Source organism: Pan troglodytes, chromosome 14 (genome assembly GCF_028858775.2).
Source record: "Pan troglodytes isolate AG18354 chromosome 14, NHGRI_mPanTro3-v2.0_pri, whole genome shotgun sequence".
Lineage (NCBI taxonomy): Eukaryota > Metazoa > Chordata > Mammalia > Primates > Hominidae > Pan > Pan troglodytes.
In genome coordinates this window covers 56,653,417-56,797,595 of record NC_072412.2, presented here as the reverse complement: position 1 = coordinate 56,797,595, position 144,179 = coordinate 56,653,417, and the positions used below count along the sequence as shown (strand labels likewise).

At 42.5% G+C, this 144,179-nt stretch overlaps 1 protein-coding gene and 1 pseudogene across 1 annotated transcript; both read left to right on the top strand.

The window, feature by feature from the left end:
• Positions 1-44,451: 44,451 nt before the first annotated feature.
• LOC467363 (large ribosomal subunit protein uL18-like) lies at positions 44,452-44,939 on the top strand (annotated as a pseudogene).
• Positions 44,940-73,335: 28,396 nt separating this feature from the next.
• Positions 73,336-124,407, top strand: C14H13orf42 (chromosome 14 C13orf42 homolog). Its single transcript, XM_024348545.2, has 5 exons — positions 73,336-73,408; positions 93,338-95,775; positions 118,754-118,901; positions 121,265-121,505; positions 122,495-124,407. The coding sequence occupies exons 2-5, from the start codon at positions 95,362-95,364 to the stop codon at positions 122,667-122,669; spliced, it is 978 nt and encodes a 325-aa protein (XP_024204313.1). The 5' UTR covers positions 73,336-73,408; positions 93,338-95,361; the 3' UTR covers positions 122,670-124,407.
• The last annotated feature ends 19,772 nt before the right edge of the window (positions 124,408-144,179 follow it).

The window sequence follows — 144,179 nt, the reverse complement described above, 5'->3', positions numbered from 1 at the left end:
TCATCTCTTGCTGCCCAATTCCCTATTCTAATAATGAAGATATTTAATAGCTATGCAAATAATACACTGGAGATGTAATTTATTTAAGTGGCAGCAGAAAGTACCACTTATGCACTGGGAGATTGACTTAATAATTCAATTCCTTAAGCCTTTATTAAAGGCTCAACTCATGAGCCTGATTCTTTCTTTTTTTTTTTTTTGAGATGGAGTTTCGCTTTTGTCGCCCAGGCTGGAGTGCAATGGCACGATCTCTACTCACTGCAACCTCTACCTCCCGGGTTCAAGCAATTCTCCTGCCTCAGCCTCCCGAGTAGCTGGGATTACAGATGCCTGCCACCACGCCTGGCTAATTGTTTTGTATTTTTAGTAGAGACTGGGTTTCACCATGTTGGCCAGGCTGGTTTCGAACTCCTGACCTCAGGTGATCCCTGCGTCTCAGCCTCCCAAAGTGCTGGGATCACAGGCGTGAGCCACCGTGCCCTGCTGGCCTGATTAAATTTTTTGTGCACATCTCAGCCCCATATGTGGTCCTCAGCCACAACAGAGAAGAGTATGGAAGTTGCCTGTTATGCCTCACCATCTAAAAGTGCAGCTGTGCTGAGCCTGCTGGCCAAGCCTTCGGTAGCCTAGCTATGGCCAGCAGGAGAGCTTTTCATGGACACACACTATGTGAAGAGAGGAAAATCCCTCTTTTCTAGGGAATCATGGGGCCATTTGGCCCACTCCAGAACATTCAGGCTTGCTCCACCTCTGCCTATCACTGTATGTCAAGGACGCTGCAGGGATGGGACAGCCCATGTGGAAGCACTTACAGAGAACACTAGAACACGGGAAGCCAACCTGCAAGTCCTAGGCTCATGAGCAGCTCTTGGAACACCACAGACCTCCAGCCTTAAAGCAGCCTTAGTGAAAAAACTGGCAACAAAGCCAATATGTTTTCTTCTTTGTTTCGTTTTGCAGTAAGGCAGAAATTCAATAATAGATCAAGAAGTGAAGCTGCAATTTCTAGTGGTACGCTGGTAAACCAATTCTCTGGGAAAAAAATAAAGCCCTGAATGCCAATTTTCGTGCTGTAAATACAACATGACCAGCTGGGGAGAGCTGCACACAACTGGCTCTCACATGCCAGTCTGGGCTATCTCTAGTGCACCACTGCACGTTACTTTTATACAGACCTGAAAGAACTGCTCATCTCTCCAAACACAGCCCTTGCTTGCAAATTTTCAATGGGGTCCAGTTGATATTGGGAGGTTAGACATTTTTCTATAACTAATAACAAAGTATATTGGTATTCTAGTTACTATTGCTGCAGCAAACCCCAAGACATAATGGCCCCAAAAAACTATCTTATGCTCATGGATTTTGTGGGTCAGGAATTTGGACAGCGGACGTCTAAGGATGGCTTATTTCTGCTACATGTTAGAGACTCCAACCAGGACACTCAAAGGCTGGGATTACTTGCTAACTGGGGGACTGGGATCATCTAGAAGGTTTCCTCACTCACATGTCTGGTATTGATACTGGCTTTCATCTGTAACCACAGCTGAGGCTATTGTCCAGAACACCTAAACATCGCCTCTGCATATAGCGGCTTAAACATTCTCCTTGGGTGGTAGCTAGGTTTCAAGAGAAAGCATCCCTAGAAGACCAGGTGGAGGCTGTGTTGCCTTTTATGATGTAGCCTTGTTTCTTGTTTGTTTCTTTGTTCAAGGGAAATTGTAAGACACAGTATCATTTCTGCTAAAGTTATAAACTTGCCTAGATTCAATATTGGAATATAGACCGTACCAATCAACAGGAGGAATGTCAAAGTCATATTTTAAAGAAGATGATGTGGGCTGGGAGGCATGTTTGTGGCCATCTTAGGAAAATCTAATGTCCCAGAATTGGCATTTAGGGAACTCTTCAGAGAAGTAGACTGGGAATTGTTTGTCATCCACCTCTTCCTCAAACTTTTTGTGTTAGTCTGTTTTGCATTGCTATAAAGAAATACCTGAGGCTGGGTAATTTGTAAAGAAAAGAGGTGTATTTTGCTCATGGTTTTGCAGGCTGTACAAGAAGCATGGCACATGGTGAGAGAGGGAGCTAAAGAGAGAGGGGGAGGGAGGCTTTTTTTTTTCTGAGACGGAGTCTTGCTCTTGTCACCCAGGCTGGAGTGCAATGGCATAATCTTGGCTCACTGCAACCTCCACCTTCCAGATTCAAGTGATTCTCCTGCCTCAGCCTCCTGAGTAGCTGGGATTACAGGCATCTGCCACCATGCCCTGCTAATTTTTGTATTTTTAGTAGAGAGGGGGTTTCACCATATTGGCCAGGCTGGTCTCGAACTCCTGACCTCATGATCCACCCACCTCAGCCTCCCAAAGTCCTAGGATTACAGGTGTGAGCCACCACGCCCAGCCTGGAGGCTCTTTTTTTTTTTTAACAACCAGCTCTCGCTGTAAGTAATAGAGTGAGAAGTCATTCATTACTGCAGCAAGAAAGGCACCAAGTCATTCATGAGGTATCCACCCCTATGACCCGAATGCCTCCTACTAGGCCCCATCTCCAACACTGAGGATCAATTTTCCACATGAGATTTGGAGGGGACAAATATCCAAACTATATCACCTCCCTTGAAGCTTTGATACTTTGGAGAGACCTCTAAGAGCTCTGTTGTAGACTGTATACCTAGATCACCAGAAAACAGCATGAGGAGGACTCTGTTAGCTTAAGAAATCAGAAGAACCATATTCATTTAGTTATTCAACAAAAATTTATCAGGGACCTACAGTGCATCTGGCAGTGTGCTAGGTACTTGGGAAAACAGACATAGTTCAGCACTCTTGGAACCTGTTTGACAAATAACCAAAAAAGTCACGAATAAACAAAACGTTGATAGTTTGAACAAATGTTAAAAAGAAAATATATAGGATATGTGATGGAGAATGATTGGCAGCGTGCCTATGTTAGAGGAGGAAGAGTCAGAGATATAGCCTTTCTGAAAAAGTGACATTTAAGTTGACAAAAGAAGAAATAGGAAAAGCCACAAGCCCAGCGTCTCAGGAATAGGAGACAGCAAGTCTGAAGCCCCAACGCAGAAAAGTGTAATGCGTCTTCTAGGGGCATAGTGAGAAAGGGGGAACAAAATATGACAAAGAGGGTTGGGCTGGAGACCAAATTGTGGAGCCGTCAGCACAAATATGGCATTTAACATTGCAGGGGAGGAAAAGATGACCCAGAGGAAAGGTGTAGATGAGGCAGAAATGAGAAGACCCAGCACACAGAGGAACAGCCCGGCTTTGAAGTCTGGCCAGACTTTAAAGAGGAGGCTGGGAAGGAGTGCAGTGATGGACGAGGAAACAGAAAGTACAACCAGACAAATGCCAAGACAAGAGACTGCTTCTAGAATGTAGGAGCAGCCATCAGCTGAATTCAGCTAGTAGGCTGTGGAAGGTGGTACAGGCACAAACCTATGGGACTGAGAGCATGAGGGTTTTCATTGACGTTGTTCAGAGTCATTTCACCAGAGTGGAAAAACCAAAAGCCCCATTGGAGTGGGAGATGAAGAGCTGGAGGCAACATTCCTGGTCAAATCTCTTGAACATTTTTGCTGGAAGCAAGTAAAGAGAAATGGAACGTTAACATTTTCTAAAGTGAGTTCTTCAGAATGTGAGCTATATTAGGTATTAAACTGGTTTAATGCAAATGAAGTTTTGAGAAAACTTGGGTTTAAAAAAGTCTTTCCTACCTATCTTTATGCACCTGGATAAGCTGATATTCATTGTGAATTTTCCTCCTTCTTTTCATTTAAAATTTTCAAGTTGTGTCTCGCAGTACCAATGGAACAAACTTTAGGAAGCACTGAGCTCATCTATATTTTTTGTCCTCAAGTTTTATAAAGGGAAGATACAGGAAAAGCTTTCTAAATGTGCAGTTCTGTATTCTTTGCAAAACTGTAGTGAGCACATTGTTAGTTGAGTGACTCAGTGTGCGTGATATCAAGAACTCTGTGACACATTTCCCCTACAAATTAATACCAGGAAAAATAAATTGCTTCTCAGAATGAACTGGGACATTTAAAAATATTGATCGATGAATCGAGAATGAATCACAACTTTCTAAAACTAAAAATGACCTTAAATGTAATCTGGTGAATCCCATCATTTTTACAGAGGAGAGAAACAGGCCCAGCGATGTTAAAGCAGCTGCCTATGCCCTGGATTCTTTAGCAGCAAGCTCCCTCTTCCCAGCCAGTCCTTGGGTCACCAGCCTGTAGGGAAACCATAGAGGACATTTGTTTCACCACACTGAGCTGCCAGGAGTCTTGGTAGTAGATCTTGTCCTCAACTACAGTAATCAATTTGTCCTAGTTGCCTGATAACCTTTACTACAGTCTCTTAAAATTATTGTTTTTCTGGGTTTTTTTTAATAAGCGTGCTTTACCTCTTTACTTGGGTTTTAGTTAAGAGCTCCGGATATTTTCAGAAGGCATAATCATAAATTATATTAATTTTAAATAAATAAGTGCATAAAGGAATTTACAAATTAGTCCTGCATGTTTGGAAGTTGGAAAGTATTTTCCTTATAAATCATGTTAAACACGGTAGTTAGTTTCTACCACGAGAGTCTTTAACCCATAATAGAACTGGAGTTCATTTGTACCTCTCTCTAAGGTTGGCCCATGTGTTCTTATCACCCTCTGGGGGGTGGGAGGGTAAACCTTTGCTCCTACCTGTTAAAGGTGGAGGCAGAGGTGAGAGCCAAGAACCTCTGTCTGAGTCACAGAGACAGAAAGTCAAAGAGAGAAGGATAGAGAGGAAGAGACAGAGAGACAAGTCAGACAGAGAGAGAGAGAGAGAGAAAGTCAAAGAGAGAAGGAAAGAGAGAAAGAGAGAGAGATAAAAGTAGTAAAGAAAAAACAGTGTATCCTATTCCTTTAAAAGCCAGGGTAAATTTAAAACCTGTAATTGATAATTGAAGGTCTTCTCCGTGACCCTGTAACACTCCAATACCACCTTGTTGTCAGTGTAAACAAGGGCACAGCCCGAAAGCACTGAGGCCACTGACAATCCATAGCCTTCCTATCAAAAATCCTTAACCCAGCAGGTTCCTAACAGGGGATCTAAATCTTAATTAATTACCATGCGAAGGTCCGACCAGATCTAGGAGGAACTCCCTTCAGGACAGGACGATAGATGGTTCCTCCTGGGCAATTAAGGGAAAAAGACAAAATGGGTATTCAGTAAGTGATAAGGAAACTCTTGTAGAAGCAGAGTTAGGAAAATTGCCTAATAATTGGTCTGCTCAAGAGCTGTTTACACTCAGCTAAACCTTAAAGTACTTACAGAATCAGGAAGGAGCCATTTATACCAATTCTAAGTTAAAATGGACTAAACGAGGTCTTACTAATAGCAAAGAATAATGGAAATCCCAAACTTACAAGGTTTTCAACAAAAGTAAAGTTTGCTAAAAGTTAACAGTGTAACATGTATTATCCTAACTTCTAATCTTATGGAAATCAGACTCTATCAGTTCCCCTCAAAGCTCAAGTCCAGTCAGTGCAGGGCCATAAAACTAATACCCCTACTTATAGGGTTAGGAATGGCCACTGCTACAGGAACCGGAATACCAGGTTTATCTACTTCATTATCCTACTACCACACACTGTCAAAGGATTTCTCAGACAGTTTGCAAGAAATAACAAAATCTATCCTTACTCAACAGTCCCAAATAGACTCTTTGGCAGCGGTGACTCTCCAAAACCGCCGAGGCCTAGACCTCCTCACTGCTGAGAAAGGAGGACTTTGCACCTTCTTAGGGGAAGAGTTTTGTTTTTACACTAACCAGTCAGGGATAGTATGAGACACTACCCGGTGTTTACAGAAAAAGGCTTCTGAAATCAGACAATGCCCTTCAAACTCTTATACCAACCTCTGGAGTTGGGCAACATGCCTTTTCCCCTTTCTAGGCCCCGTGACAGCCATCTTGCTATTACTCACCTTCAGGCCCTGTATTTTTAACCTCCTTGTCAAATTTGCTTCCTCCAGGATGGAGGCCATCAAGCTACAGATGGTCTTACAAATGGAATCCCAAATGAGCTCAACTCTCAACTTCTACCAAGGACCCCTGGATCAAACCACTGGCCCTCTGGCTGGCCTGGAGAGTTTCCCTCTGGAGGACACTACCACTGCAGGGCCCCTTCTTCGCCCCTATCCAGCAGAAAGTAGCTAGGGTGGTCATTGCTCAATTCCCAACAGCAGCTGGGGTGTCCTGTTTAGAGGGGGGATTGAAAGGTGAAGCCAACTGGACTTCCTGGGTCGAGTGGGGACTTGGAGAACTTTTCTGTCTTACAACAGGACTGTAAGATACACCAATCAGCGTCTGTAAAAACGTACCAATCAGCACTCTGTGGCCAGCTAGAGGTTTGTAAAATGCACCAATCAGCACTCTGTAGCTAGCTAGAGGTTTGTAAAATGGACCAATCAGAGCTCTGTAAAATGGACCAATCGGCGCTCTGTAAAATGGACCAATCAGCACTCTGTAAAATGGACCAATCAGCAGGACATGGGCAGGGACAAATCAGGGAATAAAAGCTGGCCACCCCAGCCAGCAGGGGCAACCTGCTGTGGTTCCTTTCTGTGTGTGGAAGCTTTGTTCTTTTGCTCTTCACCATAAATCTTGCTGCTGCTCACTCTTTGGGTCTGCACCGCATTTAAGAGCTGTAACACTCACCGTGAAGGTCTGCAGCTTCATTGTTGAAGTCAGTGAGACTACGAACCCACTGGAAGGAACCAACTCCAGACCCAACAGTGCACTGGGTAAGTAACATTCCTATGCTCCTGCTGACCTTCCTTCACTTGTTGCTTCTTCCATCACGTGGGAGTAAAGTGGCTCTTGCAGGCTGCCTGAGACTTGTCCACTCCATCGCACGCTGTCTACCATGTTTTCTGCCTGAAACGTTCCTTTGTTTCCAGAACTTAGGGTTTGGGCGTCTGTTCTGTTTGCTTTCTTCTCTACACTCTCTCAGTCTGCCACTAACTATCTCCATATGCCCGAGGGCCTCAGAGAGCAAGAGTAGAGGTGGGCATAGGTCTCTACTTGAGAGAGAGAGAAAAAATATTCTTCTCTTCAACCAATGGTCACCAGGGTGCAGGCAAGTGGGGGAAGGATGGTGCCCAAAATCATTTTGCTCCTGTGAACCCCCCAAGAAATCTGCCCCTACTTCTCGTGTGGGAGAGTCAGCTGTTTGGATGTTGGGGGGAAACAAAGAAACTTTGTATTGAGGTATCATGATATTCCGAATCCTTAGCTCTTACAATACCACAGATATTATATTATTTTAAAGATGATGGCGAAACTGAAGTTCAGAGAAGTTAAATAATATACACAAGACTTTTTAAAAAGACTTTGAACAATCCATTTTTTGTTTGTTTGTTTGTTTTTTGTTTTTTTGAGACTCAGTTTTGCTCTTGTTGCCCAGGCTGGAGTGCAATGGTGCAATCTTGGCTCACTGCAACCTCCGCCTCCTGGGTTCAAGTGATTCTCCTGCCTCAGCCTCCACAGTAGCTGGGATTACAGGCATGCGCCACCACGCCTGGCTAAATTTTGTGTATATATATATATTTTAGTAGAGATGGGGTTTCTCCATGTTGGTCAGGCCCAACCTCAGGTGATCCGCCTGCCTCAGCCTCCCAAACTGCTGGGATTATAGGCGTGAGCCACCACACCCAGCACAATCCATTTGTATAGTGAAATAGAATGTACGTTCAGAAAAGTGTAAACAGAAATGTAACAGCTCATTGTCTAAGTGTGAGTACTTACCAGGTCAAAGCATAAGCATTCACCTCCCCAGAAAGTCTACCATGTTCCCCAACGGTAACCACCCTCCTGACTTTTAGAATAATCACTTTCTTGCTTTTCTTTATATTTTTTTACGCCTATGCATAAAGTTTGCTGTTGCCTGTTTTTTTGAGCTTTAAGAAAATCAAGTCATATAGTATGTATTTTATGTTTGACTTCTTGTATTCAACGTTACGTTTGTGCAATATAAAATTGCATGAACAGATCAAAATTCTTTAAAACCGTGCATATTGAGGATTTGGGGGTTGACCCCATTTTTTAGCTGCTTCTGATAGTGCTACTCTGAACATTCTTTTACATATCTATTGGTATACACGTTACTCTTGGACATATAACGTTTGGATGTGTGTGTGTGTGTGTGTGTGTGTGTGTGTATGCATGTATGTTTGTATCAGGATATATACCTTTCTGGCTGTGATATGGGTATTTTCAACTTTAGTAGCTAACCTGAAACTATTTTTGAAAGTGGCTGTCCAGGCTACATTCCCACTAGCAATGTATGAAAGATCCTGTTGTTTCACATCTTTGTCAACACTTGTTATTGTCAGTCTTTTACATTTTATGTGTTCTGGTGCTTACATAGTAATATTTTGGTGTTGTTTTAATTTGCATTAATTTGCACTAATTAATTTGTGAGGGATCTAGGTTACGTGTGCCTTATGAGACTCTAATGCCTGATTTGCATTTACCTGATTATTAATAAGATTGTACACCTTTACATATACATATTTATTTAATATTTGCATTTCCCATATTGTGAAGTACCTGTTTAAGTCATTTTTCCTTCTTCTATTGGGTTGTTTTTTTCTCACTGCTTTGTGGGAGTTCTTTCTGTAGCATGCAAATAAGCCCTATGTCAATTATTTTTATTGTAAATTTCTTCTCCTATTCTATAGCTTCCTTTTTCATTCTCTTCATGGTGTCTTCTGTGAACTGAAGCTTGTAATTTCAATGTACTCCAATTTACCCATTTTTTCTTACATGTCCAAGATCATGGAAAAATTATCTAGTATTATCTACTAGAATTCTATAGTTTAATTTTCATATTTAGATTTACAATTGATTTTTGTATATGTTTGTGAAGTGGGGACAAGTTAATTTTTTTCCCATATGGATAGCCAACTATTTCTGAATGATTTACTAAAGAGGCCTTTTTCCTCAATTTTTATAGACTGTTATTGTACCAATAATTGTGATTGAACAAGAGCATATTTCTTTAACTTGAAAAAAACCTCATAGTCACTGAAACACATTTATCTAAAGTTAGGCATTATCTAAAATTTGGAGAATGTAAAGCACATCTCAGTATTTCTATGATTCATTCTTTTGTAAAGGGAATGAGCAAATCTTTGAATTACATGGTAGCTATTCCAAAAAACCAAAAGATAGTTTATGATATAGGCATCAAGAGCTGTCAGATATAAATATAAGTTATTTAAAGGCAAGAAACAGTCATAGGTACTATTTCGAAGGGGTACAGCAATAAGAAATGGTTATTAAAAACTTTGAGCTTTTTTGATAAATAAGGAACTTTTGCTAAGGTGAGTTACAATGGTGATGCCAAAAGAAAATATACTCAAAGATTTCTCTTTTTCTGACCTATTGAGAAGTTTACTTTAGAAAATTAAATATAATCTTAATACACCTTTATATACCCATGTCTCCAAATACACACATATAAAAATGTAAACTAAACTTAAAGCTTTCAACTTTGGCTTAACTAGAGTTAACTTTATCAGCATATTAAATAAAAACTGTAATATACATGTTACATACATATATATGTATGTGTTTATTGATTGACTGCCTCTCAGCTCTGCTTTATGATACTGTAGCTGGACCCTGTGCACATTTCTACTTTGCCAGATGATAGGATGCTAAGCTTTGTCAGTGGAGGACACTGGTAGGACATTGTACAAGCCAGGGGCTTCTCTTCTTGTTTCCAGTGCTTTCTTCTCTTCTTGCTCCTGTGGTGCTCACTGGCATGCGGGACACCCAGGTGTTTTCACACCTTAGCAAGTTTCAGCAGCATCCCTGAGGGCAACTTCCCAGTGACTTTAGCAACATCCACACAAGGGCTCCCCAGTAAGTTTCACCAGTGCCCCAGCAGCTTCCTGGGGAGTCTCAGAGGCAGCTTTATTATTAAGTCTCTCTCCTCTCATTGTACTTATGAAGTTTTATTTATTAAATACTTTACAGTTAATTACCATCATTATTCTCTTCAATGTTTAAATTCTCTCAAATTTCAGCCCGTGGAAGCCTCTTCAAGCTGCCTCCTATGTCCGTTTGACTTGCTCCCATTAGTCTTTAAGTGCTTCATTGCTTTCCCGCACAGCAAGATGTCCAAATGCAATTGATTTTTGTACATTGGCCTTGTTTTCATCAACAAGATCACTTATGTTAAGCTCACTTACTAATTCTGATAATTTGTCTGTAGAGTATTTGGGACTTTCTATACATACAGTCATAGCATTCTCAAATAATGATAGTTTTCATTCTTCCCATCTAATCTGTATAACTTATAATCCCCCCACTCATTTTTATTCTTATTTTTGGCTTTTCTCTACCTGCTGAAACCTCCAGCAAAATACAGTAAAGAAGTGCTACTGGCAGACATCCTCATGTTGTACTTTGTTTCACAGCATAAGCTTCTAGCACTTCAGTGTTTCAGGTATGATGTTTATAGATACTTTTCATCAGATGAGGAAGATTCTCCTCTACTCCTAGTTCACTAAGAGTTTTTGTAATAACAGATGTTGAATTTATCAAAACCTTTTTCTGGCTCTCTTGAGATAATCATATAGTTTTTCTCCCTTATGCTATTTATGTGGTGCATTCCATTGTCTAATGTCGAATCAACCTTTTGTTCTTGGAATAAACCATATTTGAGAATTCGTAATGGAAGGCAGTTCCCACTCTCTGTAGAAAAGTCTATGGCTCTACAACTTTCCAGAGGGACCTGTATTTCTGTTCAGTACATCAAATCCAACAGTTCTTGGGTTCCTAGGGTTTGGATGTTTCTGCACTGCAGCTGTTGTAACAGTGTCCCATGGGTTGTCAAAGATATGCTCTGAAGTCCAGATCTTCATGGTGCTGGTGGCATGCAGGTAGTGACAGGGGACATGAGGCAAAGAAGTGACACCTGCTCCCACCCACCCCTACTGACTACCTATATACTACTTAATCATTTTTTTCTCCATGTTGCATTCTGTATAATTTCTTCTGATTTATCCTTCAGTTTACTAATTCTCTTCAATCACATAGAATCTGCTGTTTAACCCATCCATGTAATTTTAAATTTTATTGTGTTTTTATTTCTATGAAATTCCATTTTAAAATCTGCTTTGTCATTTTTTATCTTTTTCTGTTTCTTCAGAGTTCCACAAGTTTTATCTTTTATGGATTCAAACATAGTAAGCATGATTATTTTATAGACTGATAATTCCTATGTAAGCCTTGTGAATCTACTTCTGTTATCTGTTGCTTCTGCTGGTTCTTTCTCATGGAGTCTAGCTTCCTACCTGCCTAGTTATCTTTGACTGGATATTAGATGTTGTATTTGGAAAAAAAAAAACGCATAGGGGTTATTTGAAGCCTAAGATTAAGGAAAACTTCATTCAGATAGGATTTCTAATTGTTTCTGCCAGGCATGGAGATGCTACCAGTTTGGGATGACCTTAAAACAAATTCAAGGCTTGAGATTCACTAGATCAGGGGTCCCCAACCCCCAGGCCACAAACCTACCTAGATAGGCCTGTGGCCTATTAGGAACTGGGCCGCACAGCAGAAGATGAGCGGCGGGCAAGGGAGCTTCATTGGTATTTACAGCCACTCCCCATCACTCGCATTACCACCTGAGCTCTGCCTCCTGTCAGATCAGGGCAGCATTAGATTCTCATAGGAGTGCAAACCTCGTTGTGAACAGCACATGTGAGGGATCTAGGTTACATGCTCCTTATGAGAATCGAATGCCTGATGATCTGTCACTGTCTCCCATCACCCCCAGACGGGACTGTCTAGTTGCAGGAAAACAAGCTCAGGGCTCCCATTGGTTCTACATTATGGTGAGTTGTATAATTATTCCATTATATATTACAATGTAATAATAATGGAAATAAAGTACAAAATAAATGTAATGCACTTGAATCATCCTGAAACCATCCCCCTACTCCAGTCTGTGGAAAAGTTGTCTTCCACGAAGCCAGTTGCTAGTGCCAAGAAGGTTGGGGACCACTACACTGGATGACCCAGGAATCAGGTTAAGTGTAATTTTATGTGATGTCATCTATTCCTGAACTAGCCTCACCTTTTAGACCCTTTAAGGTCCCAATCTTTTAAGTTCTCAAAACTAGAAATTGTTTTATTGTTGTATCCCCATAATGTTTAGGTCCTCAAGAAGACGGTTTTGGGATGGACACATGTCCTCAGAGCAAAGACAGATATTTTCTCCCCCTTGGACTATAATTTTTCTTCATTTTTATATTTCCTTATCATTTTGCCAGCTCTTACATGTTTTAAAATATTTTGTCCAGAGTTTTTAATTGCTAAGTTTTGTTTGGCTTTAATAATTTAGTCCATTGTTACTGGAATTAAGGAGAGCTCTTAGATATATTTTGAAGGCAAACCGGAGACTTTCTGATGGACTGGAAGGAGCATGTGAAAGCAAGGAGTCAGGAGACTGTAAGATCTTTGACCTGTGCAACTACGAGTGAGGGGAGCAGACAGGGAAGCAGGCTATGGGAAGGATCAGGAATTTACTTTGGGGCATGTTAAGAGGCCTACTGTAGGTTGATTTAAAAGTAATGGCAAAAACCGCAGTTACTTTTGCACCAACCTAATAGCTATGCCAGTTAAGAAGACGAGTAGGTAGCTGGGTATATAAGCTTGGAGTTCAGGGAGGAGGTTAAATCTAGAGGTTAAAACCCAAGGATGATTGCTGAAGACCTGTTCTTGAAGTGGCAGTCGTTGTTTGAAATGCATTAAGATCACTTCTGCAAATTTAGATGGACAAGACTATACTAGTGACAAGGTTTTAAAAACTGAGGAAACAACGCAAGATTTTCTGAGGGTATCTGAGTATAGCATTTTTGGTAATTGTTTCTTATTTATTGCAAATTATGTTTGATAACTAGAAAACAGAGTAAATAAGAGACAGGGACATTTCCCAATTCTGTGCCCACTGACCACTCAATTTTATTTCTATACATACATCAATTTCTAGAATATAAAGGCATGCATTTTCTAGTCTTACAGTCAGAAGAAAGGAGTTGGTTACTCAAGCAGAATGCCCAATCTCTGCTAAGAGGCCCTTTGGAAATAAAATGTATTCTTCCAGGGGTAAGTTGAATGTGGTCCTGAATGAAGGCGAGAGAGAAAAGTCGCTGACCTTTCATTTTCCTTGACATTGTTGATTTGATTTTTGCGTCTATTTTTGTAATAATTCAGTAGGGTACAGGAATCATTTTCCTTTTCATCACTTTTGTGTTTGTTTAAAATCCAGCATTCCATCCTACTCCCTTTCACTCTGTATCTTTATTTGTCTTATATTTTTGTCCACACAGATACTATGTCCAAATAACAGATGAATACAAGTTATCAGATAAAAAGCTGTTTTTAATATGAGCCCTTCAGAAAGAAGGTTTATGGTCAATGCTGATTCTTACTATAGCCGAAATACATTTAGCGCTTACTTTGGGCAGGCTGTGTGCTAAGCAGTGTGCATACAATCTTTCATATAACCCTCATCATGACCCTTGGAGGCAGAAGCTTCTATTATTCCCATTTTACAAAAGAGGCACAGAGGAGCTAAGTAACTTGTTAACAGCTGGTAAGAGGCAGCCAGACTTCAGAGCTCTTGCATCTAGCCTCTATACTGTTAGGCCTGGTAGATAGATACCATCTTCTAATGAGTTAATATAATTTTCATACATGGAGGACCAGTGATGCAAAATCTAGGTCAACATGAAGTATAGAGAGTGCTCATGGACCTCGACTTCAAGTGGATTTATTTGCAAACTCTCTTTTTTTGAGCTCCTCCTCTGTTGCTCCACATTCTTTGCTGTTTGGTCTCATCTTCTACCAATATGTTTTTTTTTCTTTTTTTTTGCATTCCTGGAATCTTGCTGCATATCAGACACTAATTTTGGTTTTGATAGGTTCTCTGGCTTTTTTGGGGTAGGAGCTGGGTGTAGAGTGAATTAGCCCTGTATACGGGATGGGAGAACTTGAGTGAAATGTTGAGTAGGGGTGGAGGGGCTATCAGAGAGTGGAGTCTGTGGGCTAAGTGCCGGATGTGTGGAGAGAAAACACCTTCATAACACTGTCCTATTTGTGAAGTAACTTTTCTCTATGATTCCACAAGTCTTCAGTAATGACTTCAGAAATGATGGCATTCTTAGGTCATTTCATTTCCTGTGGAAACTGCTGAAAGGCTGAGTTCATGTTCTGGTTGATTCAGCCTGAATTAGGGTCAACAGGCATGAATGTGGGCATATGAGTGTCATAGGTAAAATGTTTTTGATAGAACAGTGGGAAATTGGTGTTCGGGGTGTTGGAGGTCGATAATTTCCCATGATGACCTGGCCTTGGGGCTGATCATGGGAGAGGTGACTGAAAGGGAGGGGCAGTGAAAGCTTTAGGAACTGAGAAATTGAAGAAACTAGGCAGAATTCATTCCTAACAACCCTCATTCTCTGATTATCAGTGCTTACTCATTACTGCTGTCATTAGAACAAGCCAACCGTTGCTTTTGTGCTTGCTGTCTACTGCATCTGTGTGTTAAATCAAGTTCAGCCTAAAGCTGACTCCTTACCTACTTTAAATTCGGCCTAGAGGTTTTTCTGTACATCGTGAACTATAACAAGTGGAGGTGTAAATAGACCGTAGCCTACGCTTGTGGCTGTCACCGAGTTTTGCCCAATCAAGTGTAGCCAACTGTTTGAACCATGTTCAAATGTTCAAAATAAAGCAAATGTTAACCTGTAACCAATCCACTCTTACTGTTTCTGTACCTTACTTCCGTTTTCTGTACGTCACTTCCCTTTTTTTCTCCATAGATCTTGCACCGCTGTGGCTGTCCTGGAGTTTCCGAGCCTACTCTGGCTTGGGAGGCCGCCCGAGTTGCACATCTTTCATTGCTTGATGAAACGCCTTTAAATTTAATTCGGCTGAAGTTTTTCTTTTATCATGTGTAATGTCAAAATATCCAGTTGGAAAGGGGAAAAAACGACGATCCTCAAGAAGGCGGTTCGGGCAACACCAAGCCTCCAGCAGTGGGAAGATCAATGTCAAGATGATTGACGAATTTCCCTTTTTTATTCAGATGTTTTGAAGTCAGATAGGAACTGACAGAAAGTGAGATTGGTGGGCAATTTTCTGGAAATGAAATCTAGAAGTTGGACTAGATCATGGAGTCTAGCTTGAGAGCCTCCGGAAAATAGGCCTCCATGTAATCTAAAAGTAAAGCTGGCCCATACAGAGGTGAAAGGCTGGTGAGAGCCTGGGAAGTCTTTGAAAGGGAGGATTTTTAAATTTAGGTAGCAGGAAGGGAATGACGATGTCACAGCTAAGATCAGACAGCCTTCGAGTAAAACCTACAGGTGAAATATGGAAGGGGAGATGGTGTTCAGGAGGCTTCAGTGGCCTATGGGGAACAGGAAAGGAATGAGACATAAAGTGGAGTTTTTAAAAGTTTGAAGTCTTATTTTTCACCTGTGGTCTAAGACAGAATATAAAATCTGGTTGGAATAAGGCACAGATGAAGAACAAATCAAATTTGTCTACAATAGAATGTTCGTAATTAAGGAGAAGTCAGAATTTTGTATAATAGGAATAGGAATGGAGGGAAACGGGACCAGTTCTGTTGACCATGCTTTGCAGATAAGGGCGTCTCGGTCACCAATTTGCAAAAAGTCACCCGGGGAACTTGTTGAATGAGGATTTTGATTAAATATGTCCGGGATGGAGCCAGAGAGTCTGCATTTCTAATTATCTCCCAGGTGACATCAACGCTGCTTTGGGTGGCAAGGCTCTACAGCAGGGATTTCCACAACTGAATTCACAAGAAAGTCCCTTAGTAACTCTGATATGCAGCAGGATTTTGGAACTGGAGCTATTGAAAACCTCGTTGAAGATTAATTAATGCAAGAACCAGAGGAATCAGGACAGTATTGAAGCTTCTTCAAGCAAAACGTTTTATTTCCAGCAGCATGTGGAAAAACATATTGTAGATGTCTGTATAAAATATCTAAAACAGCCATCAGAAATTTGGGATGTAATGTTTTTAATAAACCATAGAATGCCTGTTTTAAAGATGTTGAAGTCCTGGAGTAACTAAAAAGGATGGATGAAATGAGTAAATCTGTAGACACAGTGACACTTTTGTCGCTTCTTGAATCATACTTTAAATTATTTGAGTAATAAATGTGACCAGTGACTTCTAGATATTTAAGGAGCTACAATCAGAGTGTGTGTGTGTGTGTGTGTGTGTGTGTGTGTGTTAGAGAAGCCCTACTTTCACAGGGAATCCAGGGCCAAGAAAGGCTGACATTTCTTGTAATATATTCAGGTGGTGAAAATATGACAGCGTTCAGGCACCCACCCACTTCCAGTTTCACCAGACTCTCCTTCTCGTTGTTGTAGACTCCCTTACTCTTCAGGACTCAACAGATTTCATCTCTGCTGCATCCAGTTTGCTCCTTTTAGTAGAGTGTAATTAGATGCAAATACAAATCACAGCTATTGTCAGAATTCAAATGAGTTCTAATGAGAATTAATATTTTCCATTTGTGAAAGTACTGATTCAGAGCACATAATGAGGCAAAAATTCAAAATTAGGCAGAAGCCACTCATTTCTCAAGCAGAAAGAACTATATTTTATTCATCTTACAGAGATTAGAATTTTGCAATCCAGATATCAGAGCTTTATGCTATGAATGATTTCTAATTCCTCAACCAAATCTTACTCTCCATAATAACAACTGAACATATGAATATGTGGCCGAGTTAATTGAATGCTAATGTCTGCACTTTAAAGTTTTATTTTCAGATCTTGTTTCATTAACACAATTATGCAAGAAAGCGTTATATTAAATGTACAACTGTGATATGCTCTACATATTAATCTGAATTCTTTTGGTTGCAAGTGACAAACTGAACTCACATTGATTTAAAGGAAAAGAGAAAGAAACTTACTGATTTATGTAACTACAAAATTTAGGTATACTTAAGGTACATTTGGAACTAAAGAATTAATTTTTCAATCTCTTTATCTGCTTCTGTTTCTTTTAACTGTTGGTCCATTTAATTGCTATAGTAGATAGCTTTTTCTAATCAAGGAAAGTGTTTCAAAGCAGCTTAAACTTATTGACTTTAGGACTCAAGATCCCAGAAGAAGAAAAAGCTCAGACAGAAAATTCCTTGGGAAGACTGTGCCTCAGTCAGGATTACGGGACCATCTCAGTAAACCATTATTATGGGCATAGGGCTGGAGCCCTGTCATTGGCCTATCTTGGGTCACATACCCATCTCTGGGACTAATGTGTGGTCAGCATCATCCTCACATTGACCACCTTGAATGAAAGTAGAATGTTTCCCCGAAAAAAAAGGGTGATATGCAGACGGATGGTGTATTTCCACTCCATTATGGCCTAGCTCGAATGATAGATGCAACTCATGGAAATGCTGCCAAGGACAAGAAGAGAAGTATCTGAAAGGGGTTCAGGGAAGTTTAATGGAAAAGGCACAGAAGCCATAAAAGTGTCTTAAATTAACATGTCCATGTATGTGTGTATAGTAAAGTTTATATCTGTTGATAGTGAACTTCAAACCTTCAAACAGAACTTTGTACTTTCTTTCTTTCTTTTTTTTTTTTTTGAGACAGAGTCTCGCTCTGTCGCCCAGGCTCTGGAGTGCAGTGGCGCAAACTCAGCTCACTGCAAGCTCCGCCTCCCAGGTTCACGCCATTCTCCTGCCTCAGCCTCCTGAGTAGCTGGGACTACAGGTGCCCACCACCATGCCTGGCTAATTTTTTTGTATTTTTAGTAGAGACGGGGTTTCACTGTGTTAGCCAGGATAGTCTTGATCTCCTGACCTCGTGATCCACCTGCCTTGGCCTCCCAAAGTGCTGGGATTACAGGCATGAGCCACTGCGCCCGGCCTGAACTTTGTACTTTCTAAAGTAATTCACTACATTTTCTCACTCAGAAAACTCTTGGTTTGTGTGTGTGTGTGTGTGTTTTTTTTTTTTTTGAGATGAAATCTCGCTGTGTCGCCCAGGCTGGACTGCAGTGGCATGATCTCAGCTCACTGCATCCTCTGTCTCGGGTTCAAGAGAATCTCCTGCCTCAGCCTCCCGAGTAACTGGGATTACAGGTGCACACTCCCATGCCTGGCTAAATTTTGTATTTTAGTAGAGACAGGGTTTCACCATGTTGGTCAGGCTGGTTTCGAACTCCTGACCTCAAGTGATCCACCCACCTCAGCCTCCCAAAGTGCTGGGATTACAGGCATGAGGCACCATGCCCAGCTAGAAAATTCTTTATGACACAAAATTTGTCTCCCTGTTTCTTCCACCAACTGGACTTGGGACCACTGAGAACAACTATTATGCCTTTCTCAACAGGCTGTTCTTCAGATGTTTGAAGTTAATGGTCACGTCTTTCAGTCTAGTCTTTCCAGAATAAATATTTTTCATTGCCTCATAGTTCCTTGTATAATATGGTGTGAGACCCTTCCCACCCTCATCTGTCTCTGAGCACCCTTGCCTGTCAGAGTATTTGTGAAGGTATATAGCCTTCAACCATTCAGAGTGGGGAGAGCAATGATTGTTCTGTTGTTTTAGATTTTATATTTTTATTAATGTGCCAAGACCACGTTAGTGCCTGGGAAATTTCTTATCTAAATATTAATACACCTTAAGCTTACTATAAAAGAAAACTTCCAAGTTCTTTTCATGAAAACTTTACATCTTCTTTATGCCTACTTGTTCAGCTGGTTTTGGCCTCAAATTTTTAATGTAAAAAAATTTTTCAGTTTTATATTTTTCATGAAGTCACCATGTCTGTCTTAATAGCACAATAGAGAAGCAGTAAAGAGTAGTGAATGCTCACATAAACTTTAAAAAACTTTTATATTTAAAAGTAAACCAGATGCAAAAGAAGCTACAAAACAAATGTTTGCTTAATGACTTATAAGGCAAACAATCAGGTCAAGAAATAGAATTTCACCAGTCACTCCAGAAGCCCCTCCATAAGGTCTACCCTAGTCTTAATCCCTGCCTCCCCAATAGTACACCACTCTGTTTATATGGTAAAATAAGCTAATCTGGCAATCAATCATGTGTAATATTTAAATATTTTTATGATCTAAATGTACATCAATAGACAGTATAATCTTGTCCATTGAAAAAATTAACGGCTGTTAAAGTCTCTTAATCTCTAGTTTTCCCTCCATCTCTTCCTCTTAAGATTTATCTGTTGCATTTGACCTGAATAGTTATCTACAGTGTGGATTTTTAAATTACATAATCATAGCTTGAGTCAACATCTTCCTCCATCCTGGTATTTCCCGCAAATTGGTAGCTGGATCCAAAGTCTTGATCAGATTCATGCTTAATCCTTTCTCCAAGGCCGTAGGCCGTGGTGTGTTCTGTGGAGAAGAGGCACATAATGTCTGGTCATTTCTTTCTGTAGTTGCAGCTCTTGATGCTCAATGCCTTGATTCATTAATTCCCTGGGATTTGGAAATAGTGAAATTTTAATTCTATTATTTCTTGCAGTTTATTTAGTGTAAAACTCTTTGTAAGGAGACACTTCACACATCTGCAATTTGGTTATGGAGTGGACTAGTTCATACAGAAAGACAGGATGATACTTTTTTCTTTCCATTTATTTAATAGTTTTCAAGATGAATTGTTTTTCTGTCATTTTCTGAAGGTGAACAACAATTTGGGTTAAAAAATGTTATTATAAACTCATTGATTTAATGGGTCTATGATTGCAATTATCCCTTTGAAGCTCACTTGTTCCTTCTTTGGCCAGTGGGAGCCTCTTCAAGTCAGTTTCTCAGTATTTTTGACATGGCCCTAGTAGTCTTTGATAGCCTCCTTGCTATCTGGTATAACAAAGTGCATCTTGTTCATTTTCTGCCTCGGACTTGGAATCAGTCACTTCCTCAAAGATATTCAAGCCTCTTTGGGTAGAAAGGGTATTTTAAGACCATAATCTGGGTGTTTCTAGGCTCTTAGTAGGCAGAGTTAATACATACCTCCGACAACTCTATGCTATGTAATCTTATGAATTTATATCGATACTTTTAATTAAAATTCAGAGATGTAAGGTTTTTTCTTAATCTGTTATATTACTTCTGTATCTTGTTATTCCATACTGAGAATCTAAGAATCCTGGTTCTCAAGGACTTGAGGAATAATCAAATTAGAAATTTCATAAGTATTTATTTTCTTTTTTCCTCATTGCACACATAGTCTAAGATAAGAATATCTACAGTAATACTGTTCTACCACCACCAGTTAAAATTGTTTTTGCAGATGTGTTCCCTATCATCCTCTACTCTTTGCAATTATATAAAATCTATGCTGCCTGAACATGTAGACATTGTATATTGTTCTCTTTCCTTTTTATCCTAAATATAATTTAGCTCTACAAGTAAATGCATATTTAATATTCACCAGTCCTTATTTTGATGTTTCTCAATCAAATTTGAAGTTCATTCTTTAGTATATTCTTCAGTAAGGGCTCATGCAAATAGTATTTCCTAAGTTCTTGCCATGTCAAATAGTTTATTGCCCTTATATTTGAAAGTCAGTTTAGCTGGTTATATAATAATTGGTTCAGTTTTCCTTGAGTGTCTAAAATCTGTTATTCTACTTTCTCTGGCATATGTATTGCTGCTAAAAATTCTGGAATTCTGATGGCAATTTACTTGCCATCAGAAATATACTGGTTTTATCTAGATGACTGCAGTGTTTTTTCTTTCTCTTTAAAGTCTAGTAATTTTACTGAAACATGACTTGATGTTGGTCATTATGGGTCATTATTCTCAAATACATGGTGGCCCCTTCAGTATATAGTTTCAAACATATCTTTTAATTTTAAGAAAGTTTTCATGAATTATATTTTTTAGTATTTATTGTGTTTTTTTATTTTGGGTTTCTTCTTCTGGGATTCCTATTACCTATAAAATGGATCCTTTGCCTAATTTTAATATTTGTTATTTTTTTTTAATTCTTTTTAGCTCTACATTTCTTTTCAATTTAAAAAATGTATTCTTGTTGTCCTTCCATTTCTCTTACACCATCACTGTTGTGATGCTCTGTGTTGCTTCTAGTTTAGTCTGCATTTCTGAAATGATTTTTCTCATTTATTTTCCCCGAGTTCTATTACCTCATTTCTGAGGTGAAGGGTGTACTTGTTGGCTCTTACAGCTAAAAATAAACTGCCCCAAGATGTCATTTTGAGAAAAGAGTTGGAAATGAAATGGATTATCTCAAAGGAAAAAAAATATTGAAAGGGACTTACTTAAAACAGGTAAGAGCATATTACAATAACTGATTAAGATCCCCGTGTCACTCACCGGTCTCATCTTCCCCTATATTTCTCCACTGAGTAGGAGCTCAGGAGATAGATAAACCAAGGCTCTCATTTCCTTTCACATCTGACTAATTGTCTGTAAAGTTTTAACCCTGCTGATCTAGGGCAGTCCCTATTCTGGAAAAAAATTGAAGGAGGAATTTATACATAGGCTCTTTGCCAACACTCCAGTCCCAACATCTACACTGAGCATAAAGAGACAAAGTAGAATTCTGAAATGGTTTGAGTTCACTCTTATTATACCAGTCAATTTATTTTTTTAAAAAATCTTTTATTTTGGAATTCTGCCTCTCCTGACTGTGGGTAAACAAGATGTTCTAAAACAGAAATGATTATGCATTAGAGGTAGTTCTGGGGAGACTCTTTATAGTTCAACATTATTAAAAGAAAGGATATCTCTTTTCTGAATTACTGTGTAAAAGTACAAAGGGAGGATTATGACTAGAAGAAATGAGACAAGATAAGAAGCAGAGTAAGATACATAAAAAGGCAAACACTTTCGTACTGAAATATTCATTTAAAAACATTGGCTATGTAGATATTTATAAGTAGTTTATTTTCTATACAGTTTCTTTGCAGTTATGACAGTCTCTAATTGCTTGATTTCAGTTATTATGCTTGTCAAAGCCATATACTATTTTTCCGCAAAAATCACTTGTGGTATTTTTAGTTTCCAGAGAGAATATAGCCCAAAGTTGAACAGTCCAAAGCAAAAAGATACAAACTGGAAGATGTTGTTATGTGGGATCAACCCATACAAAATTACATCAGATTATATCAAATAGAAATACCTCAAATTTTACTTTGGCCTCCTCTAGGGAAATTAAGGAATAAACAAAATCAAACATATAATACATTTTCACTGAACTCTATGTGCAAATTATTATACTAGATACAATGGGATAAACAATATGTGAGATGACTAATTTGCAAGTCAAAAAGAAGACAGATCATTGAAGAGAAACTCTTTCTATTAAAGTTTATACCGATTTTCAAACTCGGTGTGCGATTTACTGATTATAGAAATAAAGAATTGGAGATATAGATTATGATATAAGGGTGATTTCCATGTCACCAAGAATGTACTAATCTAAAATGAGATAGAAGAGAAAGTAACTATGCATTTTTGAAATGTTTGTCATTTGTTTGTGAATTCAATGAGCATTTATTAACCTGACTGAATACGCTCAGAAGAGCATATTAAATCTGAAGATGTATTTGTAGAAGTCTTTGGCATGTATACAGTAAGTGAAGATATGATATTGTCAGAGAAAGTTTGTGGAGCAAGAAAAGACAAAAAGCAAGCTTCAAGGAACATCAACATTTGAAGACTAAACAGCGTAAAAGCCGGAAAAGGAGACTGGAAGCCTTGGCCAGAGAGGAAGAAGGGAACAGCAGAGCATAGTGCCAAAGAAGCCCAGCAGAGCTTTTCCTCCGAGTGTCAAATTCTGCTGAGAGTTCAGTCAAGATGAGGTTAAAAAAATGCCCATTGGATTGAGTGGTAAGGAAGTCACTGATGAATTTGATGGAAGCATTTTTTAATGAACATGTCTGTGGAGAAGCTTGGACATCTGTATTTTACAACATTTCACAGATGGTATGAACGTCACTCATCTAGCCCCCTCATGTGATACTTCCTTTGGAAATTTACCCAGCTCTCTAATTCACTGTTTCTTGGACCACTCCCTTGCGAATGCCACCACAAATAATGCCCCATATTTGGGGTCCATTTAAGTTTCCTGGATATTACATCTGAATTGGCATCCCAAGGTTCTACTTGTCAGGGAGAGGACTAAGGTACAGGAAGAAGTTAAAGATATCTTAGGATCCAGCTAGGTTGACAAATTAGATGGTGAGGCCATTAACCAAGATTTGAAAATAAATAAAGAAGGGTGACCTAACAAGAGCAAAGAGAAAGACTATAGTCCTCAAAGAGTTTGGGAAAAGGTGAATTACAGAGTAACTATTTTCTAATATGTTTCCTGGGTAGGGGATGCCGTAGCAAATAGACAAATCTAATCTGTGGACTGGATTCATCCTTGTAATGGAGAAGTATGATGCCTTGAAGTTACCAACGCTTAGCAAGTTTGACATACCTTCATATACTACCTCCTTTTGCTCTGATTCTCTATTTTACCAAACAACATTTTAATTAATTAATTTACTTAAATGATGAAATATGAAATACTTATTTATGAAATTATAAAACTATGAAATAAGTAAATTAATCAGGACTTACCTGATTTTTAAAGATTAGTAATTTGGAGAAAAATGATATTATACTGTTGTTTTAATTTGCACTTTTTTTTGCTTGCTAGAGAGCTTGCAAATTAGTCACACATTTACTAGTCATTTCTGTTGCTTTTATTACAAATTCTGTGTTCATGCCTTATGCTCATTTTTCTATCTAGATTTTAGTATCATTCATACTGATATATTTCATAGCATTCATATATTAAAAATCAATCCTTTGCCATATTAACACCAGTATTTTTGTTGCTTAGTATTTAACTTGCATTAAACTTACTGTTTAACTATTTTTATCAAGTTTTTGAAATTTTAATATAAACGAGTCTATCATTTTTTTCATTTTAGGATTTTAAGCTTAGAAAAACAATTTCCTCTTCACAAATAAGATACATATTTGCCTACTATTTCTTCTTGTTATGTTTACATTTTAAGATTTATCTCAGTTCATTTGCAGCTTATTTTAGTATGTGTTATAAAGTGATGACCACTATTTTTCTCAATCACTGAGTTTGCAGATCATTTACAGAATATATCTTTTACTCATGTGTGGTTGTGGAATGGAATGGAATAGAATGCCACTAGGAGAGCAAACCCAAATGAATAGAGAAATCTGCAGCAAAAGCACCATGAGAAGGTATTCATGTGAACCCCTACATACAAGTGTGTGAGAAGGTATTCACATGAACACTCAAATACAAGTGAACTATGCATAGTAACCAAATCTGCTTAATATCAGAACCTACCTATAGATGAAAAAGAAGGGGAAGCAGAGGGGTTTCTGACAGATCAAGGATGAAAAGCCTCGAAACTGCTAACAGGTTTTCATAGGAAAGTGCAGCTGGCTGGTCTGAGAACAGAACTTCAGGAGCACTTTGCAACCTCCAATTTACGGGTGAGTGTTAGAGTGGATTGGACCCCATGGACTGTCAAAACTAACAAAGTGCAGCCCCCTTGTAGGACAAAACATGCACTAAGGAGAAACTGCTGGACATAGAATCCAAATTGAGCAGGATGCAGACAATAAGTGCAAAAGAAAGAACATATCCTAGATTTTGTTTTCAAGGAAAACAAAGCTGAAATAAGGGCTTATGGGCAGATGGTTTATTTGGGATGGGATCCAAAGAGTAGGAGAGTGGTGCTAGTGAAGTAAATGAGGAAATCAAAAGAAGGGTGCTTAACTAGTTGGCCACCCCCATGGGAAACCTGGTCCCGATGCCACCAGAGCTTACTGAGGAATTTATTGTGATTTTCTTTGTGGGCTATGATATGATCAATTTTCAAGTGTGTTTCAAGACACTCTTCAGAGATATCTGGAGTGATAATTCGTTTCTCAAAAATCTTCTGTTAGTTATCTTTAGCAACTAAGCATCTAAAGCATCTTTAGCAACTGCTATCACTGGATTATTTGATCAGAATTATTTTTTGTCATGAAGCTTGTTGAGAATGTTGGAAACTAGTGCCAGATTATTAATAGATTTGTTTGGGCTGGTGGCAGTGGAGTGGGGAGGGCTAAGGTCAGGATGCTGGAATTAAGAGATCGCTAGATACCACATTCAGTCTCTGACAATTGAAGCAAGCAAAGGATTAAAGATTCAAGCAAAATAATTTAAAAGATGGATATATATAATATAGACAGATAAATTCAGTGTATTATACATCAAATTAAAAATTAATAACAAATGTTTCTAGTATTGGTCTTTTAAATATATTTTAATGGATATTTCACTTGGAAGTTTGAAGAGTGAAACAGATACTGATAATATGAAATCGCAATAGCCTAATAAAGTGCTGATTATTAATCAGGCTGCCAGCCAGGGATGTCAGTGCTAAGGAGGATTTGCCCTGGCTACACAATTACATATGATAGATATAGATAGTTAGATTGATATAGATATCTATGTATATATATTTATATGATTACATATACTTAAATGATGATTATTCTGGTTTACAGATTCACCATGCATGAGTACAAATGTTGTGAACTAATTATCACATTCACAATCATCCCTGGGGCATTGATCCTTGAACCCTGGATACCTGTTAGGGAGGTTCCCACCCTTATGATTACCATAGAGATGGTCGTGCCCAGAGAGCCATCTGCTTGTTTTTTTGTCTCTTTCTCCTGTGAGTGCTCTGTTGTGGAAACTCCAACACTTAAGGTCTGGAGACATGATCAAAAATATCATTTAAAACTTTATTGGCTAATAGAGACGGTACAGTCGTAAAATTCTATTTTCATGCAAAGGTACATGCGCTTTGCATGTAATAATTTACTTTTCAATTTTTTCAGTGCAGTCTCTCCCCATTTATACTCAACTTCTGCTGGATATAGGGTTGGCTTTTGTCATGATTGTTCACAGAATTTAACTGAGTGTAGTCCTTTTCCAACCTTATTCATGAAAGGTGCCTTTTAGAAGCTCTCATAGTTCAAGTGAGTTGAAGCCAATTGGCTGGTATGTTTTTTTTGTGTAACTCTTTCCTTCCCCATTCAATTTAGGTCTTCAGCATTCAAATGCAGTCAGCTGTTCTTTGTTTAGTAAGATTTCTGGAGGAAATGGTTGAAGGACTACCTCTGGGCAAGAAGATGAGGAGTTCAGTGGGAAGGACTCAGATAGATGGGTTTGGCACAATCTTCTTTTGGAGCAGAATTTAGGGTTTTACACAACAATCTAAATATTACTTGGGGATTAACATGAAGATTGTAAATAGAAATGTAGAGAGCCTGCATTGTGTGGCAGGAATGTCATTGCTGAGTAACAATAATGATCTTTATTGGTTCCCTTAAAACATGTAGCACTGAGTCATTCTGGGCTTTCAGCCCCGTAAGCCTGGATAACCCTGGGTTCGTAGTTCCCTGGACGATTCTTCCACCTGTGAAGAGGAAATCTTAATCATGACTGATAGCTTTCCTAATCACTCTGAAGACTGGGTAACAGACATTTTTCAAGGAGGCCACAAAGGTCCTTAACGAATTTTAAAATCAAGAAGTGAAAATCTTCACTTGTTCTCCTACCCAGGATTCAGCTGCAATGCGGGCAAAATGGAAATGTGGCCTCCAAGACACGGAGTTGCCTCTTAAGAGTACTTGGTAGATAATTCTGCTGAGGGGGGCATTCTGAGCCAGTGTTAGGGAAGGTGCCCAATAATAATACATTCAGCTCTCCCTGTCCATGGTTTCTGCATCTGCAAATTCAGCCAACCATGTATCAAAAATATTCGGGGAAAAAATAATAAAATATGCAACAATTAAAAAAACAAATAAAAACAATATAATAGAGCAATTATTTACATAGCGTTTACATTGTTTTAGGTTTTATAAGTAATCTAGAAATGACTTAAAGTAAACAGGAGGATGTGTGTAGGTTACATGCAAATACTATGCCACTTTAAGCAGGGGACTTGTGCATTTGCAGATTTTGGTATCCGAGGGGGTCCTGGAACCAATTCCCTCATTAATACCAAGTGACAACTGTAGTAGCAACATCAAGGATGATAGCAGCTACCATTTATTAAACATATACCATGTGCTAAGTGCTTACAAAAATTGCCTTTAATCCTTCCAACAAGAAATACATTAGTTTTCACTGATACTTTACAGAGAGAAACAAACTCGGGAGGTTAAATAACTTTTCCCAAATCATAGTAATCATGTGGAAACTAAGCCAGGTTTGTCTGGAATGAAAGGTGAAGTTCCTAATCCCTTCTGATTAGGGATAAATACTAAGGGATATATACTTCTGATTAGGGATATATCCTTCTGGTAGGATATATACTAGCCTCTATCCATTGAATTCATATCAGGTGCCAGATATTATACATGCATTTTTTTGCTAATTTGGCAAAGTAATATTACCACCATCACCATTCATAGATAGTGGAACAAAGAGTCAGAAAGGATTTATAATTTGTTCAAGGTCACATAGCTGGTGATCTGGAGAATTTGGATTCAACTCCGGGTCTGTGTCCTCCAAGACCCATCCTTTTCTCACCGAGGTATAGTGACTTCCCATGGGCACTCCTGGGTATTAAGAGAAGTGTGTTCACTGAAGGGAGAGTTTTTCTGGTCTTCCAGATGAACCTGGAACTTAATGTCAATTTTATTTTTCCAGGAAAATTCATACAAAAGAAAAAAATATAGCACATTTCTCGGAAATGAAATACTTCAAGTTTAATATCTCTCTTGCTAATGCAGAATTTATCAGCCAAGACAGCTGGCTGGCCTGGTGAGGCACTGGACTGCAAGGAATTTTGAAAGCTTAGCATTATTGAAGGCATGAGAAGTCAATCTAGGAGCTGAATTTCACAACATGTAAAGGGAACATTTGGAGGGGTGATGGAGAAGTCACCTTCAAAAACAACATGTAGCTCTGTGGTTTCAGGATGATGGCGTGTGTCCTATATTCTATTTAATAATGACCCCGTAGGGTGGTCCTTGGGTTGATCCCTGTGCTGCTTGACCAGGTGTGGGCACTTCGTCAATTAACTGCTGTGTGGGAAGCCTGACTTCTTCCCCAGAGGTACCCATTTCTACCTTGGAATCGCATGTGGACATTCTAATTATACCATGAAGAGGTGATTATCTCAGGACAAAGATAGGGTAAAATAGACCCCTGAGAGCAGAGGCAACTTTGTGAGAGGGGGACATTTTCCTAAACATATTGCCTCTTTTTCAATAAGCACTGGAAGAACTCTGAACCTTGTGGCTGCCCTTTCATTACTTGCTGTTCAGCAAGGGGACAAGCAAGGGACTGGAGACCACTGTTACTCAGCTTGTCACTTGGAAGTTAATAAGTCAAGTGAGTGTCATTTGTGGGAGTTCTAGAATTTCCTGAGCGCAAAGGGGCAGACTCTGGTCAAAGTTCAGGATAAGAGCAGAAGAGAGATGTGGCCTAGTGATGGGTGTCATTGTGAGGCTGGGAGACTTTGATTCAATAAGCTTTTCATTTTTCTTTTTCTTTTTTCTTATTTTTCTTTTGAGATGGAGTTTCGCTCTTGTTGCCCAGGGTGGAGTGTAATGGCCTGATCTCGGCTCATTGCAACCTCCGCCTCCTGGGTTCAAACAATTCGCCTGCCTCAGCCTCCCAAGTAGCTGGGATTACAGGCATGCGCCACCACACCTGGCTAATTTTGCAGTGGGAAAGGACTCAGAGAGATGGGTCTGGCACAATCTTTTTGTATTTTTGTAAAACTTTTGTATTTTTAGTAGAGACGGGGTTTCTCCATGTTAGTCAGGCTGGTCTTGAACTCCCGACCTCAAGTGATCCTTCCACCTCGGCCTCCCAAAGTGCTGGGATTACAGGCATGAGCCACTGCACCCAGCTATTTTTATTTTTTCAATGGGCTTTTTAGGTATTACTTTGTAGCAGGGGCATCTGAGTTGGGAAAAAGACTCTGAGACCTCTCCACCAAGTAGAACAAACAATGGAATTACAGGCCCAGGTCATGGAGGCTTGAGACATTCAGTTTAGTTCCAGAGAGTTTGGAGAATGCAGCAGACATGTGACTACAGCATGTATAGAGGTAGACACTGGACTGGAAACGTCAATCTTTGAAATCTAGTGTAGGGGACAAAGATGGGTTAGAGATCTATAGAAAAGGTATGTGAGTGTTTATGTGTGTGTGTTTGGTGGGAGCTGCAGCCTGAAATAATGGCACATGGATTTGGCTATTCAGGACAGTTGGGAATGTGGAAGGTGTGGGGGTTTGTAGTTCATTCCTTTGCACTGTCTGCATCCTGGAGGACAGGTCACTTCCTCCTGCTCATTGAGTTGTAGTTGGTTGTTTGCTACACATTGTCATTTCACTTCTTCGGGGTTTATTTCATTGCTTGGTATCTATGTTTGTACTAATTGAAGTATCTGGCCATTAATTAAAAACAAGCAAACAAACAAACATGTAATGCCATAGATTCATATGGGAAAACTGAGGCTGACCAAAATTTGATGGAGCCAGTAGATGGTAGAACTCAGACTAAAACTAGTGGCTCCTGACTTCATGTTTTGTGACCTTTTCTGTGTTCAAGGGTGTATCTGCTCACCAGCATCTAAATGTAAACCAAACACAACTGTCTATTATTATAACTTCCCCCTCTAGTCTTCAAGTTATATTGAACCAGTTTTTCTATAAGACAGACATAAAGCTGCAGGCACAGCCACTTTCCCTGAAATTAAAAGAATTAGTTGCTGTGAAATGCAAACAAAATTCAGAGCTGGTTGGACCAACCATGGACACTTGCCAAGCTTCTACTATATGTAAAGTACTCTAATATGGTTCCAAATTTTCTGGGACAGTTCTTCGAGTTATATAATTCTTCCACATTTTTACTCTTCTCTGGTATCTATTGAGCTGACTTTTTCCCATATGCTTTTTGGTCTTTTATATTTATTTGTTTGTGAATTTGTATATCATTGCTTTTACTTCTTTTCCTATTGCATGAGGTCTGAGTTACCGTTGGCTGAATAGTTGTTAATGCTTAAAAAAATTAAAGACTTTACTTGTGCTACTAAGGGGCTGAGCTGGCACCTGGCCTTGATTCTCTTTGATTTCAAAGCCACTATGTTCACATCCATATTTTCAGGACATTCCTAAAAAAAGGGACATTCACCCAAAAGGTTAAAAATTAAATGAATGCAGCATGTGCTTCTCTAACACACATTACTTCATCACTGCATCTTAGAAACAATAATATCTACCCTAACAGGCCCTTGGATGTTGCTAAGGTTTTTTATTTTCAAAATTTCTTAATTTTATATATTTCTTTGAATGCAAAATTATTAGCTTTTGAAGGTGTTCTGTAACCAATAAGGGTTTCCCACCAAAATGTGTTATTCTTGTGTTTACCTAAATTCCTTTGAGAGAATACTTGCTCCTAAAGAGGGATATGGGGAGAAAATATAACCTTCTGAAAAAAGAGATTTTAGTTAAGCTATAGCCTTGGTCATGATGGCAGAGATCTGAAATGATAGTTGATTAAACAAGATAGAGATTTCTTTCTCTTTCATGTCATAGTTGGTATATTAGTTTGTTCTCACATTGCTATAAAGAACTACCTGAAACTGGGTAATTTATAAAGAAAAGAGGTTTAATCAGCTTACAGTTCCACAGGCTGTACAGGAAGCATGGTTGGGAGGCCTCAGGAAACTTACAATCATGGCGGAAGGCAAAGAGGGAGGAGGCACGTTTTACATGGCTAGAGCAGGAGAAACAGAGAGAGGAGGAGAGGTGTTACATACTTTTAAACAACCACATCTCATGAGAACTCATTCACCATCATGAGAACAGCAAGGGGAATGTCTGCCCCCATGATCCAATAACCTTCCACCAGACCCCTACCCCAACATTGGGGATTACAGTTCAACATGAAATTTGGTCAGGGACACAAATTGAAACCATATTAATTGGTGTGTAAGCAGCCCAGGATTTGTAGGATGGCTTCATGGCATTGGTAATGAGGACCCAAATTTAAACCATATAATTCCACCCCAACCCCTCCCAAATATCATGTCCTTCTCACACTACAAAATACAATAATCTCTTCTCAACAGTCCCCTAAGTTTTAACTCATTTCAGTGTTAACTCAAAAGTCCACAGTCCAAAGTCTCATCTGAGACAAGGCAAGTCCCTTCTGCCCATGAGTCTATAAAATAAAAAAACAAGTTAGTTACTTCCAAGATACAATAGGGGCACAGGCATTGGCTAAACACTTCCATTCCAAAAGGGAGAAATCAGGCAAAACAAAGAGGCTACAGGCCTCGTGCAAGTTCAAAACCCAGCAGGGCAGCCATTGAATCTTAAAGCTCCAAAATAATCTCTTTTGACTCCATGTCTCACATCCAGGCTACACTGATGCAAAGGCTGGGCTCTCAAGGCCTTGGGAAGCTCCACCCTTGTGGTTCTGCGGGATACAGTCCCCTCGACTGCTTTCACCGGCTGGCTGGCATTGAGTGCCTGTGGCTTTTCCAGAAGCACAGTGCAAGCTGTCAGTGGATCTACAATTCTGGGGTCCGGAAGACAGTGACCCTCTTCTCACAGCTCCACTAGGCGGTGCCCCAGTGGGGATTCTGTGTGGGGGACTCCAAGCCTGCATTTCCCCTCCACTTTGCCCTAGTAGAGGTTCTCCATGAGGACTCTTTCATGCGTGTCCGTGTGAAGAGACCACCAAACAGGCTTTGTGTGAGCAACATGGCTGTTTATTTCACCTTGGGTGCAGGCGGGCTGAGTCCAAAAAGACAGTCAGCAAAGGGAGATAGGGGTGGGGCCGTTTTAAAGGATTTGGGTAGGTAAAGGAAAATTACAGTCAAAGGGGGTTTGTTCTCTGGTGGGTAGGAGTGGGGGTCGCAAGGTGCTCAGCGGGCAGGAGTGGGGATCGCAAGGTGCTCAGTGGGGGTGCTTTTTGAGCCAGGATGAGCCAGGAAAAGGACTTTCACAAGGTAATGTCATCAGTTAGGGCAAGGACCGGCCATTTACACTTCTTTTGTGGTGGAATGTCATCAGTTAAGGTGGGGCAAGGCATATTCACTTCTTTTGTGATTCTTCAGTTACTTCAGGCCATCTGGGCGTATACGTGCCAAGTCATAGGGGATGCGATGGCTTGGCTTGGGCTCAGAGGCCTGACATTCCTGCCTTCTTATATTAATAAGAAAAATAAAACAAAATAGTGTTGAAGTGTTGGGGCGGTGAAAATTTTTTGGGGGGTGGTATGGAGAGAGAATGGGCGACGTTTCTCAGGGCTGCTTCAAGCGGGATTAGAGGCGGCTTGGGAACCTAGAGTGGGAGAGATTAAGCTGAAGGGAGGTCTTGTGGTAAGGGGTGATATTGTGGGGATGTTAGAAGAAACATTTGTCATATAGAATGATTGGTGATGGCCTGGATACGGTTTTGTATGAATTGAAAAACTAAATGGAATAACAGAAGGAGAAAAACAGGTATAAAAGGCCTAAGAATTGGGACAACTCAGGATGTCTGATTAGAGAGTGCTTAAGGAGATTCGGCATAGTCCTGCCAGCAAAGATTATTTATGTACTTCAAGAGTTAAGAGTGGCAGTTTGGGGATAGCACCAGGAGATATCAGCTGTGATGGCTTGGAAAAACAGTGTAAACTGGCAGTGTAAACAAGAGCAGGGCATGTATGAGTAGTTGAGAACGGTGAATAGCAGTATGACTAGACAGAAAATAGTAGGGATGACAAGTTTTTTTTTTTGGGTTTTTTTGTTTTTTTTTTTTTCGAGGCACAGTCTAAGTTGGTCTGGTGTCTGGAATGAGACTGGGGCCTAATAAAAAGGAGCGTCTATACAGGACCTTAAATGGGCTGTACCCTGTAGCATTCTGAGGACAGGCCTGAATTCTGAGAAGGGAAAGTGGTAAAAGTATTGTCCAGTCCTTTTTAAGTTGGTGGCTGAGCTTGGTGAGGTGTGTTTTCTTGAAGATGGAGGACCATAAGGGATATAAAGGTTTCGCTGAATACTAAGAGCCTGAAAAACTGCTTGGCTGATTTGACTAATAAAGGCTCGTCTGTTATCAGACTGTATTGAGGTGGGAAGGCTAAACTGAGGAATTATGTCTGACAGAACGGAAGAAATGACTGCGGTGGCCTTCTCAGACCCTGTAGGAAAGGCCTCTACTTATTTTGAGGGCCTCTAAAAGTATTAAAGCAGCGGCAGCCACTGCACGCAGACATGAGGGCTAGGCTAAAACAGTAAGGTCAAGTTGTTTGGACAGAAAGGCTGCAGGGTGTGGTCCTGGCTCTTGTGTAAGAATTCTGACCACGCTAACCATGCCTAGGAAGGAAAGGAGTTGTTGTTTTGTAGAAGGTGCTTGGGTTTGAGAGATCGGTCAGACGCGATTGGCAGGGAGAGCACGTGTGTTTTTATGAGAATTATGCCGAGATAGGTAACAGATGAGGAAGAAATTTGGGCTTGATTGAAGTAATGGGGGCTGTCTGTGAAGCTTTGCGGCAGTACAGCCTAGGTAATTTGCTGAGCTTGATGGGTGTCAGGGTCAGTCCAAGTGAAAGCAAAGAGAGGCTGGGATTAAGGGTGCAAAGGAATAGTAAAGAAAGCATGTTTGAGATCTAGAACAGAATAATGGGTTGTAGAGGCAGGTATTGAGGATAGGAGAGTATATGGGTTTGGCACCACAGGGTGTATAGGCAAAACAATTTGGTTGATAAGGCGCAGATCCTGAACTAACTTGTAAGGCTTGTCTGGTTTTAGGACAGGTAAAATGGGGGAATTGTAAGGAGAGTTTATAGGCTTTAAAAGGCCATGCTGTAGCAGGCGAGTGATAACAGGCTTTAATCTTTTTAAAGCGTGCTGCGGGATGGGATATTGGCATTGAGTGGGGTAAGGGTGATTAGGTTTTAATGAGATGGTAAGGGGTGCATGATCGGTTGCCAAGGAGGGAGTAGAGGTATCTTATACTTGTGGGTTAAGGTGGGGAGATAGAAGAGGAGGACGCAAAGGAGGCTTTGAATTGGGAAGAAGGGCGGCAATGAGATATAGCTGTAGCCCAGGAATAGTCAGGGAAGCAGATAATTTAGTTAAAGTGTCTCAGCCTAATAAGGGAACTGGGCAGGTGGGGATAACTAAAAAGGAGTGCTTAAAAGAGTATTGTCTAAGTTGGCACCAGAGTTGGGGAGTTTTAAGAGGTTTGCCTGGCCGTCAATACCCACAACAGTTATGGAGGCAAGGGAAACAGCCCTTGAAAAGAAGGTAATGTGGAGTGAGTAGCCTCCGTATTGATTAAGAAGGGGACGGGCTTACCTTCCACTGTGAGAGTTACTCGAAGCTCGGCGTCCGTGATGGTCTAGGGGGCTTCCGAAGTGATTGGGCAGTGTCAGTCTTCAGCCGCTAAGCCGAGAAGATCTGGGAAGGAGTCAGAGAGCGTTGGGCCAGAGTTCCAGGGGCTCTGGGAGTGGCTGCCAGGTGAGTTGAACAGTCCGATTTTCAGTGGGGTCCCACACAGATGGGACGCGGCTTAGGAGGAATCCCGGGCTGCGGGCATTCCTTGGCCCAGTGGCCAGATTTCTGGATGTGTAGCAAGCTCCTGTGGGAGGAGTTTCTGGAGGAACGCGTGGCCGCTGCAGTTCAGGCGTTTGGAAGTTCTTGTGTGCTGGAGATGTGGCTGGGGTTTGTCTCACAGTGGAGGCAAGGAATTGCAACTTTTTTCTATTATGGTACACCTTGAAGGCAAGGTTAATTAAATCCTGTTGTGGGGTTTGAGGGCCGGAATTTAATTTTTGGAGTTTTATTTAATGTCGGGAGCAGATTGGGTAATAAAATGTATATTGAGAATAAGACGGCCTTTTGACGTTTTAGGGTCCAGGGCTGTAAAGCGTCTCAGGGTTGCTGCCAAACAAGTCATGAACTGGGCTGGATTTTTATATTTCATGAAAAAGAGTGTAAACACTATCTGATTTGGGATAAAGAAAAAGGAGCATTAACCTTGACTATGCCTTTGGCTCCAGCCACCTTTTTAAGAGTAAATTGCCGGGCAGGTGGGGGAGGGCTAGTCACGGAATGAAACTGTAAGCCGGACCAGGTGTGAGGAGGGGAGGTGATAAAAAGATTATAGCGTGGAGGAGCAGAGGCTGAGGAAGAATTGGGACCTAGCTCGGCCTGGTGAGGAACAACCTGGGGAGGAAGGGAGAGATCAGATGGGTCTGTAGAAAAGGAAGATTAGAAAGACTCAGCGACGCTTGGGGTTGGTACTGAGGGGACAGGCGGGAGGGAAAGAAGGAAGATTTGGGACGAGTTGCACTGGGCACAGAGACTAGGAAGGGACTGATGTGTAAAAGAATGCCTGGACGTCAGGCACCTCAGACCGTTTGCCTATTTTACGACAAGAATTATTTAGATTTTGCAGGATGGAAAAATTCAAAGTGCCATTTTCTGGCTATTTGGAACTACTGTCAAGTTTGTATTGGGGTCAAGCGGCATTGCAGAAGAAAGTAAGTCATTTAGGTTTTAGGTCAGGTGTCAGTTGAAGAGGTTTTAAGTTTTTGAGAACACAGGCCAAGGGAGGAGAAGGAGGAATGGAAGGTGGAAGCTTACCCATAGTGAAGGAGGCGAGCCCAGAGAAAAGAGTAGAGACACGGAGAAGGGTTGGGGGGTTCTTGCCCTCCAGAAAAGCAGAGAAGGGGTTGGGGCACGGAAATAAGGGATGGGGGCACAGAGATAAGAGGTCAGGGTGCGGAAATAAGCGACTGGGGGCTTCTTGCCCCCTAGGAAAGCGGGACTTGCCACTAAGGGTGAAGGAGAAGGGGTTGAGGGGTACTTGCCCCTGCCCCAGGAAAGCGGGACTTGCCACTAAGGGTGAAGGAGAAGGGGTTGAGGGGTACTTGCCCCTGCCCCAGGAAAGCGGGACTTGCCACTAAGGGTGAAGGAGAAGGGGTTGAGGGGTACTTGCCCCTGCCCCAGGAAAGCGGGACTTGCCGCTAAGGGTGAAGGAGAAGGGGTTGAGGGGTACTTGCCCCTGCCCCAGGAAAGCGGGACTTGCCGCTAAGGGTGAAGGACCTGCGTGGTCTGACACCCTTGAAACGTGAGTTATAATCAGAGAGGCGTCCCTGCAATGATTAAACACCAAGGGAAGGATGCCTTCCCCAGCCCGTGACCGGCGCTGGAGTTTTGGGTTCATGGATAAAACATGTCTCTTTTGTCTCTACCAGAAAATGAAAGGAATTGAAATTAAGAGTAGGGAGAGATTGAAGTGTGGCGCCAAGATTGAAAGGAGAAAGAGGTTGAGGGATAGTGAGGGAGGTTGGAGAAGAGAGTAAAAAGAGGCCGCTTACCGGATTCGAAATTAATGAGATGTTTCTTGGGCTGGTCGGTCTGAGGACCTGAGGTCGTAGGTGGATCTTTCTCACGGAGCAAAGAGCAGGAGGACAGGGGATTGATCTCCCAAGGGAGGTCCCCCGATCCGAGTCACGGCACCAAATTTCCTGCACGTCCGTGTGAAGAGACTACCAAACAGGCTTTGTGTGAGCAACATGGCTGTTTATTTCACCTGGGTGCAGGCGGGCTGAGTCCGAAAAGAGAGTCCAGCAAAGGGAGATAAGGGTGGGGCCGTTTTATAGGATTTGGGTAGGTAAAGGAAAATTACAGTCAAAGGGGGTTTGTTCTCTGGCGGGTAGGAGTGGGGGTCGCAAGGTGCTCAGTGTGCAGGAGTGGGGGTCGCAAGGTGCTCAGTGTGCAGGAGTGGGGATCGCAAGGTGCTCAGTGGGGGTGCTTTCTGAGCCAGGGTGAGCCAGGAAAAGGACTTTCACAAGGTAGTGTCATCAGTTAAGGCAAGGACCGGCCATTTACACTTCTTTTGTGGTGGAATGTCATCAGTTAAGGTGGGGCAAGGCATATTCACTTCTTTTGTGATTCTTCAGTTACTTCAGGCCATCTGGGTGTATATACGTGCAAGTCACAGAGGATGCGATGGCTTGGCTTGGGCTCAGAGGCCTGACAGACTCCACCCCTGCAGCAATCTTCCTGGACATTCAAGGATTTCCACACATCCTCTGAAATCTAGGCAGAGGCTTCCAAGCTTCAACTCTCACACTCTGTGTACTTGCAGGCTTAACACCACATGGAAGCTGCCAAGGCTTATGGCTGGCACCCTCTGCCTGAGCTGTACCTTGGCCCCTTTTAGCCATGGCTGGAGCTGGGGCAGCCAGGATTCAGGGCACCATGTCCCCAGGCTGCACAGAGTAGCCGGACCTTGGTCCTGGCCCACAAAACTATTCTTTCCTTGTGGGCCTCCAGGCCTGTGATGGGAGGGGCTGCTGCAAAGACCTCCGAAATGCCTTTGAGGCATTTTCCCTATTATGTTGGCTATCAACATTTGGCTCCTCTTTACATATGCAAATTTCTGCAGCTGGCTTGAATTCCTCCACAGAAAATGGGTTTTTCTTTTCTACCACATAGCTGGGCTACAAATTTTCCAAACTTTTACACTCTGCTTCCAGTTTCAGATCATCTGTTTGCTCCTGCATAACAAAAGTGACTTTGGCTCTGGTTCTCAATAAATTCCTCATCTCCATCTGAGACCTCTTCAGCCTGGATTTCGTTGTCCATAGCACTGTCAGTATTTTGGGCACAACAATTTAACAAGTCTCTAGGAAGTTCCAAACTTTCCCTCATCTTCCTGTCTTCTTCTGAGCCCTCTAAACTGTTCTAATCTCTGCTTGTTAAACCAAGTTCCAATGTTGCTTCCACATTTGCAGATATCTTATAGCAATGCCCCACTCCTAAGTACCAATTTTCTATATTAGTCTGTTCTTGCTTTGCTACAAAGAACCACCCGAAACTGGGTTATTTATAAAGCAAAGAGGTTTAATTGGCTCACAGTTCCACAGGCTGTACAGGAAACATGGCTGGTGAGGCCTCAGGAAACTTACAATTATGGCGGAAGGCAAAGAGGAAAGAGGCTTATCTTAGATGGCGAGAGAAGGAGGAAGAGAGAGAGAGCAGGGAGGTGCCACACACTTTTCAACAACTAGATCCCATGAGAACTCACTCACTAATATGAGAACAGCAAGGGGAAAGTCTGCCCCCATGATCCAATCACCTCCCACCTGACCCCTCCTCCAACATTGGGGATTACCATTTGATGTGGGATTTGGGTGGGGACAGACATTCAAACCATATTAGTTGGTGTGTAAGCAGCCCAGGATTGGTAGGATGGCTTCATGTCATTGGTGATGGGGACCCATTCTGCATTATTGCTTCCTCTCTGTAGGGAGTTGCCTTTATCTACATAGTCTGAAATAACTCATCATTTTTGCCTAAGATGCCAGTGGGCAGGGGAAGAAAGCCCTTTCCTTTTAATGGGGCAACTTAGAAGAAGCTCACCACTTCCAGCTACTTCCCACTTGTCAGAACTTTGCTGCATGACAACACCATGTTGCAAAGGAGGCTGGGAAATATAGCCTTTATTTGGAGAAACTATTTGTTCAGCTGAAATTGAGAGAGAAGGGACAACAGTTACTAGGAGATAGCTAGCAATCTCTGGCACATAAGACTTTACCAGACAGTGAGAAACTGCACCTCCGATTTATGCAACTGACAGTCTAAACTAGGTTTAAATCTTGGCTTTGCTTCTTGCAAACTGGGCTTTCCTTTGGCACATTTTCTTGTCTGTGAAAAAGAGACCATAAATGGGGAGTAATGCTTATAAGGTGTCTGTTGGAGCATCTGGTACATAGTAGGTGGTCAACAATGAAGTGTCCGTTTTTTCTTCTCCTTTCTAGAAAATATGAAACTCTGGAGAGTCTATCAGGAAGGCTGTGTTGTATAGCCACTGAGGGCTTAGAGCCCACATTTGCTCATGGGAATTTCATCTTCTGGCTGGACATACACACTGAGAGGCAGCAGCTGGATAGCTTAAGATAAATGATTTTGAAAGATTCTCTGAGCATACAGAGCTCACAGAGATTAAAGGTAAAAGCCACAAGGCAGCAGGATGTACAATACAACCAAAGCCTGGCAATCAAGTTAGACACATATGTTATCTTCCATCATACCTGGGTGGAATCAGAAACCGCTAGAGTTGATTAGCTGAGGCCCAATCAGGCATTTATCCTGATAGAAAAGACACACCCACCCAGAAGATTAAAAATAAATAAATGGAGCCCTGAGACTTTTTAAATCATGAAAATGGAATTAAAGGCTATTTGTCACTTTCCTGTCATTTTGTATCACAAAGAGACTTGCAGTCTCTGTGAGCAAGGGTATTTCTCCCTCCCATGCACCCAGCACTCCCCGCACCACCATCAGGGACCCTGTGCCATTGCTGGAAGGTAAGGTCCAGGTTTTCAATGGCTGACTCCTTAGGCTCTGTTTTGGGGAGGGATCTGGGGAATCCTTGAGTCATGGGCTTTGTACCTATTGTTGTTAGACAAATATCTAAACAGGGCTTTTCAGCTTTAGAAGGTGCTTGTGTGTGCTTTCTTCTAGAAATCCCCCCTTCTTCTGACTTGTCCAAGACATACAATGCCAGGGTCACTCTCCCTTCCTCTTCCCCTCCCAGATAGGTTTATATAAAAGCATGTGTATGTGTAAGAGAGAGAGTGTTTGAGTGTGTGTGTGTGTGTGTTGTATGTGTTTGTGCTTCCTTTGGAGTTCAAATGCAGCAAACTACTGATGGGTTTCCTGGACAGAATTACTTGATATTTGAGCTTTTTAATCTTAGCCCTTGACAAATATTGGCCATCAGGTGTTTCATATTTGTTGGTTTTTGTTTTTTTGTTTTTTTTTTGAGATGGGGTCTCACTCTGTCACCCAGGCTGGAGTGCAGTGGCACGATCTCGGCTCACTGCAACCTCTGTCTCCCAGGTTCAAGTGATTCTCCTGCCTCAGCCTCCTGAGTAGCTGGGACTATAGGTGCGCACCACCACACATAGCTAATTTTTATATTTTTAGTAGAGACAGGGTTTCACTGTGTTGGCCAGGCTGGTCTTGAACTCCTGACCTCAGGCAATGCGCCCGCCTCGGCCTCCCAAAGTGCTTGGATTACAGGCGTGAACCACTGTGCCAGCCTAGATGTTTCATATTTGAATATGGAATTGAGACTTGCCCTGGAAATCATCTTTATTCTACAGAAAGCTTAAAGTCATCCCTGATTTTTTAGAACAACCTTGAGATTGTAAATTTGTTGGTATGCTATTTCAAAGTCAAAAATGTACCGGAAAGAACAGTGTTTTATTCAAATTCCAGGTCCTCTACTTCCTGGCTTTTTGAACTTGGAAAAAATTACATGACTTCTCCATGTTGCAGTTCCTTATTTGAACCTTACCACCAGAAAGTAAGTTCATTAAAGCAGATTAATTTTTCCCTTTGGATAACTGATGTTATGTAAGTTAGAGCAGTACTTAGTCCATAGTAGGTATTCAGTAAATAACTATCAAATGAATCAATTAAATGGGAATAATAATTCTGTCTCATGGGATGACTATGAAGATTAAGTAAGACAATATATGCAAAACATCTGGCCCTGAGCCTGGCTCTTGGTACTTGTTTAATGGTGGCTGTCATTATTATTTGGGAGTCTCTACATTTGCATAGTGCTATGCCGATTAAAAATATACCTTAAATATAGTTTTATATCTCATTTTCCAGAAAATATGATTACTTATTATCATTGGGAAGAGATCAGCAGAATCTCCTCTCGTTTTCTATCTGTAACCACTGTATGTGGAAACATTCCATCAGCATCCCACCAAAATTGCTCTTGTCAAGGTGATCAGTACTCCCATGTTGCTAAGCCAGTGGCATATTCTCAGTGGGTCCTCATCTCACATGACCTATCTACACCATCAACACTGCTGGTCATCCCACTGGAGAAGCTTTCTTCACCTGGGGTCCGCATCTTCTTACGTTGTCTCTTACATCCTTGGTTGCTTCCTCTTGTTCTCCTTTACTTGCTCTGGCTCTTCTTCTCAAACTCTTAAGTTGACTGCCCAGGTCCTAGTCCCTGGGTTTATATCTGTGTCTTCTTCCTGCGTTAGTCAGGGCCCCAGTAGGAAATACCTGGGTAATTTGAGGAGAGTATGATAATGGGACATTTTATAAATGTGAGTACAATTGAAACACACTAACAATAGATAATGAAGTATCTGGAGCTAGAAACAGTGGAGAGCCTGAAGGGGCTAGAAGAGGAGTGGCTACTGGAACTGAAAAAGGGTAACAGAAATTGTGAGCTGGCTGGTGGGAGCTATAGCTTTTGATACAGGGACAGAGTCAGCATAAGGCAGCTCAGCCAGGAGGGTCTGGGTCTTTGATCTCTTGCTCATGCTCCCATTGGCTGAACCCGAATAGAAGGCAGAAATCTCACTGACAGAGTACAAATGAGCCAGGATAGAGAAGGACAGGAGGATGGAACATGGCAATAGGGAGGCAAAGGGAGGATAGTCAGCACACCCCGTAATGATCTTACTCAGTTCCAAGGCTTTCAGTGCCATCATATGCTAAAGACTGTACTCATCTCTCTGCTTATGGACATCTCAACTTGGATCCCTAATGGATATTTCCAAGTCAGCGTATGTAAAGCCAAACTCTTATGTGGACCCTCTTCAAACCTGCAACACCCACATCTTTCCTCATCTCAGCCCGTGTCAAATCCATTCTTTCAATTGCTCTGGCTAATGTCATCCTCAATCCATCTTTTTCCCTCATGTCCCGTAGCATGAAATTTTGCTTCACTGTCTCCACTTTCAGTGTACATCTAGGTTCTAAATAATTTCATGGTTTTCAAAAATTGTTATTCAGGTTTTTATTTATTTACATATTTTTAGAGACAGGGTCTTGCATTGTCACCCAGGCTGGAGCGCAGTGGTGCAATCATAGCTTATTACAGCCTTGAACTCCTGAGTTCAAGGAATCCTCCTACTTTGGCCTCCTGAATAGCTAGGACTATAGGCGTGTGCCACTACTCCTGGCTAATTTTTAAATTTTTTGTAGAGATGGGGGTCTCACTATGTTGCCTAGGCTGGTCTTGAACTCCTGGCTTCCAGTGATCCTCCCGCATCAACTTCCCAAAGTGCTGTGGTTGCAGGCGTGAGACACCATGCCTGGCTGTTATTTATGTTTTTAATGGAGCATTATTCAGTAAAAAGACTTTGAACATGCCTACTTGTGCAGAGCATTAGGCTAGGGGCTGATGAGGCAATGGTGAACAAGCCACACAAGGGCTCTCCCTTAGTGGAGCTTACAGTCCGGTGGGGAAGCATGTCATGATCACATGTCTAAGATACTTTCTAGCCACACTTCATATCAGTAGACATGACTTCAATTTTGAAGTTTTGGAACGTAATCCATTGAGTTGAGCGCTAGCTGTATGCTGCCTGTGTGGCGATTTGGTGGATAAGTATATTACACAGGGCAGTTTAGAGAAAGGCCAGCATCATTATTGGCTTACAACTCTTTGCCCCTGTTTTTCTTTCAACGCTTTTCTGTCCTCAACACTTTCTAGACATCCTATATCCCATGACTCATCTCTCCTGCCATTTGCTTGTTGCTATTCTGAATTCCTTCATTCTCCTGTTCTTATGACTCTATTCCACTAAACACTTGCAGTGTTTCATTTTAGTTTTACTCTCACTGCTTAGTACCCATCCTTCTATGTGTCCCCAGTGGGACTTTGTGTGGCAGACACATCTGACATCAATAACTCAAGCATACCCTGAGAATAATCCTATGGTCTAAGAGGAATGTGTGTTCAGAGTTTGGAGCTAAGGAACCCAGCAGGGGCCAGCCTGGAGATTCACTCCTTATCTATGAAGGACATCCGAACCCCTGGCCCATTCCTTGGAATGCAGGTCATACAGGGGATTGAGGCCCTTTATTGTGGGTTAAAGGGAGGCTGCTAGGTGTGGGTTGGTAGGTGGAGTTTGCTAAGTGAAAATACTATAGAAACTGCATGCTTTTTACAAACAGTAGTGGTTTTTCTGTCCGCTCACTGCTCCTGGACTGCCATGTATGTAAGTCCTCAAAACACCCTGGGTCTCCTTTGTTGGCCCTGGGTCTCTTCTTTGACCTCTGGGACATCGTGCCATCCCTGCTGGAGTCAGTAGGGGTCTGGCACAACAGACCTCACCTTCTGACTATGATGGAATATCGTGTAACAGACTAATGCTTCCTCTGAGAGAAACTAGAAAAGCAGGAGAAAGTAAAATATAAAATTAAAGGCATACGTGAATGATGGAGGCTGCCTATATTTGAAGGGTAAGATCATAGGGGGCAGAAATGTTCTTTGAGGTTAGACCAGGTTCTGCATGCTGCTTACCTTGGGGGACATTTGCTGGCCCCTGAGCAGGGGTGAAGCCAGCTGAGGTTTCCTCAACCTCAAGGGGTTTGGGAGACAGAAATTGGAGTTTGGGGTCAGTAAGGACTTAAAGCTAGGACTTGATGGGTGAAGCTTTCAGAGAGAAAGGAAGTGTGAAGGAGTAGCCTTGCTTAATATCAGTTTTCCCTCAATATATGTTACTTAAGCTGTTCGTGAGGAGAGCCACAAAGCCAAGTGCAAAGCAGCTGCAGTGGAGCAGGGTTTCTGGTAGACTCACGGTGCTAGGGAAGCAAAATATTAAAGTGTGGGATCTACCCAAGAGGAGAGGCCCTGGGAAGCACTCCAGGCATTAAGTCAGAACTTCTGCAGTGCTGTGCTTCAGGAGAAGGTATGAACCAGGAATGGATCAAGGTATTCAAATATCGCATTGAGCCTTGGCTTGCTCACAGCCCGATTGCATTTAGGTGATCTCCTTCTTTGCCAGCTTCCAGAGGACAGAGCGAATCCTCTTTTGAACTAGTAATGAAGGGAGAGAGATATCATCTAGAACCTCTGTAACTTTTCAAAGATGATGTCCAGCATCCAACAAAAATTACCGGGGATACTAATAATCAAGACCAAGGGAAAAAATAAAATAGACAAACTAAAAACACTCACAGGTTTCTCTGATGTTGGAGTTATCAGACATAGACTTCATATTAAGTGACTGATATTCAAAAAAGCATATGACAAGATGGAGAATGTCAAAAGTATATGACAAGATGGAGAATTTGAGTACATTCCAGTTCCTAGTAGTCAGTGCTGAGCTGTGGACATGGGTCTGTTCCACAGGGTGGGGTTTGTTAAAGTTGTCAAGTATAAGGCCTACTGTAAGAGATACCAAGTGACATTTAGAAGACAGTGAGAGGGTAAAACTGATTACTGTGTTTGGAAACACTTAGTGGTACAGGATAAAAATAAGTCTAACACACACAAATACAGAATGATTATTTGTGTGATAAATAGAGATACCATTTGTCAGATGGCTTATGCCCATATAGAATGGGACATGATAGTCTGTGCAGCTTATGCACACGAACTTGCAAAATACGGTGTAAAGGTTGGCCTGACAAATGACGCTGCAGCATGTTGTACTGGCCTGCTGCTGGCATGCAGGCTTCTCAGTAGGTTTGGCATGGACAAGATCTATAAAGGTCAAGTGGAGGTGACCAGAGATGAATACAACGTGGGAAGCACTGATGGTCAGCCAGGTGCCTTTACCTGCTGTTTGGATGCAGGCCTTGCCAGAACCACCGCTGACAATAAAGTTTGTGGGGCTCTGAGAGTGCTGTGGATGGAGGTTTCTCTATCCCTCACAGTGCCTAACGATTCCCTGGTTATGGTCCTGAAATCAAGGAGCTTAATGCTGAAATGCATCAGAAGCACATCATGGGTCAGAATGTTGCAGATTCTGCAACGTGCATTACCTAATGGAAGATGCTTGCAAGGCAAGAACCTTTATTGTAGTTTCCATGGGAAGGAATGGATGAGGCAAGGTAAGCAAGCTTAGGATCGACTAGTTAGAATAATTTCAGCAGGCCCTGGGATGTAGGGGCTTTCCTGAATTGTCTGACACCTGGTCCTGGGATGATTAGGCAAGGGAATATTGGCCTCGAGCGTAAGAGCCTGATAGAAGAGGTGGGAGAGGAGTGGGCTCTGGATTGGTTGGTTTGTATATGAAAGGGCACTCAATAGTACCATCTCTGGGAATTGACTAGCCCTAGGAATCCAGTTTCTCCAGGGTGGGTAAGGCCCTCCTAGGTCAAAACATTAGCTAAAAAGACATGCTTAATATAAGCAATAGCTGAGGCTCATACATCCATGCATTTCTGCTTCTATCACTTTAGCAGCATACTTAGTAGGATTTAGTTGTGTTTGGACCAAAACCTGTTAATGACAATTATATTTAACAATAAAATTATGATTTAGGGAAATGTTATATGAATTAGTGAAGTTGTTATTTCTTTGAAATTTAAATAGGAAAGTCTTGATGAGAAAAACTACTTTTAAGTATATGTGGGTTAGGTGCGACTGGAAAAAAAAAAAAGTCCTGAAGATTCCACAGCATTGTGGAACTCTCTTATTACTTCTACTTACAGATATCTCTTGAGTTTTCCTTTTTGGACAATGCGACAACTGGCAGTTTTTTGTTTTTTTTTCTCTTGTTTCCAATCTTTGTGGGTTTTCTTTCTTTTTCTTACTATGCTGGCAGGATCTCCAATACAATGTTGGCTAGAGGTGCTGGTCACAGGTTTCCTTGCCCTGTTTTTTATTTCAGAGAGAATACTTTCAGTGATTGCCATTAGAAATAGCATTTGCTGTAGGATTTTAATAGATAATTTTAAAAATCAGGTTAAGGAATTTCTATTTCGCTAAGAGTTTTTAATCATTTATAGGTATTCCCACTTATTTTATACCTGCCACTTTGAGGGATGCTCTTCTCGTACCACTGAGAAATTGTCTACTTTCTAGTGCCTTATAGTCAAATTCACAATTCCTCATTTGTTTTCAATGAGGGAGGCTTGCTTCCTGGCTCATCTTTTGTGTACCATAAAGTATGTCAATATGCAGAAGCGAATCAAATTTATTTATTTATTTATTTTTGAGACAGAGTTTTGCTCTTGTTGCCCAAGCTGGAGTACAATGGTGCGATCACGGCCCACTGCAACCTCCGTCTCCCAGGTTCATTGACTCTCCTGCCTCAGCCTCCCGAGTAGCTGGGATTACAGGCATGCACCACCATGCTCAGCTAATTATTTGTATTTTTAGTAGAAATGGGGTTTCACCATGTTTGCCAAGTCTCAAACTCCTGACCTCAGGTGATCTGCCTGCCTCGGCCTCCCAAAATGCTGGGATTCCAGGCGTGAGCCACCATTCTCATCCCACAAATCAAATTTCTAAACATTGGCATTGTGTCATCCCACACTGTGTGACCCTTAATGTCAATACTGTCTGATATGGTTTGGCTGTGTCCTCACCCAAATCTCAACTTGAATTGTATCTCACATAAGTCCCACGTGTTGTGGGAGGGACCCAGGGGGAGGTAATTGAATCATGGGAGCCGGTCTTTCCCATGCTATTCTTGAGATAGTGAGTAAGTCTCACAAGATCTGATGGGTTTATCAGGGGTTTCTGCTTTTGCTCCTTCTCTCATTCTCTCTTGCTGCTGCCATGTAAGAAGTATCTTTCACCCTCCGCCATGATTGTGAGAATTTCCCTAGCCATGTGGAACTGTAAGTCCAATTAAACCTCTTTTTGTTCCCAGTTTCAGTATGTCTTTATCAGCAGCGTCAAAATGAACTAATACACTGTCTTACATATGAGTTGCCAGAAACGAGACACTTCATGCTGTATAAAATGCATAAAAATGCAAAATATACATTGCATATTCGGAGTCAACTGACTTATGGAGCTTTATGGCGAGTGAGACTCCATGTGCTTAGGATCTATTTCTCTTTTATTGTATGTGAGAATTTTACTTGCATCACCAATTTCAATAACCCTGAGATCTCAGCACAGCAGTGGAATAACAATGACAGTGGCAACAGCCCAAAGAGAGAGATTGTTTTTTGAAAGTCAATGAAAATTCAACTCTAATCTATATATTTTCTATAATCTATATTTTCCTAAAATGGAAAAGCCTGTCTCTTCCCATGGCTGGGGGAAGCATAGGAGCTCAGTGACTCAAGGAAAGGTTTCAGACTTCTCTTGATCAGCCTCTTTATTTTCTTGTCATTCTATCCCCCACACCGTTCCCTAGTCCTCATCCTGACATCTGTTTTTTTAATCACTGTCATTGAAAACAAGTGTGGTGCTGTCTGAACTCCACAAAAAGCAACCTCTGGGGAAGAAAATATAAATCATAGGTATGTAAATCATCAGCCCTGAGAGTTGGCATACTGTTGACTTGCCTAAGAGTCTGCATTTTCATTTAGTGGGGAAAATCAGCTTTGATGCACATGATTGGTGGGGGTAGTGGGGAACAGATGAAACACAATGACTCAGAACTGGCAAAAGTCTGCGTGTGGGGAGAGGGAGATTGGTGGGTTCATTCTGGCATCTAATCAGTCCCTGAGAACTGTGAGGAAATTGAAAGGGGCCAGCTTATCAGCATATTGACATGCAATGAAAGCGCCTTAAATGCTTCCCAATCCCTATGCAGAAGAAGCGGAGAAGGAAAACCACTGTCATTGGAAAAAAATTATTTGGCAGAACATTCTCTTTAACGAGCAGATTCATTCATTTTCTGGGAAACATACTAGCGTTTTGCCTCTATCACACTAAAAGAACTGGCTGGTGCAATCAATTCCACAGAACACCCATCAATTCAGTTAAACAACCAGTGGGGTGGAAAACCCCCAGAAATCAATAGTAGTTGTTTCACTGAATTGATGGGTTACTGCGAGTCGTTCAGATCCATCGGTTGACTTGTGTGTTCAGTTGCTGCCTTGTCTGTGGTGTTGTGTGGGACCTTCAGGCCAGAGACAGACCCTGCTGGAAGGCCTACAAAGTGCAAGGTGACAGACAGAGAGGTACAGGCTCCCCATGGCCAGTGGCTGTCACTTCTGCTGGGAAGATCCTTGCTGCAATGTGCAGCCATCATTGCTACTGGCAGCTCACCTCTAGTGAGGGTGATGGTGAATAGTTTTAACAAGCCACCACTGGCTGAGTGCCTTTGATGAGGGAGGTGCTTTTAAAATATTATTACTTACGTTTTAACAAACCAGCAAAGTAGAAATTATCCCTCCCTGCTCTTTTCTTGCTTGAGGATTGAAGAGAAGCAGGGAGAGGCATAGCCAGTAACCTGCCTCTGTTCATTGTCAAAGCCAGAGTTCTGTTCAGGATGTCATCCACCCCGCATCCATGCATAGCATAGTGGCTGAGAACTGTAGGTTCTGGAATCTGACAAAGATGGTTCAAATCCTGGCATCTCTACTTATTGTGGGATGTTTGGCAATTTACTTAACTGGTTTCAGTTTCAATTTTCCCATCTGCAAAATGGGAATAATATCTAGTCATTGAAGGAATGAATACAAGAATGTACACAAAGTCCACTGTGTAAGGCCTGGGAATAATGTGGCAAAGCCTGGTTTTTTGTTGTTGTTTGTTTTTTAAAAACGTTATTTTTGGTACTGTCACTAAGGGTGGTGACTTGAGCTTGTCCTAAACTCACTTTAAGGCTGCACGCCTTCCTCTTTCCTCTTTCCTTGCTCTTGCCACTTACAATCCTCTGAGAGATTTTAAATCTTTTGTGAGAGCCAGAACACAGGTGTCAATATTTAATTGTCAAGTTCTGAATTTTAGTGAATATTTATTACTTCACAATACACGAGGCTTCTATTGACCCTGCTTTATTTATCTAACATTAAAAAAACACCAGTTGGTTGCCTCTTCATGCTGGCATGGTCTGCTCCTGTACAAGCGTGTGTAGGGGTGCAGTAAGGAACAAAGGGGGTTTCAACAAAGGCTCGCTGGCCACAAATAGCTCACTCACCTGCATGGCAGAAGAAGGCAAGAAGTGACTACAAAAACACTGGCAGTACAAATCCAGCCATGTCTACAAAGTTCACGAACAGGCAAAATGAACCTAAGGCAATAGAAGTCAGTCCATTGGCCAACTCTTTGGTGTGGGAATTTTATTTTATTTTATCTTTTGAGATGGAGTCTCGCTCTGTCGCCCAGGCTGGAGTGCAGTGACACAATCTCAGCTCACTGCAACCTCCACCTCCTGGGTTCAGGTGATTCTTCTGCCTCAGCTGCCAGAGTAGCTGGGACTACAGGTACACACCACTGCACTCAGCTAATTTTTGTATTTTTAGTAGGGATGGGCTTTCACCATGTTGACCAGGCTGGTCTCGAACTCCTGACCTCAAACGATCCGTCCGCCTCGGCCTCCCAAAGTGCTGGGATTACAGGTGACAGCCACCGCGCCTGGCCGGTGTGGGAATTGATGGGGAAAGGGCAGAGGGAGCCTCTGGGGTGCTGGAAATGTTCTAGGCCTGGATCTGGACATCTGCACATATAACATTGGAGCTGTGCGTTTACAATTTGTGCCCTTTATGTATGCTCTACTTCAATTAAGGAGAACTGAAATTTTAAATAACTATAGAAAAAGCACCACTAGTGCTGTTGCTCAGCAGGATGTGAAGATATGTAATACGAGAAGCTGTACTCAGCCACCTATGGCACTGGGTAACAATTGCATGGATTATTCCCTTGCAACAGAGTGAACTGGCCTGAATGAGAGCTGGCCCAGGCAGACAATTACAGTGTGGAAAATGGGGACACACCCCATCACCAGATGCCCATGAGAGCTGAACAATATTCAGATTCCTTATCTCTCCTTAACAATAGTAACTACCCTGATCAAGTACCTATTCAGTTCTAAGTGCTTTGTAGATACCGATTTTTTCCACTAGTCTTTACAATAATCTTATATGGTAGGTGTCTTTTGTTCCATTTTATCACTGAATCAATAGTTTAAAGAGACCTTATAACAAGTAAGGGGTGAAGCAAGATTTTAACCTTGGTCTGTGTGGCCTTTTGATCAGTACCATAGGCTCTGAAGACAGATTTCCTGGGTTTGAGTTCCAGCCCCTCATTTCCTTTCTGTGTAAATGTGGGTAAGTTCCTTGACCTCTCTGTGCCTTAATTTTCTCATCTTCAGGAAAGGGGGTAGTGGCAGCTATGTATCACAGAGTTATTTGAGTTAATCTGTGTAAAACACTTAGAACACGGTATGCACTTGGCACATAGTAAGAGCTATACATGTGTTACTGATTACTCTGTTGAATGACACAGCCTTTCAAAGTGGAAGGGCCAAATCCCATTATTTTCTGGGATATAAAGTAGAAATATAGGCCTAGCCAAACTGTTTGCTCCCTACCTCCCTCCTATGGGTTAACATAGCCCCGAATCCTAGGCATGTGGCAGGCCCATGGGACTGCTTTCCTTCTTCCCCAAGAGAACCCCTGGGTTACAGGCTGGGGGTGGGGTCAAGGTCCCCTGTCACTCCAGATCTCTCCTGCCACCCGTATCCTCAAGGTGGCCTAAGAGAAAATGTTGTTCCAGGCTTGTTGGCAGTTCCTACCTACACTGATGTCAGGCACAGGGGAGTCTGGAAGCTGTTGAAATGAGGACTTTTCCAGCTTGTGCCATCAGGTTTTCTGCCTGGATCTCCAACCCCATTCCCATCTGGATTCTGGTAATTTTCCCCTCCCTGACCACGTGGTGACAGTTGTCCTTGTGTGAACAGGACCCCGCCTCTGAGGTCACCTGTGATGGACCTGACCAGAGTCTCTTCCCCAGAAGTCAAGACTTGGAAGTAACAAATGGTAACATCAGTTGAGATTGTCTTTGAATGGAAGAGATATAAATAGAAGAATGCGGTAGCCGTTTTCCATCTTGTCCACTTGGAAATACACTGAGAAAGGAAGTGTGCAGCGAGTGTGAGAGGTAAAGCAGAGCCTCAGATAAGAGTGGGGACCAGGAGCAGAGATTGAGAGAGGTGGGTCACTCTGAGGCCTGAGCCACTGTGGGATCACCCAGCATCCTCATCTGCAAATTACCCCTCCTGCTTAAGCTGGCTGTAGTGGGTTTCCACCGCTCATACTTGAAGAGTTCACACAAATACACCTGGACTGAGTAATTCAAGGAACAAAATTCATTGCATGAAGCAATTTTCTTGGAAGCCTTTCTTGAATCCCCTAAATTGGGTTAGGAGCTCCTCTCAAACACAGCTGCTTCCCTTTCCCCATGGAATTACTTGTATCTTAGCCCTAGTCATACTCTTCTTAAAAATATGTCTGTATTAAAAAAGTTATCTTTAAAACCCACAAGGAGTTTCCAAAATGTAGTTTTTTTGAGTTGCAATCTTTAAATGTTTAGGTCTTATTCATGTAGCTCCTGCATTATTTATTTATTTTAATAACAACATAATAGGCTTTAATATTTAGCTTGTATTTATTCATTTTACATGAACTCCTTTTTAAATTGAGCATCATCCAGGAAATAGTTAAGAATTGAGGGTTTGAGGTATTAGATATATATTTCTAAACATACGTTAAACTGAATATGTACCTATTAAAAAGAAAAGATAAAACGTACTACCTAAGATCATCTCACGTACCACTTTGGAAATTCCTGTCCTACCTTGCCGGCCCCTTAAAAGCAGGACAGCATGCACAGCCTGCTTTCTACCCTTGGGCTCAGGGCCCAACATTTCCCCTTTATAGAACTTTTCACAAGAAACCATCGAATGTGCAATTAGTTTACTTGTCTGACTTGCATGGAAGACCCTTCCATGCATTGTTTACTGCTTTATCCTCAGTGTCTTCAACTAGGTCTGGCACCTAGCTGAGGTTTAATACATATGCATTGGAGGAAATAATGCATGCATTGATAAATGAAAACCAGTTCCAGAATGTTCTACAGCCATGAATGTGAATACATGCTGCTCCTGACTGGTGGGGACACTTGAGGGTGAGCACTCTTGCTCAGTCTCTTACTTTTCTCGCTTGCTCCACTCTGGTGGTGACACTATCAGGTCATGCATGGAAAGTCTTTAGTCCTTAGTTCCATTGGCTGAAGCAGAACAGTCCTCCGACACTGTGATTCATATGCACCCTGACTGGGCATGTGCAGAGCCAGCTGTATAATTTAAACAGCCCAGTTCAAAATGAAAATGTGTGTTCAAAAAGCAGGAGTCCCTATGACTCAGCAATTCCACTTCCAAACATACCCAACAGAATCGCAAGCAGGGACTCAAAGAGATAGTTGCATACCGTGTTCATGGCAGCATTACTTACAATAGCCAAAAGGTGGAACTTAAATGTCCATCTACAGATGAATGGATAAACAAAATGTGACATAGACACACAATGGAATATTATTCAGCTTAAAAAAGGAAGGAAATTCTGACACATGCTACTCACGAAGAACCCCAAGGACATTATGCTGAGTGAAATAAGCCAGTCACAAAAACACAAAAGCTGTATGATTCACTTGTATGACGTACCGGAGTTGTCAAATTCATAGAGATAGGAAGTAGAATGGTGGTTGTCAGGGGCTGGGGGTAGGGGAAAATGGGGAGTAATGGGTATCACATTTTAGTTTTGCAAGAAGAAAACAGTTTTGAAGATGGGTTGGGTCAGGCATGGTGGCTCAATCCTGTAATCTCAGCACTCTGGGAGGCCTAGGCGGTAGATTGCTTGAGCCCAGGAGTTTGAGACCCACCTGGACAACATGGCGAAATCCTGTCTCTACTAAACATACAAAACTTAGCTAGGAATGCACCTGTAGTCCCAGCTATTTGGGAGGCTGAGGTGGGAGAATCACTTGAGCTCAGGAGACGGAGGTTGCAGTGAGCTGAGAGATTGCATCACTGCATTCCAGCCTGGGCAACAAAGCGAGATCCTGTCTCCAAAAAAAGAAAAAGAAAAAAAACAGAAAGCAAGAAAATGGGTTGATAACAACATGAATGTATTTAACACAACTGAGCAGTACACTTAAAATGGTTAAGAGAGTAATTTTATGTTACATAATTTTTACTACAATTTTTTTTAAAGTAGGAGAAAAGCTTTCTCTCTCACGGTCTCTCTATCTCTGTCTCTCTTTCTCTCTCTCTCTCTCTCATGTTTTTTTATTTGGTATTGAGTGTCACACTCCCTTGGGCCCAAGCATAGGCATTGGGTGAGTGCAGACACTTATAGGTGCCCAGGACCTCATCTTGATGCCCTGGGCATGCAGGGGGTACATGCCTGGCTCCCACACTCTGAGGAGGGCAGGAAAAGTGGGCAGTGGTTGCTCGGCAGGACCCTATGGAGGGAGCAGGAAAAAGGGGCAGTGGTCACTCGGCAGGACAGGGGAGGGGGTGTTGAAGAACCCTTGCTAGGGAGGCGGCAGGTGCAATGGCAGGAGCTGAGGCTCCAAGTCTTTGGCACATAACTTGACTTACAAAACATTAATTCAAAGATGCAATCATTAAGAGTTTTAAGATTGCCACTGCAGAGCACTAAACCTCAATCCCTTCTGCGTGTGGGGCTGGGCAAGTGCACTGTATACGGTCCCCAAGAAGCCAGCCCTGGTTGTGCTGCAGAAACATAACAAAACATCAACCCCACAGCAAGTGTCCCCAGGGTGCCCACGAACATGACGCAGCTCTGCATGTATGGGATCCACAGCCAGCAGAGATGTGGCTCGAGCATAGCAAAGAGGCTGGAGGGATTGAGTCACTAAGCCAGTGAGCCTTAAAGGGCTATCTGTGGATTTCCCAGGACTAGGGCTTAGGTTTGCCAGAGCCACCCTGACCTCTTTTTACTGATGGTAGAAGTAAATTGAGGCTCAGTGATTTGAAGATTTAGCTGTTAGAGTAAATTATTTTGGGATTGAGGTCATCAAGCAGGAGAAAAACTTTGCACTATCAGAATGCTAGAGCTGAAGTTGTGTTTTCTAAAAAAGAAATGGGTTAGGCTGAGGCAGAAGGATCATTTGAGACCAGAAGTTTGACACCAGCTTGGGCAACAGAGCAAGAACCCCATCTCTAAAAAATATTTAAACATTAGCCAGGTATGGTGGCATGCACCTGTAGTTCCAGCTATTCAGAGAAACTGAGCTGAGAGGATCACTAGAGCCCAGGAGGTCAGGGCTGCAGTGAGCCAGGTTCGTGCCACTGCACTTCAGCCCGGGCAACAGAGTGAGACCCCATCTCTTAAAAAATAAATAAATGGAAGAACTGGGTGATGTTTGTAACCAAGTGTTTATGAAATAAAGCCTGCTAAATGTTTCCACAGGAGACGTACAGCCTGATGGTGTATGTGATGTCTATGTAGACGCTGAGAAACGACACAGAGCTGGAGTGCACCGTTCTGAGCATGGTCACATAGCGGAAGGAATGTTCTGAGGGACCTCCATGCTATCAGGGTTACATATGTAAACAATTTCTGGAACCTGTTTCTTTCTTTCCACACTGTGGTGAGGATGAGGATATTGTTATTTGGGGCAGTGATTCTTAAACTGTCATGCACCTATGAATCCCCTGGGATCTTGTTAGAATGAAGATTCTCTCCTGGTAGGGCTGGGCTGGGCCAGAGATTCTGCATTTCTAACAAGCTCCCACGTGACTCCTGGACCATACTTTGAGGATCAAGGGTCTAGACCAGCCTGGACAATAAAAAACTGCTTCCTTCTTCAGCATTCATGTCTAAATAAAAGGCCCTGGGACCATGTAAGTCCAGAATAGTACAGACCCCTTCTATCAGGCTTCTAGGTTAAGCTGAAATGTCTCCTCTGCTCCAGGAAGCCTTCCTTGGCTCCCCCAGGCAGAGGGGAGCACCATCAGCTCAGTGCTCCCTCAGGGCTTGGTACATGCATGTTTAGTGCATAGCACGTTGCTTTACCTGCATGTGCAGAATTTTCTCTCCCTACTGGACTATGTGTCTCTGGAATGCCAGGCATATTTGCATTGGCAGGGTCAGTGCCTGGTCATAGAAGGTGCTTATATTGGTTTCCTATTACTGCTGGAACAAATCATCACCAACTTAGTGGCTTAAAGCAATATGAAGTTCTCTAGGTTAGATGTCCAACACAGGTCTCACTGGGCTAAAAATCAAGGTGTCCGCAGGTTCAGTTCCTTCTAGAGGCTTTAGGGAAGAATCTGAGTTTTTGTTTGTTTGTTTGTTTGTTTGTTTTTTGTTTTTTGTTTTTCCTTTTCCAGCTTTTGGGGCTACCTGCATTTCTTGGCTTCTGGCCCCTTCCTCTGTCTTGAAAGTCAGCAATGGTGTGCTGAGTCTCTCTCACATTTCATTTTTCTGCCCTCTCCTGCCACCCTCTTCCATTTTTAAGAAAGATAATCTGGAAAATCCCCCCATCTTAACCTGATTAGCAGCCTTAATTCCCTTTACCATGTGGTGTAACATATTCGCATATGTAACATTACCATGTAGTGTGACATATTCACAGGTTGCAGGGATTCATGTGTAGACGTCTTTGGGGGCTGTTATTCTGTCTACTACAATGTTTGACTAGTGTCTATAGAGTGAATTTGTGCCTGTGATTGGCCTTATGTACACAGCTCAGGCCAGGGGGGTTCTGAAGAGTTGAAGATTCTACAGCTCTGTACTTGCTGTGGCCAATTTTGTAGCATTTCTGGTATTTTTCATTTAGCTGGGATTATTTCTGACTCCTGGCATCTCAGAAGACATTGGTAGCCTTTTGATTCTAGTCATCCATACACAGGCAAGATCTGCATAGAACCAAGGAATTCAGTTTACCTCAGCAAGTGCTAATGTGGCTCTACTTTTAGTTTTCATTCTGGGATGGAACAACATAGCCCCAGTTGTGGAGGGTCTCTCTGCGAGTGTCTTTCTAGTGGCACAAGCAGTGACCCCTAGGCAAATTGATGGGCTCATCTGGATTAGTCCACTGTATTTTTTAGGATGGCCAAAGCTGCTTTCTGGAAAGAAAGAGGTTCTGTTATATAGCCAGTCTTCTTGAAAAATGTTTATAGAACTGCTGAAAGTATATATAATTTACGCAGAATTTATGCCAAATTTGGGCTGAATATATATGTTTTGGTTGTGACCAGGACAGAGGAGTGTGTTAACAGAAGCAACTTTCTTAAAGCCTCCCTTCCCATGTGATTGAAGTTCTAATATTACTTCCTAAGGGACTACATTGAACCTGTTCCAAGTATATCATAAGAATAAAGCCCAGTATTGATTCCCCCAATCGCCCCAGTAGGATACGCTGGTGGCTGTAAATTTGAAAATTGTGACATACAATGACCAAGTGCTCAAAGATGTTTGTTTTCACTGTGACCAAGTGACCAAGGGCTGCCTGTTAAAAAATATCCCCAATTCTGGAGAAATGTGGGGGTCCCACAAACAGGACACCACAGTAAATGAAAATGTCAGCAGTAAAAGCTGATCATGTGTTTTTGTCTACACGATTTTGTCCATAATTCTTGCACAATTCTGTTATGGCACTTCAAAAGGGAAGCTTCTTTAAAACTGGTTTTATATCTACGGAAAATTCTAACTTCAAAATACAAAGGTCTGAGTTTATTCGTCAAATATTTCATTTATCCATGCAAAGTTCTAAGATGATGTAAATAATGTGTATCTTCTACTGTTTTCTGGGAAGAGTGCTATTTCTTGGGCTAAGATATAGACTCTTGAAGACAGGGTTAGTGTTAGTATTTTTTTGTTCTTGCTGTTTCTGGCACCATCTCAACTCTGCCTAAAAACGTCAGAGAAAGCCTTCCTACAGAGGAAGGGACAAGAGAGGTGCTTATTATTGATGATGAAGAGAAATATTCATGCTAAATGACTTCAAAGATATAACTGTTTCCCGAACTGAGCAAAATGAGTTTGCACTGGAAAAACATAATTGCCTTTGGCTCATAGTGGCTTCACTATGCGTCTACCTTGTGCTACCTCTCTTGTGTGTCTGGGGGCTGGAGTGGATCAATGAGAACCAGGCTACCATTGATCAAGCAGAATGGTGATAATGACCAGACCAAAGGATATTTTTTTCAGCTTGAATGTCCAGGGTCAATGCTTCTGGCTGTCTCAAAGGGAAGAAGCAGTTACAGCATTGTTCAAAATGGCTCTTTAGAGAAATCATTTCTAGCTCACTCCATTTGCATCTGTATTTCAGATTTGCTAGGTTTCCTTTGCAAACATTTTCACTTATTACCCTTTATCACCTTTGCTAATTAAGGAAGATACAGAAACCAGATTTTTAGGGGTTTTTTTTTTTTTTCAATTTCAGCCTTTGGCCACTTCCTATAAAAGATTTCCCTCTGCTTTGAATAAAATTTCTAAGCAGCCTTCAGAGCCAAATTAAATGATTTGGAATTCTCTCTAGCTAGCTGATCTTTAGCTGCAGAGATCAAGAACCCCATCTAGTGGGAAAATATGAAGCTGCCACCGCAGTGACGGTCTGAAATTAGCAGCGTGGTTGAAATTCTTGCCCAGCCCTTCTTGTGGAGCACAAGAAGGCCTCTGCAGAAGCCTCATTCAGAATCTCGAAACTATCAGCCTTTCAAACTGTGTGGGGCAGGAGGTGGGCAGTCAGAAAGATGCTTTGTGAGGGGAAGGAAAACAGCACTCATTCCCCTCTGCAGAGTAAAGGGAAGCCTGGCCCCAGGAAGGAGCAGCTGCCTGCAAGAGGGAGCCTGAGCCGTGGAGTCCTGGGAGCCTTTGAGGTGGGCAGCCAGGGCGTGGAGGCAGCAGCAAGCCCAAACGGTCAATACGGGCCCAGCTGGGGCCTGGCGGCGGAGGGTACCCTCACAGAGCCCTGGCTCCTGAGGCCAGCGGGGCATTTGGGCCCTCAGCCAGTTAGGGGGTTTGTTCTTCCTTTTCCTAAGGCACGTCGCTGCCCAGTGGGAGTGGGTTCCTGTCCATAAGCCAGAAGCCCCACCATGTGGTGGAGGGAAAGGATGACTTTCCTTCTCATCCCCTGGTGTCATTGGACCCCCCTCCAGGGGGGCCTCAGGGGATTGCATGAGCTGTGCTCTTCCTTCGTGAGCCTCCTGGCTCTGCAGGGGGCTGCCGGCTTTTACCTTACAGCTCTCCACTGAAATGTCACCTCCCTGTGGGGCTTCCTGCCACCACCATTGTTCTTTGCGTGGCACCCTGTGGGCGTCCTTCATGATGCCTATCACACCATTTAAGATGTTTTCCTGTGCGTCGCTCTCCTCCCCTGCTGAGGGCAGGGGCCATGCGTGTGTGCTATGTTGCTGACGTAGTCCTTCCTGCTGCAGTGCCTGGCACAGGGCAGGCGCTCCCTTGTCTCTGTAAAGAAATGAAGAGGCTTGGCTGAGCCCAAGGACTGGGAGGCAGGCTGCTGGCAAGGACTGGGAGGCAGGCTGCTGGCAAGGCCTGGGGAGACCTCTCCCTGGCTGGCCCTTGTTTCTTTTCCTTCCTCTCCACTAGAAGTAATCATAGGGGTCCAATTTGCCATGGGATTTTACGGAAATCACATGGGTCAAAGTGCTATGCAGATGCAAAGCGTCATCCAGTGCTGTTTCATTTCCATTTGCTTGGTTCCATGTGTTGGGGGAGGGTCCACCAGCACCCAGAGCCCAGGGACCCTATGATTCTGTCATATACAGAGTGGCAAACGTCAGACATAGGAGGCCCTTGCAGATCCCCTAATCCGGGGTGTCTCAAGCCGTCTCCATATGTGAGAATCAACTGAGCCGTTTTATTAGCCACAGACCCGTTCCTCCCTGCTGGAGGTTCTGATTTAATTGGTCTGTGAGGAGGATCAGGCATGGGTATTTTTAAACATCTCTCAGGTGATTGATTCTAATGTGCAACTAGGGTTGAAGACCTGGACCAAATCCACCCCTTGGTTGTTTTTTTTTGTTTTGTTTTGTTTTGAGACACAGTCTTGCTCTGTTGCCCAGGCTGGAGTGCAATGGTGCGATCTCAGCTCACTGCAACCTCTGCCTCCCGGGTTCAAGTGATTCTCCAGCCTCAGCCTCCCGAGTAGCTGGGATTACAAGCACCTGCCATCATGCCCGGCTAATTTTTGTGTTTTTGTAGAGATGGGGTTCCACTATGTTGGCCAGGCTGGTCTCGAACTCCTGACCTCAGGTGATCCACCCACCTCGGCCTCCCAAAGTACTGGGATTACAGGCATGAGCCACCATACCTGGCCTCACCCCTTGCATTTAAAATGAGTCCACAGAGCCCTGGAGGATCACAGCAGCCACTGTCCCATGGTCAGCAGAGCCATGACTGGGACCCAGGCCCCTGCCCCTTCTCTCACAGGCACCAAAGCGGGATTTGTCCTATAGCAGGACTGACTCTCACAGAGACTGTTCTCCTGTGTAGGAGATAAGAAAGGGGGTCCCCACCACACCTAGTCCGAGGTCTGAGAGCAATGTGTAGATGCTATGCAGATGCAGAACAGGAAATGGTGCAGCATCCACACCCCAGCAGAGTACCTGGGAGGGGGACACATGGTCAGTACCTGGGACTTCCCTGGGATGCCGCCTCTCCCCTGGCCTGCCCCTACCTTTTGCAGCTGCAGCTGTTTTACTGCTTCCAGCAAGGGTGGGCAATCCTGAGGTTGATAGAAGCCTAGGGAAGTACTGTGAGCTTTGACACTGACCAGGGGATCAAAGCGGGCCACTGCAGGTTGAGGAACCTGGTCTGGTGATGGGTGCAGGCCAGACAGACACTGAGATAGAGAAACCCAGAGCTCTGGGCAATGTGAAAGGAAAATAAGTCTCAGGTTTCCCAAATCACTAAGCTAAAGGGAAAAGTCAAGCTGGGAACTGCTTAGGGCAAACCCACCTCCCATTCTATTCAAAGTTATCCCTCTGCTCACTGAGATAAATGTGTATTTGATTGCCTCCTTTGGAAGAGCTAATCAGAAACTGAAAAGAATGCAACCATTTGTCTCTTATCTACCAAAGACCTGGAAGCCCCCTCCCCACTGTGAGTCCTTTGCTTCAAGTTGTCCTGCCTTTCCAGATCAAACCAATGCTCATCTTACATATATTGATTGATGTCTCATGTCTCCCTAAAATGTATAAAACCAAGTTGTGCTCAGACCACCTTGGGCACATGTCATCAGGACCTCCTGAGGCTGTGTCATGGGCGTGCGTCCTTAACTTTGGCAAAATAAACTTCTTAAACTGATTGACAGCTGTCTCGGATATTCGAGGTTCACAGCAAGAAGAGATTTTATTTGCATTTCAGGGGACACAACAGGCTTGTTTTGTTCCACATGGACCGTAGCTGACAGATGAAGAAAGGGGTAAGGAATCCGTCAATACAAAAGTGAGTTTCCTGTGTTATCTCTGATTGAGGCAGGGATCTCAGATGTCCATTTATCAGAGGCTTTGGGTATCAAAGCTTGGGGGTGTTCCAAAATAGGTTAACAAATTAGGGTGCCTTTTATATATTTATATTATTTTTTATTTAAACAAATTTTAAAGTTTTATTTAGGTAAGAACATTTAACATGAGATTTACCCTTTCAATAATGTTTAAATGTACAACACAGTATCATCTACAGGCACAATATTGCGCAGCATTGCTCTAGAACTTATTTGTCTTGTCTTCTATGAACCCCAAAAAGTTGAGACAGGTCTCAGTTAATTTAGAAAGTTTATTTTGCCAAGGTTGAGAACTTGCTCGTGACACAGCCTCAGGAAGTCCCGAGACATGTGCCCAAGGTGGTCAGAGCACAGCTTGGTTTTATACATTGAAGGAGACATGAGACGTCAATCAATATATGTTAGAAGTACATTGGTTCGGTCTGGAAAGGTGGGATAACTTGAAGCAAAGGCAGGAAGACTGGAAGCAGAGAGGGAGCTTCCAGGTCACAGATGGGTGATACATAAATGGTTATATTCTTTTGAGTTTCTGATTAGTCTTTCCAAAGGAGGCAATCAGATATGCATCTGTCTCAGTGAGCAGAGGAGTGACTTTAAATAGAATGGGAGGCAAGTTTGCCCTAAGCAGTTCCCAGCTTGAGTTTTCTTTAGTGATTTTGGGGGCCCAAGATATTCTCCTTTCATATTTACCCCCCTTTTTAAAAAAATCTTTTGGAGAAAGCATTTTACAAGAAAATGAATCTCTGGTCTCAGGTTTCATCTGATCTCTCATGGCTAGGATGGTTTATTTCTAGATGGGTAGATCTGGAAAGCTCATTTTCAGCAGGTTATGAAGTCTCATGTCCTGTGAAGAGAAAATAGGAAGAGAAAGGGAGAGAAAACAGAAACAAAAGAACAATCCTGGAAAAAAAAATCGATATAGACCACATTACTCTGAAGTCCATATATTAATAGGCAGGTATGAAAGTGGCTTATGTATGTAAATAGGTTACTGTTATTTTCTTCTGAAGCTTAAGTTCTCTGGCTTCAGTTCACAGGGTTTTTAAAAAGCACAGCTTAGTTTTCAGTGATTCCAAATTAGGAAAAATGAAAAAGAGAAGGAAAAAAAATTGAAAACATTATTTTGAAGACTTGTAGCCAAGAAAAATTAGAATTTGGTCCAAACTGTAGAAAATAATAAAAATTGGAAAAAACATTAGGCAAGACTGGAATCTAACAACAGGTGTACAATCATTTTGAAACAATTTTTTTCTCTCTCCAGTTTCCCATTTTACTAAAGACAAATCATGGTAAGACTGGTTTGCTTATTATACTTGGCCTAATTATTTGTATACAGTGCAGCAAGAATAATTAGTTTTTACATAGGCTTTTAAATTGGCTTTGATGGGACTTTGTTCCATAGGAGCAATCTCAGATAAGACTTTTCTAAAGCCAGGCCCAGCCATGGGTTGTGCCATCAAATACCCATGAGTTGGGTGAAATTTCCTTTTCTTTTGAGGTTCCAAGATAAATCTGGGGCTTCTACACCTGTCAGAAAGTGACATTCTTTACTTACCACAGGTCACAAACCCTGTATAGGGACTGTGTACACAAAATACGAGGCCAGTTTTTCCAAGGGCTTTATTGGCTCCATAAATCAAGTTTGATTCCTTAAAGGAAAGCACATCATTCCAGTCAAAGCCTTGGTAAAATAACCAGTTTCTCCAGCTGGGTCCTGTTACAAATGAAAACAGATTCTTATTGCACTTATGCAAATAATTGTATTGCCATAAGTTAAGAATACTCACAAGTAGTTTCCAATTCTGGAGAAATCAGGTAGAGAGAAACAAGTATGCTCTAAATTTTGTTCATAAGAGTACACTAAATTGTTAAAAGCTGTCAATAGCTCAAAAGAAAAGTTTTAAGACTCAGACAAAGAAAACAAAGGATCAGCAAACATATTAAGCAAAAAGTAAAAAAGATTGGTTAAGTCCATGCAGTTAATTCCTGTTCTGCTTGATACTCATGAACATTTTAGCTCTCCATGAGTCCTGAAAGCTTTTCCTCTGTTCTGATGTCACAGTCTCCAAAGTTATCAGAAACCTGTATTCAAGAGCTCCTGTTGGAGATTTATAGTTGATTATAAAATCACCTTCTAAAGAGGACCAAAACAAGACAACAATTGTCCATTGATGAAAAAAAAGTTTTAAGGGAGCCATAGTTAAAAGACACAATTGACAAGGAAATTAGTTACCTCCATGGCACACAATTTTAATATAACAATTATGATTATTACTGATCATGTACACTAAGTTATATCAGAATTACAGGAGTTTCCCATAATTTTGGAACACATACCAATAATATATTTACACAAATATAGCCCAAAGAAAACCAAACACCATTTTGTATTTGACAATGCTTCCCGTATAATCTTTTATACCAAATAAGCCACATTATGTCATTTTTGAACTTTAGCGAACCTAATGCCTTAAAGGATTAATTAGGTTAGAAAGAGACATAATTCATAATTTGATTTTGGAAAGTTGGTCAAATATAAAAGGTTTAAAACACTTGATATTACAAAATAGGATTACAGGTCATTGTAAAGTCATTTATTTAACCAAAGTGATAATTCAAGGATTTCAAAAAAGCGAAAACCTTCATTCTTTGAGAGAGGAGACTTCATTTTCTAAACAAGGGGCCCTAGTATAAACAGCATGAAGCCAATTACATTAGTTTTTTAAAATTTTGTAAACAATCTTCATTATATAATATAACTTCCATAAGTCTTTTATAACCTTTATAACCTTTATTAAGGAGTTGGTTAATGCTTTAAGAAAACCTTGTTAATCTGACACAGGGCTCCATATACTGGTTTTGCATCAATGTGCCTTTGACATTAATAATTAATTTGTAGAGAAACTGAACTTATTTTATCTTTCAAAATCGGCCCTTACAATCTTATGCGCCCACCTCTTCCCCAATAGTCCCTCAGTCTTGAGGAGTTGAATAGCTTTCATTTCTTGCCCTGTGTCTCAGGAATGCGGCTTATTTTGATTGGCATCTTCTATGGGGCCTGAAGATGAGGCTTTAATTGCTGTCAGTGTTTAAGATTTAGCAGGACTTGGTGTCCTTTTTAGACCCAGGAGTTAAAAGCTCTGTAACTCAATGTTATAAGGACTTTAAAAGCATATACAGGAAGATACATGGATGTAATGACATTAATTTAAAAAATTTTTAAATCTCAATTCTTTTTCCTGAGCAAACCAAAACTTAATAACAATATGACAACTTGATTATATAAAAGTTTCAGGTTTTTAAAAAATATATAGATCCTCTTATTGTGGCTTACACTGACCGTTCATGACATTGTCGGACTTTCTGATTTGTTCTGAACATCCTTCCTTTTAAAACAACCAGTTACTTTATTTTAGAACTAAATTTACCATAGAAGATTCTTTCTTATATAAAATTATTTTTCTTTAAGCTTTTTTACCTAAAAAAATTACCTCTTTATTTGTATTACTTTCTTTACATGTTTTTTTAGTTCCTGGTTCCTTTTACCTTGTCTTATACATAACTCTTAAATAAGCTTTAAATTAGGCAAAACTTGTTCACTTTTTTTTTTTAATAAAAAAGGACACACTTTTTCTTCTTTCTTTTTTTTTTCAGCAGAAATGTTTTCCTACAATATATATTTATTGGAAAACACCCAAATACTGAAATATCTATTAATTTAATTTAACTTTCTATTCTAAATTATGACCAGTTTGTCTACAAGTATTTATCCCATTACATTTACCTAATTACTTTATTTTAGTTGTTTATGTAGATTATTTATGAAAACTGTGATAGTCATGATTTAAAGTTCTGAAACTGCCATTGCAAAATTATAACTAAGACAGTAAAAAAAAGATTTCACCTAATTGGCTTCATCTTTCTCATAACTTCCAAGTTATCCTTGTTCATTCCTGGGCATAAGCTGAATTAACGTTGGGAGGAACTTAGTTTGTAGTTTAGCTTTGAAACAAAGGTGATAACAGTTCTTTCCCAAAACAAACCTACTTATTGTCTATGGACTAGGCTGCCTAAAGCCCCAGGATTAGAAGCTATGATAATCTTACTAAATTCAAGATGCAGCTATTTTCATTAAACCCGTATCAATGTCTTATTTATTAAATTACACAAGCGAAGATCATTTTGATTTGGGCTGGGTTTATAGTTTTGTAACCCCTATGCCAAATTTTGACACCTTATAGTATTTGGCAGGGATAAGTATGAAATTGCCTGATTAATAAATGCAAACAAAAATGTATGCTGGCAATTCTTAAGACATTTCTAATACAACTTTACCAATAATTTTAAAGCTGGCTTATTTATTAAAGATTTTACTTAAGTTACATAAACTTGAAAAAGCATTTGACTAATCTTTTCTTTCTTATTATCTAATTTAAGTGGGTTTTTTTTGAGATGGAGTCTAACTCTGTCACCCAGGCTGGAGTGCAGTGGTGGGATCTCGGTTCACTGCAACCTCTGCCTCCCAGGTTCAAGCGATTCTCCTACCTCAGCCTCCCAAGTAGTTGGGATTACAGGTGCCCACCACCATGCCCAGCTAATTTTTGTATTTTTAGTAGAGATGGGGTTTCACCATGTTGGCCAGGCTGGTCTCGAACTCCTGACCTCATGACCCACCCACCTCAGCCTCCCAAAGTACTGAGATTACAAGTGTGAGCCACTGCACCTAGCCTTTTATTTTTCTTTAAGCCAATTAATTAGAGCTCTTTTATATATATTTAGTAATGAAACATTCTGTACCCAACACATAAATACATATAAAAATGTATTAGGCCTGCTGATGGAAGTACATTTTATAGATTCATAGAGTCCCCCACTTTTTTTAAACAGACACTTCTGAGTGTCTAAACTACATTCTTCCTTAAAAACCCAAGAGTGTCCTCTGTTGCAGAACTGTTTTAGTCAAAAAATCAGGTGGAAACAGAATTCATTCAACTGAGAAAAACAAAACAAAAAAAAAATTTTGGCTCAAAAAAAAAAGACAAGGTCTTAGGAGAGAAAAACAAAAAATCCCCCCCCAAAATACAAGGGCCTTTTAAACACAAACATGCATACACACACACACACACACACACACACACACACACACACACACACACACCTCCCTTCGATGTTAGCCTTTTAATTAAGCTGACTTTTAGCTATTGAGCTCCTTTAACCAAAAAAAAAAATTTTTTTTAAATCTTATTACCATATTTCAGCTAGGACAAAATGCTGCTAAACTAACAATAATCACACAAATTATGATTTCTGAGCGCTCTAAGTGTAAGCAGAAATGAACACGAGCTGGTTGTTAATGCTAACTTGAGTAGTTTGAAAAGCATTTGCAAGACAGAATCCCAAACCAGTTTTTTACCTAGTGATGGGTCTTAGCTGTAGAATGGTCTCTACCATCCTAGAAGCAGGAAAAAACCTTCATCTTCCCTGTTGGAAGCAAGCTCAAACTCCATAAAGGAGTGACCTCCCTTCCATCGTCATGGAAGCAGGAAAACTTACTTTCCTGTTGGAAGCAAGTAAAACTCCAAAATAATAATAATAATAAGAGGAGTTTTACAGCAAAATAAACTTTAGATCTCAACCTAATTTTGGGAGAACGGATTCTCTGGAGGGGGTGCCCTCAGACCTCAGCAAATTGTCCTATTGGTTTGAGCCATAAAGTTAGCTCATGCTGGTACCAAGCATTGATAGGAGATTTGTCAAAGGTCAGGGGCATCTCCATTCAGAATTCCCCCATGGTTACCAAAATATGAACCCCGAAAATTCAAGACAGATCTCAGTTAATTTAGAAAGTTTATTTTGCCAAGGTTGAGGACGTGCTCGTGTCACAGCCTCAGGAAGTCCTGACGACATGTGCTGAAGGTGGTCAGGGCACAGCTTGGTTTTATACATTGAGGGAGACATGAGACATAAATCAGTATATCTAAGAAGTACATTGGTTCGGTCTGGAAAGCCAGGACAACTTGAAGCAAACGCAGGAAGACTGGAAGCAGGGAGGGAGCTTCTAGGTAACAGATGGGTGATACACAAGTGGTTACATTCTTTTGAGTTTCTGTTTAGTCTTTCCAAAGGAGGCAAATCAGATACGCACCTATCTCAGTGAGCAGAGGAGTGACTTTGAATAGAATGGGAGGCAAGTTTGCCCTAAGCAGTTCCCAGCTTGAGTTTTCTTTAGTGATTTTGGGGGCCCAAGATATTTTCTTTCACAATTCTTACCAAAAAAGGGTCTCAATCCAGACCCCAAGAGAGGGTTCTTGGATCTCACATAAGAAAGAAATCAAGGTGAATCCATACAGTAAAGTGAAAGCAAGTTTATTAGGAAAGTAAAGGAATAACAAAATGGCTGGTCCATAGGCAGAGCAGCTCTGAGGGCTGCTGGTTGCTAATTTTTATGGTGATTTCTTCATTATATGGTAAATAAGGGGTGGATTATTCATGCCTCCCCTTTTTAGACCATATAGGATAACTTCTTGATGTTGCTATGGCATTTGTAAACTGTCATGGTGCTGGTGGGAGTGTAGCAGTGAGGATGACCAGAAGTCATTCTCGTCGCCATCTTGGTTTTGGTGGGTTTTAGCTGACCTCTTTGCTGCAAACTGTTTTATCAGCAAGGTCTTTGTGACCTGTATCTTGTGCCAACCTCCTATCTCATTCTGTGACTTAGAATGTCTCAATTCCTGGGAATGCAGCCCAGCAGGTCTCAGCCTCATTTTACCCAGCTCCTATTCAAGATGGAGTTGCTCTGGTCCAAATGCGTCTGACAGTATAACAAATTTTATACCTGTTGATTAGCAATTCCTCTTTTCCTCATCTCCCCAGCCCCTGGCAGCCATGATCCTATCCTTTTCTTCCATGAGTTTGACTATTTTATTTTATTTTTTTTTGAGACAGAATCTCACTCATTGCCCAGGCTGGAGTACAGTGGCGTGATCTTGGCTGACTGCAACCTCCGCCTCCCAGGTTAAAGCAATTCTCCTGCCTCAGCCTCCTGAGTGGCTGGGACTACAGGTGTGCACCACTATGCCCAGCTAATTTGTGTTTTTAGTAGAGACGGGGTTTCACCATGCTGGTCAGACTAGTCTCAAACTCCTGACCTCAAGCGACCCACCCACCTCGGCTTCCCAAAGTGTCAGGATTACAGGTGTGAACTACTGCACCTGGCCGGAGTTTGACTATTTTAGCCACCTCATAGAAGGGAAGTCATACAGTATTTGTCCTTCTGTGACTGGCTTATTTCTCTTAGCATAATGTTTTTCAGGTTCATCCACATTGTTGCATGTTGAATGATTTCCTTATGTATATATATTTGACATATATATGTGTATATATATTCATTATCCATTTATCTGCCAATGGACATTTAGGTTGTTTCCACATTTTGGCTGTTGCGAATAGTGCTGCAGGGAACATGGGAGTGTGGAAATCTCTTCAGGATTCTGATTTCAATTCTTTTGGATAAATACCCAGAAGTAGCATTGCTGGATTGTATGGTTGTCCTATTTTTAATTTTTTGAGGAATCTCCATACCATTTTGCATTTCCATCAACAGTATACAGGGTCCCAATTTCTCCACAACCTTGCCAACACTGATCGTCTTTGTTTTTTCTTTTCTTTTTTTTTGATAAAAGCCATCCTGAGAGGTGTGAGGTGGTATCTCATTCTGGTTTTGATTTGTATTTTTCTGATGATTAGTGACATCTTTTCAGATACCCATTGGTCATATGCATGTCTTCTTTTGACTAATGTCTATCCAGGTTCTTTGCCCATTTTAAAATTAGGTTATTAGGTTTTTTTGTTTTTGTTTTTGGCTATTGAGTTGTAAGAAATGAAAGATTTTAACCTACATGCAAATGTGCAGTACAAAATAACTGTAGTGTTCACAGAAAATCTCATAATATGCCACAGCAGTGGGTGCTGATAACAGGCCACAACTTTAAAGTTGTGTAGTAGGCATCTTTCCATTTTGTAGGTGTAGCTCTATGAGTGAATCCTGGCATTTGGGGATCCTCTGCCCCTCCTCCTCGCCAGGGCCTGCCCTCAGCTCATGGACATTCTAGAAGAATGGGGGACAGAAAGTAGCATGGAAAGGAGGACCCTGGAAGTGCTAGGGTGCTGAGGACAGCACTGATGACACAAACCCTCCTGCCTCTACACCATAGAACACCATGTAGCCACTTAGAGAGAAGCTGAAGAACGGTAGACAGTAATCTGAAATAAAGCACATCCATGGCACATTTGTAAGTAACAGAAGCCAGTTTCAAAACCAAACCCTGTGCATTGTGGGTCTTTTTGGAGAAGGCATATATACATATGCTAGAACACGAAATCAAGATGAAAAACCCATGAACCCACTGTGGGGTGATGTGATTTTTAGTTTTCTGGCTTTCCTAAAACTTCCAGAGTTTTTACAATGGATACTTACTACTTTTGTAATCAGATAAAAGTGTGTTATTTTAAAATGCTAATATGAAAGAAAGAGGAAAGGAGGAGGAAGGAAAAAGGGGAGGAAAGAGAAAGGGAAGGGCCCCCTTTCTGTTGTGCTTGGTGGGCTGGTTTCCATCTGTCCTGGGGCTCCAGAGAGTGGGAGACAAAAGGACTGAGAGGCAGGGAGTGGTGCTGGGTCTGGAGCCAGCGTGGGGACAGAGTGGGATATATAGAGTCCTCCAACAGCCCCTTCAGGGAGGGACAGCATAGACTGGGGCAGTCTGTACTCCCAGTGGCCTCATCACAGCCCTGTTCGAGAGTGACAGGACCTGGGAACCCACAGACAGATGCAGACTGTGACTTGGGAGTGACTGCTGGGCATCCCAGGGTTGCACAGACCCCACATCTCCGAGGCTGTGCAGGGTTCAACTCCCTCGCTGATGATCTCCACCTTTGGTTATTAGTTATGAAGCATTGTCTAGAAATGTGTCATAGTGTGCAATTTTGGTTAATCTATATACACATATGTACTGTTTATCAATATAAATAATTTGCATAATTTGTTTAATTTCCACATGCACTCTCTTTAGTTTTCAGGATAACAAAGAGTTGCACAGACACATAGATCTGCGACACACACACACAAACACACAAACACACACAGCTCTTCTTCCTTATGGGGCCAGGTACTTGACTTTTGCTACTCCCATTCCTCTCCTCTCCAGCTGTCACATCATGTCCCTGAGGGGTCACCTTGTCCCCAAGAAGCCCTCAAAGGAGAAGCAGGGACAGCAGAAACTGGACAGCAAGTTTTATGACAGCTGGGCCACAGCCTTGCTCACAGCTATATTCCCGGTGCCTGGCATCTTGGTGCTTGTTGAATCTTTGCTGATGAATGGCCCAATGCATGAATGCATCCTCAGCACCTCTGGCTTCTCAGGGCCTCGCACCAGGCTCCTGGGGGTCCTGGCCCTGGGCGGGTTACCCTCCTGGTGTCACTTTTTCCTTCTTCAGGGCTGGGGAAGAATTGTCTTTGTGTGCTCTTTTCTCACTAGGAGTGGTCCTCTTCCTTTGTGGATTCCAAACTCCAGGATGCCTAAGAATCATTTGGGGAGTTTGTCCCACACCCTGGTGAGCTCTGGGACCTGCTTTATAGTGAGGTGGCTCTGAAGTATGTGGCCCCTCCCATGGGGGCTGCACTTTAGAGCTTAACTTTTTTTGACAGCACTTAGACGGGAGTTGTCCAAATCCTTCTCTGCCACGACTAAAAGACTCAGAATCTGATTTGCTCCATAGACATTTGTTGAGCCTTACGGTTCTGTCTTGACAAAGATGAGTCAGAGTCACTGGGGTTCTCTGGAGAACTCAGCCAGCCTAGGTTTTAGATTCAAGTTGACCTGGGTTCACCTTGCTTCTTATTTTGGGGGTGGGTTGGGTGTTATCTGTGTCTTCCTACCAGTGGAACAAAACTCTAACATGCAGGGTGGTTGTGAGCATTACAGAGATAATCTAAGTGAAGTGCCTAGCACCGACCAGCTCAGCAACGGGAGCACAGTGTGGTGGGGCAGGGGGTTGATCTCACAACCTGGGGTGTGGGGTCGCCCAGTGGGAGGCCTGGGGGAGACCAGAGGGTGGGCAAGGGGAAGTGGGAAGTTTGCGAATGGCTGGGACTCTTAACTCTCACCCGTGACCTTGGCCCCTAGGGGTGGAGGTCACGCCCTGCAAATGCTAATCTCAGGTTTACCCTCATCAGGTGCTGGCCTGCTGGACTCTTCTGTCGCCTGTGTGACCAGTGCCCTGAATTACAGTCTCCAGTTTTCAATATACAAGTTGTTTCTATTTTTTTGGTTAGATCCTGACTGATACAGAGAGGAAATGCCACAGAATGAAAGAAGTGAGAGGAACTGCCTCTGACCAGGCCAGGGTAGGAGATGAAGGCAGATTGAAGGCAGACGCCTCTTGGAATCTTGCCAAGCCAGGGAGAGGGGAGGAATCTAGGAAGAAGAAATAAGAAATTGTTGGGTTAAGGATCACTAGAGGAGTTTTCTTTTTCTTTTCTTTCTTTTTTTTTTGGGGGGACAGGGTCTTGCTCTGTTGCCCAGGCTGGAGTGCAGTAGTGTGATCATAGCTCATTGCAGCCTTGGATTCCTGGGCTCAAGCAATCTTCTCGCTACAGTCTACTGAGTAGCTGGGACTACAGGCACCTGCCACCATGAATGGTCAATTAAAAAACATTAAATAAATAGATGGGATCTCTCTATGTTGCGCAGGCTGGTCTCAAACTCCTGGCCTCAAGCAATCCTCCCAGATCCTCCCATCTAGGCCTCCCAAAGAACTGGGATTATAGGCGTGAACCACTGTGCCCCGCCAAGGGGGTGGGGATTTAAGCAAAGGCTCGGAGGTCTGTGGCTGCCCAGGGAGTATCAGATCCATCTTAGCACCTTCTCTCGTTCTCTCCACCTGGTCTCTCTCCGGGCTCCTGGCTGCTCTACTCAGCCTCAGTTGCAGCCGCAGCTGCACCGAGAGCCTCTTGTACCCTCACAGTTCCACTGCCAGGCTGAGCAGCTGTGGGCAGTCTGGTTCCTCCCTCCTCTGACAGCCACAGGTGCAGCTCCAGAGCAGGCCCTGAAAACTGGCTCCCAAGAGGCCTCCCGAGGGTTCAAGAGGTTGGGTGAGCTTTGCCCAGGGCAGGCAAGGGGTGGGAGAGGAGGGCAGCGCCTTCAGTGCTCTGATGACTGCATGTGTACCTGGCATAGAGTCAGTCATTCACAAGGCCTAGGGCCTTTGGACTCTCAATCTTACCCCCCTGCGGCTGGTGGCTCCATCCAGGTCAGGAGAGAAGGCCGTGAGGTGTCACTGCAGGCAGACCAATCTCTGAGGCCATCAGACTTGTAACCTGATGTGCTGAAAGAGTTTCTTGTCCCCTTAAGGTGGCACCACAAAAGACCCCTTCCCTCTTTCTAGGTGGATTTGGGCCGGTTCATAAGAAAAGGGAGGCAAACACCCTAAGCAGTCACAGAAATTGCTCTGGGGTAGAGAATGTGCTCACATCCTCTCAGCTGGAGCTGGGCCCAGCAGGTTTTTGATGCTGGTGATCAAATTAACCTCAGACAGGAGGAATTTCCTGCCTTGCTTGTTTGTTTAATAAAAGAACAAGAATTGGAAAATAGTTAAGTTGGAGAAATGAGTATATGTTCATTCTTGCCTATTAACCATCATAAATCCCAAAGGATTTAGAGTTTGTAGGAAGATCACTGACTCTACACTCTGTAACGGCCCCTTTGCTGAGAGGTGTCTGTCCACAGCAGTTGAGTATCAGATGGGTTGGTGGCTCCCCAAACCCCATCAAAACAGCTTGGTGTTAAGGCAAAGCCAAGTTCATTACATACCCCAGTAAAGGGGATTCTGAGACTGAGGAGTGCCTCGGAAAAGAGGGCAAATGTGGTGGTCATTGAATGTGTTGAACCCTGAGTGAGTGAGTTTTTGATGTGGGGGTGGATTAGAATTGGGAAAGTTTGGGACATATTAGGGTCAGGGGACACAGGGAGGTGAGGATTTGGGCTAGATTGCTGCTATTTTTGGTCCTGAGAAGGCAGGTAAATGGACTAGATTTTCAGGAAATTCTGCAAAGAAACCATAAATTACCTACAAGCTCACCTTCCCAAGGGAGTTTCTGGGAGCAGTGGTGTTGGTGGATGGTGGGTGGAAGGACCATGGTATGAGCGTGCACAGGATGCTGCAGGTGTGTGGATGCCTGCTCTCCTGAGGGCTGGTGTAGAGGACCCCAGGAAGGCTTCCCTGGCTTTTGTCCCCTGTCCTCAAGACAGCTTCTGTCGTTTGTAAAACTCCACGTTGCTCAGCACAGGCCCTTTGGAGTCAGTTTCCAGATGTCTGGTATCACAGAGCCCCCTCTTCTGTCTCATTTTTCTCTTGGACACACGGTGGCACAGAGTTCGAGATGCAGGAGGCAAAAGGTTGACAGCCACTGGGGAGGCCCATGTGCATCAGACCTCAGTGCACACAGAACAGTGCTCAGACCAAGGGAAGGCACCCGGGCACCCACACCTTTCCTGGGGCCCATTGGGGCTGTGCTGCAGGCCAGGCTGACCCAGCCCCAGGGCTCCCAGAGTGTTTCTGAAATTGCCAACTTTAATTAAAAAATATATATTTAATAAATAAAAAAATTAAAAATAGTACATGTTCAGTAGAGAAAATTTTTTATAGTTTTTAAAATTGTGATAAAATATACATAACTAAAATTCACAATTTTAACCATCTTTAGGTGTAAAATGAGTGGCATTAAGTACATTCACAATGTTGTGCAAACATCACTTCCCACCTCTAGAACTTCCCCATTCCCTCCCCACCTCTAGAACTTCCCCATTCCCTCAAACAGAAACTCTGTGCCTATTAAATAGCAACTCCCCGTCCTCCCCTCTCCCAGCTCTTGGTAACCACATTCTATTTCCTTTCTCTATGAATCTGACTACTCTAGGTGTTACTGGAAAGGGGTACCAATCCAGATCTCAAGAGAGGGTTCTTGGATCTTGTGCAAGAAAGAATTCACGGTGAGTCCGTATAGTAAAGTGAAAGTAAGTTTATTAAGAAAGTAGAGGAATAAAGGAATGGCTACTCCACAGACAGAGCAGCCCTGAAGGCTGCTGGTTGCCCATTTTTATGGTTATTTCTTGATTGTATGCCAAACAAGGGGTGGATTATTCATGCCTCCCCTTTGTAGACCATATAGTATAACTTCCTGATGTTGCCATGGCATTTGTAAACTGTCATGGCGCTGGTGGGGGTGTAGCAGTGAGGACGACCAGTGGTCACTCTCATCATCATCTTGGTTTTGGTTTGGGTTTTAGCCTGCTTCTTTACTGCAAGCTGTTTTATCAGCAAGGTCTTTATGACCTGTATCTTGTGCCAATCTCCTATCTCATCCTGTGACTTAAAATGCCTTAACCTCCTGGGAACGTGGCCCAGCAGGTCTCAGCGTCATTTTACCCAGCCCCTATTCAAGATGGAGTTGCTCTAGTTCAGATGCCTCTGACATTTTCCCTGCTTTTTAAATAACAAAACCCTTAATCCTAAGGGTTGCAAAGGGATGAAGATCCATCATTTTCTGTTACTTCTTTGGGCTGAATAGGGGTGATGATATTCCCAAGTCTCTCTTGTGTTCAGGATAGAGAGGAGCTTAGAAAGCATAAGTATGTTGAGGGACACTCATAACTCTGAGTTCCAACAAAAGGTGATATCCAGAAGATGAATAAGTATTTAATTTAAGACAACATTCGGTAAGCTTATCCTGCTTTTTTGTTTTTTTTGAGACGGAGTCTCTGTCTGTCACCAGGCTGGAGTGCAGTGGCACGATCCTGGCTCACTGCAACCTCTGACTCCCCAGTTCAAGTGATTCTCCTGCCTCGGCCTCCTGAGTAGCTAGGATTATGCCACCACATCCAGCTAATTTTTGTATTTTTAGTAGAGCTGGGGTTTCACAATATTGGCCAGGATAGTCTCGATCTCCTGACCTTGTGATCTGCCTGCCTTGGCCTCCCAAAGTGCTGGGATTACAGGTGTGAGCCACCGCGCCCGGCCGCTTATCCTGCATTTCTACACAAAGAGTACAACAATATATTCCACAACAGTAAAGCAAAATAAGCAAAATTATCTCAAGTTAACTAAATGAGAAGGCTTTCCATGAACTGGGCAACTATTGGAACCAAGCTGATATGGGGTTGCTAGATGATTCCAATACATGCTCAGGATTAGAATATTGATCCAGATTTTTATATTACCCATCCCTCTTGTTTCTTCTAAGCAGCAGCCAGAGATCACTGGTTGCTTCATAGGAATAAGCAGGGCTAGTCTAAATTACAGGAAAAAAACTCAAAAATAACTGATGAGACTAAAGTTTAATAACAAATGTACCATAGTTCTTGAAACATAATTTTTCTCTCTCTAGTTTCCCATTTTTCACTAAAGACAAATCATGGTAAGACTGATTTGGTTTATTATACTTGGCTTGATTATTTGTATAAAGTGCAGCAAGAATAATTATTTTTCACATAAGCTCTTTTTAAATTGGCTTTGATGGAACTCTGTTCCATAAGAAGGAATCTTAGATAAGACTTTTTTAGAGCCGAGCCATGGATTTGTACCCTCAAATACCTTTGAGTTGAGTAACTTCCTCTCCTCTTGAGGTTCCCAGATAACTTGGGGCTCCTAGGCCTTTCCCCAGATAACTTGGTGGGGTCCTAGGCCTGTTAGAAAGTGACATTCTTTACTTACCACAGGTCAGGAAACCTGTACAGGGTCTGTGTAGACAAGGTGTGAGGCCAGTTTTCCCAAGGGGCTTTTATTGGATCTATAAGTCAAATTTAATTCCTTAAAGGAAAACACACCATTCCAGTCAAAGCCTTGGCAAAAATAACCAGTTTTTCCAATTGTGTCCTATTGCAAAAGAAACAGATTCTTATTGCACTATGTTGCTTTAAGATACTCACAAATAGTTTCCAAATTCTGGAGGAATCAGGTAGAGAGAAACAAATATGCTCCAAATTTTGTTCACAGGAGTATAATTTACTTAATTGTCAAAAGCTGTAAATAGCTTAAGTTTCCTTGACTTTGAAAAACAAAACAAAGGATCAGCACCGTTTTAAGCGAAAAGTCAAAAAAAGATTACTTCAATGTTTAATTTACAGAAAAACTGAATGCCTCTGTAGCTTTAGCTAATATGTTTGCACATGGAATCTCTTTTACAATTAATTGTTCACAAACCTTCTACAACTTGTTCAAACCTTTGGCTTTATCCTAACTCAAAACAACACTTTAACCCTTTAATCTAGGCAAAAAAAAATCCACATTTCCTTGACTTTTTATAATTTTTTTTTTTTTTTTTTACAGAAAACACATTTCACTTTCCTTACATGCCTTACACATAGAACTGTTTCTTTAGTAGTCTTAACTACATGTTGCAATGTTAACTCTTAGTGACTTTTACTTTTGGTGAAAACGTTGGTAAGTTCAGGGGTTTAATTATGTACTAGTGTGGAGCCTAGGACCCAGTCAGAAGTGCAGATAAGGTCTGATTCTTTCCATTGTCTAACTCCATGTGTCCCGGGCCTCACCAAGCTGTACATTTAAGAGTCATAGTGGTGTTTTTTTGAAGCATTTAGGAGGCCTAATCACCTTTAAATTGTACATTTCTTGCATAAATCCCCTTTATAAATTCTTTTACAATGTACACAGACCATCTACAACCTGCTTGGACTTTCTGACTTGTCCTAAACATCCCTCTTTTTAAACAACCAGTCATTTTACTTTAGGACAAGAATTTACCATACAAAATCCTTTCTTATATAAAATCTCTTTTCTTTATAACCTTCTTTGCATAGATAGGGCGCATGCTAATTTCACATGTCCCCAGGCCTTATCTAGAATCTAATGCTCCAAAATAAACTGCACAATTTTCAAAAGTCAAAGAAGCAGTTTATGACCTTAAAGCATTTAGCAAACTTAATATCTGACCTGCATAATTTGGACCAAATGTCTTTGTTTTACCAGTAATCTTTAAAGCTGCTTTTATTTCCCAAAGATTACTAAAGTCATGTGAACTAAAAGGCATTACACTTTTTACTTTTCTGACAAAATATTTTATTTAAGCACTTATTTTTAAACCAATTAATCAAAGCTCTTTCATATCACACACACAACACATATAAATACACAGACATTCAGCAGGTAAAGGACTCATTCCATAAGCCAGGAATTGAACCCTGAACCCGGCTGCCATTGTGAAAAGAGAAAGCAAGGCCACATGATTCCCAAGGACATAGAAGACAGGAGGGAAACCCCATCCTGTTTATTTTTTTCATGCATCTGCAGCAAAGTTTATAACTGACCAGTTTACTAGGCCATCTTGAACAGTAGGCTTATGGGTTCTAAGGCCATGTTCTATCCTAAGGTACCCCTCTTTATGACAGAACAATACAGAAAGACACACAAAGCACACCAGATTCACTACAGCTTAAGACTAGGCTCACAAATCCTTTTTTCTATTAACCAAAACTTTACAGAGGAGATAAACAATGATTTTTATCATGTGTTCAACTGGTTTGCACAGAGAAAGAAAGGAAAGGGAAGGGAGAAAAGCATTGTCTGTGGCAGGGTGGGGAAGGCGAGGCATTCAGGGAAGCCAGAGAAAGACATGCCCATTGTGGCCGACACTGAATCAAAATTTCAGGTGATCCCTTGTCAGTCATGAAGGGATCTTCAGGCGGTCCCTTGTCAGTCATGAAGGGATCTTTTCCAGCCATCCCATCAGCTCTCAAGTTTCCTTTTTTAGGGAGGAAAAAGCCCCCTAAGTCCCATGATCCTGTACATGCCTAATTCTGTCACCCCCACCTGCCAGCATGAGGTATTGCTCCTCATACTTGAGGGCATTAGCTGCGGGGGTCTGCCTGCAGACCCTGACCCAAATGACAGATGAATAAAATATACACTGACACACAGATATTCTGTTTTGCCAGTCCAGCTGAGTGTCTGACTGCCTACACACCAAGAGAGGTTTGTCACTGCGGCCGGCCCTGAGCAGCTCACACTCCAGGCATTTATTTGGTATACAATTAACAACAGAAGCTTTGAGTAAAGACACTTGCGGATAATTAACATGGTTAAGAGAGTAGTTCTAGGAATGATTAAAGCTCAGGTACCCCAGTCTAAAGTAAATACCATTAGGGGGCAATATGCCTGGTCGACATCCACCTGAGAGGGTCATCTAGCTCAAAGGTTAGTTAATGGAGGTAGGGTAAACAGACTTAACTGGGGAAGCCTCTATTGTCCCTAGTATTTACCCTATGACCTAATGCTCCAAAGTAAGAACTGGCTGCCTTCAGTCTCTTAAATTATTACAAGCTATGTAACCTTTTGGCCTTCCAAAAGGTTTGTGACTGTTTCCTATAACTTTCCCTAATATTTCCCTTTAATATTTCTTCCACCATCCTGAGTGAATCACAACATCAGTAAAGAGTGCAAGGCAGATTAATCCAAAGAGAATAGCAGTTAATATCCCATAGTGCCAAATCTGTTCTTAGCCGAGAGGGACTTTACTGAGAGGGGCCTCTAACCCCCTAAATCTTAGGAAGGACTCTAACCTTCCTATGCTGAGTCTCAAACCCAAGTTCAGTCAAGTGTCCTTGCCTTTTATTGAGTGGGGCCTTTAGCCCACTCTGTCTTAGGAGAGACTTTAACTCCCCTAAGTTGGGCCTGTAACCCAATCCCATCCTTTACCCAGGTATATGCACCCCACTTACCTAAAGTTGGCCCATCAGTGCTGCCGTCTATTCCTTGAGGTTGGGGTTCTCCTCAGTGTCATCCCTTGCATGGTTCAACAGAAAGATATTACTGGAATGCAGTCTCAATCCAGATCCCAAGAGAAGGTTCTTGGATCTCGCACAAGAGAGAATTCAGGGCAAGTCATAGAGTAAAGTGAATGCAAGCTTCTTAAGAAAGTAAAGAAAGGAAGAATGGCTACTCCATAGGCAGAGCAGCCCCGAGGGCTGCTAGTTGCCCATTTTTATGGTTATTTCTTGATGATATGCTAAACAAGGGGTGGATTATTCATGCCTCCCCTTTTTAGACCATAACTTCCTGACATTGCCATGGCATTTGTAAACTCTCATGTGCTGATGGGAGTGTAGCAGTGAGGACGACCAGAGGTAATTCTTGTTGCCATCTTGGTGTTGGTAGGTTTTGGCTGGCTTCTTTACTGCAAGCTGTTTTATCAGCAAGGTCTTTATGACTGTATCTTGTGCCAACCTCCTATCTCATCCTGTGACTTAGAATGGCTAACTCTCTGGGAATGCAGCCCATTAGGTCTCAGCCTCATTTTACCCAGCCCCTATTTAAGATGGAGTTGCTCTGGTTCATACACCTCTGACAGGTACCTAGAACGAGTGGAATAATACAGCATTTGTTCTTTTGTGCCTGGCTCATTTCACTTAGTGTAATGTTTTCAATACGTATAGTTTTTAAAAAATGTAAATTTTATACTACATTGTCTTATAGGCATATAAATTGTTTAAATTATTAACATATTTCAAAATTTGAGGAAGTAATATATTGGACACCCAAGACCCCCACCACCTAGATTTCATGGAAGGTAACACTTTGCAGTGTTTGCCTCATAATTATTTTCATAAAGTTTTCAGAGTCAGGTTCCACTGACTAATAAGCCAGTCTTCCTTGTGGTTCACACACAGAGAAGCAGGATAGTAGAGAGGATAAAAAGGGACCCTGAGCTGCCTGCCTGAACTCAAATCCAGCTTCCCGACTAGCTGTGTGGCTATGGACAAGTTACACAATCTTTCTGTGAATCCATTTCCCTTCTGAAAAATGGGGATGGTCATACTAATATCTACCTCCTCGTTGCTATCATCAGGATTGAGTGAGTCAGTAAATTGCCTAGACTGAGGCTGGTTGTTATTCCTTCTTGGTCATTATTTCTTCAAGATGTGGCTACAACTTCTCTGTGGCCCTTTCCATTTCTTCCCCCTTGTCTCGTATTTTTTTATTTTTATTTTTTTAAGACACAGTCTTGCTCTGTGGTCCAGGCTGGAGTGCAGTGGTGTGATCACAGCTCACTGTAGCCTTGTCCTCCCTGGCTCAAACGATCCTCCTGCCTGAGCTTCCTGAGTAGCTGGGACTATAGGCGCCTGCCACCACGCCCAGCTCTTTTTGTATTTCTTTTCAAAGGGTTTGTAAACCCTTTGTAGAGAAGGGTTTCATCATGTTACACAGGCTAGTCTTGAACTCCTTGGCTCAAAGAATCCACCTGCCTTGGCATCTCAGAGTGCTGGGATTATAGGTGTGAGCCACTGCACCAGACCCTTCTCTCATCTTTTAAAATTCCTCAGACACCTGGCCCTTGACCACTATTGAATTCTTCATTTGTCAGAAATAATCAGGTGTGGCATTGGCCTTGGTCCATCAAAAAGAACTGGCAACCATCTCCCCCAGTCTTGGGCAAGAACCCCCCTTGGTAATTCACTCCCATCGTCCCTGGCCCTCAGTCCTTGGGTAGCCACTTCCCAGCCCAGGACAACGCAGGCAGCACTCTCAGAAGTTATTTTGGACCTGGTGAGGGGCTTCCTTTTTGCCTGGCACCTTCCATTTGTAAATACATCACTGTTTGCAAATAAAGCATCACAGAACCCTGGATGCATGTGGACAATTTAACAAATGGAGCTGAAGGTAATGCTTTTTAAATTTGTAGGTAAATTCTGGAATGTTTTAACTTCAAGGAAATAATTTTAATATGCCCTCCTGCGTCTCTGTCTCATCCCCAGCTCATTAAAGATAGAGTTTTGCCTGAATGTAACTAATTTTAAATGTTATTCTTAATAGAATAGGTGCTTTATAAGCCAGTTAAATGGCAGTCAACAGATTAGAGGGAAATGCTTATTTTACTTCAGTGTCAAAACAAATACACCTCAATGCATTTCATTGGCACTGCTGTTCATATAAAATGCTAATTATAAATAATTTCATATTAAAGACAAAAACTAAGGCAAGTGGCACCAGTTTTGGCATATGGTAGGTGCTCAATGCATGTTAAACAAAATAGTGGCAATGCCTTTGCCACAACTTTTAAGATGTGAATATACATCCACCCGGCCACACACGTAGGCACACAGGCAGATGAAATTTGCATACATTCACTAATTCTGACAGGCTTCCTCTCCATCTTGGTGCACCTGTTATTGTAATGGCGTGTCCTTGCTTTGCTATTCACACGGAGCAGGACCAGAGCTGATCCTGCAGACGTGCTGCCCCCTGGTGGATTTGAGAAGACTCGCATGGTCAGCCAAATGAGAGAAAACAGTCACCATATTAAGAGCTCAGTTAGCTGTTGTCATTGCATTTATTTAATGACCTGATAGATGAAGAGAAAACTGTGAAGGAGACAGAGAAGGAACAGTCCAAGGAAAACCCTCACAGAGCCCAGGGCAGTGACGAGCACAGAGTAGCTCCCAGCAAATATTTGCTGATTGATTAAAAGGATAAGCCTAGGTGCTGTAGATGTTGATTCGTAGACACTGGGGGGTGGAGCTTGGTGCTGGCATCCACAGTGACCTGAGTGATTCTTCACAAGCACTGAGAATCATGCTGAGTCTTGAATTTTTTAAATATTCACTTTCAGCAATTGATTAATCCACCCAGCACTGTTAGAGAGGTGTATGGCTTCTCTCCATTGGCTTTTTGAGTTACAGCATTGAAAGGGCCAGCCATTTTCCACTCAAAGGGAGTTTAAAAGTGTAGGGATAAAATATACATTCTCGACAAGCACAATCTATGCCCTAAAATCCTCAACTGAACCAGGCACCAATATTTGATGTGAAGTAGCAGTTTCACTCAAGTTCCTTCCAAGAAGAAGAAAATAACATGCTTTGCTGAAAGGGGCAAACTAGGGAGCTGAGAATTTAGTGGGAAGATAATGCAATTATAGGTCAGGATAGACACGTTTGCCAATCTTCCTGCAAACCTTGAAAGATTTACGACCTATAGCTATACCTGTTCCTAATTTACTTGTCACAGATAAGACTGGCACCTTTGCCTAGCAGAGAGGCTGTTAATGAATGGAGAGGCAAGGCAGGCTGCTAGCAGGTACTGTACCTTTAGAGCTCTGAAACGATCTTTAGGCCCTTTTTCCAGCTAAGACTTGAGAAGAAAAACACTAGTAAACCTTACATAGAGGGCTTGCTTACAGAGTAAATGTAACAAGTTTCTTTGATGTGTGACCAAAAGGAAAAAAAAAATTCATTTAACCCTCAGAAAAAATAAAGGAAGACCCTGCATTAAAGCCACTCTGTGTGTTATGGGGACAACGAGGTTTAATTTAAGAATTAGGGTTTGTATGAAGGAACAAGAGCTGGGGGAGTGAAACCAGCTGGAAGGTCATGGAAGCAGCTGGAAGGTCAGACTGAATACCTAAGTGGGTGGTTCTCTAACATTTGCCAGGAAACTGCTGTGAAAATTTTCAAGAAACTCTGGAAAACCTCCTACCAAACCTGGTGCTTGATAAGAAGCCTAGATGCCACTGTGAACCTTGTGTCTGCTGTGGCCCCCATGACCTGAGGAGAATTGCCTCTCTTCACTCTCTTCCAAAGCTTAGGCAAATTTCTCTCATTGGAAAATTGAACTCAACCTGTAAAAGGCAGGAGATTCCAGGAAAGGAAGATTCAGTGAGAAGCAGATGAAAGTGATGCAAAGCTGACAACTAACAACGTAGCACAACCTGAAAGCACCTAAATTCCTACATTTACCTCCTCATTATGTAACCGCCCAATGGATTCACCTTGTCCGCAGCCTAGACAGCCGATTTATCAAGACAGGGGAATTGCAATAGAGAAATAGTAATTCACACAGAGCTGGCTGTGCAGGAGACCTGAGTTTTATCATTACTCAAATCAGTCTCCCCGGAAATTTGGGGATCAGGGTTTTTAAGGATAATTTGGTGGGTCGGCCAGTGAATCTGGAGTGCTGATTGGTTGGCCCGGGGATGAAATTGTAGGGAGTCGAAGCTGTTCTCTTATACTGAGTCAGTTCCTGGGTGGGGCCACAGAACTGGTTGGCAGGTTCAGGTGGGGTTATTCAGTTGTTAGAAATGCAAAAACTGGAAAAGACATCTCAAAAGGTGGATCCTAGGTTCACAGTAGTGATGTTACCTTCAAGAGTAAGTGGGGGAAGTTGCAAATCTTATAACCTCCGGAATAATGGCTGGTAATATTTAGAATTCCAGCCCCTCTTATTCTAACTTGGTGGCTGGTAGCTTTTCATTTGTTTTACAGGGACAGTTTAGCTTTAAACTATAAACTAAATTCCTTCCGAAGGCTAGTTCAGACTACGCCCAGGGATGAACAAGGACTGTTCAGAGGTTAGAAGCAAGATGGGCTCAGTTAAGTCTGATATCTTTCACTGTCATAATTTTCTCAGTTATAGTTTTGCAAAGGCAGTTTCCATTATGTGGGACAAATTATTCATTCATGCGCTCAATAAATAGTAAGTACTTGAGGTGTGTCAGGAATTGGGTTAGGTGATAGAGGCGGATTTAACTATGTAGAAGATTATTCCCGCCCCATCTGAGCTGACTTTGAACTAAAAGGGAGAAATGGTTTGAATACACAAACCGTGATGATGCACAGGCATTTTTAGGGCTGTTCACAAATATTCTGGCTCTCCTCCAGGCACATGCTAAGATTGTACTTCCCCACCTGCTTTGAAATTTGAAGAGACCATATGACTTGCTTTGGTCCACAAAGTGTGAGCAGAAGTGATGTGTGTAATTTGCATTTGGAAGGTTTAGGAATGATCCATGATTCACCATGCTGTCTTCCCCCTGCCATGATCAATCTGTTGAGATGAAGCTTGGGTCAGCCTTAGTCCCAAGAGGCTAAGCAGAGCCCCCAGCTGACCTGCAATAGATATGCAATATGATTGAGAAAGAAATCTGTGTAATAAGCCAATAAGAGTTTGGAGTTATTTGTTGTCACAGCAAAAGTAGCCCATCCTGACCGACCTGTAACAAGAGTGAGAACCATGAGCAGTGCTAGGGTCCCTGGGGGAGGGGAGGAACTTTTTTCAGATTGCCTTGTACATTGGTTAATCATTCACCACGTATGGTTTTGGCTTAGCTTGCTCTCTGGATAAGATCAAAGAAAACAGATTAGCTAGGGAGATACAGCAGTGGGCAAAACAGACCACAAGTATCAATCCATCTTTCTAATGCTATCACAACATCTCCTTTCTCCCCCATTGTTTTCAGCATGCACTGCCCCCACCTCTTGGTTTGACTTTAGATGACGGTGAAGTGATCACCACAAGATTGGTGAGGATAGAATAACAGTGGGTGTTTTAAAAATTGTTTCTAACATGATAATGAGAAACAAGAACAGAACTGAAGAAAAGAAATAATCAGAATAGAGATCCACAAGGCCCTGAGGATTTACCATCCAATTTTAAGACTGGTCACAGGTTATTTCAGGGGAATTGATAAGGCTCTAGCTTGGTCTATGAGTCAAATCTACTTGTAGTGGGCAGGAATTCAAGCACAAAACAGCTGAGCTAGCACTTTATAACAAGATGACAGTTTAAAAAAATTTTTTTAAGCTTATAAATGCTTTCTTTTCTTTTTCTTTCTTTTCCTTTTTTTCTTTCTTTTTTTTTTTTTTTCTTTTTGGAACAGTTCTTGCTCTGTCGCCCAGGCTGGAGTGCAGTGGCGCAATCTTGGTTTACTGCAACCTCTGCCTCCTGAGTTCAAGCAATTCTCCTGCTTCAGCCTCCTGAGTAACTGGGATTACAGGCATGCACCATGATACCTGGCTAGTTTTTGTATTTTTGGTAGAGAGGGTTTCACCATATTGGCCAGGGTGGTCTCAAACTCCTGACCTCAAGTGATCCACCTGCCTCGGTCTCCCAAAGTGCTGGGATTACAGGCGTGAGCCACTGTGCCCAGCCCAATGCTTTCTTTTCTAATCATATATTCTGGTCATATATATTTCTGATATATATTCTTTATATATGTAAATATATTTTTTCAGCATTTACATTATACCGTATTTACTATTTGTATATTTTCAACCTTCCTTTTTCTCTTAATATACTAAAAATATTTGTGTATTTAAATATTCTTTTTCTACATGACTTCAAAACAACACATTTGTGTACTTAAAAACAATACATGAAATATTTATTATACAGACACATAAAAGGGAATGTATTGTATATACTGTTTTACATTGGACTTTTTCCGCTTATTACATTGTGAATATCTTTTTACATTATTAATTATTGCTCTAAGACATCATTTTTAGTAACTGCTGTGTTCCATTATACAAGTGTAATTTATTTAGCTAATTCTCAGCTGTAGAAAATTTATGAGGCCAGATGCGGTGGCTCACTCCCGTAATTCCAGCACTTTGGGAGGCCGAGGCGGGTGGACCACAAGGTCAGGAGTTTGAAACCAGCCTGGCCAACATGGTGAAACCCCGTCTCTACTAAAAATACAAAAAGTTAGCCAGGCGTGGTGGCACTTGCCTGTAATCCCAGCTACTCGGGAGCCTGAGGCAGGAGAATCACTTGAACCCGGGAGGTGGAGGTTGCAGTGAGCTGAGACCACGCCACTGCACTCCAGCCTGGGCAGCAGAGTGAGACTCTGTCTCAAAAAAAAAAAAAAAGAAAATTTTTTTCAGGCTGGAGTACTAGAAGTGGAATAGCCAAATCAAAATGAATGCACAATTTTAAGGATTTTGATATGTATTTCCAAAATACCCCATACAAAAGTTATTCCAATAGATGCTGTCACTAATAGCATATTAGAGTAACTTTTCCCTGAAACTTTCCCCACCCTTACAACCCCAGGTATCATTTTTCTCAAGGTCTGGTCTAACAAGTATTAAATGTGGTTTGGTTTTAATTTAAATGTCTTTGGTCGCCAGTGAGGTATGCAGTTTGGAATGATTCCACACTTCCCATGGCACCGTTCTAGGTCTCTGGGCTCTGATCTGCTTGGTGAATCCTTCGCAGTGTTCCTCAGGACAGCTCCGCGCCCTTCTGAGTGCAGGAGGGCAACTCTATCCTGCTCTCAACCCTGGGCTCAGCTACCAACCACTACAGCTTGTGTGGCTGGAGAACCCTTAAAACCCAACCACCAGGGGGCAGAAGAGGTCAGGGTTTATTATGACGGGCATTTATTTGTTTATTGAGACGGAGTCTCGCTCAGTCGCCCAGACTGGAGTGCAGTGGCGTGATCTCAGCTCACTGCAACCTCTGCCTCCCAGGTTCAAGAGATTCTCCTGCCTCAGCCTCTCGAGTAGCTGGGATTACAGGCACGTGTCACCATGCTTGGCTAATTTTTGTATTTTTAGTAGAGACAGGGTTTCACCATGTTGGCCAGGCTGGTCTTGAACTCCTGACCTCAAGTGATGCACCTGCCTCAGCCTCCCAAAGTGCTGGGATTACAGGTGTGAGCCACCTCGCCTATGACGGGCATTTTACTGAAGAAGAAACCAAAGGCTTTCCCAAAGTCACACAGCAATGACTGACAGAACCGAAAATAGAACCCAGGTCTTCTAACTCCACATCTGGTGCCTTTTCAGGACCTCTGAAGTTAGAGACAAATAAAGAAGGTGGGAAGTGGTGGAAACAGTCTCAAGGCATTTCTCCTTTGACAAATATTCAGACAACCATTTTTTATGATCATAAAAGGGTTGAATCTCATTTAACACATATTTATAAAGCTCCTACTACATATCTAGAAGGGCAATGTGGATACAGCAGGGAGCAAGAGCATTCACAATTCCTGCCCCGGTGGAGCTTCTCATAATGCGGCAAGGATACCCGCTTCCAGTGACACAGCTTCTGCGTTCACATCTTGGCTCTATCACACAATAGATATAGGAGGCCGGGCACATCACTTAAAAAGGTCCACTTCTAAATGTCCCCATCTCTGTGGCGGGGACAATAATCATACCTGATAGGTAAAGTTATAGGATTCAGTGAGATGACACATGTAAAAAGCCCGGCATATGTAGTCAGTGCTTGCAAATATTAACCATGATTATTACTGTAATTCTCAAGTGGAACCTCTACAGATGAAACCATTTACATTATTAATAACAATGGCAACTATTATTGAGTGACCATTTATTGAGTGCCTATAAATCAGCGCGGACTTCAATACTTTCCTAAACTTCCTTGATGGTAATAATCCTCTGGGATGCTTTCTCTTTTTTTAAAAGGAAAAATTCCCAGATTCTCCGATCTCTTTGAGTCGGGAGTTCCTCTAGAGGGCCTTGGGAATCTATTTGTTTTTAAATTTATCATTTTAGCCATTTTTAAGTGTACAATTTAGTGGCGTTAAGTACATTCACACTGTGCAGCCACCACCATCCGCCTCCAGAACTCTTTTCATCTTCCCAAACTGAAACTCTGTCCAGATCAAGCACTAACTTCCCGTTTTCTCCTCTCCTCTGCCCTTGGCAACCACCATTCTTTCTGTCTCTATGAATTTCATTACTCTGGGCACCTCATGTAAGTGAAATCATACAGTATTTGTCTTTTTGTGTCTGTCTTATTTCACTTCGCATCATGTCTTCAAGGCTCATCCATGTTGTAGGGTGTGTCAGAATTTCCTTCCCTTTTAAGGCTGGGTGCTATTTCATGGCAGGTATAGACCACATTTGGTTATCTATGCATCTGTTGATGGGCATTTGGGTTGCTTCCACCTCTTGGCGATTTCCCCTCTCACTCTGTACGCCATGGCAGCAGGAAAGCATTCAATGCTTTTCTGGCTCTGCTAGAGACAAGCTGATCAGACAAATGAGGACTCTCTTTGAGCCATTCACACCCACTGATATCACCTGTGAATTCACCAGGTTTAGTGAAGGTTACTAAATTCCAAACAAACACTCTGTTCCCAGTGCACCCAGGTGTTATTGACTGAACCAGTTCTGAAACCTCTCATTTCCTCTTGATGACTTGAGGATCTGCAGCTCACTCCATGCTTGCAGCCACAGGGCGTGCCATACATCTGGGGATACTGTACACCTGGGCATACTGTACACCCGGCCATACTGTACACCTGGGCATGCCATACGCCTGGGCACACCATACACCAGGGCATGCCATACACCTGAGCACACTGTACACCTGGGCATACTGTACTCTTGGGCATGCCGTACACCTGGGCACACTATACACCAGGGCATGCTGTATGCCTGGGCACACCATACACCAGAGCATGCCATACACCTGGGCACACAGTACACCTGGGCATACTGTACCCTTGGGCATGCCATACACCTAGGCATGCTGTATTCCTGGGCATACTATACCCCTGGGCATACTGTATGCCCAAGCATGCAAATAAGGGCAGGTTGGCTGTGTCACTAGCACCCTAGGCTACAAGATCATCTATTTGGGGTGCTATTCATAATTATGCCATATACAAGTAGTAGACAAACTGGATGTATGGTCACTCTATGTGCAGGGATTGTTTCACCTAAATATGTTCTGACTTCTTGCTGCTGCCTGAAGAAGAGTCACCACTTCTCATCGATGAAAGCAGATAGCCGAGGCTGCCTGTGTAAAAAAACCACCACCTTGAATGCCCCCATCAGGGCAGCTTCACTCTCTGCCCCAGTGTTGACTGACTCCTGATTCTAGGGAAGACTCACTGAGGCTAATCCAACAGCAAATGCCTGGTGGCCCAACACTTGGAGCCCCACAAAGCAATCAGTGTCCTTCCATCGATTGAGGAGGTGAAGACGTGAGGAAGCGTGAGGTAGGAGGCCTGTCGTGCCCCTCTCCAGGTGTCTTCTGAAGGACTGTTGTGGAGGAGGCAGCCAGACAAGTTCCCTGTCAGGGGATAAATAGGAAGACTTTGATCTTGTGAAAAGCTAGAAAGTTGTTTTTCCCTCGATGTCACTACTCAAGGTCCAGATGAAGAAAATGTCTTCTTCATCTTATTTCCCTTCTCCTTCCTAACTCCACAAATGAAACTGAGCCATCTATCAGAGATTGTTGGTTGCCTCCCCCTGACCCCAGAGCTGCTATAGCAACAGAAGTTGGAACTGGACACAAGATCATCCCACAAAAGACCACATTTCTTAGCTCCCCATGCAGCTCTGGGTACCTTGTGAGTAGATTCTGGTCAGTGGGAGGTGATTACAAGTGAAAGGAATGTGCAAAGCCTTTTCCTTCCCATTTTTCTATTGGCTGAAACAAGGTTACTTTCTTCTGAGCCACTTTTGACCATGCAGGCAAGAGCAACATACTTAGGGAGTGACGGAGCAATGACATGGAAAGAGCCTGGGTCCCTGAGTGTTCATGTGGAGCAGAGACATCTCCCCTGGATTAGCTTCCTCTGCACTGTTACACAAGAGAAAAATAAATATGTATATTCTTATTTCAGTTATGGAAGCCAAACTGATACTCTAATATGATAGCCTTAAATTACAGAAAAAAGAAAAAAAATAGGAGGGGAGAGGAAGGTCTGGGAAGAGTGGTAAGTAGGAGGTAGGTGCAGGAGAATGTGAAAAAAATACTGGACCGCAGATATTTTATTTACTCCAACCCCAAAAGTACCATCAGTCTCAGCCTTCTACCTTGGGTTTGGAAATTCACACTCAATTTTTCTGTTGATTGTCATGTAAATGTTTGATAAGGAAGCATAAGCATTCATGAGAAGACTATATCTTTTTTCTAAAAGTTCCAATAAAATGCTGCAGTATATCACTTTAAAATGATTAAAGATAAGGCTCAGTCCCTGAATTTGTCTTTCCAAAGTATTATATAATCCACTCCTAATTATTCACTTTCCTTTTACATTTTTGGAAAATGAGACCTATTCCTACAATGATTTATGAAACTCAATTTTGGGCACTATAATCTATTTTGCTATTAGTCTTTGCTGAATACATTTAGAAAAATAAACTGACTAGGATATATAGTATTCTCAAAGCTGACTACAAATAATTTGGAGCTTATTCTTAGAAAAATCTGTTCACTGGCTGCTGTCCAATGAAGTCCTCCCCACTTCCACCTGGATGGCCATCTTAGCTTCCTAAGGAAATGTGGCAGTCTACTATACCTGTGGCCCCAATGAGCCATTCTTCTAGTACTCACACCCTTGTGTAGTCCCCTCCCCTTAATCTGAGTTGGTCCTGTGATTTGACTAAATCAATAGAATTGGGCAGGAAAACCAGGGTGCTAGTTCCCAGTTTCAGCCTGAAGGCTTGGCCGTGTCCACCTTTGAACTGTTGGATGCCCTGAGCAGCCATTTAAGTATTCCAGCCACCTCACTGGAGAGACCATGTGGAGAGGGAGAGGCTCCCTATTTGTGCCTAGACCCAGACAACCCACCACTGAATGCAGCCACATAAGTGCCACTGGCACATCCAACAGAAGCCCAGGTAAATTGCAGATTTGTGAGCAAATATAATGATCATTATTTTAAGCCAGGGAAGTCTTGGGATGGTTTGTACATAGTAATAGATAAACAAATAATTAGCCTTTCTTGAATCACGTGGAGCTCCTACTTAAGTTTCCTAAATGGAATTTTCTCACAATTCCATTTGCCACATCATCTTCTGTTCTAAGTTTTTAACCAGCCAGGGTCACCATATACTGTTGTGTGGGTTGTACACTGTACCCGGGCACCTGCCAAGGGAGCCAGTGGGGACTGCTTACCTGGCCTTCACCTGGAGAGGGCACTTTTTCTAAATTGAGTGAAAATGTCTTATGGGCTCCCAGAGGTCTGATAATAGGCACCTTGTAGAATTAAATCCAAAGTTGTTGAACTGGCCTTTAAGACCCTCCTTTAACTGCCTGTTGCCACCTTCACCCTTCCCTTCCAACTTTCTCCAACCCAGCCTCTCATTACTCATCTCCAAGCTTGGCTTAGCTGGGTTACCCTACCTCCCATTGTCAGATGTGCCCCTTCTGCCTGATGGGCAGCAATGTACACGATGCTCCCAAATTAGGGCCACGCCTTCTAAAGGAGGATATAGTCCCACCACCAGCCCTTTGTGTACTCAAGCACCAGTACATTTTCAGTCTTGTAAACCTCAGAGGATCTAATGTTTGCTTACAAGGCCTTTTTTTGTTTTTTTAGAGGTTTCCAAGCATGTTAAAGTAAGAAGGGATGGTGTAGAGATGTGTTATTCTGCTTTTGGTCTTCATATGTGGAGGGCCGAGCCCAGGGAGATTTGGAGCTGCTCTTTCCCCAGGGAACTGTGCTTCATCTGTCAAAGATCTAAAGCACAGGGCCTTGCTGTCTGAGCCAGGGAAGCTGGTCTCCAGGGAAAATTCTTTCCTCAGAATTCATAGTGCAACCAGAAAGCTAAATGTTCCAATACACTGTGCAAATGGACTTGGACTTCGTGACATGGGATACACGTTGTCGAACTTTGTAATCTTACCCTTCATTCAATATTCAACACATTTATTTGATCTCTTCCTTTTCTCAGCGTCCCCTTCTTCTTCTGTGCTCTTCCTTCGTTCCCCATCACCCCCACCTCCCTGCCTCTGGGAAGGACTGACTCAGAGTCACCTTCCTGTCAGGGGATTGGTCGAGGGGATTTCTAGATGTGCAATTAGGGACCAAGGTGCTGATTGTTTTCTTTGATTTGGGACTCTAGATGAAGTACAGTTGCAGGCTGGTGGGATTAAAGGAACCATGACCTTGAGAGGTGTGTGCCACAGACTATCCCCGGTTACACCATGATACGAGGCAACGTCCCCAACTGTAGGGAGGAAAATGATGGGGTGCTCACCTGAATCCATGCCTGAAAGGGACAGGGTGCCTGGTCAAATGCCCCGTAAGCAGGTGTGCTAGTCACGATAGGGGGAACCAATGAACATCTTAGGGAAACTTAGCACTCTTCAGGATAGTGGGTAAAACTAGCAGTTTCTAGCTGATTATTATTAAGGATGGCCCATTTGAGCCTGTGATCTCTACAAATATTGCAGGATGAAAGGCCCCTTGAATTATAATTGGATTCCAAATATTTGCCTGGAATAATAGCTTGGCAACTATATGCTGGGAACTGTGAAGTAGAAGTAGTAGTAATCATATTTTTGTATTCCTATAAGTAATAATTACTATGATTGAGCAAATATGCATATTAAGTGCTCTCTATTATCTCATTTATTTTTGTTGTTTTTTAATTGTATTTATTTAAGGTATATGCCATGATCTTTTGATATACAAAGTGATATGGTTACTACAGTGAAGCAAATGAACATATCTATCATCCCACATGGTTATCCATCTCCCTCCTTTTTTGACAAGAACACCTAAAACCTATTCTTTTGGCAGAAATCTCAAATACAACACATTATTATTTGATGTACTCCTCATGTTGTAAGTTAGAGTCCTAGACTTGTTCATCCTACATATCTGCACATTGCAGCATTACTCACAATAGCCAAGATACGGAAACAACCAAAGTGTTCACTGATGGATGAATGGATCAAGAAGCTGTCTGTCTGTCTGTCTGTCTGTCTATATGTCTATATCTATCTATCTATCTATCTATCTATCATCTATCTGTAGTCGAATATTATTTAGCTTTAAAAAAGAAGATTCTGCCACTCACCACAAGTGAACCTGGAGGACATTATGATAAGTGAAATAAGCCAGACCCAGAAATAAAAATTCTGTATGATCTCACTATATGTGGAATCTTAAAAAAGAGAAAAAAAAGTCAAATACACAGAGATAGAGAATAAAATGGTATTTACCAGAGGCAGAGTGGGGGTGCAGGGAGGAATGAGAAGATGCAGGTCAAAGGATATAGTATCTCATTTAATCATTACACCAGCCCTATGAAATAGGTGGTATCTAGTTTTGGAGGTGAGAGATCCAGAGTTCAGAGGTTTAAATAACTTTCTTAAGCTGGTAGGTAGTTGATCTGTGATTCAAACTCTGAGTAAGGCCCATACTCTCATTCTCTCCTGCTACCCTGGCCTGCCCTTCCAGTCATGAGCAACACCACAAGACCAGGCTTGTCTAGGAACAGGCAGAGGCTCAGTCAGCTCTTCTACACCTGCTGCCTGTAGCTGCCCCAGCCCAGCACTGCTACATTGCAAATCCTCTGGACTGCTCAGCCATCACTCTGGGGTTCTGCCCTTTACATTTGAGAAATTCTGGAATAAAGCAAGTTTTGTTACACAAGTCACTTTATGCAGATTCTCTGGCCAAGCCTCAAGGCTCTGACACCACCAGGAAGAGGAAATCTGGTCTGAGCCCAGTGAGAAGCACATAGGCAGTGGGGCTGATGTGGAGGGGCTAGGCTGGGGGAGAGGATGCAGGCCCTTCTCTCTCCCTGCTTAGATGTTTGTCCACATTCCACAATGTGTAAAAAGAGTCAAGCCTGGGGGGCCTGATTTGGGGTTTGATGGGCACTTGTAGTTTCTTTGTGATACACTTTGTGGCTAGATATGGTTGCTCACTCCTGTAATCCAGGCACTTTTGGAGGCCGAGGCAGGAGGATTGCTGAGGCCAGGAGTTCAAGACCAGCCTGGGCAACATAGCAAGACCCTGTCTCTACTTGAAACACAAACACACGTACACACACACACACACAAAATACACAATACACTTTGGAAAACCACAAGGTGATTTCACACCTGTTTCTTATAGCTGAGGCTGTGAGAAAATCTAAGTAAGATACGTTAAAGGCAGTCACTATTCTGGATGAATTTCCTCCACCAGCAGAGGTGACGAGTATTTTGTAGGGAGAAAGCATTCTTTCCCCTCACCCAACTCAGTAGGAGCTCCAGGAGGGAGGCGGCTTCAGGACAGGACTGGCGTCGGAGGTGACTGACAGCAGTCAGCTGCTGGGTCATGGCTGCTGCTTAATGTCCTGTCCATTTCGTGTTCACGAAATGTTCTGCAGGTTGATGTCAGTAGAATTTTATCTCAATTTTCTTTCTAGGTCTGACCCTTGGGAAGAATCCAGCACGAGGTAGGAGTGAAGAAAGGAGAATGTAGAGGAAGACAGTTTTATTCCCTTTGTGATCAAGAGGTTAGGTCGCTTGTGGCATTCTGGATATGGATGTAGACTTCATTTTTATTGATTTAAACTCTCTAAATCCATGTAGAATAAGCGTAATTGTAAACCCACTGGCACAAGCTACTGAGAAAGGCTGTGTAGTCATAGCCTGTGGATACCTCTGAGAAGAAGTTCAGTCAGCACTTACCCATCCCGGGTGCTTTGATATTATGCATGAGTCAAGGTAGGGAAGTGGTTTGGAGAGAGACTTCCCCTGGATACCTGGGAACTCGGTGACTTTATGAGTTCATTGCAGTGAGGGGGCATTGGGACCAGCATAATGGGCTGGAAGCTGGACAGTTGGGTCTGAGGACTGGTTCTGCACTCGCCTGATTGAGACCACAGACAAGTCTCATAACCTCTCCAGGGCGCCCCTTCTTCATCTGTGAATTGATGACCACTAAAGATGATAATGGAAATAATGCTTCTCTTCCAAGGAAGCTGCAAATATTAAATAACTTAATATGTGTGGAGATGCTTTATCATCCGTAAAGCATGCTACGACTGTGAAGCTGAAATGCTCCACATGTGAGGGGCTGTGCTACCCCAGTGCTTAGAAGAATGCCACAGGCAGAGGATGCCCTCAACAGGAAAACATTTATAATGATATTTTACAGTCATACAAAGAAAAGTATCATTATTGTTCCGATGCAGGATAGAAACATTTAAAAATGTTTTTATTTGCATCACAGACCTCTGAATATCTGATAAAACCATGAATCTTTTCTTTCTCTTAAAACACACACACACACACACACCCCACACACAGAGCAAACAGCAAAAATAAACCATGCTAATACATTCATTCAGTAATGCTTTACATACAATTTCTGGGGGCTCATACTTTCTCTTAGCTCATAGCTTAAGAAAATGCCTGACCTAGAGACTGGTGCAGGCTTGTACTCTCTGACTGTAGTCTAGGAGAGAAATAGACTGCATAGAAGAATGAACAAAATAACAATGTTTAGCATCTGCCTGAGAAAAATGCTACAGAGAACATCTCTGGAATTCTAATAGATTCCTACAGCCCTCTTGAAAAAACAGTTTATATCTGATGTTAACTAGTCTAAGTTAAAAATGTGCTCAGGCTAAAGAAAGTGTCTGCCCCACACATGTGGCCACCCTTCAGCTCACTGATGCTTTTGTGCAAAAAGTCGTGGTCCGGATATCTGAATCCTCCTCCTGCCTCCACAATGGGCTGCTATCCGGTAACGGCTGTGAGGTCCCATTACCGCAGGGCGAGGCTCTTCCAGGACGCTCAGATGCCTGCTCAGAGCTCAGCTTATCGGGGGGATCTGCGAGCTCCTGTCAACGCCCTGGTGTGTCCACCCTGGCCCATCTTGGGGGACTAGATTTTACCCTGAGCAACACATGATTTTTGGGTAAGGGCTGTCCGTGCTAAGTAGAATTTCATTTTGGATTCAGAGAATTCAGAACCGGAGTCAGCTCAGCCCAGGTGGAAATGTAAAAATTCACACCAAGATCAACTCAAACTCAGTGAGACCATGGCCAGCGATGGAAAGTGAAAAGGAAAGAAAATAACTGAGCAGGCAAAGCTCTGTCCCACTTTCTTCATCCAGCTGGGGCCTTCCACGGGAGAGCACAGAAGGTATTTGCACCCAATGCTTCATAAAGCCAGCCAGGGCACTCATTTTTAAGCTCACAGTGCGCCACCTTCTATCTTCGGGTTGTTTATGGCCTCTTGGTTATAGGATGTAAACATCCCCCATGGGAGATGTGCAGGTTACCCACCTGATCAAGCCAGTACTCCCTGGGATCCCAGAGATCAGAGGCCTCCTGGAAGGCAGATGGTGCGAGGCCTGGATGTCGGCTCCTCTCCCCGCATCTAGATCAAGTGGCGGCAGCACAGGCAGCTGGAAGGTACCCACAGAAAGAAATCGAGCACTATGTTCAGAAAGATCCACTCCATCTTTAACTCCAGCCCACAGAGAAAGACGGCGGCCGAGAGCCCCTTCTACGAAGGAGCCAGCCCTGCAGTGAAGCTGATTCGAAGCAGTTCCATGTATGTGGTCGGGGACCACGGGGAGAAATTCAGCGAGTCCTTAAAGAAGTACAAAAGCACCAGTAGCATGGACACCAGCCTGTACTACCTGCGGCAGGAGGAGGACCGGGCGTGGATGTATTCGCGCACCCAGGACTGCCTGCAGTACCTGCAGGAGCTGCTGGCCTTGCGCAAAAAATATCTCAGCAGCTTCAGTGATCTGAAGCCCCACCGCACCCAGGGGATTTCCTCAACCTCCTCCAAATCCTCCAAGGGAGGGAAAAAGACTCCTGTCCGGTCTACTCCCAAAGAAATAAAGGTAAGTGCTGCTGAGCAGTACAATTTAGATGAGGGTTTTTCTGAGAGCCTTGGGCAACTGTTTGAAAGCTTCTTCCTACCTCTGCATGGCTTAATTAATCTGACACATTCTGAGCCGCGGCGCAATAGTCCTCAGATGCTTTATGCGGCCATATCCCCAGCCTGGGGAAGGGTGGCTAAGCCCATGTTTATTACTCATTTATTTATTATTAACTTTATTTTAGGTTCAGGGGTACACATGCAGGTTTGTTATATAGGTAAACAGTGTGTCACAAGGGTTTGGTGTACAGATTATTTTGTCACCCAGGTAATAAGCATAGTGCCTGATTGGTAGTTTCTTGATCCATGTTAATTTTTAATACCCAGGAAGCAAAAAGGAGCAGGTAATGGTGTCCACAGAGCAGCTCGGTGAGGAAGACATGGGTTTTGGTGTCAGGCGGCACCGTATTTGCATTGCACATCTATCAATTCCTTCCCAGTGTTATAGGTGAGATAATGCTTGCATGGCATTTGGATGACAGCAAATCATTTTTCAACAAATTGTTGGTTTTTAAAAAATTATTGTTGTCACATCTAAAAATCCTGGTGAAAAGTGAAATCATCATATGACTAGATGTTTTCAAATATGGAGGTGCTTAGCCCCACGCAAGCCAAACAACTGGAAAATTCCTCCATCTGTACCTCAGACCAGGCATGTGGTGGCTCAGGCATAGCCACGGAGACAGTCTGTGTCTCTTGGGAGATTCCCGGATGGTTTTGGGCACTGGAGGTCTCCAGACAGTCACAAGCATGAAATGAGTGAAAGAAATAATTTGCATTTATCTCTTTGTTTATGCTTATTGCAGTGTTTTGTATATACCATCTTTTCTTGAGCATCACAATAAAGCCAGTACAGTAGGTGGGGAGGAACTCCTTCAGTATCACAGAAGGGAAAACCGAGGCTCAGTGACCCACCTCTAGGTGCTAGGTCACCTAATTTTAATTATGAGCCGGCGATTCATTCAGTTACTCTTTCCTTTATTTCCTCAGACTTGTATTTATTTAGAGACAAGAGTCTCCTCTGTTGCTCAGGCTGGAGTGCAGTGGCATGATCATAGCTCACTGCAACCTCAACCTCCTGGACTCAAGTGATCCTGCCACCTCAGCTTCCCAAGTAGCTGGGACTACAGGCACCTGCCACCACACGTGGCTAATTAAAATTTTTTTTTTTTGTAGAGATGGGAGTCTTGCTTTGTTGCTCAGGCTGGTCTCAAACTCCTGACCTCAAGCAGTCCTCCCGCCTTGGTCTCCCAAAGTTGCTGGGGTTACAGGTGTGAGTCGCCAAACTCAGCCTGCTTTTATTTATTTCTAATGCCCGTAGGTTAAGGCTGTTTTGTTGTATACTTCCATCAGTCATTTTCCTGATGACCAGATGAGATGTTTGAAGCAGGCCTGTCTCCCACTTCCTTGCTTTCTCCCCAGAGTGTCCTGTAGGCCGTGCAAACTCCATTAATGTTGAATGACTGACTGGCCCACTATCAAATCTCTAGGGCTTGGCCTAACCCAATTGGTTTCAACTGTCTGCATGTTATACCAGGTGGGAGCAGTTTAAATAATCATTTTAACTCTAAAAGTTTGTCAGTGTTGGGGGCCCATAAAAGAGGGTCCTAGTCACGGGTCCTGGTGCTGACTCTGTGGCCAGCCAGCTGTAGATCTGTGGGCCAGCCACCTCTGATGACAGAAGGGGTTGCAGTGGTTTCTGGACTCCTTTCCAGCTTGGATATTCTGGGGTAGTAGGCACTGGCTAGATTTCCTCTAGGTACTACATTTCTCTGCAAATGGAGCTCTCTCTTATAGGACCTACCTCCCTTCCTTGTTGAGCTATCTGAAGATGGAGGGAATAGAAGCAGAGTGACCAGTTCTAGCCCTTTGAATGGCTGTGCAGAGGCACATGGGCCTGATATAATGTAGGGATCTCCTTCGGAGATGCCTCTCACCACAGCGCAATCAGGAAAGAGTTTTGAAAGGACACTGAAGTCAATCAGACCAAGATTTGAATTTTAGTTCTGCTATTTACCAGCTGTGTGCCTTTGTTAAGGGAAGTTCACCTCTCTGGGTCTGTTTTTCTGTCAGGTAGTAATGGAAATGATAATGTGAGGAGTAGGCTCCTGCACGTAATTGTTCCCAGCACATACCAGGTACTTACTCCAGCGTTCACTGACTCTGAAATGTTGGATACAGCAGGCTCTTAGCAGTCTTTTCAGCTGCTGTCTTTCCCCATGGCTCTGACAGAAACAGCTGTATGCTGGGCCTGCCTGTGAAATGATGGGTTCAGGCTTCATGGCTGGTGGGGTGGCCCATGGCTGCCTGGGTCTCTGTGCATTGCCGGGACAGGGGACCAGAAGGAATCCTTTGCCCTGGAATGCCGTTACCCCATGCTTTGGGAGAAAGCTCTGCTGACATTCCAGGTTTAGGGAAAACACCATTCTTTCCCCTGACTACCTACTATGAGTTGAACTGTATCTCCTCAAAATGTATATGTGGAAGTCCTAACCCCCAGTACCACAGATAGTGACCTCAGTTAGAAACTAGGTGATTGCAGATGTAATTAGTTACGATGAGGTCATGCTGGGTAGGGTGGGCCCCTAATCCCATAGGACTGGTGTTTTCATAAGAAGATGGCCATGTGAGGACACAGAGATGCAGGGAGAATGCCACGGACAAAAGCCAAGGACCTACCAGAAGCCAGGAGAAAGGCCTGGAACAGACCCTTCACCAGCACCTTCAGAGGGAGCATGGCCCTGCGGACAGCTTCTGGCCTCCAGAACTGTGAGATCTATAGCTCTAAGCTACAGAAGCTACCCAGTTTGTGGTGCTTTGTTACAATGGCCCTAGGAAATGAATATACCCCTCTATAGAATTAGCCTCTTCTCTTCTCCAGCATTGGTCTGAACACACCTCTATTTTAGCTTTCATCACATCCTACTGTGGTTTGTTAAAATGTGTGTCTCCCCTGGTGGACTGCAGTGAACTTGGTGAGCTTGAAGCTGAAACAGTATCTTTCTCATTTTTCTATCTCCAGAGCATAAAAGTGAATACTATCAATCATTTGTAGATGCTTTATAGCCTTTAAAAGTCTGATGTCTTTTGTGCCACACAGAGGGGAGAGCCGGCCTCCATATAGGGAGGGAGCAGTGTTCTCTGTGACTCCAGGGCACCATGGCAGGCCCTTTCTGCTGCCCTCCCTCCCTCCATCCAGATGCAAGCCCCTGGCCTGGCCACAGGACCTAAGTTCCCTTGTCTGTCCCTCTTTGTGGTAAGATAGTGGCTTTTAAACTATTTTGATTAGAATCCATTGCAGTAAGAAACATATTTTGGATATTGACCCAGTTTACCCAAACACACAAACGAAACAAAAGTTTTATGAAATAGACTTACTCCTGTTCCTTGCTTAGCACTCTGATGTTTTCCAAAGCATTCTATGCTATTCTAATTTTTTTTAAAAAAAATTGTTGTGACACAATAACTTGATTTCACAAGCCATTACTGGATCAAGACATATGGCTTTCATGCTCTGGAATGAGGCTTTCTAACGGGTCCCATTGACATGTGAATGGCATCCAAGGCCAGGGTACCAAATGGTCTGTTACCCCAGCCCCCTGGAGATGCCCAGAGCCTAGAACACCACCCATGTGGGTCGATGGGAGGAGGAAGTCAGGACACACTAGAAGCGAGGTGAGCCTCGGGTGGGGCTGGGAGCCCCTCCTGGGACCCTGCATGGTGGGAGTCTCTGCCAGGCCCTGTGGCAATGTACGCCTCCCTCAGAATAGGTCATTATAAAAATGAATGAATGAAATACACTTTTTGCAACATTTAAAAATCAAAACAACAACAAAAATCCGTATGTGAGGGTTTTTGTGTCAGTGTTGGGAAAGAGCTGCAGTTTGGGACTCATTGTTTAGGTGCTAAAAGGTTAGAATTTCTAACCCAGGGCATAATGTGTGTGGCAGAAGGATGGCATGTTTGAACTGTGTCTTGTCAAGGAATGTAGAGTCTCTGAACCAACAGGACAAGCCTCCTCCTGCTCTGGGCACCTTGGGTGTTTCTTGCCAGTCAGGAGGAGCAACGATGTTCTCCTCTACACCCACTTCCCCTGCTCCCATGCAATCAGCTGTATTCCTGACTTCTAATCACCCTCCAAACCTGACCTGTTGGCTATTAGCCTCATTCTATAAAGGAGAAAACTGGGGCTTGGGGTCGTTAAGAGATTTGTGTAAGGCCATGCTCCTGACGAAGAGAAAGCCAGGATTTGATCCCAATCTGTATCGTGCCAGAACTCACACCCTTGTCAATGTATCCACTTTGACTGGAAAACATGTTTTGATCTTGTATAACATAGAAGATGCAAGAGTGTGCACCTTAGGATGTACTGCAAAGGCTGTTTTATCCTGCACACCTGGGCCAGGGAGAGTCATTAGGGAGGCAGCTGCATCATACTGCACGTGGATTCTGTGTAGGGTGAAGCCCTCCCAAAGTGGGAGAGACTGGGCTTCTTTTCTTCAAGAGAAACCTGGCTGAAAGGAAGTGGCCAGAAGGTATGCTTTAAATTGTTTTCTTTCCACAATCCGTGGATGGAATTTATCTCCATCTTGACTTCTTTTCACATGGCTACCTGTGATTCCAGTTTTACTCTAGGTCTCCATAGCATTGAAATATTGAGTTTATATATCATCTACTTTTGCACTTCTCAGTACACACTAGGAAAAGAACTGAGGAAACAGTGCAAGCACAGCTACAATCGGAACTTCATGATGGGTAGGTATTATGTCCTGAAATCATTTTTCAACAAGATACTTTCATATCTCCCAGCTCATTCTACAAAATATCTGAGATGAAGAATCTATGGCAGCTGAATTAGCTTCTGTGTAGCTGAATTAGCTTCTGTATCATGTCAGAACTCATACTGTCAATATATCTACAGCATCTTTTGACTGGAAAATGTATTTTGATCTTGTATAACATACAAGATTCAAGAGCATACAGAATTGTTAAGTAACACCAGAAATTGGAAAATCAGGAGAGAAAAAAAATCATAGAAAATCAAGACCACTCAAAATAATATGCAGATCATAGAAGCTAATTCAGCTGCCATAGATGAGCCTTAGATTTGGCTCTGTCCTTGCTGGAAGCTAAGATAAAAAGAGCTGGACTTGTTTCAAAATTCTGATGATCTGAGAAGAACCATACCCATTGCTTAGGGGAGTGAGATTTTTCCCCTGGCTTTGAATTTCAAAATATCTCATATGGCACTTGACTTAGGGAGTCTTGTGTGATGTGGTTAGTGATGCCCTTAATAATATTTTAGTAACAGTTTATTAATATATCACTCACTTGTCCCTTAACACATATTGATTGAGCACATACTATGTGTCAGGAGCTGTTCTAGATGCTGGTGAAGAAGACAAAGTCCTTGTCCTCATGGGGGTAGTCGGTCTTGCGAGAGAGCAAGACCAGAATTCCTATGGTGATTTCTCAGAGCCCCAGCTGTAACCACACAGGGTGTGGTCCTGAACTGCATCTTAGTGAGAGACTATGGATTGGCAGCTTAGCTGAGCTCAGTAGCTTCTGCCAGCCCCTTCTGAGCCCAGGGAAGAATTCAAATGCCAGAGGTATGGATACATCACACACCCTTCCAATGGCCTTTGTCAAAATCCTCTGAAGAATTGGTTCACCCCAGGAGAGAAAAATGTCTGTGAAAAGTAACAAGTTGTCCTGCTGTGTTTTTTGCTATTTCCACTCCACCCTGCATCCTAGCATGTTAGACAGCCGATTGCTCCCTGTGGAGTTTGTTCCAGGGTCACGTATGGGATGTGACTGGCTTCGGCCTCTGTGTGTGCCTGTCTCACTTGCTTGTTCTTGTTGATTTCTTCAAGCTGCAGCCTTCTCCTGCTATGACGAGCCCTGGGTTATTTTACTTCTCTCTTTTCTCACCTACTCATAAACATCACTTTTCTTAGCTTGGCTTTTTAATTTTTTTAAATATAATAGCTTTAATTCACATACATAAAACTCACTCTTTCACAGTGTACAAGTCAGTGGTTTTTAGTCGATTCAGTATTGTGTAATCTTCACCACCATCTAATTTGGAAACATTTTCATTATGAATTTAAGCTTTATTTTAGTGTTGTACAATAAATGTAACATAACTTTTACCATTTTCACACAGCACTTCATGGTTCCTGAAATGAGTGCTTTTTAGTGTCTTCAGATTATGGGTAATGAAATCTATTACAGTTAACAAATTCTTAAGAAATTAAATACTCTTCTCGAACTCCTGGACTCAGGCAATCCGCCCACCTCAGCCTCCCAGAGTGCTGGGATTACAGGTGTGAGCCACCACGCTCCATGTACTAAATGCTTTTCTTTGAATGACTTTGTATCAATTTTTTTAAAAGTAAAAGTGCGTACTACTAGATATCCTTCAAAATGTTAATAGCCAGACAATAACCAGGGTCTTTCACACTAGTCTCCCATGAGCTTTTCCAAATTATCATTTATATAAATGTATAATAATTCATCCAAAGGATTATTAAGCCCTAATTAATGTATTTTTAGGACACTTTATTAAAGTATTGTTAGTAGTACCCTAGAATATGAATTCCTTAAAAGATCATGGATCCTCTCAAAGTACCTCATTTAGAAATCAGGAGAATGTTTTTATAAAAGGTTTGACAATTATTTCTTTAAATATGAAACAGTCTTTTAAAGTAAAATATTTTAATATTACCATTTTAACTATTTTAAAGCGTACAATGCAGTGGCATTAAGTACATTCACAATGTTGTGTAGTGATCACTACCATCCATCTCCACAACTTTTTCATTCCAAACAGAAACTGCACCCATCGAACACGAACTCCTCATTTCCCCCTTTCCCCAGTCCATGGTAGTCTCTGTTCTACTTTCTGTCTCTGTGAATTTGCCCATTTTAGTACCTGACATAAGTGGAATCATACTCATTCTTCTGTGTCTGGCTTATGGCACTTAGCACAACGTCTTCAAGGCTTGTCTGGGTTGTTGCTTGTGTCAGAGCTTCCTTTCTTTCTTTTTTTTGAGACAGAGTCTTGCACTGTGGCCAGCGCTGGTATGCAGTGGCGCGATCTTGGCTTGCTGCAACCTCTGCCTCCTGGGTTCAAGTGATTCTCCTGCTTCAGCCTCCTGAATAGCTGGGACTACAGGCGCTCACCACCACACCTGGCTAATTTTTGTATTTTTAGTAGAGACGGGGTTTCACTATGTTGGCCAGGCTGGTCTCGAACTCCTGGCCTCATGATCCACCCGCCTCGGCCTCCCAAAGTGCTGGGATTACAGGTGTGAGCCACCGCGCCTGGCCCAGAACTTCCTTTCTTTCTATGACTGATCAGTCTGGGTTTCAATGGGAGGTGAAGAGGAAAAGTTGAAGCCTGTGCTCTGCATCTGACTAGAGTGCTTGCTGGCATTTGGGGTCCTCCCTGAGGACAGCTCCCCACACTTTTAGGGCCAGAGAAACAGCAACAACCACAGGCCACTTTGAGAAATGGGTCATCTAAGTGGACCCAAGCCTGACTAGATCACAGAGAAGAGGCTCGGGAGGCTGGTGACAGAGCCAGGCTGCTGCTTTGGGGTTGGCAGCAGAACCCTATGGAACCCCATGGCTCCCACGCAGTCCAGATGGTTCACATTGGACATTTTCTCAGGCGGGGTTACTTGTTGATATGACTTGACTAGGTGTCTCCACCCAAATCTCATCTCAAATTGTAATCCCCACGTGTCAAGGGAGGGAGGCGATTGGATTATGGGGGCGGTTTACCCCATGCTGTCATGATAGGGAGGGAGTTCTCATGGGATCAGGTCGTTTTAAAGGTGTGGCACTTCCTCTCCCGCTTGCTCTTCTCTTTCCTGACACCGTATGAAGAAGGTACTTGCTTCTCCTTCATCTTCTGCCATGATTGTAAGTTTCCTGAGGCTTCCCCAGCCATGTGGAACTGTGAGTCAATTAATCTCTTTCCTTGATAAATTACCCAGTCTCAGGTATTTCTTTAATAGCAGTGTGAACATGGACTAATATACTGGTCACTCACCACAGTCAGAGGAAACCTCATTAATTCTCTCATGGATCCCTGAGTAGCTTGGATTTCTGATAATGTCTGCCTGAATGAACTAGTTGCAAAATATACACCCCTCCCTGATCCTCAACTAATGAAAGTCACCTGTTATAAGAATGGTTTAAAAAGAACCCATTGAATTCCGAAGAATACCTGTCAAAAGTGATTGATTTTTAGTGAAAATAGTTTTATTCTGAAAATAGTTAGCTTTCAGAATAATTTTCTATTAAGGCCACTCAGCCTTGGTTCATAAAATGAGACCACATCAACAGCCTGTAGAGGCTCTTTCTCCTCTATGGCAGGAGGGTCTGAATCCAATTCATCTAAAAAGACTCCAAATTGTCTGTATATTAATTGCATATGGGATAGGAAGCAGGTTCTTGATCTGTTTTACACCGTTGATAATTATTTTTCAGATCTGTTGAGAATTTCTGCAAACACAGTGATATTAAAATGCAGGTTTTCTGTGAGCATCAGTTACTGGCGGGGGCTGGGGAGCTGTCTGTATCACTTGGCCAGTGTCTGGTTTACATAGTTGAAAGGCAGTAAAAATTCAATATGAACTGCAAAAAATTTCCTATTATGCTTGGCAGAGTTCTCCGCAAGATGGCAGACAGTATAATAATGATTGATAACTGTGCATATGATTCCTGCAGTCCCTCTCAGTCAAGCTGCAAGACGTGTAATTATATTCCTAATCTATCCTCTGAGCACAAGCTGTTTGCTCTGCCTAGAAACAATACTTCCTCCTCCCTTTTTTCTCTCCCCCACACCACCTTGTTCACCTGGCTAACTTCTTGTCCTTTGAGACAGCAGAGACAGCACTTCCTGGGAAGCCTTTTCTCACATCCACAATTCAACACAGTGGATTTCCCTCCTCCCTGCGTCTGAGCCTTGTTTTAGCACTCAGCACACTGTAATTGTCTGTTCTTTTGCTTATCTATGCCACTAACTGTGAGCTCATTGAGCAGAGGCATTATATCTTATTTATCTTTTTAACTCCGACCTTTAGCACGGTTTTAGGCACATGATAGATGCTCAGTAAACCAATTACCTGAAAAACTCCAATTGTAATTTAAGAAGGAAACTGTTATAAACTTTGATGGAAGATCTGGAAAAGTCATAGGTGTGTGGTTTTGATGCCTTTTCTTTTTTTTAGTGGAATAGAATATAGTTTGCGTATATTCATGTGGAATCATATCCTAATAATTAAAATAGCCATTATGTAATTGATTAGAGCCCACCATCAAAAACACACACTATACATTTTTTTCTGATAATAAAGTTATATTTGCTTATAAGATGAAATTCATAACACACAGAAAAGTGTAGGGAAGAAAATAAAAATATCTTAGAATCCTACCATCTAGATAGAGGTACTCACTGTATAATTTTTAGGTATATTTTCTTTTAGTCATATTTTCCTGTGTATTTGCACATATGTGCATTGGGGCTGTAAGATAAAATGAAGACTGCCTAGCAAAAATTAGAATTTTTTAGTATAAGGATGTCCCATGTAATATTTGGCATGTATTTATATGAAAAATTATTCATTGTTTATCTGAAATTAGTCTTCAACTGCCATGCTTTATTTTAATTTCTTAAACCTGGCAAACCTCATGTCCATATATGTATAAATGTACTAAATTTGGTTCATACCATATGTACATCTTTGTATTATTTTCTCAGTTAATGTTATATACTGTGAGTTCTTTTCCATCTCATTAACTACTTTTTGAAAACAAAAGCTTAAAAGGCAAATTTAACAACTCACCTTCTTTAAACAATTGCTAAACGTTATAAATAAACACATTTTACTCTATGTCTGTAAGGCATTTTTTAGCAGAGATTCCTAAAGTGTGATGAATGGGTTGAAGGCCAAAGGTCATTATTTTTTAGGGATTCTTTTACGTATTACTTTCCAGAAACATTTTACCAATTTATGCTTTTCATTGACAGTGGGTTTCTAATAAGCTCTTCTATTTGCATTTTATCAGCATCAAGTACTGTCATTAATTTTAAAAGTTTGCCAATTTGATAGATAAATTGCAGTACCTTAAGGTACTTTTATTATTGCTTGCATAATGACCTTTGCAAAGGGTCATTGAAGAATGACCTTTATCGTCATAAAAATGCATACTTCTTATTTAGTGGATAGTTCATTCATGTCTTTATACATTTTCTTTTGGCTGTATTAAAGTTTTGTTATTTATTTATAGGGACACTTCTTATATTTTGTTACTTACAGGGATTTTTGAGGATATTAGTGCATTGTCTTCCATATATGTTCAAATATTTTTTCCAAGTTATTATACATCTTTTCATTTATTTGATGTTTTCTGATGTGCAGATGCTACTTATTTTTGTGTCTTCAATTTTTGTCTGTAATTTCTTCCATTGCTTTCATGCTTAGAAAGTCCTTCCATGTTCCAAGGTCAATTGCATATTTGCCATATTATCCTTTTTTTAATAGTTCCGTTTTTCTTTTTTTTTTAAACCAATCCCTTTGTCTATCAGCAATTTATTTGGATATGTAGTAGGAACTGAGAACACAACTTGAATTTTCCTGAATAGCAAAGTTTTCCAACACTATTTATTGACAACTGGCATGTATATAAAAGTGTACATTCCTTCTCTTAGTGGATTGTGACATTTCACTTACTGTATGTGAAGATTTTACACTATGCTTTAAGTCTGTTAATTCAGTTCTATCAGTTAGGCTTCTAACAGTTTGATATATATGAGCAACATTTTATTAACTTAGTGTTTTGTTAAAGCCAAATGATCATTTACATGACATATAAGGCCAGGAGTTACAAGGGGCTGACAAAATAAGTAATGGCTTTAAGATTATAAAGCTGGGCCAGGTGAGGTGGCTCATCCCTATAATCCCAGCACTTTGGAAAACTGAGGTAGGAGGATTGCTTGAGGCCAGGAGTTCGAGGCCACTGTGAACGATGGTCACGGCACTGCACTCCAGCCTGAGTGACAGAGAGATATTCTGCCTTTAAACAAACAAAAACAAACATTATAAAGCTGGGGAAAAAGTAAGCCTAAAACTGTTAGTTGGATCCAGTGAATCTACAACCTCTGTTACCAGAAACAAAAGATATGCAGCTGTTCTCCCAAAACTATTTTAATATTTAGTTATAATAGATAATACCATGGTTTAGTTATACTAGAGGTTCTGACAAGCTTCTTATTTTTATCTCTTTGTGATAATTTTCTCAGCTCAGTTGTCTATTTCACTGATTTTTTTCTTCAGCCCTGGCAAGTTGACTATTTAGCTCATCTATTGAAAATTTGTATGTGGCTATGTATTTAAATTTCAGTGATGATACTTTTTTCTAAGTTTTTTTCTTCCTAGTCTACAGTTCTTGTTTCATAAACTCCCATTCTTTTTCCATAAAACTCTATTCAATTATGAGCATACATTTCCTTGGGTGCTGTAATATAAAAGAAATAGGTAAGTATCACTTTTGACTTGGTCCTGTACCTCCATCCCAAGGATAGCAAAAGGCAAAAAAGAGGCACTAGATGAAACTTTTAAGGTTTAAAACCAGAAAAACCTTATTTGGTAATATTAAATTGCTTGTGGGTAAATTTGACTTGTTTTGCATTTAATTTCACCCAGTTGAATGATCCAAGTGTAAAATGACCTTCTCAATCAGGACCAATTCCACGTTTTACCCTGGAAATTTCATCACCAATATTGACATTCAGATACCTAGGTACGATTATCCCAAAGAAGTATTATTAGTACCACACAGAAATCGAAAGTAGAGTTCCTAAAATTTGCCAAATTAAGTCCCAAAGTATAAATTAGCAACATATAAATTGGTTGGAAAATATAATTAGGTAATGGCATGTATATAATGGTGTACATTCCTTCACTCAACAAATAGTTATTTCAGTGCATCAGGCACTGAAATAGATGCTCGATGTTCATACATAAAGACAATATATTTGCCCTAATGCAGCCCATAGCTTGAGGCAGCAACTCTCAGTGTCACTGTTTGAACCACACTGGTGTGTTGACGTGCCTTGGATGAGAAACAGGTGGAATTACAACCAGAACATTGGGAGTTGTGAATATCCTACAACCTGTCTCATGTATGCAGCAGCTGGCAGTGTGCATTTATCAATAGGGGTATGTCATATTTGTGAGTGTTATTTGCCAAAGTCATCTCACAGAAGAGGTTGAGGATCATTGGTCCAGTATGAATTAATACAGTGTGCGATGTGGATGTATCCAATGCGATAGAAAATGAGCATAGAAAATATGTGCCTGGGTCTGTCTGTGGCAATTGGTGAAAGCTTCAGAGAGGAGATGACACATGAGTTGACCCTCTGAGGAGTTGAGGGGAATTGCCAAGTAGAAGAGGTGAGAGGGGGCTGGATGCTTAGCAGTGGTCTCCTTGGCATTGGCTGGGTTCTCCTTTCTGACACAATGTTGCTGTTTACAACTGGAAGTTTATTTTGTAGAATTTAGATCTCTTGCAGAAAAATACTGACAGAGCCCAGAAGAAAATGAACAGACTGGGGAAGGGAGCATCTCAGGTACCCGGAGGGTGGTGAAGCCAAGCAGGATGGCAAACTGATATGAAATGAAAAAAAAGATAAATAATATAAAAGTAGAAACGGCCCTCAAGGAATTGGAAATTGAAATGAGAAACACAAAGGAGTTTTGTTTGGAAAGTGCAAAGGATTCCATCTGAGAAAAGTAATCCGAGGCTCAGGCCTGGGGTAGGGAGATGGAGCAGGGAAGACTCGGAAAATGATAATCCTAAGGCCGTGGAGGGTTAAATGTGAAAGGCAAACTGGAGTGGAGCTGTCAATAAGATACAGATGCTCTTAGAGAAAGCTTTGTCTCCCTGGGCTACTTCAGGGCTGATGGCAAAGGGACATGGACCCTGTGAAACTCAGCCGGGAAGGCTGCAGCAGGAAACAGCCTGCATTACATTTGGCATTTCCAAAGACCAAAAGGTCTGGGCTAGGAAAAAAAAAAAAAATCAAGATTGGGAGGGAAGCAATCCACTTTTGCTTGGAGTTGTGAGTTCAGGGAGGGAAGACTTTTGGGTTTCACCTAGGGGTATTGATGACTGAAATCTCATTTTGCACAACCACCTCTTTGTAAAGTAGATTTTCCTGTGACAATAGCCTGAGCCCTGAAGGAATCTCTGCGGGAATGTCATAGTGTAGGTTAGAAAGCCCCATGGAAAGTGTGAGAAGGCAGAAAAAGCTGAGCTCAGCATGAGTTCAATCCAGAAACAGAAAAGGCTCAGCCCCTGACTGGTAGTTTAGACTTGGTACTTAGAAAATCATCATAGAATCCATTTGGTGACCTTTAAAAGTATAATTTATAAAAGGACAATAGAAGCTCTATTAACCAAACCCTACTTAACTAACTTGCCAGATTACTTGATGCTCACCATTCCCTCATTAAGACACCCAGAACAAGCTGGGTATTTGTAAATGGAAGCCTATCTCTAACTATAGTATTACAGGCAAAATACAAAACGACATATGACAAGACTTTTCATTGCTGCACTAATAGCAAAAGATTGCAAACTACCCAAAGATCTATCAATAAGAGATTGTTGTTTGCATCTATGCATGTCTGTACAATGGAGAACAGCTATTAAAAGGGATGAGGAGGATCTCTATTTACTGCTATAGAGTGATCCTCAGGATACATTGAGTGAAGAAAGCAATACTCACAGGTGTACATGGTATGCTCCTTTTTGTTTTTTTAAAAAGCAGTAAATACAAATATGCTTGCTTGTATTTTCGAAGAAATGATAGATAAACAAAATACTAAAGCAAAGATAGAGGAAATGAGGAGAAGGGACAGACATGAAAGCAAGCCCTCTCTTGAATGTTTGTTATAGTTTTGGTTTTGGAGCCATGCATATTATTTACATAGTTTTAAAATATTAAAGCAAAAAGAAAAAAGCAATCCTTAAACATGAAACTCAACTGAAGCATAGGAATCTAACAAATTACCAAGTCAAAAGCATAATCACACAGAAAAGCATTATTTCAAGAGACTTTAAAACAGAATTTTGGTTTATACAGTCCAAGGACAAAACACACACACACGCAGATGCACACACACATCTTAAACTGCATTCAGTGGGCTTACTATTGGAATGTTGAAGTTACTATTTTGAAATGATTATATATAGTAGGGTAAAATAAATAAATAATCTTGTTAATGTTGCATGGAACCAAGATATTCAGTTTAATAGAGATACAAATATGAACTAAAGAAGTTAAGTGTGAAACCTCTACTATTCAATTTGAATTAGAGAGACTGTCAGTTTCTGCTCAGGATGTGGAGAGCAGGAAAGAATGTCACTCTCAACCTTACAAGGCCATGGAGAAGGCCACATCCCCAGGGACACAGCACCTGCCTGAGACCGTGGCTTTATCAGAAAACAGTGAATGCCCTCTTGTCTCTCACCACCATCCTAACAAGCATCAGGTAGAAACTGACAGTGGAATACTGCTAACAGAGGGGCAAAAGTGAGGAGGGAAACCCTCTCTTTAGGAAAGCAGAAAGGAAAGACCTAAAGCTGAGGATGCAGCAGACATTGAGGACAAACTCTCTGGAAAATTAGCCTGTACTTTAAACACAAGGTGTTTCTAGAGAGATTTAAAATCTGTGATGTATTTCGAGTAACCATAGCAACAACAGGCCCAGTCCCAGCTAAAATCTTATCTAGATTGACTCAAAACCAAACTAAAGGCCTAGCCAAAGGAAAGACCATTTGCAGGCATAAAAACCTCAGTGTCTACTGACCTACATAAAATGCCTGGCTTTCAACAAAAAAATTATGAATTATGTGAAAAAGCAAGAAAAGAACAATGCAGTACCAAGCAACAAAGCAACTGATAGAACCAGACTCAGATATGACACGAACATTGGAACTATCAGACAGGAAAATTTTAAAAAATTATAATTAATATGTTAAAAGCCCTAATGGAACAGGTGGAAAACACACAAGATCAGATGGATAATTCCAGCAGAAAGATGGAAACCATAAGAAAGAACCAAATGAAAAGACCGGAAATGAGCAGCACAGAACAGAGATGAAGAATGCCTTTGCTGGGCTCATCAGTAGACTTGATACAGCTATGGAAAAAATCAGCAGACTTGAAGATGGGTCCAAAGAGATGACCAAAACTAACACAAAAAGAAGATATAGTTAGAAAAAAAACCAAATAAGTAAATAAATAAAAAACAGAGCATCCAAGAACTATGGGACAACATCAAGGGGTCTAATATAAGTATAGCTGGAATCCCAGAGAAGAAGAAATAGAGAGGGGGGTATGAGAAATATTTGAGGGAACAATGGCTGAGATTTTCCCCCAAATTAATGACATATACTAAACCACAGATCTAAGAAGTTAAGAAAAACCAAGCAGGATCAATAACAACAACAACAGCAACAACAGTGATAAAACCTACATATATCATAATAAAATTGCTTAAAGGACAAAGAGAAAAATGACACATTACACAGCATAACTAACATAAAAATTACAATAAATTTCTCATCAGAGATGATGCAAGCCAGGAAACAATGGAGTTGTATTAGTCTGTTCTCACACTGCTAATGAAGACATACCTAAGACTGGGTAATTTATAAAAGAAAGAGGTTTAATGGACTCACAGTTCCACATGGCTGGGGAGGCCTCATAATCATGGTGGAAGGCAAAGGAGAAACAAAGGCACATCTTACATGACAGCAAGCAAGAGAGCATGTGCAGGAGAACTCCCCTTTATAAAACCATCAGATCTCAAGAGACTCAGTATCATGAAAACAGCACGGGAAAGACACACCCCCATGATTCCATTATCTCCCACAGAGTCCTTCCCATAACACATGGGAATTATGGGAGCTACAATTCAAGATGAGATTTGGGTGGGGACACAGCCAAACCATATTAAAAGTGGTATCTTTAAAGTGCTGAAAGAAAGAAAAATAATAGTCATCAACAGAGTTCTATACTCAGTGGAAATATCTTTTAAAACATGAAAGCAAAAGAAGTATTTGTTAGACAAGCAAAAACTGTGAGAATTCATTTTTCAGCAGACCTGTAGTACAATAAATATTAAGGATACTTTTTGAAGAGTAAATGTGGTACCAGATAGAAACTTAGATCCACACAAAGAGGTGAGGAGGACTGGGAAAAGGTAAAAATACAATTTGTGGGTTTAAAACATTTTAAAATTCTCTAAATTATAACTAATTGTCTAAAGCAAAGAGGGTAGCAATATATTGTGTGTTTACAACATAATTAAAAGTGAAATGTATTGTAGCAATAATACAAAGTGTGGGAAGAGGAACCGTGAACACACCGCTTTAGTTTGAGTTGCAAATATCAGTATGAACTCAAGATTTTTTTATTTCTAAAAGATTAGTATTTCCTCATTTATTGCACTGAAAAGGCCTACAAGTAATGACAACCCTGTAGCAATAAAATCCGTAACATGTATATTGTGCTGTCTAAATGCCACTTCCAACTAAAAATTAAGTTTTCTTTGGAGAAGTAACAGAATCCAGGTCTGGAGTAGAAAATGTACAAGATGAATATTGGGCATTTGTTATGTCTAAAAGTTCAGAGGTTCTCAAAGATACCAGGATTGTGTCAAAGAGACTCCGGATCCACCATGAAAGAGTTCTTGATGTCAAAATGCAGGACAGTGTGAGCATCAAAAAGAATAATTACAACTGATGACAAGACATCAAATATGTTAAAAATACATGAATTTTAAATAATCCCCCCCCAAAACAAGCAAGTGAACCTTATTGGTTACCTCGAAAACTTTCTAGGGTATCAATTTATTATATGGGAAAAAAAGAGCAAGTATTCTGCCATTCCTAAACAGACTATGTGGTTGATGAGGGAAAGTTATTCATACCAAAAGCACAGTTAATAAATGCAGGAAGGTTGAAGAACTGGAAAAGCAACATTTTGCAACTAGTAGTAAAATAATGAATCTAGACAATGATTGCTAAAAGCATTAAGTAAAAGGTAGATGGCAAATTTTCTAGTAGATGGATCAAGCCAACATCACATAAACCCCCAATCGATGTCAACATTGCACGAAACAGGAAAATATGCACTGTGTGCCTCCTGGTGTGTGATACACAGCACCACTAACCTTATTATTAAAAAAATTAAATCTGAATTGAATTAAACCTTTAAATCTGAACTTTGCAATTCAGTAGCCACCAGTCACATATGGCTATTTAAATTTAAATTTAATAATTAAAAGTTCAGTTCCTCAATCACGGTAGCCACTTTGCAAGTACTCAATAGCCACTCACATGGCTAGTGGCTACCATATTGGACAGTGCAGATGTAGAACATTCCCAGCACTACAGAAAGTCCTACTGGACAGCCCTGCTCCAGATCTGAGGACCAGTTATAGGGAATTTGAGGAAGAGAGAAATGTGAACCAATACCCAGAAGAAGGAGTCAGTCAAATCCAGAATGTGAGAAAGTCTATGGAACAAGAGATGCACATTCTTCAATTAAATCACCTGCATAAATCATTAAAGAGACTTAAACAGGTAGCAACTAAATGTGGACCTTGTTTGGATCCTAACTTGAACAAACCAACTTGCACAAGACATTTTTGAGTCAGTCAAGAAAAATAGAACATAAACTAGGTACTTCCTGATATTAAGAAATTATCAGTTTTGTTGAGTATAATAATATTGTGGATAATGTTGCTGAAAACTCTTATCTGTTAAAGATACATTTTGAAGTATTTATGAGTAAAATTATCTTTTTTTAGGATTAGCTTTCAGAAAAAAAAGTGAGAGGTTGATAGAGGAACAAAAATGGCAGAAAGGTGATGGTTGTTGCTGATGATGAGTATATGGGGTTCACAGTTCTATTTTCTATAGTTTTTGTATTGAAAAATTTTTTATAATAAAACATTTTTAAAACTAGGATATGCCTATGTACTTCTCAGCTTCACAAGTTGAATGACTTGCTTATTAAAATTAAGTTATATTTGTTCCCAAACTGGTTTATATAATTTGGACTTCTTATAATTTATAATCGTGTATTTTAATTAAATATAATATATGAATGATAAAATATAATTTCTTTTATGGAAACTAAGTTGAGTGTATTAGAAAGATTCACTAATAGAGAATTGCTTTTTAAAAAGCAACAAAATGAGGTTTGGACAAAGCAAATGTGACAGATTTGAAAAAAATTATAAATTATAAAGAACTAGAAGGATTTTACACTCAAGTTTTTTTCTCAGGTGCCTAGATCACTTTAAATAAACCAAATCCAGAAATTTTAGATGAGATATTGTGGATAAGATTTAGGTGAAAACAAATGAATAACTCAAATGAATAAATCCTATTCAAAAGATTGGTGATCAAAAAACATGGATTAAAGTGAAGAATTTAGGAAAATGTTATGCATATTTACAGTAACTTGATAATAAAATGCAGCTTATCGCAGGTGGTAACAGACTTGGGGGAGGTGGCACAACTTGTGGTTTATATGATAAAGGACCAGGTAATTTATCCCCCAACTAGGGACACGTTGGAGAGTGAAAAGAGGTACTATGCATAATCCCACTGGGATAACAGGCATAAACTGGGATGATTCCTGAGCACGCCAGGATGTTTTGTCCCCTGAACAATAAGAGATAGGATCAGAATCCCAAGCCGTTTTTAACACATTAGAGCAGCAGCTGTTTCTAGCCAGAATGAAGTCTGGCAGGGATGAATGCCAAACATTAATTCAGGAAGCAAACAAAACTGCATGAATACAAGCAGAGGAAACGTCTGCCCAGGAGGTGGCTTAGGTAAAGTTTGGGAATGGTAAAGTGCGCCCCTGTGGGTGAGATGTTCTCATACTTTGGGCCAATAGGAGAGAGCAGCAGGGGATGGATGGAGTCTCGTTACCTGGGCCTCTCTGTGTGCTAAGCCATAGGAAGGACACAAAGACATGAGGAGTCTGGGCCCCTTAACCCAGAGTTTTGTTCTCGTCCCTCAATGACCTGTATCCTGTCCCCTTGTGTCATGTCCCCTGTGTTCTTGTCATCATGGTGACACTCCTGTCTGCTCTTGCAAACCCAGGGAGTATAAGCAGGATTTGAGGTTTTCCACTCTAAACCAGTCATTGAGGTAGAGATCGTGGGCCCCTTTGCTGTCTCCCCTATGTTCGGGTCCCTGTAGAGTGATGATTCAGCCACTGTGTATTAGAATCACTTAATTGTCTAAATTAATTGGTTTAGGAAAAGGGCAGCATAGATATTCTTTAAAAGCACCCCAGGAGAGTCTAACAACCACTGGGATTAGGTACCACTGTTACAGAGTCACCCTGACACTGATGGGGGATAGCATTATCACTCTCAGGACTGGGATCTCAGACTGGGTCAAGGGGCAGGGAAAGCAGGCAGGGAAGGCAGGCAGGGCTAAGTAGGAGAATAAAGCAATTTGTTTATTCACTTACATTTGTTTATGCCCCTGCCTTATCCCATGAAGGATTTAGGGCAAGGCAGTGGGGGGACTAATGAAGATAATTGGACAAGTGGAGGAAAGCCCTCTTTTGTGATGAGAGTTAGTCACACAGGCACATATGGGTCAGCCACAAATAATGTCACCAGTGTGCCGCCACTGACTCACTCCCCAGCCACAGCAGGATCCAAAAGATCTTTCGATCTTTTATAACGAGTTTTATAATGACCATGTATTGACTGGGCCAGCAGAGCCCGGGAAGTGGGACCTGGAAGAACAGGCTCTTCAGTGTCAGCCAAGGAGCTCACTTGTCAGTGTTTCAGAGTGATCCTGGGAGGGTAATTGCTGCTGAGCTTAGCAGAAATGGCAAGGTGTGGGAAAGTGACACAAGTCTTGAATCCTAAAGCTGAAATTTTGGAAATAGGCGACATGTTTGAATATTTGGCATCTCACTTCTAGCAAAGGTGCAGCTGAAAGGGCTATTGTCCACTAGCTTGGATGACAGAGAGTTCAGTGGCTGAGGTGGTGATTTCTATGCTAATGTTTTCTTTTTTTTAGTTTATAAATGTTATCCTCAGAGGATAATACTTGAGGAGATTCAGGAGATTCACAACAAGACAACATTCATATTAAGCTAGCCAATGGCCGGATGCTTTCTTAGCCTTTAATAGCTAAGACACCAACATTGACTCTTTTCCTAACTCTTTAACAATTAACAGCAACTGACTGAGGCTGCTTTGAGCTGCTAGCCAAACCCTCCCTCCAGAGACACTTAGGACTGAGTCACTTAAATCAAATAATAGGGTAACCCAGATAAAAAAGAATATGATGAACACAAACAAGATTGAGACCTTTGCATTAAGCTAAATGCTGATGACAGTTGCCTTCTGAAGACTTGGAGATGTGTTCTCCATGTGGAGGTGGGTTTTGAGGTGCAAAACCACCATGGACCTTGCATTACTATTAAATAATACCCATCCTTCCTCAGGGGTCAGGCTGGGTCAGCCAAAGAATGGCTTTGTCCATTCTTTGTTTCTCTCTCCTCCACTTCACCAAAAATCTCTAAAGTGATATCTGTCATCATATACTTAGGTTAGGTAATGAGACCCATGGGAACCTAGAGGATGGAAACTTAGCCCAGGAGAGGGGTAGCCTTCCTGGAGAAGGAGCAGTTCCAGCCAAGATTCAATGGATGAATTCGGAGTCAGCCAATGAGAACATCCAAGGCAAAGGAAGCAGCAAGAGAAAATGCAGGGAGAATAAACAAGTGTGGACCTACCTCCAGGTGTGAGCCTTCTGTCACCTGCCTTCAAGAAGGATGCCTGGCAGCTGGGCCTGCTGCACTAAGAGACTGAGCCTCCTGGTTTTTTAGTCTCATCCCATGCCCAGCCCTTATTGTGCCTGGTGTCACCCAGTCTAGAGCGTCTCCACTTCCTGAAGGTTGAATTGTCCCTCTTCTCAGCTGCCACCCCACCCATGATGTTCTGGGACCTGGTCCTCCTGCTCCATCACATTGGTCACCTCTCCATCTGCTTTCCAACTGGCAGAAGCTTTTGGAAATTTCTCTTCCATGGATGGCCTTTCTCTTGTTCTCTTTGTTCTTGAGGTTTCTACTTTTCCTCTCCTCAGTTTCATTTTAAAAGAGAAAGGCCATCTGTGGAAGAGAGATTTCCAAAAGCTTCTGCCAGTCAGAAAGCAGGTGGAGAGGTGACCAATGTGATGGAGCAGAAGCACCAGGAGACACTGCTATAAGGATCCTACCCAAGACTGGGTAATTTGTAAAAAAAAGAGGTTTAATTGACTCACAGTTCCACATGGCTGGGGAGGCCTCAGGAAACTTACAATCATGGTGGAAGGTGAAGGGAGAGTAGGCAGCTTCTTCACAAGGCAGCAGGAGAGAGAGGGCGAGCAAAGGGGAGGTGCCACACTTTTAAACCATCAGATCTCATGAGAACTCACTATCATGAGAACAGCAAGGAGGAAACCGCCCCCATGATCCAATCACCTCCCACCAGGTCTCTCCCTTGACATGTGGGGATTACAATTCAGAATGAGATTTGGGTAGGGACACAGAGCCAAATCATATCAAGGTGTATATTGTGGTCCTTCAACATCTTCCTCTAAGAAAGCTCTTAGAGCTTTCCTTTGATATTTTGCAAGTATAAAAGGAAAATCCTCCTATTTAAAAATGTTTCTTAGTAGTACAAAGTGCATACACTTAATAAACATCTTGTACACATAGAGATGCTGTTTTCTTTCCTGACACACCAGTCTATAACTAAATCATATTCACTTTTAATACCATCCTATTTTCAAAATGCCCATATAAAATAACTCTACATTGAATCAAAATGCTCATGTTAACACATCTGTCCCTTTTTTCCTCTCCTCAAGTCTTCTTATTTCCTAAATTCCTCAGAGAGTTTTTTATTACTACACGTATTGATTTAGTCAGTTCTAGAGACCATGAGTTCTCCACTGAAACCCATCTTGGATCTTGAACTTCCATGGTATCAGTCACTCATGACGGGATTGTTGTGAAGATCATGAAGGGAACAGTCAGGAAAGAGCCTGGAACCTCGTAAGCTACTGAATAGATTCTTGAAACTCTCTATTTTATTATTCCTTGTACTTTTCAAACAACCATACTAATTTTAATTTATTCCACGATTTGAGTGTAAATTTGGTTCCTTTAGAAACTGAAAACATCTTTATTTAAAAAAATTTTTATTTTTAATTTTTGTGGGTACATAGTAGGTATATATTTATGGGGTACATGAGATGTTTTGAGACAGGCATGCAATGTGAAATAATCACATCATGGAAAACATGGTATCCATCCCCTCAAGCATTTATCCTTTGTGTTTCAAAAAATCCAATTATACTCTTTCAGCTATTTAAAAATGTACAATTGAGTTATTATAGAAACTGACAACTGTTAGAGCATTTTCAACATATCTGGAGATCTATCATCTCTTTCCTGTGGTGAGCGTCTCACCACCTACTTAAGGAACTGTACAATCTCCTAATTGGGTGTTTATCAGCAAGGAACAAGGCTAAAAGAAGACATTATTTTGCCTAATGTCTGACAGCAAATCTGTGATGAAGAAAGAAGTAGATCTTGTTGTCCTTTCACTCTCCCTTCTTGAGACAATTAGAAATCCATTGACCTACAGCAATTATGGACCTGGAGTATCTACCTTCCTTCCACAGGGCACTTATTCATAGTTACCTTTGAAACCTCACAAATCCCTAACCCCATGCGCATTTCGTTTTAGCAACATTTCACCCTTTTCTGAGTCTCTGGCTTACTGGCTCAGGCAACTCTCTCTTCTCCCCTTCACCTCTTGCAGAAAGCAACCCCAAAGAAATACTCACAGTTCAGTGCCGATGTGGCCGAGGCCATTGCCTTCTTTGACTCCATCATTGCAGAGCTGGATACAGAGAGACGACCCCGGGCTGCTGAGGCCAGCCTGCCAAATGAAGATGTGGACTTTGACGGTGAGTGCCAGGAAGGCAGTGGGAAGATGGTGGCTGAAGGCGGGTGGGGCTGTGATGCTGTGAGGATGGGCTGGGGGCTCTAGGGTGGACTTATAGAATAGGCCATCAGGAATCCCACCTCCCTGATTAAAGGGAAACCCTGCACCTCCAAGCTGGAGCCTGGCCCTGAGCCCATCCTCTGTGGGGATCTCTTACTTCAGTTTTCTGTGCTGCCACGGCTCTAGCCTGCCTCTCCAACACTCTGGTGCCATGTTTGGACAATGTTTTCCCTGTGGTCCACTTACCACGGCTGAGACAGGTGGGACTTTCCTAAGACTCCAAGAAGGACAGCAATAGGGAAATGATGAAGGAAGGAGAATCGATGAGGGGTGTCATTTAAAGGGTACACTTTCAGTTTTTTGAGATGAAAAAGTTCCAGAGATCGCTTGCAAAACAACGTGAATATACTGAACATGACTGAATGGCACACTTAAAAAATGGTGATGATGGTAAATTTTATGTTCTGTACACTTCACCACAACTTAAAAAAAAGAAATGAAATGGACAAAGTGTATTTGAGAATCCAGCTTCTGACCATACGTAGGCTAGGTAGTAGGGTGGTGCATAGGGCAGGAGAGGCCCACGGTGGCTGCCCAGACCCAGCCTGGACTGCTGGAGCTGGAGTGGGGTGAGGCTTGAGTTCATGCTTCCCTCCTCACCAAGGCGTGTCCTGGGGCACCCCTCCTGATGGAGAGCAAAGAATCCAAACACATTCATCAGTTGAGCACCCTTTACATTCCATCATGCGACTGTCAGACAGTTTGTTTAATCTTTGACTTGCCCACCATGGTGTAAATTAATGATAGTTTTATTCAGGGGGCTCACTGGCCCCTTATACTAAGGTTAGAGCTTTTGGTACCAATATTAAATAATTCATGAGTGTTTTCTCTAATGCTTGAAAGAAGCTTGTGATTTGTTGTTGTTGTTCTGGCCTTGATAGATGTGTATCTGTGGGATTTGGGGTTTCAAATTGGGTTCTTTGCAGTTTCACGGAAGGTTAACTCTGCTCCCCAAGCTTATTCTTATCCTCCTCCTCTCCCACGCAGCCCCTCCAGTCCCTGACAGACAGCAGCCCTGCCCCTGGGAGTGAGGGGGCTTAGGAAATTCAGGATATTGGTGAAAGGATGACAAAATCCACAAAGGATGCAAGGGTCATTTTCAGAGTTATAATTTTTAATAAAAATGAATGTGACCAAGTCATTTTTATTAAGTTCACGAAATGACCACTTTTCTCCTCTGATAACAAAAAACATACCAAAGCATAAAGAAGAAAGTAAAAAATATGACCTGCAAAACCGCCACCCAGAGATAATCATCACCGTTAACATTTGGGGATATGTCTTTTTGGGTGTGGTTTTAACACACACACACACTCTCTCTCACACACACACTCTCTTTCACACACACACACACACTCACATACACACACAAACTCACAGACTCATTTTAATTTTTTTGCCATAAAACTAGGATGTCCTTTCATTTAACAATTTACAATACATCTTGGGCTACTTTCCAAGCCAATAAATATAGATCTGTGTCTTCTTGTTTTTTTTTTGTTTTTTTTTTTTGAGACAGAGTCTCGCTCCATCGCCCAGGCTGTGTGCAGTGGCACGATCTCAGCTCACTGCAAGCTCTGCCTGCCGGGTTCACGCCATTCTCCTGCCTCAGCCTCCCGAGTAGCTGGGACTACGGGCGCTCACCACCACGCCCGGCTAATTTTTTGTATTTTTCAGTAGAGATGGGGTTTCACCGTGTTAGCCAGGATGGTCTCAATCTCCTAACCTAGTGATCCACACGCCTCAGCCTCCCAAAGTGTTGGGATTACAGGTGTGAGCCACCACGCCTGGCCTTTTTTTTTTTTTTGAGACGGAGTCTCGCTCTGTCATCCAGGCTGGAGTGCAGTGGTACAGTCTCGGCTCATTGCTACCTCTGCCTTCCCAGTAGCTGTGATTTATAGGCGCCTGCCACTACGCCCGGCTAATTTTTGTATTTTTAATAGAGATGGGGTTTCACCATGTTGGCCAGGCTGGTCTCAACTCCTGGCCTCAGGTGACTGGCCTGCCTCGAACTCCCAAAGTGCTGGGATTACAGGCGTGAGCCCCCGCACCCGGCCTATGTCCTCATTTTTAATGGACATATATTCCATTGCATTCCTCCTGCACCACAACTGCAGAGTCAAATCTGCTTTGCTTGGCTATTAGGAACATGGTTGCCTACACCCATTTCCTGTGAGTGTTCAGTCCAATCTGCCCTCTCCTTTGCCTTATGCGCCTCCCAGTGGCAAGCCCTTCCTTCCTGGGTCACATGCTTTTCTCTTCCAGTGGCCACCAGCTCCAGGGAGCACAGCTTGCATTCTAACTGGATCCTGCGGGCACCACGCAGACACTCCGAGGATATCGCTGCCCACACTGTGCATACTGTAGATGGCCAGTTTCGAAGGAGCACTGAGCGCAGGACCGTGGGCACTCAGAGGAGACTCGAGAGGCACCCCATTTATTTGCCCAAGGCTGTGGAAGGGGCCTTCAACACCTGGAAATTTAAGCCCAAAGCCTGCAAAAAAGAGTAAGTGCTTGGGCTAAATAGCATGACCAAGATGTTCTCGTGGCCTCCAGACGCTTGGGGTGATCCTTAAGGTGCCTCGAGCCCCATCTTACATGCCAAATATTATTCATATATATATATATATATATATTTGTTGTTGCTGGTGGTGGTGAGGTCTTAGTTTCAACATTTTTTTTTGGTAGTCTGCACTCTAGCCTGGTGCACTGCTCCTAACTTGCTTCTTCCTGGGTCTGCCTCCCTTTCTTTCTGGCCCACTTAGCCCATGCACTGTGCCATCCACCTTCATGGATTTCCCCCCAGTGCCATTGACGCATGGCATGCTACAGACTTTTAATGAGTTTGAGGTTCAACAGAGCATAGCACCAAGAGGAAACCAACATCAAATGAATCAGATGCCCCTCTCTAAAATGCACCGGGCAGGCTCCGAGATGTAGAACGTCTTGCTGGCCAGGCCCCTCTTGGGCCATCTTACCACCATCTCCTCTGGCCTGTCTCCTTTTAGATCCTCCTCCCCCAGGCCTAGTTACCATCACTAACCGTCAAATTCCTGTTATCCACTCGCTCAGAGCAGTAAGCTCTTTCTGGGTTTGGGCAACCCAGGCCATGCTGCAGGGCCTTGCCTGTCACAACGGAAGGGCCTGTCAAGCCTCATCAGCTGTCTTCCTTTGCTTCTACAAAAGCCACTAAACCCTGTTGGATTTAGGGGCTTTCTAGATAGCATTTCCCTTCCACAGTAACAGACCATGCACTGGACATATTAAAATCACAACCCAGCCCTCACCACCCGTCCTTCCCCTTCAAGGCCAGGCCAAGATCCAGCTGAGGTCCACCCATGGCCCCCATGGCGACACCATTTAGTCCTCCCCAAGACCCAGGACTTGGGCAGCAATCTGAGGGTCTCCATGAGAATGGTGGTCATTGAGCATCCCTTCCCTCTGTGTGGCCGGCCAAGCCGAACTTAAACCTCCTGCCTCATTCCTTCCTTCTAGCCTGGGGAGCTCCAGACAGATCCTTTTCAACTTCTCAGGAGAAGATATGGAGTGGGATGCAGAGCTCTTTGCGTTGGAGCCCCAGTTGTCTCCTGGGGAGGACTACTATGAGACAGAGAACCCCAAAGGACAGTGGCTGCTTCGAGAAAGACTTTGGGAGCGGACGGTGCCCTGACTCCATCTGGATTCCTTGACGTGTCTCAGACTGGGTCCCTGAGAAGCTGTCCGCTTTCAGCGCAGCATGAGGTATTTGGTAGAGTTGAAAATGCAAATTGTAACACAGTCAACCCACTCAGCACACTGCCTGCTGGTGCCATGCTAGTGCCAAACAGACCTGTGGCTTCCCAGGGGACAGGTCTCAGGACACTCTCAGAGCTTGAGTTTCTCTGCGTGGGCTGATGACCAGGGACTTACAGCCTGGCTGGTCTTCAAGAGCTGAAGGAATGGAAGGTCTTGAGTGGAGTGTCTGGGCTCACTCCCCTGACCTCACCTGGCCTGGTCCTCATTCTCCACGTGTCTGTCCAGGTGGCTGCTAGCAATGTGCTCAGTACCAGAAATGAACTCACCTGTAGATTTCTGGGTCAAAGCTTCAAAGAGGTAGCTCCTCTTTCTATGAGGCTCAGAGACATGCTGGATCTGCACTGAGGTTGCCGTCTTGTGTGCAGAATGCAGTTGAGAAAGCAGCTCCCTTTGCTCTAACTCTTTTCAGAGTTTTCCAGAAACTCCTGCTGCATTAAGCTAAGACGAGGCTAATGCCCTGGCAATGGGGTGAGGGAAGGGGTATGTCACGAGCCTGCCTGGGGGCCACACTGTTTCCTCAGGCCCCAAAACTCAGCTCCCCTTCACATAGGCAATTGACAAGAGAAGAAGGGAGATGGGGTGATTCTTTTCTTTTTCTTCTAATTCTTACCTAGAAAAATCTTTTTAAATATCCATGGAACCAGTTTATGACAGGCCACACCTTTCCCTTTCCCCAGTTAAGAGAACAATCAGAATCATTACGTTCTTTTGGTATAGAAAGGATTTCTGTATTTTAGGAACTATCTGAGTCAGAATTACATTTAAAATATATTCTTTGTATTTCTAAATACTTTTTACATTTTTGCAATAGTTGTACCCATTCAAGCTTGAGAACCACTGGTTTGGAGAATATACTGAAATTTATTGTCACTTCTTTTTTTGGCATTTTCTTGTAAACCAGTCTGTGCATGTATAAGAGCCTTTGGGCAGAAGGAAGGGAGAGAGACAAAAAACAGAAAACAAAACAAAACAAAGAAAACCACAATCATTTGAATTAAGCCAAGGATGTTCTAGGCTAAGGTCAGGCTAAGAACTGAACAGAGGCTTCCTTTCTGCCATGCCTGTGGGATGATATTCTTATTGTTCCATTTTTTAGGAAGAACCTTTTGTTTATGCGAACCTGATCATATGAATCTAAGAATATGTAACTCTTAGAAATAAAAAACAGCTAGTAATTATATTGCATTCTTAGAAATTTTATCTCAACATGTTTTCAGAATGAAACCATACTAGAAATGTTTTAATACCTCTCTTTATTATTTTTCGAGTGCCAATGTCAATGTTTGGAAAGTTTCTTTCATTTTGTTGCTTGTACTAACCCAGCTATAGCCAGAAGCTTGACTGGAAAGTAAATGTTTAGGAGATTTGTTTTATAAACTGCATTAAAGCACTGCCATTTATCACCACAGATCTTTTCTTTTCCCTAAATGTGGCCTTGTTTGAAGCCTCATCTATAAAAGTTCATTGTTGGGGATAAACTCAGGATAAAGGTGTTTTTACTCTGCCTCTTATCAAACTACAGTTTATCATAGATCCACCCTGAAATTATGTGGTGAAGATACTGTGTACATTTTGTTTTTAAAGATAAGAAAAAATAAACATGACTGCGAGGATGTTTGGAGTCCTGATTTTTTTAAAAGCATTTATTGCTTATGGCACATGAAGCTGTGCCGTCTTATTTTGCTTTGTTTTGTATGTTTTTTGTCTTTCATGAGACTATACACAGCCTGAAAAATTCCATGATTGGGAAACAGAAGGTTGTCTTGTCTTTGGGGATCATTTTTAGGTGTTTGAAGTTGGTGATAAACCCAAGGATCTGGGCTCTGCCTGGGGAATCTTGAGATGGTGTCTGGTGGGGTTTGAGATAAATCAAATCTGAAACAATAAAAGTCAATTCAGAAAACCCAGTTGAGTTGACAGATTCTTTTCTTCCTTGGATTGGCCAGTTATTCAATGGAATCAAGCTGATCACTGAGGCTATGTTAGATCTCTGGCTTTCCCAGGATTCTCAGTTTTGATACATGAAAATCTACCTATCCCTAGACAGAATGTCAAAAAGAGAGGATGTGCATCCCTGGCATCTGGCTTGTTTTTTAGCCCCTGGTTTCTAGCTCCCGCTACAGACTGTCTTCTGCTTCATGGGGCAAGATGCATGGAGCTGCTAGTTTGATTTGAATCGTGTGTACCCAGCCATGTGCCATGCAACTGAGAGCATTGCTGCCAAGACCGACCTTCCTGGTGCCCATTCTCAGACACAGAGCCCAAAGTGTCTCTAACAGGACACTGTGTTCCTCTCACCACTGTTCGCCTTTGCAGAGAGAATGAGTTTCCTGTTGCTGCTGTAATAAATTACCACAGACTTAAAGGCTTAAAACAATATATATTTATGCTTTTACAGTCTGGAAGTCAGAAGAACCAAAATCAGTTTCACCAGGTTAGGTCAAGATGTTGGCAGGGCTGTGTTCCTTCTGGAAGCTTTAGAGGAGAATCCATTTCCTTGCTTTTTTCAGCTTTCAGGGGCTTCCTGCATTCCTTGGCTGGTGACCCCATCCTTGCATCACTCCAACCTATTGATTCCATCATCACGTCTCTACCTGCTCAGTCTGTGCTCCTGCTTCCCATTTATAAGGATTTTTTTTTTTTTTTTGAGACAGAGTTTTGCTCTTGTTGCCCAGGCTGGAGTGCAATGGGCACGATCTTGGCTCACCACAGCCTCTGCCTCCTGGGTTCAAGTGATTCTCTTGCCTCAGCCTCCTGAGTAGCTGGGATTACAGGCATGTGCCACCATGCCTGGCTAATTTTGTATTTTTAGTAGAGACGGGGTTTCCCCATGTTGGTCAGGCTGGTCTCGAACTCCTGACCTCAGGTGATCTGCCCACCTTGGCCTCCCAAAGTGCTGGGATTACAGGTGTGAGCCTACGTGCCCGGCCCATTTATAAGGATCTTTGTGATCACATCACTCTCACCTGAGCAATTTCTCCATCTCCAAATCCTTAATTTAATCAAATCTGCAAAATATCTTTTGCCATATAAAATGACATTCACAGGTTCTGGGGATTAGGATGGAAACATCTTTGGGAAGCCATTATCTAGCCAACCATACAGCATCACAAGATGTTCTAGTCCTTCTAACAGACCCAGCCCAATTCCCTTTTAAGCTTCATTATAAAAGCCCAATATTGGGAGGAGCCAAGATGGCTGAATAGGAACAGTGCCGGTCTACAGCTCCCAGCGTGAGCGACGCAGAAGACGGGTGATTTCTGCATTTCCATCTGAGGTACCGGGTTCATCTCACTAGGGAGTGCCAGACAGTGGGCGCAGGTCAGTGGGTGCGCGCACCGTGTGCGAGCCGAAGCAGGGCGAGGCATTGCCTCACTTGGGAAGCGCAAGGGGTCAGGGAGTTCCCTTTCCTAGTCAAAGAAAGGGGTGACTGACGGCACCTGGAAAATCGGGTCACTCCCACCCAAATACTGTGCTTTTCCGACGGGCTTAAAAAATGGCGCACCACGAGATTATATCCCACACCTGGCTCGTAGGGTCCTACGCCCACGGAGTCTCGCTGATTGCTAGCACAGCAGTCTGAGATCAAACTGCAAGGCGGCAGCGAGGCTGGGGGAGGGGCGCCCGCCATTGCCCAGGCTTGCTTAGATAAACAAAGCAGCCAGGAAGCTCGAACTGGGTGGAGCCCACCACAGCTCAAGGAGGCCTGCCTGCCTTTGTAGGCTCCACCTCTGGGGGCAGGGCACAGACAAACAAAAAGGCAGCAGTAACCTCTGCAGACTTAAATGTCCCTGTCTGACAGCTTTGAAGAGAGCAGTGGTTCTCCCAGCACGCAGCTGGAGATCTGAGAACCGGCAGACTGCCTCCTCAAGTGGGTCCCTGACCCCTGACCCCCGAGCAGCCTAACTGGGAGGCACCCCCCCAGCAGGGGCACACTGACACCTCACACGGCTGGGTACTCCAACAGACCTGCAGCTGAGGGTCCTGTCTGTTAAAACTAACAAACAGAAAGGACATCCACACCAAAAAACCATCTGTACATCACCATCATCAGAGACCAAAAGTAGATAAAACCACAAAGATGGGGAAAAAACAGAACAGAAAAACTGGAAACTCTAAAAAGCAGAGCGCCTCTCCTCCTCCAAAGGAATGCAGTTCCTCACCAGCAACGGAACAAAGCTGGATGGAGAACGACTTTGACGAGCTGAGAGAAGAAGGCTTCAGACGATCAAATTACTCTGAGCTACGGGAGGACATTCAAACCAAAGGCAAAGAAGTTGAAAACTTTGAAAAAATTTTAGAAGAATGTATAACTAGAATAACCAATACAGAGAAGTGCTTAAAGGAGCTGATGGAGATGAAAACCAAGGCTCGAGAACTATGTGAAGAATGCAGAAGCCTCAGGAGCCGATGCGATCAACTGGAAGAAAGGGTATCAGCAATGGAAGATGAAGTGAATGAAATGAAGCGAGAAGGGAAGTTTAGAGAAAAAAGAATAAAAAGAAATGAGCAAAGCCTCCAAGAAATATCGGACTACGTGAAAAGACCAAATCTACGTCTGATTGGTGTACCTGAAAGTGACAGGGAGAATGGAACCAAGTTGGAAAACACTCTGCAGGATATTATCCAGGAGAACTTCCCCAATCTAGCAAGGCAGGCCAATGTTCAGATTCAGGAAATACAGAGAACACCACAAAGATACTCCTCGAGAAGAGCAACTCCAAGACACGTAATTGTCAGATTCACCAAAGTTGAAATGAAGGAAAAAATGTTACGGGCAGCCAGAGAGAAAGGTCGGGTTACCCTCAAAGGGAAGCCCATCAGACTAACAGCGGATCTCTCGGCAGAAACCCTACAAGCCAGAAGAGAGTGGGGGCCAATATTCAACATTCTTAAAGAAAAGAATTTTCAACCCAGAATTTCTTTTTTTTTTTTTAACATTGATAAAATACTATTATCTAAACCACAATCCCTATATACAGAGTTCATCCATTGTCTCAATGATGCCCTTTGTAAGTAATTATTATTCTGGTTCAGGATCTATCATCACTCAGTACATTTAGTTGTCCTCTTTAGATTTATTTAATCTCAAGTATTTCTTTTTTTTTTTTTTAATTGATCATTCTTGGGTGTTTCTCGCAGAGGGGGATTTGGCAGGGTCATAGGACAATAGTGGAGGGAAGGTCAGCAGATAAACAAGTGAACAAAGGTCTCTGGTTTTCCTAGGCAGAGGACCCTGCGGCCTTCCGCAGTGTTTGTGTCCCTGGGTACTTGAGATTAGGGAGTGGTGATGACTCTTAACGAGCATGCTGCCTTCAAGCCTCTGTTTAACAAAGCACATCTTGCACCGCCCTTAATCCATTTAACCCTGAGTGGACACAGCACGTTTCAGAGAGCACAGGGTTGGGGGTAAGGTCACAGATCAACAGGATCCCAAGGCAGAAGAATTTTTCTTAGTACAGAAGAAAATGAAAAGTCTCCCATGTCTACTTCTTTCTACACAGACACGGCAACCATCCGATTTCTCAATCTTTTCCCCACCTTTCCCCACTTTCTATTCCACAAAACCGCCACTGTCATCATGGCCCGTTCTCAATGAGCCACTGGGCACACCTCCCAGACAGGGTGGTGGCCGGGCAGAGGGGCTCCTCACTTCCCAGTAGGGGCTGCCAGGCAGAGGCGCCCCTCACCTCCCGGACAGGGTGGCTGGCCGGGCGGGGGGCTGACCCCTCCACCTCCCTCCCAGATGGGGCGGCTGGCCGGGCGGGGGGCTGACCCCCCCACCTCCCTCCTGGACGGGGCGGCTGGCCGGGCGGGGGGCTGACCCCCCCACCTCCCTCCCGGATGGGGCGGCTGGCCAGGCGGGGGGCTGACCCCCCCACCTCCCTCCTGGACGGGGTGGCTGCTGGGCGGAGGGGCTCCTCACTTCTCAGACGGGGCGGCTGCCGGGCGGAGAGGCTCCTCACTTCTCAGACGGGGCGGCTGCCGGGCGGAGGGGCTCCTCACTTCTCAGACGGGGCGGCCGGGCAGAGACGCTCCTCACCTCCCAGACGGGGTCCCGGCCGGGCAGAGGCGCTCCTCACATCCCAGATGGGGCGGCGGGGCAGAGGCGCTCCCCACATCTCAGATGATGGGCGGCCGGGCAGAGACGCTCCTCACTTCCTAGATGGGATGGCGGCCAGGAAGAGGCGCTCCTCACTTCCTAGATGGGATGGCGGCTGGGCAGAGACGCTCCTCACTTTCCAGACTGGGCAGCCAGGCAGAGGGGCTCCTCACATCCCAGACGATGGGCGGCCAGGCAGAGACGCTCCTCACTTCCCAGATGGGGTGGCGGCCGGGCAGAGGCTGCAATCTCGGCACTTTGGGAGGCCAAGGCAGATGGCTGGGAGGTGGAGGTTGTAGCGAGCCGAGATCACGCCACTGCACTCCAGCCTGGGCACCATTGAGCACTGAGTGAACGAGACTCTGTCTGCCATCCTGGCACCTCGGGAAGCCGAGGCTGGTGGATCACTCGCGGTTAGGAGCTGGAGACCAGCCCGGCCAACACAGCGAAACCCCGTCTCCACCAAAAAAATATGAAAACCAGTCAGGCGTGGTGGCACACGCCTGCAATCGCAGGCACTTGGCAGGCTGAGGCAGGAGAATCAGGCAGGGAGGTTGCAGTGAGCCGAGATGGCAGCAGTACAGTCCAGCTTCGGCTCGGCATCAGAGGGAGACCATGGAAAGAGAGGGAGAGGGAGACCGTGGGGAGAGGGAGAAGGAGAGAGAGAGGGAGAGGGTCAACCCAGAATTTCATATCCAGCCAAACTAAGCTTCATAAGTGAAGGAGAAACAAAATCCTTTACAGACAAGTTAATGCTGACAGATTTTGTCACCACTAGGCCTGCCTTGCAAGAGCTCCTGGAGGAAACATTAAACATGGAAAGCAACAACTGGTACCAGCCACTGCAAAAACATGCCAAATTGTAAAGACCATCGACGATATGAAGAAACCGCATCAATTAACAGGTGAAATAACCAGTTAGCATCATAAAGACAGGATCAAATTCACACATAACAATATTAACCTTAAATGTAAATGGACTAAATGCCCCAATTAAAAGACACAGACTGGCAAATTGGATAAAGAGTCAAGACTCATCAGTGTGCTGTATTCAGAGACCCATCTCACATTCAAAGACACACATAGGCTCAAAATAAAGGGATGGAGGAAGATTTACCAAGCAAATGGAAAGCTAAAAGAAAAAAGCAGGGGTTGCAATTCTAGTCTCTGATAAAACAGACTTCAAACCAACAAAGATCAAAAGAGACAAAGAAGGCCATTACATAATGGTAAAGGGATCAATTCGACAAGAGCTAACTATCCTAAATATATATGAACCCAATACAGGAGCACCAAGATTCATAAAGCAAGTTCTTAGAGACCTACAAAGAGACTTAGACTCTCATACAATAATAATGGGAGACTTTAACACCCCACTGTCAACATTAGACAGATCAACAAGACAGAAAATTAACAAGGATATCTGGGACTTGAACTCAGCTCTGGACCAAGCAGACCTAATAGACATCTGCAGAACTCTCCACCCCAAATCAACAGAATAGACATTCTTCTCAGCACCACATTGCACTTATTCTAAAATTCACCACATAATTGGAAGTAAAAACTCCTCAGCAAATGTAAAAGAATAGAAATCACAACAAACTGTCTCTCAGACCATAGTGCAATCAAATTAGAACTCAGGATTAAGAAACTCACTCAAAACTGCACGACTACATGGAAACTGAACAACCTGCTCCTGAGTAATTACTGGGTAAATAACAAAATGAAAGCAGAAATAAAGATGTTCTTTGAAACCAGTGAGAACAAAGACACAACGTACCAGAATATCTGGGACACATTTAAAGCAGTTTGTAGAGAGGAATTTATAGCACTAGATGCCCACAAGAGAAAGCAGGAAAGATCTAAAATTGACACCCTAACATCACAATTAAAAGAACTAGAGAAGCAAGAGCAAACAAATTCAAAAGCTAGCACAGAAAAGAAATAACTAAGATCAGAGCAGAACTGAAGGAGATAGAGACACAAAAAGCCCTTCAAAAAATCAATGAATCCAGGAGCTGGTTTTTTGAAACGATCAACAAAATAGATAGACTGCTAGCAAGACTAATAAGAAAAGAGAAGAATCAAATAAATTGCATAAAAAATGATAAAGGGGATATCACCACAGATCCCACAGAAATACAAACTACTGTCAGAGAATACTATAAACACCTCTACGCAAATAAACTAGAAAATTTAGAAGAAATGGATAAATTCCTGGACACACAACACCCTCCCAAGAATAAACCAGGAAGAAGTTAAATCTCTGAGTAGACCAATAACAGGTTCTGAAATTGAGACAATAATTAATAGCCTACCAACCAAAAAACGTCCAGGACCAGACGGATTCACAGCCGAATTCTACCAGAGGTACAAAGAGGAGCTGGTGTCATTCCCTCTAAAACTATTCCAACCAATAGAAAAAGAGGAAATCCTCCCTAACTCATTTTATGAGGCCAGCATCATCCTGATACCAAAGCCTGGCAAAGACATAACAACAAAAAAGAGACTTTTAGGTCAATAACCCTGATGAACATCGATGTGAAAATCCTCAATAAAATACTGGCAAACTGAATCCAGCAGCACATCAAAAAGCTTATCCACCATGATCAAGTTGGCTTCATCCCTGGGATGCAAGGCTGGTTCAACATATGCAAATCAATAAACGTAATCCAGCATATAAACAGAACCAACAACAAAAACCACATAATTATCTCAATAGATGCAGAAAAGGCCTTGAACAAAAGTCAACAGCCTTTCATGCTAAAAACTCTCAATGAACTAGGTATTGATGGAACGTATTTCAAAATAATAAGAGCTATTTATGGCAAACCCACAGCCAATAGTATACTGAATGGGCAAAAACTGGAAGCATTCCCTTTGAAAACCGGCACAAGACAAGCATGCCCTCTCTCACCACTCCTATTCAACATAGTATTGGAAGTTCTGGCCAGGGCAATCAGGCAAGAGAAAGAAATAAAGGGTATTCAGTTAAATTGTCTCTGACTGTCTACATTCAGTCAAATTGTCTCTGTTTGCAGATGACATTACTGTATATTTAGAAAACCGCATTGTCTCAGCCCAAAGTCTCCTTAAGTGGATAAGCAACTTCAGCAAAGTCTCCGGATACAAAATCAATGTGCAAAAATCACAAGCATTCCTATACAACAACAGACAGAGAGCCAAATCATGAGTGAACTCCCATTCACAGTTACTATAAAGAGAATAAAATACCTAGGAATCCAACTTACAAGGGATGTGAAGGACCTCTTCAAGGAGAACTACAAACCACTGCTCAACGAAATAAAAGAGGACACAAACAAATGGAAGAAAATTCTATACTCATGGATGGGAAGAATCAATATAGTGAAAATGGCCATACTGCCCAAGGTAATTTATAGATTCAATGCTATCCCCATCAAGCTACCACTGACTTTCTTCCCAGAATTGGAAAAAACTACTTTAAAGTTCATATGGAACCAAAAAAGAGCCCGCACAGCCAAGACAATCCTAAGCAAAAAGAACAAAGCTGGAGGCATCATGCTACCTGACTTCAAACTATACTACAAGTCTACAGTAACCAAAACAGCATGGTACTGGTACAAAACAGAGATATAGACAAATGGAATAGAACAGAGGCCTCAGAAATAACACCACACATCTACAGCCACCTGATCTTTGACAAGCCTGACAAAAACAAGGGATGGGGAAAGGATTCCCTATTTAATAAATGGTGCTGGGAAAACTGGCTAGCCATATGTAGAAAGCTGAAACTGGATCCCTTCCTTACACATAATACAAAATTAACTCAAGATGGATTAAAGACTTAAATATAAGACCTAAAACCATAAAAACCCTAGAAGAAAACTTAGGCAATACCATTCAGGACATAGGCATGGGCAAGGACTTCATGACTAAAACACCAAAAGCAATGGCAATGAAAGCCAAAATTGACAAATGGGATCTAATTAAACTAAAGAGCTTCTGCACAGCAAAAGAAACTATCATCAGAGTGAACAGGCAACCTACAGATTGGGAGAAAAATTTTGCAATCTATCCATCTGACAACTGGCTAATATCCAGAATCTACAAAGAACTTAAATTTACAAGAAAAAAACAACCCCATTAAAAAGCGGGCAAAGGATATTAACAGATGCTTCTCAAAAGAAGACATTTATGGAGCCAACAGACATATGAAAAAATGCTCATCATCACTGGTCATTTGAGAAATGCAAATCAAAACCATAATGAGATACCATCTCACGCCAGTTAGAATGGTGATCATTAAAAAGACACAAACAACAGATGCTGGAGAGGATGTGGAGAAATAGGAATGCTCTTACACTGTTGGTGGGAGTGTAAATTAGTTCACCCATTGTGGAAGACAGTGTGGCGATTCCTGAAGGATCTAGAACTAGAAATACCATTAGATCCAGCAATCCCATTACTGGGTATATACCCAAAGGATTTTAAATCATGCTACTATAGAGACACATGCACACATATGTTTGTTGTGGCACTATTCACAACAGCAAAGACTTGTAACCAACCCAAATGTCCATCAATAATAGACTGGATAAAGAAAATGTGGCACATATACACCATGGAATACCAGGCAGTCATAAAAAATGATGAGTTCATGTCCTTTGCAGGGACATAGATGAAGCTGGAAACCATCATTCTTAGCAAAATATCACAAGGACAGAAAACCAAACACTGCTTGTTCTCACTCATGAGTGGGAGTTGAACAATGAGAACACATGGACACAGGGAGGGGAATATCACACACCAGGGCCCGTTGGGGGGTGGGAAGCTTGGGGAGGGATAGCGTTATGAGAAATTCCTAACGTAAATGATGAGCTGATGGGTGCGGCAAACCACCATGACACATGTATACCTATGTAACAACCTACACATTGTGCACATGTACCCTAGAACTTAAAGTACAAAAAAAAAAAAGTCAAGAGCCATGGGCCATGGAGAGAGACTCAGGCCAAGGGAATACCATGGCAAGGCGTCTGTGCTAGAGGGAGTATGGCTCATGCGAGGCAGCTCCAAGATGGCCCTGATTGATCTGTAGTGCATTACTGAGCACCCGTATTTGCCAAGCACTCTTCTAGGCCCTGAAGGCAGAATAGGACCAGATCCCTTCCTTCAGAGATTTTAAATTTGGGGGCAGAGGTGTATAGGCAATAAGTAGTCATCTATGACATGCATATATATTTATGTAGAATAAAGGGCCGGGGGTGAAATGCTGTGAAGTCTGGTGGAGAAAGGCACAGAGCGTAGAGAGGCGGAAGGTGGGGAGTTCAGTCAGTGGAGGCCTCTCAGAGGTGGTGACACTTTAATGGAATGAAATGGGGGATTAATGGGGACCAGAAGGAGAACTGCCCAGGCAAAGGACCAGGAGGAGACCAGGAGGAGAACTGCCTAGGCAAAGGAAGGCTCCATGTGAAATGGCATCAAGGGATCTTGAGGAGAAGGAAGGAAGGTGCCCAGGAGTGCTCGAGGGTTCTGAGCAAGGGAATAACACAATCTGATCACGTTTTTAAAAGATGATTCTGGCTGTTGGGAGAGGTTTTGACTGGGGATGGGGGTGGGGTGGGGACAGCTGTTGAGCAGCTCTGTAGGGTCCTGAGGGAGTAGCTTGATCAGGGTGGGGATAGGGAAGTAACCAAAGACGATTGGATTTAGGATCAACTCTGAAGGAGAACCTTCCAGTATTTAGGTTTGCTGTGAATTCGATATGGAGACATGGGATCGTGATAGAGTTTCCCTTTATTGAGTTGAATGAGGGATGGGCTGATGGGCGGGGGTATTTGGTGGCAAGGGAAATCAAGAGATCTATTTTAGGTATGTTTACTTAGAGCTTTCTGTAGACCTCCAAGTAGAGATGTCAAATGGGAAATTAGATATCTTTGTGTAGAGCTCAGGGGAATGGCTTGGTCTAGGGTGTAATCCTGGGGCCATCCTCGCAGAGGTGGAATTTGAAGCCACAGGGAGGTGAGGTCACCTAGGTGCTGAGTGGAGATGTAAGAGGGAGGAAGCTGACACCTGAGGCCTGGAGTACCCCAGCATGCAGAAGCTAAGCAGAGGAGGAGCAAGCAAGGTTCAAGAAAGAGTGGGCCAATGAGGAGGAAGTGCTCCAAGGGTGCGGACTGAGCCCAGAGGGCGAGAGGGGAAGCGGCATGGGAGACCGGCAGGGTTGGTGGAGCAGGCTTCACAGCCAGGTGAGAAAAACAGTCTCAATTTTGATTCAAAATCGGACTGTCCACATCCCAGAGAGCTCACTAACCCGTCTCATGAGACCCAGCTCTGCACTCCTTCTGACTGTTTCTAAAACTCAAGCCCTGCTGAGAGACAGTTGCCTGTAGCAGAAGCCCACGGGCAGCTGAAGTGTCATTCATGACTTAGGTGCTCCTTTCACTGAGTGGTCTCTGGCCTGCACTGGGTGGGAGTGCGGATGGACTCTGGATCCCGAGTACCCCCTCATGCAAAGAAAAAACTACCCAGCCTCACCCTGTCTCACACGGTCTCATCCAAGCTGCAGGCCTGAGGCCCTGGCTGTGTAAAAGTGGGCAGATGATTTAGGCCCTCTATGCCTTATTTTTCTCAAATGGGAATTGGGCATGATAATAACATTTCTTAACATATAGTGTCATGGTGAAGGTTAAATGAATTTACACCTGTTAAAGTGCCTGGTAGATAGTAACTTTTAACTATTGTCATAATGAAAGAATGTTGATTTGCTATCACTTAGGATATTCAAAAATTGTGCCACACACTCTGAAAGTAGCTGTAAAAGAGAAATTCTCAAAATGTTTCAATTGAAGGAAGTACAGTCTCCTGAGAAAGCTGTTTTGAAGAAGACAGCACTGCACCGACTTGTGATTAAGATTGGGCTCTGTAGGCAGGAGGTCTGGCTTGAATCTTGGTTCCTCCACTCACCGGCTGGATGGCCTTGAATGTGCTACTCGCCTGCTCCCAGCCCCAGCTTCCTAACTGTAAAATGAACAAAGCTCAAGTGCCTACTTCATGGGACCCTCATGAGCACCTGATAGCATAATGCACGTAAAGCCCTTGGCCTGGTGTCTGGCAGAGTAAGCACAATAAATATTCAGTTCATATTATTATTATTATTAGGGCTCTCAAAATACATAAATCTGCAAGTTACATTCAGTTGGTTACAATGTAACAATCCTTTTTTGTCATGCCTCCTTATATATAGTCCCCAGATCACCTGGTTTATTTGCAACTTTTCCTTTATCAAATGGAAGTATAGATTAGGTTAGATTTGAAGATTGTTGACTTTGGTCTTGAGGAGCCCTTACCTCGAGTGCCAGTGTTGCGAGACCTCACCTCCATTCTTGCCTGGGTTCTGTACATAATGTACAAAGTCAGATGTATATTCACTTTGCAGTTCTGGGACCACTGTACCTGGAGAAGGTTGTAGCCTCATTTTACACTGAGGGGCACTATCACTTGGGAAAGACAGAGGACTTTTTCATGATTACTCCAGACCTCAAGTACCAGTTGCAGGGTGAAGACTCAGACTTGAGCCCAGTCCTCTGAGCCATGATCCTCCACCTGGTCAGGATTTGTGGGTCTTCAGAGCCACACACCTCCTGCCTCCCTTCCTGCGGGAATGACTTACACAGCGTCCTGTTGGCATGTGGGGCTTTGGCCACACAGTGGCGCTTTACGCTCAGCAATCCCGCTGGTCCTCTTAATGCATCACTGAAGATTTGAAAATCAAACTGAAAAGGAAAGAGCCCTGCCCTCTAGTTCTTAGAATACACAGATATCATTGTCAACGAGTATGGGGCTGTTAGCAATTGAGGAGGTGAACTGGGTTCACTAGCTGGTTACCACCCTGTAGGAAATGCCTCAGTTCTTGCTGGTTTCATCCATCCTAAGGGGAAATCAAAGGACCTCTTGTTTGAAATCAAAGGATTCAGAATTCCACATTCAGAGCCCATTTTCAGGTGTTTTTCACAACATTGTACTCAACCACATGTGTGAATCAAACCTCACTTTCCAGTGTGGCTGATGAAATAAAATGGGCCCACATAAGCCAGAGTTTTGACATTCCTGGAAAAAGAGATTTTTTTTCTGAAGATATTGTCTGACTCCAAGACAAGCCTAAACCTCTTCCAGAAAAAAGAGAGGGGTTAACAGCAGCTAGTTTTATTCTTCTCTTGAAGGTGATATAGGACATAGGCCTGGTTGTGAATACCAGCTGTGACACTAACTAGTTTTGGAGCCTCAAGGAAGCTACTTCATGTCTCTTCACCTCAATGCTCCCATCAGTCAAGGGTGTTCATGATAATAGGACCTACACTATAGGATTGTGGTAAGGCTGAATTAATATTAAGTAGAACCAAATGCAAGTGGTTCAATTCGTTCAATTCTAAAGTCTTTGACCTGTAAAAAATGGCAATTTCATGTGGCTCATTCTAAAACATGGAAAGTGCTTTGTGCCAGGCATATTGTGAGGCTTGGTGAAAGTGAGTGATTATTATCACAGCTGGCATGAAAAGAGTACAAGCACTTACTATGAACATTTAGGAAAACAAAACGCCCTGTCTTCTGGATATTTTTTTCCTGAAGATTCTTACTGATAGCTGACTCAGTTGTTGCTGCATACTAAAGTTTCTAATACGCAAATATGCCGAAAGAAATCTGGCTCTTTATCATAGCTCCACCTTTAGCCAGGTTATCCCAGCCTCAGGACATCTTTCAATGAGATATTAATCCTACCAAGAGAGAAAACTCAAGGCCATCCCAGTACCACCTGCCACACGAGTAAAGCTGAACTCTTTCATTCTGTGCCTCTGCGGTCCCTAGGTGATGGAGACCTCCCTCTGCAGAGCCTGCCTCTCAGAGAGCACTCTATGCCTTGGACTGATGTGGAAATTGATCCTCTCAGTCCCTCTGAAGCACACACATCAAAGTTGACCTGTTCTATGTCCTTTTCCTTCTTAGGTGAATACTAGCTAATCTGTTTAGCCAAAGGAATATATTTTTATTCTGTCAGAAGTTTCCCAAGTTGTAGCTAAAAGGAATGAGAATTTCAGAGACCTGGCAGGCCTGGGGGGTGGGGGGTGGGGGCGTATTTTTTAACAGACGGGCCTCTGGGAGCCCAGCTTCAGCCACACCCTGTCTTGTGTCCGGGGACACCTTCCTCTGCTGATGTAGGCCCTGGAAAGAAAGCCAGCAGCGGCTCAGAAGCCAGGCAGTCTGAGGTAGACTGGGGGCAACAAAGCAACCACAGGAAAGGCTTCCTACCAGGAATGAGGCAGCTGCGTTCCCAGAAATGCACAAACAAACCACCAAAAACCAGATCAGGGTTCTATCTTCTTCTCAGACACTCTTACCTTGCATTCTCCCTCTAGTTTCTTTCCTTAAATGATAGAGGTTTACTCCAGCGACCTCCCAATGGTATCCCACCCTCCCTGCAAGTCCATGAAAAATAAAATATTTGTGTTTCTCATCGCACATCATACATAGACCACGGGAGATGAGATGTGGCTTATTGGATCTCATCACTTATCACAGGACACGCATCAAGCGAGACTGTGTTTACATACATGTTACTAATTTGGGGAATGGTGTTTGAACCCTTCAATGCACCAAAAGTGAGTTAACAAGTTAAGCCAGGCACAACAGAGAACAGACTGTATTCACGTGAAGTTCAAGAGCAAGCAAAACTAGTCTGTGGCGATAATATGATAGTAATCGGAATAGGGGCAGCTGGGGGTGGTAGGACTGATTGAGAAGGGGTACGGGGGAAATTTCCATGACCACAGAGATGTTCTATACCTTTATTAGGGTGTGAGCTACACAATAGTATACATTTGTCAAAGATCATGAAACTGCGCACTTAATATAGAAAAAGGTAACAGCGAAAAATATCCCTCAAAACAACAGTCACAGTATCGGCAGGGAGGTCCATTATGTCATGGAGGAGAGAAGGGGAATTTCCATATAGTGAAATTTCCTCCCTGGCTGTCTATGCAATTGAAAAACATATAAAACGTCAGCCAATTTTCCAGACAGTTTCAAAATCTAGGGACTTTTTTTTTTTTTTTTTTTTTTTTGGTACAAGCACTGTCTATGTCTTTTCAAATGTTTACAGAGTATTTACAAAAAGTAGTCCGTTGGGTGGCAGTTGTAATTAGGGAAACTGGCAGTGAAAATTAACACATACCATAAAAGAGGGATAATTACTCCACTGTCATATACAATATTATTATCAAATGGTATTCACCCAGGAATCCAATTGGTTCATTCCCACTCAGCCTCGTTGTTACGGGAAAGACCCTCCCTTCCTTGTTACCCTGGTTATGAAGCTGCCACGTTCCACGGGTGATATGCCATATGGTACTTAACATCAGAATCAAAATGAGCTTGTGCTTTTTGTGTGAGATGTTGAAATTTATTAGAAAATCAGAAAGCCTAATTTCCACCAAGTTCCTGAGAACTGCCATCTGCCGCATGAAAAAGAAAATGGAGATTTTTTTTTTAAAACCATTTACTTATTGTGAAATGTGAGGGTGCTGGTGTATGTGTTTGAAAAAGCGGGTTGGGGGCGGGGAGGGGGTTTGTGAGAGAGCGCCAGAGCAAGCCCACTTGGCAGGGCAGAAAGAGTGTCAGCTGAATGGAGGCAAGGGCTTGCGAAGCATAATTATGGAAATCATCTATTCCTGAGCCTTTTTTTTTCTCCTCCTGACCACATGTTCCTTCCACAGAGGAGCAGCACATAGAGTCCAGCTTTTGAGAATAAGTAAAGTCCCCATTTCAGAAAGAAGAGGGGGCTGAAACCAGTCTCTCCAGGTGTCAAGTCCTTCTATGGAGGAGCTGGCGTGAGTTAAGCAGGGAGAGTAAAGGCAAGGGAGCCAGAAAGGCTGAGTGGAAGGAGGACCAGGAAGTCTTTCTAAGGAGAGTGACAGAAAGAAGGGCAGGCAGGATAGGAGAGGGATGCCAACAGGGGAGAGTGAAGGAGTGCCTACTGAGAAGGGAAGAATCTTTCAGCAAACTTCGGATGCCAAGGGAAAGATGCTGAAGTCTTCCAGGAGGGCGTGCGATGCCTGGACGTTCGTTTCAGTGGACGGCCCCAGTCTGTGGCGTTGTGGTCCCCGACAGACTGTCTTAACCATGAGTCACATCCCTCTAGTGCCCCACACCTCCACACTGCCTGGAGGGCTTACCCCAGCCTTTGGTTTTACTAAATGTATTTATTTGTTCTCTGTTTTTACACCAAAGCTAGCATGTGTGTTGGAACAGCTACAGGCAACATTTGTTGGACCTGGTTAGTGGCTGGATTTCTCACCTCTGACCACAAGTAATACTCAGGAAATAGACCTCTGGCAAACAGCCCACCAGAGCCTGAAACAGAACAGTGATGGGGATGGAGGATAAGGCTCAAGGCACCAGGGGACTTCCCATTATGACACTGTAGGGCCAAGTGTTGGTCAAGGCAGGCCGTTCTTGGATGGCATCCAACGTGGTTTAATTAAAGATACACTAAAAAGATCACTCAATAGACAGCCTTATCTACAAGGCAGTCTTCCTACAGGAGCTTAGGGGTGTATGCTTTTCTGTGCTGGCAGAAAGGTGTTCTGTGCCGTTGGCACCTCGGGGAGAAGCTTCAGGTTTCAGGCTGAACTCCTGAGAGCTTAGCATCCGGGGTGTGCACGACTTGGGGTGCCAGGCAGCAGGTCCCACTTGCTCACCAGAGGGGGCGGCCTTATGCTTTACCCCGCAGGTGACTGAGGACCCAACAGTGTGCTCCTTGCTTGGAGGCTAGTGATGAGCTCCTAATTTCACTGTGGACTGCCCAGACTTCTACAAGACAGGCTTCTGGAGACGCTGTGGATTCTCTCCTGAGTGACTAGGGGCTGGCAGGAAGGGCGGGCGCTTGGTGCTGCATCTCAATCCCTGTGGCCCCAGGAGCAGCTGCGGCAGGAACATGGTGAGCAGCTCTCAGCACCCTTGGCCCTGACTTTCCTTCCGCTTCTGTTTGTTGAGCACCTATTGTTCAAAATGCCTGTTATCTAAGAGGCTACAGTTTCCTGAGTGCTTACTATGTGCCAAGTACTTCACACGTATTACCTCATTTAATGCTTACTAAAACCCTATGAGGAAGGGACCATTCTCACCCCCATTTTCCAGATGAGACAACTGAGGGCGAGTAAGATCTGGCCTGAGTCAAACAGCAAATAAGACTTGGGGTCAGCAATGAGCCCTCATGGTCTAACTTCAGAACCGTTACTCTATAACCCCAACAACCATCCTCCAACAGAGCAAACGGTATTATGTCCACTTTAGCTCATGAGCAGACTGGGCTCAGAGAGGTTAGGCAATTTACCCAAAGCTGCACAGCTATAAGTCACAGAAACAGAAACCCTTCTGGCTCCAGAGCCCAAACCCTTTCTCCTAAGCTGTACTCCCTCTCTGGGCTTACTGAGACTGCATTTTATTTTGAAGCCACATTCCCCAGCCAATGCCTGGCAGGCACAGTGAGTAGGACTGGATATGGAATGTGAAAACATCTTTACAGGAGAAAGATGTGGCTAAACCTTAACATTTTCAGACATTTTAATTGCTTCTTTGGAACACAGATGTTTTTTGGGGTGCTGCAGCCATGGCCCAAGTAGCCTCTGAAAGATTTGGGTGTCACCAGCAAATGAGAGTCCCTGCCTGCTTGCTGATCTCACTGGTTGAGCAGCACTGGTTCCAGATGGTTAGAGAACTTTGGTGCTGGCTTGCCATTCTTACTTATTTCAATGAGGCCCTCAAATGTGTAGGGATTGTGTCCTACCAAGTATCCCCCTCCACCTGGGTGTGGGCAGCAAACACCAAGGTCCCCGCATATGCTGGACACATCGTGTGGGATACATTGCCTCTTTTGCTCTCTCCAGGGGCAGAGAAAGTCACCTGATTTCAGTGGACAGGAAAGGGACATGTTTATAATCAGTAGAGGGTGAGGGGGCCACTCTCTGATCTATAAGCTCAAGGTCTCTAAATGATTAACTCTGGTACCAGCTTGGGGAACTGCTGAACACCAAAGACAAATGCTGGACCACATGACTCAATGGCCCTAAATTCATCAAACAGAGGCACACTATCGGGGTGGTCATGACCTAGAAGTAGGTGATGTGGTTATCAACCAGCAGCGGACTTCAAATTCCCCAATGCCTCAGTTTCCCTTGTTACACACTAGAAGTTTGTCTCTAGTGCTCGGGCAGTGGGCATGATGTTTTATTTGATTGGGCATACTTTTGCAAAGATTGCTAAGTTGAACAATTGCTATCTTTGTTTACATTGGATTGATGTTGAATAATGGGTTATTTAAAGATTTTCATGAGACTTGAGGCTTCATTTCAGTACTTCCTTGCTCGATAAGTGTTTGTTAAATACCTCCTGTGTAGCAGACACTGTCTTGGCACTTTAGTCAAAATATAGATAAATGACACTTACTTCCTGACCCTGAGGAGCTTGCAATTTAACAAAGGACAGGAAAAAAATATATATATACATACACACATATGCATTTATATGTGTACATGGCCACATATAAACATACATAATATATATAAGTATATACAAATACATGCACACCCATACATACATGCCTGTGTGTATATATATATGTGTGTGTTGACAGATACAAAACCCGAGCGTGTGCATCTCTGTGGTGTTGAGGACACAGAGGCATCCAGCAGTAAGCCTGACAGGGAATGATGGCTGGGTCTGGCAGAGGGAGAGGAAATGGTTCTGCAGACCAGGCAGTATCCCAGTAGCATCAGAGCCTGGCCTTGCCCTGGGCTGACTGGGTGAGAAAGGAGGAAACTCTATCCATTGAAGAAGTGACATCTCTGTTTGGGGAAGGGTGGTAGGCATTTTGGATGAGCCTAAGGCAGCAGGAGTAGGTGATAAAATGAAACAAATTAAGACAGTTCTAGAGAGTGCTCTGAATGCCAGGCTAGGGTGCAGGCACATATTGGGGAGCGTAGAGGCGGGACAAGATGGAGTAAGGAGTAAGGATGACATTGGTGGTGGGGAACTGGAAATATAGCCCAGTAGGACAAATATTTCCATTTCTGGAAAATAACTACCAGAGTTTAGACACTCTCCTTCCTATTGGCACTGGGCTCTTTCACTTTAAGAAATTCCTATATATATGAAAATCCAAACTTATAAAATAAATCTGGAGCCTGATATTTGTGTGACAAAAGAATTCTTCCCTTCAGGAAGAAATATTTTGAAAGCTGAGCTCACACAGTGCTTTCAAACATAACTCAATCACCCTGCTTGTGTTAGGAGCCCCGAGTTGCGGAAGGCAGGTGGCCTGCCTGGGGCACACTATCCCTCACTAAGCAGAAGTGTTCATGGGTCCTCCTTTTTTTTTTCTGATGGAGGAAGAAGAAAGAGCACAGATTAATGAGCAAACCCAGAAGACAGTTCTTTCTGTTAACCTGGTGCTGTCTTTCTTATTGGAGTTTCCTCCTCTGTTTTCCTGCACTCGTTATATTCTCCACACACACACCCAGGTATAGATTCATTTTTATAAAGAAAAAAAAATCATCCTGTCACTGCCTTTTTGGAATTGACATGAAGTGTGTGCCCTTCCTTTCCGCCAGGTCTAAACACCCCCATGCCACTGGTGTGTTTTCGAATTCTTTGTTCTAACAAACCAGTTCCTTATTTCGGAGAGGATTATAATTGACAGTAAATACGTTCTTTAACTTTCTCTAATTACAATTTGATTTCAAATGTAGTTCATATGTTTTCTATATAGAAATAACCCAAGCGGTGGGGTGCCAGGTTTTTCCTAAGTTGGGAATGAGCAGAGCTATTAAATTAAATCACGAGAAACAAGGAAAAGGTGTAATTAGTTTCTCCAAGAGGATGCCGTTGCACATTTCCTAAAAGACATGAAGATGTGTATGACTGGGGATTTCATGCCTCATAATATATATTTTTCTTCTGGTTTTGTATTCCAGTATGGATTTATCAACACCTGTCTGCAATCTCTTGTGATAGAGAAATTTGGTGAAGAAACATGGGAAAAATGGAAGTAAGTATGTGAAAGGGAAGATGAAGTATCTCTGGAGCAACTGGTAAGCCTCCAGTGTTTTAAAGGTTACAGCTTTTTACTGACCTTTTGATTAAGCCAGTTAGTTGAATGAACCCATCATAAAAGATACAGCTGGTTCTCAAAGAGATTCATTTACCAGGGAGACCAATTCCCGTACCGTAAACATATGAATTAGATAC

What these genes read in the sequence shown, in the direction of transcription:
- C14H13orf42 (XM_024348545.2), top strand. Translation starts at nt 95,362, where the DNA reads ATGTTCAGAAAGATCCACTCCATCTTTAACTCCAGCCCACAGAGAAAG. An exon ending in TGAAGATGTGGACTTTGACG is followed by an intron (nt 118,902 to 121,264) that starts GTGAGTGCCAGG and finishes TTTCTCTTCCAG; the next exon opens with TGGCCACCAGCTCCAGGGAG. An exon ending in CCCAAAGCCTGCAAAAAAGA is followed by an intron (nt 121,506 to 122,494) that starts GTAAGTGCTTGG and finishes CCTTCCTTCTAG; the next exon opens with CCTGGGGAGCTCCAGACAGA.